Raw genomic sequence first — 122,052 nt, 5'->3', positions numbered from 1 at the left:
CAAGTTGCCCATAAGCATCCTGGTGGAATTTGCGACCGAACGGAACCTGTAAATAAATTCAGTCAGTTTTGTACATCATTTTGGGGCGGGGTTTGGGGGAAAATAAAGATAACTGCATTTTCGTCATTCCCGCCTCGTTAATTTAAGCCCAATCAAAACAGCCTCAACTATTTTAAGGCCAGAAGAGGTGGCTTTGAGCATGTGATCTGGCCGCGGCAGAGTCCAGTGAGGTATGGCTGAGCTTTGCCTTTTAGAAAGGCAGACAGTACATTTGGAAGTCTTTCCTTGTTAGTTTTTCTAACAGATAATTCCCTTTATGGTTCAAAATCTGCTTTATTTCTAGACTCAGTTTTTGAGTTTCATCTGTTCCCTGAGCCTGCTCATGCTCTCACCTTCCCAGTTAAGCTCGGCTGTCAGATCCTTGCTTCAGTATTTATGTGCACTGTGATCAAGCTGTCTCTTTAATTTCCTTTAATAAACTTAATAGACTGAGACTTGTTTCCATGTCTTTTCAATTCCTTCCCCAGCTGGAGGAGGGGAGGTAAGTGTCTGGTTCCTGGCCTTCCTCCAGCAAGCTGTTCCCACCCACTTTCTTTCCAGAGTCATGTTTTGGTGGAAGTGCTGGGAAGGTGACTGAGATCTGTTGCTTCTCTCTGAGGTCTTGGTACTATCAAAGGAGAAGCTGCTCCTGTTGCTTTCCTTGCTAAAGAGAAATGATGAGGTGCTTTTGCACGCCCAGGTCAGCTCTTGGCTCATGGTGGTACAGCAGTATGTATTGGCGCTGACAAAGTTGCCTCAGGACCCTGCATTACTGAAAAGTCCAGTGGAAAGACTCTGCAGCTGTAAATATTTTCTTGTAGCTTGCAAAGGTGTAGTAACTCTCTTTGATGCTCAGGTGAGGTGAGAAGTGAGAGCAGTTTTCAGAAGAGTGCAACTGGCTCCTGGGAACTCATGTCAGCCCCCGGGCTGTGCCTAGCCAAGGAACAGAGCAATGTCTGTTTCCACAGAGCTGTGTCACAGAGGGGTATAGGGAAGTGTGGTGGTGGCAGAATCAGGGTTAGAAATGAGGAATCATAGAATGGTCCAGGCTAGAAGGGACCTTTAAAGGTCATCTATTCTGACCTCCCCTCAGTCAGCAGGGACACCCCCAACTAGATCAGGTTGCCCAGGGCCTCATTGAGCCTTACCTTGAATATCTCGAGAGAAGGGGACTCAGCTACCTCCCTGGGTAACCTGTTCCAGTGTTCCACCACCCTCATAATAAAGAACCTGTTTCCTAACATCCAATCTAAATCTGCTCTTCTCCAGCTTGAAGCCATTGTGCCTTGTGTCACTGCAGGAAGTTCAAGCACCTGGCTGAAACATGGCTTTCATGTTCCTGGTGAGTGTTTCCCATCTCTGATTAGAAGATGGCAATTCAGTGTGGGCAGTGTTGTGTCCTGATTGCTTTTCATTCTGCTCTGTTCATAAATTGCTGAGGGAGAGCTGCAAACTCATTGAAGTATGTTGTCAGTGAGCTGATTTGGGATGTCTATCCAGGGACTTGCTGGGATGCTGGATGAGTGCAAATATCTACTTGCAGATAGCCTCCTAAAGGCTCAGGGCTCAGTAGACTACTGCAGGCAAATGGTGAGCCTAATCATAGCTGAAGTAAAAAAGCCTATACATGAAAAATAATTCTAGGTCCTGTCAGTTTTAAGAATCTCTGATTTTGCTTGTAATAATCAATACAATATTTCTAGATTCTCTTGGTGGAGTGTAGACTTTCACAGAATGCTTTGGGTTGGAAGGGGCCATGGGCAGAGACACCTTTCTTGGTGGAGATGTTTTACTAGAAGAGGGTTTGTTGTAGGTGGTGAGATACTGGGGCAGAGAGTGCATACACAGTGCTGGAAAAAATGTAGCAAATAAAAGCTGAATAAAATAAGAACCAGACCTAGCAACTTTCCATTAAAGAGCCTCCAGCCAGAAGCCTCTTAAAGGGACGCTGGCTGGCTGTTTTATTAAGTGTGACAAAGTGATGGGAGGTGTGGGGGACCTCCGATGTTAATATGTTGGAAAGACTCTACCGCTCCTCTCGCCAGAGTGTCTCAGGGAAAGTGGAATTAATCCATGGCATATGCTCTCAGCATCTGCTGCAGTGACCTGGAGAGGCAGCGCCAGGCAGCCTGAGCCAGAGCCTGTGTTCCCTGCTCCTCTCTTGCCTGCCTGTGGCTGAGTGTGGGATGGTGTGGCCGCTCATGGCTGCTCTGGCTGGGTGTACACACAGCTGCCTGCCAGCCTGCCAGGGTGTGGTGTTGCAGCCCACAGCCAGAGTCTTTCTGCCTCTGAAGAAGGAGACATGCTTTAGATTTGGGAAGGAGAAGGAGATGTTTGGGTAGAAAAGAGGTCAGTTTGAATGGAAACTAATCCAGTTTGTCCCAAACAGCCTCAATTTCTCCCACAGCGTTCCCTGAACGAATTCTCCTCCCTTCTCCAGACATCTGATTTGTTCTGTGGTTTGCTGTGAGGCTCCAGCTCCTCAGTCTCTCTCTTCTTTCTTTCCCACTGCATCTCTACAGATGGTTTGATCCCCTCCTTGACAGAACAGAGGTTGTATTTGCCCTTAGGTGGGATTTCCTTCTCTGTCTAATAGCTTCTGGGAAAAAACTTTCCATGCTTTATTTCCCCCTGACCAACCTGCGCCATACCCAGGAGGTGTATCTAGCTAGTACAGGTGGGTGCACTGTGTTGTTTCCAGGCTGCAGCAGTTTTCGCCTGTGCTCTGTTTGTGAGCTTACTCTTGGGGAAGGGCACTCAGAGACAACCCTCCACTGGCTACTCTTTCCTCAGCTACATCCTTCCACTTTGTTTGACAGCTGACTGGGATGTGGGACTTTCCTGGCCTGGATTGCTGACATAGCCAGGAGATTCCTGAGCAGTGGGTGATTCCCAGACAGGACAGAGATGCCCCATTCTTATCCTGTGTTCTCTCAGCAAATACTCTCAGACCTCAGCAACTTTTCCTGCTTGCCCTCTGTTTCAAAATGTGGCATCCCAGCCACAGGCTGTGCTGGGACTGTGCAGTTCTGAGTGAGGGCCAAGGCAGGATCCCAGCTGTGGCCCTACAAGGGCACAACAAGGGACCCACAACTGGCTGCCCTGATGTGGTCATGTTTTTTCTAGGGGGATGACCCATACTCCTTGCAGCTGCAGCCTGTGAAGCATCCTGATTAATTCAGTCATGAATTCTGGGTTACATGGCTATCCAGAGCTCCTGGGACCATTAATTTCTCTGCCATCATCCCTAGGGAGATAAAACCTTTCCTCCTGGTGTCCTCCTACCTGAGTCTGCTCCAGCAGGCTGCTCTGCACAGACCTTGTTGGAGCCAGAGCAGCTCCAGGCCACAGGCCTTCTTATCAGGCTCCATCTCCTGTCACTTTCAGGACCACTTCATTATCCTTTTATTAGCCCTCTTCTGCTTATCATTATTAATAATCACACTGGATCAGCTGGAGTGCTGACAGCTGCCCCTTGTCTATTCTTTCTGTCTGTTTTAATCCTAGCTGCTTATCTGGGATAAACCTGATCCTTTTTCTTTTAATTAAAGAAATTTGGTCAGCCAGCCCTTCCTCCACACCAAGATAGGACTGATCACACCAGTGATACACAGGGAGCAGGAAAAGGGACAGATTACTGGGTGACAGTGTTTTCCACAGGCTGAAGATATGGGATGTCAAAGTGGAGGCTGGTAGAGCTTAAGGTACATGTGTGTAGAGCAGCACAACGCTGGGATGCTGTAAGGTGTCTGTCTTGGGGGTCTCTGTGTTTGACCCAGAATATTGGCACAGGGCTGTGTGACTGTGTCTGTGCTGCAGGTGAGAGACATCACTGCACCAGTGCAAGACAGGCAGGAGAGGTCTCCTCACCCCTCTTTGCTTTGGATGGGTGGAAACAGCAACACCAAGCTCAGAGCCTGTTACGGGTGGCACTGCTGGGGCTGCTGGGATTGCTGTAGTTCCTCCAGGGGCTAGAGGACTTTGCTTCTCAGCACTTTGTAATGTTGCCAAGGCATGCAAGTGCTGGACTTCACAGTGACACTCCTGCTTTGTGCTCCCGCAGGCATTGCTTCCTGCGGCCACAGATCTTGTTCCAGCCTCTTAATGCCTCGCCGGGCAGTTCGCTGGGGCTGAAATATTTGTGTTGTCTGGGGGAGCGGATGCGCGGAGGAAGGGCCGTGCAAATGGGCTGCAGGGAAATTGTTGTGCTAATTCACGCCTTTACGAACCCATAAACTCAAATCTGCATTCATTGCAATCTGTGAAGTGACTGGAGTGTGGGGCTGAAATGCTTAGAAAGTGTTAATCAGGGGCCCGTAACAAAGCAGAATGCTCTGAAGTGCAGCAGCAGGAGCCTGGCCCTAAGCAGCAGGAGTATTCAACCTTAGCGCTGGAAATGCGCATCCCTGGGCTGCCCAGCGGCTCATTTCAGATGCACAAGGTGCCGTGCTGACTGAATGCGTATGTGCCCTCTGCTACAGAACATGGCAACTGGCTCAGATTTGTAGGGCTGTTTCACCCCTGAGAGGCTGTGGGCCCGGGGAGGCTACAGGGCACAACTTCCTGATGCTCAGCGAGAGCGTAGCTCTGAAATCCTGTCAAGCAGAGACACGCTGGCTTCAGGCCCTCTGCTTCTCTGGCTTCTGAGCATCTCAGCTGACTGGGATGGACGTTAACCTGCAGCCCAGGTGCTGGTGAGGGAGATGCCACAATACAAAGCCATCAGATCCTTTCAAATCGTGTGCTTCTCTAACAATCACAGGCAAGAGCTGTGCATGGCCATTGCTTCCATGTGAAATATCCTACTGCTCACAGAAAAGCTCTTCATCATTACTTAATGTTGAGCAATGTGTTTGAAAGATGCAAAAATCCAGGATTCATTTACCTAAGCTGATGCACTGATAACTGGTCTAACAGCTTTAATTATCTGACCCTGCTCCTTCAGCCAAAAACTTCCACCCCTTCAGCCCCAAGTAAGGAAAATTCTCAGGATGGGTTTTGGCCCTGAAGTGATCTTAGAATCACAGAATTGCTCAATAAATGGATGCTAATAGTTCAGGCTATTGTAGCTATACTTAAGCTCACTCAAAGCTAGTCCAGACAGCAAACTCCATCTAACTCGGAGGGATGAGAAGCAGCCTGGATTTGCTCAGCCAAGTGATGTGGCTCCTCTTTCTGAGCTAGCTCTTTTAAAGCCATCTCTGGTATTGCCCTTCTATACAGAGATACTTCTACTCCCATGGCTTTCCAGCCTATGGTGCCCAAGACTTAAGACCCCGCCTGTCCCTATATGAAGGGCATTGGATGCTCTTCATTTCAAATACAGTGGCCAGAGTAGTGGGCTGACAATGCAAGTTCTCTAGGGTCCCACAGTGAGACTGTGACACAGTTAGGAACTGAATCTAGCCCCTCCAAGCACCCATCCAGTGCCACAGCCACATGACTTCACTAACTGAAATGATGCATAAGGCCAGTATGTTTGTTTGGTTTGATTTTCAACAAAAAGATGGTTTCAGGCTATGGAACTCCTTCAAGATTTTCAAAAAGACAAAGTAAAATTTCATAGTCTCTGTATGAAACATCTTCCCCAGGAACAGCACAGCGCAGTGCCCCCCTGGAAGCACCCCTGCTGTGATAGGAAACTGTAACAATTGCCTGCAAAAATGTCTTCCTACCATAAGCCTGCTCCCCTCATCCCAGAAATACCCAGAGGAAAGGGTGATGAGCTGTCAATGTGCCCAACTCTTTTCCAGTGCAATCTCTGGAAGTCTGAAACTAGCAGGGCTCTTCAGCCTGCTGATGTCTCTCCCTACAGAGTCCCCCAAATCAAGCTCTTCCACTGAGCTCGGCAGAAGAGGAGCGCAGGGTTGGTCACAGTATCACAGTGCATTAGAGGTTGGAAGGGACCTCCACAGATCATCCAGTCCAACCCCCTGCCAAAGCAGGATCACCTAGGGTAGTGAGCACAGGAATGCATCCAGGTGGGTTTTGGAAGTCTCAAGAGTAGGAGACTCCACAGCCTCTGTGGGCAGCCTGTTCCAGTGCTCCGTCACCCTCACTGTAAAGAAGTTTCTCTTCACGTGGGGGTGAAATCTCCTATGTTCAAGCTTGTACCTGTTCCTGTCTGGGAAATCTCCATGCTGAGAGCTGTAGAGGCCATTCAGAAAGGCTTTGGTAAGTCAGAGTATCACACTTCCCTAAGGTTAACCAAGCAAATGTGTGTGAGGGTTTTGTGATTTTTTTCTTCTTCTTCTTTTTAAAGTCGTGTGATAGCCAAGGGCCTTTAATGAAATTGTGGGACAGTAAGGGCTCTAGGCTCTTGTCACAGTGTACCCCAGCCCTAACACACTCAGTTCTTAATCTAGCTGGACTTGCAGCAGCACAAAGTCTGTGATGGCTTCTTGTGACATAAGACTGATGGCATAAGGTGCCTATGAGCTGCGTGGCATGCAATGGACTATGCCCAGTTTGGAGGTTAATGCTCAGTCCAGGCAAGGTCACGTTGGGGAAACAGACCTGCAGTGTGGGTCCGAGACATGCATCCTTAACTTCTCAGGTAAATGTTTGGGTTTGGGGGGTTTGTTCTGTTTTTTGCTTACATGAAGTGGACGTGTATCTGGGTCATACTGGATGCACACCTTTCCTTGGCTGCAGGTGTCTCTGTGCCACAGAGAGCATCCCCATCTCCCTCCAGCTGAGCGGGTTCTGTTCTGTTGGGCCCAGGGATCTGTTTATCTGTACAACGTGCACACTCACCAGCCATGGCTGAGGTTGGAAGTATTTATGGCAATTAAAATGTTTTGCCTGGAAGCTGTTTTGGGGCTTTTTTTGAAGTGAGGATTTTCAGACTTCAAGGTGTTAACAGCCCCTCTAAACGATTTTGTTTTTTAATTGCGGCAAATGACTGTGGAGCCATTAAACATTCACCTCTCTGCAGTTGTTTCTAAGCCCTTTCAGTCCTTCTTCTATTTATTCTGTTTAATTCAGTCAGGTAGCTTCGGGGCAGTGAAGATCAATACTTTACTTTGATAGAAAAGAGTCAGGTTTGAAACATGGAGATAAAACTGACACATTTTGTATAAATTTAATTAAAAATGCACCTTTAGTGGCTTGTTGCAAGCACAAAGCCAGCCCTCCATCTAGCTATCTCTCTGTCTCACTCTCTGTCTCTCTCTTCCCTTTCTTGTTGCTAACAGGAAGATCTCTGAATCTGCCTCACCAACAAAGTACCTCGTTTTATGATTTTTGTCTTGAAAGTTTAGCACTGAGGGAGCAGGATGGAAGGGATGTGAAATTCTAAACAGACCTTTTGCTCTCTCCCTGCTCCTACTCCTTTTGGTGGTGGGGGCTGAGGGGGGGAGTGAGGAAGGAGCCGGCTCCCTGGTGAGGGAAGGAGCGGGATGAGGCAATTTTTTGTTTTTTAAACCCAGCAGATTGGACACCCTGGGGCACTTTCCATTTGGATCTGTAGCTTTCCTCCACTCCTGCCCCCCTCTTCTTGCTTTGTTAAACTGGGAATTATTTTTCTGACTACATGTGCATCCTCAATCCCACTAGGATAGTGCTGGCCACAAGGCAGTGTCTTTATTCTCTCTTTTTCCTCCCCTGTCCCTCCCCACCTCATTTCTTCTCTCTCCCTCTTTCCTAACCCTGCTGCCAGTGGGGACATTTGTCTTGTGTTTTATAATCTGCCCCCTTCACCCCCTTCCCCTGCATGCCTCTCTCTCTTTCTCAATCCTGTTTGGCTCGGTTCATTTTTCACTTGAGTGCCTTTCCTCCCAGACTCCCCTCTGCTCTGGCCTCCCTCTGCTCAACACCAATAAAACATGCACAACACAGGTACAACAAGGTGCCAGGGCTCAGTGTGACAAACTGCTCACACACCACTCAATAACCATGGCTGTAAATTGCCCCCTCCTCACCTTCCACCAGCTCCCAGGGACAGCCCCTCAGCCAGCTCTGTGTGAAATGTGCCCCATCCCAGAGTGGGATGAGGAAAACCAGCAGGAGTTCAGACATCAGGCCCTGCTAGGGCAGAAACTTTTCCAGCACTGTCATTTAGGGTTGTTTCTTTCTCTGGTGTGGCCATGCAGCCCGAGGGGCTCCAGGGACTTGTTGGAAAATGGAGGCTGTGTAGCAAGGGGGTGCAAAAGGACTTCCTGAGCTAAACCCCACCTATTTAAGTTGTGTTTGGTGGGCAAGGGTCTCAAGAGTTATCCCATCCATTCAAGTGGAAGGAGGACAGTATCTTGCTGAGGGTTCCTCTGTTCCCAGGGGTCAGAGCTGTGCTGGCAGTTCTGGCTGGGTGCCTTTTCACAGAATCACAGAAACATTCAGGTTGGAAAAGGCCCTCAGGACCACCAAGTCCAGCTGATAACCCTACTTTACAAGGTTCACCCCTAAACCATATCCCCAAGCACCACATCCAAACCACCTTTAAACACACCCAGGGTTGGTGACTCAGCCACCTCCCAGGCAGCACATTCCGATGCCTGACCACTCTTGCTGGGAATTTTTTTCCTAATGTCCAGTCTAAATCTACCCAATCACAGCTTGAGGCCATTCTCTCTTGTTCTATCACTAATTACCTGTGAGAAGAGACCAGCACCAGCCTCTCTGTAATGTCCTTTCAGGTAGTTGCAGAGAGCAATGAGGTCTCCCCTCAGCCTCCTCTTTTCTAAGCTAAACAGCCCCAGCTCCCTCAGTCGCTCCTCACAAGATTCATTCTCCAGGCCCTTCACCAGCTTGGTTGCCCTCCTTCGTTTCACCTCTGGGAGCTGTGGCTTCCATGAGCAGTGCTCCTTGTGTCTGTACTAATCCATCCTGAAGCACATCAGCCACCTACCCTTGCTGCTGAGCTGCAGCATAGCTTTCCCTGGGATAGAGCATCTCTGCCTGCTGTGTGGGCTTGGCCTTGCCAAGGCTGACCCAGTGGCATGCTTGCACTGCACGTGTCCCTGCTGTCCTCACCAGGGCTGGGTGCTGTGCACTTGGGTTTGAGCAAACACTCAAGAGGGAGAAATCAGCCACTGCCTGAGAAAAATAAACCACATCTTAATGGACAGGCAAGGGGGAAAAGAGCAATCTGGTTAGCAACATACATTGTGAACAACACCCCTCACCAGCCAGCAGCACCTGCAGTCAGCTTCCTCCCTGGCCTGGGGAAAGTCCATTGAGAGCAGTGGCATTAAAGAGCACAAGGAAACTGGTTGGTACTTGGAGACATGGTTTTAGTGTTGACCATTCAGTGCTGGGTGGAGGGTTGTGCTGGATCATCTTTGAGGTCTCTTCCAACCCACTGTATTCTGTGATTCCATGATGGATGGTGTGGGAAAAGGCAGTGAACAGGGACAGAGCAGGTGTCATTGGTGGAGGCTGGACAGAAAGGAAGGAAAGAGCCTGGAAGATGAGAGTAAGCTTGAGGCTCATGCACAAGCAAAACGGACAAGGCTGAAGGACAAAGAGGCACAGCCACATGTACTGAAGAAGCAGTGGCAAAAACTGTCCTGGATGACGAGGCAAAAGAGAGGCAGTGTCTGCCTTGCTGGCCGTGTGCCTGGGTGACCGTGGGAGGGTGTGTGGCTGTCGGTGGGCCAGCGTGAGGGCAGTGCCCCAGCCAAAGGCAGGGCAGGGGCTCTTGGGTACAGCTGCACGTTGCTGCACAGGAATGTACCCTCTCATTCCATTGTGTTTGACTTTAGCTGTCAAAGCTGCAGTCCTTGTGAATTTTGCTTGAGAACCAGAAGATGCTGTGTGGGGGGAGCTGCTGGTTTTGTGGCAAGATGCCAAGCTGGGTCCCTGCCCCACAGATTTCAGGTGTTGATCCCTCTTGCCTTAGGCAATTGCCAACTCCAACAGATGTGTGTCCCCTGTTACCGATTTCATTTGGCTCTGGGACTCCTCATCACTTCTCCCTGTGTTAATTTGTGTAGAATTTTCTACCCTCCTATGTAGTGGAGGCTGCATCTCAGCTGGAATTGCAGAGACTGTACTTGTGAGTTGTGCTTGAGCTTGCCAGTGCAAAAGCAGAGCACCATCTTTGCACCAACTACCACAGCATCACCCTGCAGCCCAGCCTGTACCTGTGTCTCGGGCTGCTTGGCTTTGCCAGCAGTAAAAGCAGAGAATTTCCTAAGACACGATGGGGTTAACTCTGTCGGTCCGTTTGCATAATACCGGCTGGAACATCAGTTAAAGTCCTTCTGAGTGATTCGTGGAGGTGAGTGCTGAGGGCTGGTTTCTCGGGGACTGTGCGGCGAAGGAGGGCTGTGCCGTGCAGTGCACTTCTGCAGACAGACAACTCCTGCGTCTGCTGCCTTTAATCACGGCAAATGAAAGTTTCCAAACATGCAGAAGATGCCAGGCTTTTGTGTTCTGCCACCGGAGCCGCCTCTGCGCCACGTCAGTGCCGGTAATTGCAGACAGGAGCCGCTTTGTGTTGAAATGGCATCGGTAATTGAAACGGAATTCAGAATCAGGACCCTCCAGGCACCGCTCGGTGAAAGAAGAAATAAAGATCGTTTGGGTCACATCTTTTGTAATTTGTGTTTAATAATCATACCAGGAGGTACATACAAAGGGAGAGGAGACATGAGACGCAGCTCCCTCCCCCTGCTCCTGCGCCCTGCCTCGCAGCCTTCCCGTGGAGACTGGGACCGTGGCGGGGACCCTGCACCCCGCTCGGCCGGGCTCGGGTGGTGGGAGGACTGCTGGCTCGGGCTGCTTGTGAGGCCCAGCCAGGGCTGCGTGGTAGCAGCCAGGACAGAACAACAGTATGTCCGTATTGAACTGGATGCTCTAGTGCATGGATTCATAGAGTGGTTTGGGCAGGAAGGGACCTTGAAGAACCCTGCCGTGGGTTGGATGTCCCTTTGGACTAACCCAGGCTGTAGCCTGCTGATCTTGTACTCCTGAAAGCATACTTCTGCTGTGCTTGCCAGGGAGGCTGGGTTGAAAGCCTCAGAGAGGCTACAGCAGGTTAGAGCTGAAGATCTCTTTCAACCTCCAACTGTCCAGGGACATTTAGCTGATCTTAGAGTATCCAAAGCATGCACTCACCAGTCTCTGCTCCGAAGACTGCGTCAGCCAATACAAGGCTGCTTTGTTCCTTTAACTCAAACCTCTGATCCCAAAGGAGCTAAGCCTGTCACATACCTCCCTTATGATCTCAAGGATGGGCAAGACCTATGACACAGCATCTAGTGTATGTGAAACAAGAAGGTCTGGTTCTTTGCTCATATAGTCTACTGCCCTGCGATTTCCCCATGTTTTGCACGTTGAGCTTTGCAATAGTACAAAAATAACCAAAATTTCTTTTTCAGTAAAAAAAAATCCAAACCAAACACTACCACTTTTATTTCTTATGCCAAACCCAACCACACTGAACACACACACCCCTAAAGAATGGCAGTATCCATTCACATATTCCACTTTGGTCTGTCTAAAACCTAGTGACATCCTGGGAGCTACTCTGATTTCAGAGGAGGTGGACATGGATGCCAGCAGGACCAGTCCATTCCATCCTTGAAAAGGGAGTATATTTACCCCAGACTTAAAGTATTTGGGGAACAAACTAAGCCTTGGTTACTATCCTTGATGTCCTGTTAATCTTAGTGGAGAGGAGTGTGTGTTACTGCCAAGGTGTCTTTCACACGGGGTACTTTTTCTGTACCATTAGGCTTGACTCGGGGACAAGTTTCCTTGTCACCTGTGGTCAGGATACAAAGGAAACATTCCCAATGGCCAGTGAAGCTCCCCTGTGCTCTGTGTTGATGCTGTAACCTCCTGTTTTCCCTTGCATACATGCTCTGCATTTCTTAAGCTGCTCCTGGCAGCTCACCATTTCACAGTTCTAGCCTATGGCCAGGAAAGAGCATCATCTGTCAGCTACATCTGGAGCTGCCATCCTGACTTCTCCCAGGGTGCCCAAGGGTCCTTAGCAGAGGGCCAGAGCTGCAGTTGTGACAGGAGAAATTGAGGTTGCAGTAAGGTACCTTAGCTCCTTCTAGTCTTAATTGCTATTACAAGGAAGATCCTTGTTACATTTTAAGAGCCAATATCCTGATTTTTCCTTAGCCTAGAGATGACAGTGATATGTGACTTGGCATGCTCCTGCTCCAATGTTATCAGTAAATACCCAGAAGTAAATACAGAGATGCCCAAAGTCAGGGAGAGCATCTGAAAGAGGTAAAGAAAAGGAGTTTCTCAGCTTTGTAGAGGGTGTCCAAGCCTTGTACAGTTACATATAGACACACAACCTTTCCTTTCTGCCTGAAAACCAAGTACGCTCTAGCCTTTGGGTGCAGCAGAAGAGCTGCTGAGGAAGTCCGTAATTGGCTGAAGAGGTCTGTAAGAGGCACTGTAGATGCTTTATCCTTTTCTCCCCAAGCCTTCCTCTCACTTCATGCATGGCAAAGACTGATCAGGCATCATCACATTAAATCTATTCCTTGCCAGCACTTCAGGAAATGGCTGTGTCATGGTCTGTGTCCTGCAAAGATGCCCAAGTGAGCTGGTCTGCTGCATCTGAGTGGCTTTCTGGTTGGCTATGTATGTCCCACAGTGGTTATTAGCCCTGGTGGGGTGTTATGGCTGTGCTCATCTCCTCTCTTTTTTTTGTTCAGTTCCAAATCCATCCTCAAATCCTCAGCTCCAGTCTCAGCATCTCCAGTCTCTTCCTCCATGGACACCTAGAGATCTTGGGTGGAAGGTCACATATTAGGTGATGAGGAAAAGAGAGAGCTCTTGAAGAAAAAACTGAAATGAGCTCTCATGGCCTTGTCATGCTTTAAGTAACTCTCTTGGGGAGTTTCTGTGGTCCTGCTCTTTCACAGCATCACAGAACATTAGAGGTGGGAAGGGACCTCCAGAGATCACCTAGTCCAACCCCCGTGCCACAGCAGGATCACCTAGTTTGGCCCTCTCACAGCTGTGTCTCCTTTATGTTGTGCTATTAGAGCCTCGTTTACATGCTGCAGAAGATGTCATTAGGAGGAGAAGGCCATAAAACTATCAGTAACATCCTCCCCTCATCTGTAGCTGTCTCTCACACACCCCTTCCACCACCACCCACCCTCACAGAGGGATTTTATTCACACTTCCCACACGCTCGTCTGGGACCCCACACCCACACCTCCGTCCGTTCACACAGATGCTGTGTGCTTTTATTTTCTCTGGGCCCTGGCCTTCCCTCCCTCCTCCCATCTGTTTGCTGAATAATTCCTGGCTAAGTAACTTTCTCTGTGCAGCCCCCGGGTCGGGGCATGGGGACTTGCCCCCTCCTCCCCCCTGGCTGTCCAGGGGGCTTATGAACATGTGTTTCTGGGAGGCAGACACCAGCTGGCTGGGAGACATTTGCATAGTCAGCTAAAAGCTCCTGAGCTGAGCTGGGGACGTCTGGAGGAGCCCATGGCAGGACAGAGGGAAGAGGGAAGCGCTGGTCAGCTCGAGGTCAGCTGGAACAGATTTCCAAAGGAATGGACAGATGGTGAAAGGGGGAGCATGCAAAAGCTTCTACATCAAATAAATAAATCACTGGATGCAGTAGGGGAATAAGTGACCAAGGAGCCTATGGGCATAGCAGTCACCGTGCTGCTTCCTGCAGAGCCCATGGGGTAGATGGATGGGCTGAACATGAGCGCTCCCTGCTCTCAGTGCCAGGGAGTGGAGCGGGGTAGACCATGGACCAGGGAAGAGTCAGGAAGAGGCGTGGGGTCCCATCGCTGTGGAGCAGCAGCAGGGAGCTAGAGGCTCCCCTCAGCCTCCTTCAGTGAGCCAGAGGGGTTCTGCTTCCAGACCTCCACCCAGGTTCCAGTGGGACCTTGCTGTGGCTGCCAGGACAGAGCCACAGTTTTCCTAGCCACACTGCTTCCAAGGCATCAGCCAGCTCAGTGGGTTTGGGAGTGGGGTTTAGGCAGCATTGAGCACAGGGCACCCTCATGGTATTAACACTATCTCCCCACTGTCCCTCCCAGCTTTTTCTCCTACTTCTTCCTCTGATCCAGCTAATTTCATTGAACTGAAAATAGTAAAGGAGCCTGCCCAGTTTTGCTCCTACAATAACATCTTTGCCATTCTAAAGTAACAGCAAAACATTATATTTATGAGCCCTGTGCTACCTTTGAGCTCTCTGCTGATCACTGTTCCCAGCTGCCTGCCTGGTTTCATGTTCTCTCCTGTCTGCACAGCTCACTGCTCTGGATAGAAAATATACTTTTATTGGTTGATCCTGCAGCACCTTTTGGAGTATGGGGGAGAAAAAGCTCTCCCTTAGCACAGGAATGGCCCAGGCAGGGCGATCTGATTTGCCTCCCCAGTGCTCAGGGTGGCCACAATTGGGGAAAAAAGGCCAAGAAATGCCATAATAGTTGACTTGGGCTAGGTCCCTAAGAAAGTAAGAGACTACTGTTTTCCTCCTTAATAGCTATTTAGTGGTCTCCACTTGCCCCTGGCTAGGATGGTTCACAAATTACATCGTCTTTAAAATCCTACCTGCTGTAACTGGGTGTCCAAGCCACCCCAAACTGCACCAGTGTCTGATCCTCTTCTGGACTTACATCCTCCACACACCATTGAAGACTGCCACAGGGTACTTATGCACCACAGTAAGGTATTCGCATTGCATGCCCCTTGTATTTAAATCCTTCATGAGAAGTGGGGATGCATTTATGTTTAAATGCAGTTTGAGGGAACTGGTGCTTTTACCTTTCCTTTTGTGATTGCCTTTTTTTTTTTCTCCCCCCCCTCCTCCAGTGCTGTTGCCTGGATGGTGCTAAATCCTTTCCTGAGGGATGCAAACACATGTTCCCTGTCATGAGTGCAGGCCGACAGATGTTACAGGAGTGTACACAGAAAGCTGTCACTAAGGGACTGCTAGCATAGAAGGGCAACTGCACATGAGCTCCCTATGTAGCTGATCCTATCCCAAGTGAAGGGGGTCAGACATTAAGCAAAACTGTCAGGGTCCCGATGGCACCAATAGGTCTTAATTGCCCTGAGTGGTGTCACCTGGGGCCGCCACCCACACCCTCTCACTAGGGTCTCCATTTAAGCTCAGCCTGGGCCACTTACTCTCTTCCTGAGTTCTGTTGTAGGTCTGTCTTTAGCCCTGCTTCTGACCTCATCTCCTTGATGGACCTCGGACCTATGCTGCACTAATGTTTTCAGCCTCTTCTCTTGCTGCTCTCAGTGGAACTCCCTGAATAAACTGCGGACCTGGTTCGTCACTTTGCCTTGTCTAGAGCTGTGGATGGACCTTGTGACCAGCACTCAGCCCTGCCTGCCATGCTCAGGTACTGTAGAATGGTGCTTTGGTCAGTGAGGGCACTGTGTGGGCTGGGATCACTAGAGGGTCCCAGGTCACCCTCCTTCGGGAGCAGCCTGTCTTCGCTGCTTCGTGACACAAATGGCCATCTGCAGTCGGCCTGATGAAGACAAGCAACTGAACGTGTGCTGCCTTGCATCCAACAGAATTGTGGTACTTACTCTCATCTGTCTCTCTGAAGCTCCCAGGTTTTTTCTTTCTTGCCTGGACTTGCTAACACAGCTAGGTTTTACTGACAAATATTGCCACTGCTCTGCTCACCCCTAAGCACTGAAGAAATGCATCAAACAGCATTTCTAAGAGGTCACATCCTGGTATTCCAAATGTGTTCCTCAGCTGTGCCAAGACTAGCAATCTAGAGCAACAAGACTGGTGAGGGGGCTGGACGGAAAGTTGTATGAGAACAGGCTGAGGGGGCTGGGGGTGTTCAGCCTGGAGTAGAGGAGTACTTAGAGGGGACCTTATCACTCTCTACAACTACCTTAAAGGAAGCTGTAGTTAGGCAGGGGTCAGGCTCTTCTCCCAGGCAACTTGTGACAGGACAGGAGGGCACGGTATGAAGCTGCACCAGGGGAGATTTAGGTTAGATATTAGGAAGCACTTCCTCACAGAAAGGCTGATTAGGCACTGGAATGGACTGCCCAGGGAGGTGGTGGAATCACCATCCCTGGAGGTCTGTAAGAAAAGATTGGCTGTGGCATGGTTTGGTGGCATGGTTTAGCTGATGTTGTGGTGTTATGTTGTAGGCCAGAGTTGATGATCTCAGAGGTCTTTTCCAGCCTCAATAATTCTGTGATTCTGTTTTCTAATCCTATGCCAGAGCTTCATCACCACCTCTACCTCTTTCATGGCTTAGCTTCAGCAGCAGCTTCTTCAAGATGATTTGTTTTTTTAATTTCTTTTTTTAAGCTCCATGTAGTTTTGTCTTCTTTTGCCACAACTTTGCTCAAAGGTTTCTGGTGGACTAAGGATGTTTGGGTTTCTTCTAGAAAAGCCTTTCTGATTTGTCCTCATTTTCGTTCCTTTTTTCTCTTCTGGTTTGTTACCTCTGGCCTCGATGCTGTGCTTGGGGAGTTGATGGGCAAAAGCCACTCATGGTCTACACTGATGGGGACATTGGTCAGTGGTCTCAGCTGCTGCACTCTGAGCAGTAAACTCAGAAATCCCCTTGACTGCTCAAATCCTGCCCTCATCTTCCCTGCAGTTAACTCTAGGCCTTTTAATTGTGAGAACCCCTGTCAGGAAGAAACAGATCTTATCTTTCAACCACAGTGGCTGAATGTCTGACCTCTTCACTGCTTTTTTTGGCTAACTCATAACTTATTAAACAATTGCCTCCTCCAAAGTACCAGGTAGGCTTAACTCATCCCAGCTCCCTTTGCATTTGATCTAAATCTGTCTGTCTTGGTGCACTAGAAGTGAGCAAGCAAAGTGTCCTCTGCAGTCAGGAAAGCATCGTGCATGCCTGTTAGAAGTATTCCTTGTTGTTAGAGCTCTGTATACATGAAGTAAAATGAAGTGCACCATGGCTTGGGTTTGGGGTGGGGTTTGGGCTTTTTGGTTGTTGTTTTGTTGTGTTGTTGGGGGTTTTTTATTATTATTCTTCAGAATGTCTAGATTTTGGTCCTCAGGGCCTTATTTATCACTTGGAAATACTCAAATGCCTGTTGGGATTTCATCAGAACACTTGCAAATCCCCAAAGTTTCCTGTATTTCCACAGAGGTAGCTCTTGTCTCGGGGGTGAGCTGTTGTTCTGTGCCTCTCAAGGTTTGTCCTCTAAGCGGGGAAGAGAAATGCTCGCTGCGAGTGTCCCACGCGCTGCACTGCTGCTGTGCCAGGAAGCATTCTGGGATGCAGCGGGCCAGAGGGGGAGCTCACCACACAGGCTGTTCTCACCTGCCACTTGACCCTGTTTGGGTCAGATATACTCCTGTGGTGGGTTGAAACTAACCCCCCACCTACCCCTCCCCAACATAAAATTGCCAGACCAGCTCACTTAGAAAGCAAATGAAGCTGTGTTTACAAGCACCACTACAATCTAGACATACGGAGTGCAATGAATATGTACAAAATACATGATACTTACAGGGATTTACAATTTATAAACAGCACAAGAACCCACCTGGCAAAGCCAGAGGTTACCAACAGCTTCCCCCTCCCTGCTCCTTTCCCTCCCCCTTGTACATGGGACAAGAGGGAGAAAAGAGAAAAGCAGAGCGAGCTGTTTGTTAATACTCAGCCACCACAAAGCAATGCAGCCTAGGTCAGCAAGCCAGCAGAAAGCCAGAATCTAGTGTCTGCTGGAGAAAAAAAACCCAAAAAGAGAGAAAGTTACTTTCCAGATCTAACTTTTATGTTGGTTATCTGTCCAGTGGGATTATTTAGACCTTATCATTAGTTTCCTTTTCACATCCAATGGTGATTTATTTATATTCTACTACTTTCTGTTCAAGACAGAAAATTTTCTAGGCACAGCCTAAAACTACCACAACTCCTCAGTCCAAACACCACTGTGAGCATCTGAAATACCCTCAGATACTCATGAAAGGAAAGAGGAAGTGTGCCTGTGGCAGCTATCTCTGCATACAAGTGTGCACACATGCATGCACACACACACTGTCACCAACCCTGCCAGCTCCCTGAATCTCAGAGCTGCTGGCAGAATACAGTTTGTCTACCTCCAGACCTAAATGTGTGTTTCCCACTCCATGGGCAGCTGCTGCCAAATGCTCAGCTCCTGTTTTGTTTTATGAATCCCTCGCTTCTGTGAGGCTTTTCTATTATTATTATTTAAGCTAAAATGGATCCATAACCTTGTGGGACAAGGACATCAGCCTGGCTGGCAGTGCACATGTTTTCCTGTGCTCACATTCTCCCTCCTCTCCACAATTACTCTTCACACAGCACAGAAAATAAAACATTCCAGCAAAATATGACTGCCCCCTCTCCCAGTAGGAGGTCACTGAGGCTTGGACTAGCACAAGAAAAAGAAAGCCCAGGGAAAGAGCTGCTCCTTTTTGATTTACATGCTGTCTGGGCAACAGGGGAGAGTGCTGAGTGGAAGGAAGGTACTATGAGAGCTGCTAATTGAGTAATCGTAGCTCAGAGCTGCAGAGGAGGTGTCAGGAGCAGGCAGGAGAGGCCTTCTCTACTGGCTGGCAGCAGCCCTTACCTTCCACTCCTTCCCCTAGGTTTGAGAGCAACAGGACAGATACAGTTGTCTGCTTTTTGACATTGCACAGCACAATCACTGTGCCTCTGCCATAGCCAAGTCTGCCCTCCAGCATTTGCCTCTTCTCATCATGTTTCCCCTCAAACCTGGAAAGTTTAACGTAGTAGTTGTGTGTCTGGGTAGAAACTCTTCTCTTGGGTCTCCGTCCAGCTCTCCTTGGTGCTGAGTTGGGAAGGTAAAGGTGAATGGAGTTGCTGTTTCTCCATTTGTGCTGGGGCTGGGATGCTTGGCATAAATGTGCCCTTAGGCACAGTCCAACACTCTTTCTGTTCACACATGAATAGTGAGGCTTTGAGACTGAAATCAGCAAGAGTCAAACATGCTCCTCCATCTCACGACGGAGTGCAAGATGCTGCAATCATCAGGGTTGTGCTAGGGGCATACGTTGTCTCCTGGCATGGCTGGGCTCAGCCAGGGACCTGCTGTTCCTTGCTTCTTCCTCTTGCCATGCTGAGCTGGCACTTGCTGAATTCCCTCTCTGCCTGAGTGCAAACTTCAGGCACGTTCCAAACTGCAGCAGAACTGCATGTCTTCCAGCACTGGCATTACCCACTCTCCACATTCTTGCTGAATCCTGCCTGATTGCATGGCCATGCTGGAGCTTGGGCAGCTGCAACTGGAGAAGCAGGGTGCGGGCAAGGCCTGAGCCCATTTCACCTACCTTCTTTAGTGTTTCTGAACCCACTGCAGTCAGGTATAATCATTCCCCTGCTCTGTGCACCAACCCTCCACCTCCTCCACGGATGAGCAGATACTCTTGTGATCAGCCCTTGTTTTAATGCTGCTCGGGAGGAAGGTGATTACTGCACCAGTCAGAGCAATCAAGACATTTGTTTCTGGCTGTGAGGGATGCTCGGAGGGGGAGGACAGGCAGAGTCCCTCCAGCATCACTAGAGGTCTCTCTTTATCTGTATGTGCTTGTCTGCAGGGCAATGGGAGAAAATACACTAGCTCAGAATTATTTCTTCGTCTGCTTCTTGACATGTCACAGCCTCACAGAACACGGAAGCCCAGCGAAGCTGTAGGGCTGAATTCTGGCTGAGTTTCTCAGGATGTCAGCTGCTTGACAGTGTCTTCATCTGGGATCTGTCTTCTGCTGCTTAGTGCTTCCATCTTCTTTCAGCACTGCAGGGCTCTGTAGCTGGGTGGAATCACTAGCCCTTTGCCCTTGGTCAGCCCATCCAGGCACCTGCTCAGAAAGCACTTTGCCAAAACCATGCTCTGAGCTTTCTAGCAGCTGACTAAGACTTGGTCCTCCCCCAACTCATCCTTTGGCCAGGCTCTGAACCATGTCCCTCTCTGCCCACCTGTGCAACACCTGTGTGCTTGATGGGTGCTGTAAAGTCCTCCAGCATCCCAGGAAAGAGAAATAGCAACAAAACCTTGCTGCTGCATTGGAGCAGACAGCAGTGGAAGGAGGGGAATGGTGCTACTGCCTAAGAATTTTTGGAGGATTGGTCATCTGCCCTCCCACATTTCACTTCACTGTACCAATGATGAGCCACATTCTCAAGCAAAATCTTCAGGCTACCTGGAACACAAGACTTGCTCAGGAGCTGAGATATCCCCATTTATGAGAACACTTTGCACAGGACACTGCAGCTTCTTTCCTTCTTGTGTTTTCCCTATGCTGTTTGGTGACAGGCAATGAGCCACAGCCTGGTGTCTGTAGACACCAGCACTTCCTTTTGATGTGAAGGCCTGGGCCCAGCACTGTGGAGATTGAAGCTTCAACTTCTTACGCAAGAGGGGAAGGAAAGTTTGTTTCTAATAGTGTGTGTTCTTTTCTGTAATGTGGTGGTGTGCAGCAGCCATTGCCACTGTGCAGGTAATGCATCAGCAGCCTCTGACCTCACAAGTGGTCCTGCAGGGTGTCTATATCTAGGGCAGGAGTTACCCAGCTCCTGTAGCTGGTCTGGCCTTTCAGATATTGAATATATCAGAAGCAGCTTTGGGAGTAGGCATGTGGACTTCATGCAGCTTCCACCTCAGCCCTGGTGCCATGCTGACCTTGCATGTCTCCTGTGCAAAGCACCAGTAGCAGGTGTGCAGGATGTACTTGTACACAGATGTACAGTGTCCCTGTACTCTGCACTGGTGAGGCCACACCTTGAATACTGTGTTCAGTTTTGGGCTTCTCACTGCATGAAGGACATTGACTTACTGGAGCATGTCCAGAGAAGGGCAACAAAGTTGATGAAGATTCTGGAGAACAAGTCTTATTAGGAGCAGCTGAGGGAACTGGGGTCATTGAGTTTAGAGAAGAGGAAGCTCTCTACAGGTACCTGAAAGGAGGCTGTAGTGAGGTGGGGTTTGGTTTCTTCACTCTAGTATCAAGTGACAGAAAAGAAGATAGGGCCTTAAGTTGCACAAAGGAAGGTTGATACTGTATATTAGGAAAAACTTCTTTATTGGAAGAGTGGTCAGGCATTGGAATAGGCTGCCCAAGGAAGTGTTGGAGTCACCATCCCTGAAGGCATTCAAAAAACCATGTAGACATGGCACTCAGGTCATGGCAATGTTATGTTGATGGTTGGACTCGATCTTAAAGATCTTTTCCAACCAAAGAGAGTCTGTGCTTCTGTATGCTGCAACTTTTCCTAGCTCTTTCAAGCTTCTATGCTCAGCTTCTTGTGCAAAGTTCTCCTTTACTCTCCTCTGATTGCTTTTGTTTTAGTTTGGGGTTTTTTATAGGTAAAATGAGTAAAGTTTGTGCTTAGTAAGGTGCTGATGTGATGAGGTAGACTGCAAAGCCAAGCTCTGTCTCTTCTGAGCTGTTTTCTGCTGGTTTACCCCCCTCCACCAAGACAGGCTTGCAGCTCTGAAAGCCCAAGGTGGCAGCTTCATTGGCAGCCACCAATGTGATCTGCAGCCCTTGGTGTCAGTGATTCAGCAAAGTGAGCCTTGTGTGTCTGGTGGTGAGGCATCTAGTCCTGGTGGTGTGAAGTGGTCTTTAGAGCACTCCTGCCAGGGCCTGGGGAGGTGGAAGTACTGTTGACAGAAGTGGTGTTTGCAGGTAGCTAGGGGATGCCCATTGTGGGATGCTGCTGGTGTTTTGGAAGCATTGTTAGATTAGGTCCTTGTCCTCTTTTGCATTCATTGACTGCTCCCCCCCAGTGTATCTTTGCTAACCTTCCACTGAGCAGAAAGTCTGGCAATCCAGGACATGGCATATGAGTGACTCTGGAGATGGAGTAATTCTCTGCAGCTTTCATAGAATGGCTTAGGCTGGAAGAGACCTCAGAGATCATCTAATCCAACCTCCCTGCCATGGGCAGGGATGCCTCTCAACAAGACCAGGCTACTCAAGGCCCCATCCAACCTGGCCTTGAATGCCTCCAGGGAGGGGGCATCCACAACCTCTCTGGACAAACCATTCCAGAGTCTTGCCACCCTCACAGGGAAGAATTTCTTCCTAAGATCCAATCTAAACCTATTCTCCTTCAATTTAAATCCATTTCCCCTTGTCCCCTGGGTGGACACTCTTGTAAGAAGTCCCTCTCCAGCCTTCCTGTAGGTTCCCTTCAGGTTTTAGATGGCAGTTATAAGGTCCCCTGGAGTCGAGTCTTCTCCAGGCTGAACAATCCCAGTTCCCTTAGCCTATTCTCATAGCAGAGGTGTTCCAGCCTTGGGATCATCTCTGTGGCCCTCCTCTGGACTTGTTCCAACACATCTATGTCCTTTTTATGGTGGGGGTACCAGAACTGGATGCAGTGTTCAAGGTGGGGGTCTCATAAGAGCAGAGCAAAGGGGGAGAATCACCTCTCTGAATCTGATTTCTTGTGATGTGTTTTGAGGTTTCATCCATGTGGTGGTGGTGTTTTTTTCCCCTCCCCTGTCTGCTCCATTGCTCTAGCTCCTCTCTCTGTACTGAATACCAGTGAAACCAGTGAGGTTATAATGTCCCATGCCAGTAACACTTTTGAAGAGCAGCTTACATGTGCCAGTCTCTTACAGAAAATAAAGATAGCTGTACCCCAGTTTGGTTCTTCATGGGGAGGTTCTGCCAGCTGCTTCTCCCCTCTGTGCATGAATCAGATTTTTTAAACTTCACTTCTTTTATTTTACCCCATGGCTAGCTTTGCTGCCTGCTATGGGCTCTTCCGTGAGCAGCACTGCAAGGTGAGATGGAGTTAGATGTTCCTGAATGCTGGAGTCCTTCCTGTAAGGGTGTAAGCTGTCCAGAGACTGATGACAGTGATGCAGAAACCTGCCTCAATGCACTGAAGGGGCAGAGTGATGATGCAGGAGCTGAAGACTGCTCCTCTATCCTTGCTCCTGGAAGGGTGAGATGCAGTGGACCAGCTTTGGTCTTACTAGGTCTCTGCAGCTCAGAGAAGTGCTCTGAGATGGCAGCAGAGTGAGCGTTGGGGCTTGCTATTGTCATTTGTCTTTCTGATAGATTTTTCCCTTGCATAATTTGTTTGATGGAGCTCCAAAGGAAGAAAGTGCTTCTCAGTGAAGCTTTTCTTCCACATACATGTAGCCTCAGGTCAATAAAATAAACTAGAATGGCAGAGGAGAAAGGTGCTTTGGTTTCCCAGGCCAGGAAGTGTGCATAGAGGCCACCGTGTAATAGCCAGTCCAAGCATACCATCAAAATGAACCACTGGCAAGCCTCATGTCAGGTGGTTGCCCTCCCTGTCCTGTGAATCCCAGACTTGGTGTTCAGCTACAGGATGCAGGGTGAAAGACTTGCTTGGGATACAGAGATCATCAGAATTTGGTGCTTGGAATCGGACAGCTTCTCCGTGGAGGAGAAACCAATACGTTAACCGAGACTCAAAACCCAGAAAGGGCAGACAAGAGGGATGCCACATCAGCTCTTTTCAATGTGTTACACTGGTATGTAAAACCTTAAACACATTTATCCTGTGACCTCTCATCGACCAGGGAACAGGGGAAAATGAGCAGATACATTGTGAGCTGGAGGAGGAGGGGGTTCTTACCCACAGACCAAGCATTTGCCTTCCTCTACCAGCGTCCAGTTCCATGCAGTTTATTCACACACGTGTTGAAATGCCTGTTAAGCACGAGAGAAGTGGAAAGAGTAACAGAGAGCTGCTGCTGCTTTCACTGGGATTTAGGACACCTAAGAGCCTGTTTGTGAATACATTTAACCCCCTAGTCTGCTGTGTCTGTGCACCTTGGAGATGATTGCAGGTGTTCACAGGCATGTAGACAATTACCTGCCTGCATTTCTGTGTGCTCCTGTGTTGGTAGGTGCCTTGGTCGTTCCACGTACCTGTCTCTGCCTGTGGGTACAACACAGTGCCATAACCAGGGATGTCCTGGAGCCAGAGCTGCTGTAGTAATTACAGCAGATAAACTGCTCTGCTTGAGGGTTGCTGTCCACACCAGGCTGCAAGGCAGGCAGCCTGGCTTCACCACCAAGTCTATTCATTTTAATAAGAGGGACACCCTGTGTTATTAAGAAGAGTGTTTATTACTGTCGCTGCACACTGACAGCAGCTTCCATCATCGTTAAAAGGCAGATGGGGGGGAGGAGGGTAGAGAGCTGTGTGCTTCTGTCTCAGAGGCTAGGACCCAGTTGGCAAGGAGACGGGGGGCTGCAGGGCTTCCCTTTCTATCCTTCCTGAAGGCCTCCTCTCCACTGGCAACTTTGCTCTGGGCTGAAGGGGAAGTGTGGGGTCCTGTTCAGTCTTGTCTACAGGCCTGAGGAGTTTTGCCTCCAGGTCTCAGCCTAGATGAAGTCTCTTCTGTGTGGGAGGCAGATTTCCCTGCTTTCACAGAATGTTAGGGGCTGGGAGGGAGCTTGAAAGATCCAACCCCGTGCCAGAGCACGATCACCTACACTAGATCATACAGGAATGCATCCAGGTGGATTTTGAATATCTCCAGAGAAGGAGATTCCACAACCCCCCTGGGCAGCCTGTTCCAGTGTTCCATCACCCTCACAGAAAATTTTTTCCCTCCTGTTTCCATGGAACTTCCTATGCCTCAACTTCCACCCATTGCCCCTTGCCCTGTCATTGGGCATCACCAAGCAGAGCCTGGCTCCATCCTCTTGGCACTCACCCTTCACATATTCATAAACATGAATGAGGTCATTCCCCACTCTGCTCTTCACCAAGCTGAGGAGACCCAGCTCCCTCGGTCTCTCCTCATAAGAGAGTCATTGCCTTGTATTGTCCAGAGCTGAGGAACTGCAGGCAGATGGGGAAAACAAGGAGGCCAGCAGCAGTAGGTACTCAGTAGGGGAGGAAGGAGCAAGACAGGCATAGATGCTGCTGTGGCTGTGCTGAGCGCTCTGCTCAGGTCCAAGAGCAGGTCTCAGCACCTCCCTTCCCCTCCCCACCGCCCCCTTCACTTTAGCTGCAACAGCAGCATGGAGCTGTATGGTTTGTAAAGCCCTGTCTGGGGCCCCTCACCTGGCACGTGAGCAGGAACATCCTGGCATACAAGAGCAGGCCCTGGCCCAGGGAATGGCACAAGCAGACTTTCACTCATCACTGCCTGGACACACCTCTCATTTTAGCAACTGGCATTTCTTAAACATGAGAGGCTGTCTGCCGCAGCACTGCAAGTGTTGTGAGTTGTAGGTCTGAGGAGAAAGTGAGAGGAGATGGTTAAAGGTCGTGCTTATGAACAGCCAATGTTGGTAGCTGGATGTGGTGGTGTTTTCACTACGCAGATGAGACCTGAAAACTGGAGGAGCTGCTGTGATTGCAGGGCAGGACACTGACAAGGCACCAACCAGTGTGATAGGTCTGCAAAGTACCTTCCTGCTCTGCCCCCTGTACTTTCACATTTCTGAGCACCTGAGACATGGTAGTTCCCAGATAAAGATTCTTGTGGCGCTAAATCCCTCCTGGTTACTGTGCTTCACCTTTCCTGTGTTCAGTCAGAAAGAGCTGCACCCAAAGCTGGAAATGGCTTCATTACTTTGCTTCTTGAAGAACAAGGGAAAATCATTGATGTTTTTAGCTTTCAGCTGAGGAGCTACAATTCCAGCTACCGCTTTCAAACAAATGAAAGAGAATGTACTTAAAATTTCCCTGTCTTCCTCCTAGGTGTTTCTCTCTCATTTTCTCTACCAGTATATTCAAAACTGCCCTCTTTTTTATCTCTGGGCTTTCTTCTTCCTACACTTCTGGGTTAAAGCTCCTAGACTTCTGCCCTCTGAAGGTGCAGCACTAGGGGAGTTACAGCACTACTGGGAATATCAGCTCTCCCCTGCCACCTTCCCTTGAGAAATATATGGATGAGGGCAACAAGTTGATATGTAGAAACCCTTGGAGATGGCTATTGAAGGATGGAGCTGATGGTCCAGATGGGTCTTTCTGGTGCCCTTTGTCCACTGCAGCACTCATCACAGCTGTTAGTGGAGCACATGCCCCCCTCCTGTTCTCTGTACAGAAGTAAAAGGTCTCTGCAGTCCCAAGAGGAACACTTCTGTCCCAGAGGAATGATGGGGGATTGTTTCTTGGTGGAACCCTCAGATGTCCTGTATCTTTAAAATGGCAGCAGCTGACTGATGTAGCAGTGATTTCATCCCACCATACACCAAGGGAGCAGGTAGAAAGGAGATACATGGCAAAGGAGCCCACAGGTAAGGAGAATACTGGTGGGGATCTTGAAGGAATGTGCTAGCTGGGGAGAAACCTGTCTCTTGAGCCAGCTGTGGGTGCTCTGATGTGCAAATCCTGCTGCAGCTGTGCTCAGTGGAGATGGAGTGGTACAACTCTGGGGTCTCTTTTTCTGTGTGACTTAGTGCCTTGCTCTGACAGCTAAAGCTTTTGCTGGTCAGGTGCCTCTGGCAGCTGGGGATTGCTCTGGCTGCTCCCCTGGCCCTAGCCCACCTCGTTGAGGCTCTCCAGCCATGCATGACATTAAGGCTCCTCTAGGTCTCTTCAGGTTTCGCAAGGTTGATTGGGACCAGCTCATGTCACTCTTGGCCACTTCCTCATCACCATAACTCTGGGCTGAATAACAAGAGGCCGAGAATCTGCTAACGCAGGCCCCGGCAGAGTGCCCCATCACTCTCTTTTATTCACCCTGGAGATTTATGCTGCCTATCTCCCTTCCCTTTGTCCACCATTGGGGCCCTATAAGTCATGTCCCTGGGCTGACAGGTCACGTGGCTGGTGGCGCTGCCCTGTCAGAGTGACTGATGCCAGGGGGTGATTAAAAGAGAGGAGGGGTGAGAGGTCAGCAGCAGGCGGCATGATGCGAGCGAGGGGATGTAATTATCACTCCCGTGACATACTGCTGGGGGCCTTCATGGATCGTCACCCGGGCTGGAAGTGGGGAGGGAGGTGCTGGAGAAGGGAGGAGAAATGGATGGACACAAGGAGAGAGCGGGCAGTAGGGTGATGGGTGGCAGGGCCTTTCCATTTTTGAGAGGAACTAGGAGGTGTAAAGCACAGTCTGTGAACTTCTAGCCTCCAGAAAGAGAAAAAGCCTTTGGCCTCAGGAAGCAGCCCTCACTTTGGAGAGGCTTTGAGCTGCTTTAAAATGTTTTAAGTTCCCTCTGGTGCTGCATCCCAGCACTGACAACACAACACAGGCAAGAAGAGTGCCTTCAGAAGTGAGATGCATGAGCATCCTGGTGGGAGCAATTTGACAGAGAGGTCGTCGGGCTCAGTTACCTGGTGCTCTGTGCTGACACTGCCCGTTTTCCTCTGCAACTCCCATCTGGAGTTTTTTGTGGACAAGATGAGGTTGCCTGGGTGAATAGTCTCCCAAGTACACCACGTAGGCTGTATTTTGAATGGTCCCTTTCTGGCCTAAAGTAGAGATGGGATCTTCAGTGGAGCAAAGAATGAGGAAAAGACAGATCTCTGTCCTGGAGAAGGGGATTTTGAGTGGAAAAGGGGGACAGCCATATGAATGAGAGAAATAATTTAGGTTCTGACAACGTGGAGATGAAGAATGCTGGTTGGAAGACAGGGGCTGAAGAGGCTAAGATGATGCTGAGAAATATCTTAGCAGAGGCTGTAGTCATGAGCACGGTCAGGCTGTAGCACTGCTGAAGTTTGGGACAAGAACAGAAGATCCATAGGAACATTTCAGACAGTTCACTGTTTCTCTCTCTGATCTGATTTGGATAATTCCAGGGCATTAGAGCATGGGTACTGTTTGTGCCTTCCTAAGGCTCCATTGCTTAAACTTCAGTCTCCAGTTTGCTCTTCTTGCAAGTGGGTACTACTTCATCAACATGCTCCCTAGGCTAGGACTGAGAGCTGCCAACAACTATTTTCTAAGAGTATACGTGAGAGCATTTCCAGTTCCCATGTTTTCAGTGACTCAAACTGTCTTGGTGAGCCACTCATAGCATAGATATCTCTCACTATGGACAAGCCTGAAATTTAGTATTAGGACCTTGGACTATGTGTGGGAAGGTGGTGAACATGCTGTACTGTGCTGCCATGCCCTCAGAATCAAGGGATACAGGAATATCCCTCCAGAAAAGGCAAGTGGTCTACCTAGTCCAATAACTAGCCTCTAACAGTGGTTCTCACCACTGTATGTGACAGGGAAGTTCATGAAGCAGGCAGATGTGCTTCACCACTAAGATCTTCCCCTGAACTTCTGTAGTTGGGGGATGGTGATGCAGACAGCTGTACCCAGTGCCACTCTGAGCTTTCGACTCTTGTTCTTTGACACTACAGGGAATGACAGCCCTTCAGACTCAAGGGATGATTGTGTAAATCAGAGTTGCTCTATTCCTCTCTCAGAGGAAGAGATGGAACTTGTTGGTGATCCACAGGTCAGGGATACGTTTTGTTCATGGTGCCTTCTGGTTACATACAGATGTCAGAGAGCAAAAGCTACCTGAAATAAACAAAACTGAACCAATCTAAATCAGAAAGAACAAGAAGGAAGCAACCAACCTCAGTAGCTTCTCATTTAATTGTTATTTCCACACTGATATGGCTCTAAGTGCAACCAGAGGAGTAATTTATGTTTAGAAGGAAAATATTTCTGAGTAGAGTAAATATTATTCATGCAGTCTGCATTAAAGGCTAAGTGTATTCTAAATACTGTCTTTCTCCCCAGCCCTGGACAGAACTATTGTCATACCTCATTGAAGCTCAAGGGCTCAGAACTTGATTTATCATTAAATTACCTAAACTTGGAAAGAATCACAGAACTCAGCAATACCTGCAGCAGGCAATCTTCAGTCTCCAAATTATGCATCTTGCCCTATCATGAAGAGGAAAGGACACACTCCTTCAGAGTCTTAGCAATGCCATCGTACACGTATAGCAGCTCTTCTCTTTGCTTCTTTCTCTCACGGCCATGCTGGGAGTTAGCTAATGCCTCATATTATCGTTCACGTGCTAGAGTGGCTCTGCTGCTAGGTGTTTATTTCTGTTATGGGTAGTACCCATCAAATTAGCAGAGTGTTATTGATGTATTTACAGCTTCAGAAAAAATATAGCTGAAAATTGATCTAATCCAGACCAAAGATACCTTTGTGATTCCTTCCAAATGCTTACCTAACTTCTTCTTTATGGTGCTACCACAGCCTCTCTAATCAAATTATTTCAAGACTTTACTAAACATAGAGGTAAGTAGTTCTCTGGGCTTCCTAAATCTCCCTTGATGCTGTTTAAATCTACTATTTCTCCTACTCTCCAAGACCCTGTCTCTTCAGAGCAACCTGCTATGTATTGGAAGGTTGCCCTCATGTCTTCTCCAGTCTTCTTCTCTAGACTCAAAAAACCCCCCCACCAGTTATAGCCTTTTCCCTGCATGCCAGGATTTCTAGATCTTCAATCATTCTTGCTTAACTTCCTTGGGTCCTTCTGGCTTATCCGCTTTCTTATCTTGAACTTCAGTGTCTAGAGAGGAACAAGGAAAGGCCAAGAAGTCCAGCTCAGGCCTTATTAACACTAAGAAGAGCACAAGGATTAGTTCTTACGCCTTACAGACTCTTATGTTTGTTCATCCCAGTACATAGTCTGCCTTTGCAGAACAGCTTGTCATGAGGATTTGTCTTCAGCTTGTGATCTGCTGTTTCTCCTTACCTCCATTTCTACAGTGCTGCTACCTCTCTGATTCTTCTCCATACCTATGATTGTGCAGTTGATTATTCAGGCTCAGAGGTACTGGAGAAGGGGGTGAGTGAGGAAACCATACTAGTCCATCTCCTTTATTGCTTTCAACATGCATACAGTATGTCCTGTGCTGAGACAGTGTGGCTCTGCAGGTCTCTCGCCTTCTGTCTGGTTGTATAGGCCCTTGTGTTATTCCTGCCTGGTGGCTGAGTGCGGTGATGTGGCTGACCTGCCTCTGCCTCTGCCAGAGGTTGTCTCCAATTTGTCAAGGTCATTTTGGGTTCCTACCCCATCCTACAATGTCCACTCGTTCCCTTCCATCTTAAGTAACCTGTAAATTTCTGAGCAAACTCTCTGGTACAATGAAGCTTGTGGTGATGTGTGACTACCTCCTGGAGAAAAGGAAATGATTACACCTCCCTGGGAATCAGCCACAAAAGCTATTGAAAATTAGGAAGGTGGCAAGTGGAAACTGAAAATTATGAACCTAACCAATGTGTTGCCCACTGAGGTATTTCTTAGTGACGCTGAAAGAGTTGCCTTTTATTAGTGTGACTTAAAGAAATCCTGTCACTTGAAGTACTAGAGACTGGAACTGAATGTGATTGGGAAATGAGAGACCAAGAGTAACACTGAGTAGGAAGGTACATATCCAAGATGTTTTGAAATTCATAACTCCAATAAAAAGTAGGATTCCTTTCCCTTGTGCCCCTGTTTCATAGGAGGTTATAGGGTTACAGGTCGTGGGAACTGTAAGTTTTAAATCGAGGAGTTCCCAGATGTGAAATCTGAGCTTTTGTGTCAGAAGCTTTGGCTGTTGGTCTGTTCTAGGATCTTACAGCATATGGACTACAAAAAGCTCTTCCACACTGAGCAATTCAGTTGTAATCTCTGACACCAAGCGAAACATCCCTCTTTTATTCTGTCCTTAAGCCCAGATTCATTCCTCAAAACTGTTTGGTAAATTCCAAACAGCAAATAGACTTGAGAGAATTCAGCTCAAACAAGCAACCCATCCATGGAGAAATTTGGCAAAGAGAGTATTTGCTAGATATTGCTTGTTTAGCTTTCCAGGGGACTGGAAGGAACAAACCCAAACAACTGTTCCTAGTCTTTGCACCAGTGAAGTTTCCTCAATGAGTACAAGGAGAGAGGCTGGGAGATCTAGGGCTCTTTTTAGTCTGGAAGAGAGAAGGCTGAGAAGAGATCTCATCAATGCATATAAACATCTGAAGGGGGTTTATGGGGATGGGTCTGGGCTCTTCTCAGTGGTGGCCAGTGATAGAACAAGGGACAACAGGTGCAAGCCAGAACACATTTGAAATTAAGGAGAAATTTCTTTACTTTGAGGGTGACAGAGCACTGGAATAGGCTGCCCAGAGAAGTTGTGGAATTCTCTTCTCTGGAGACTTTCAAAACCTGCCTGGATACACTCCTGTGTCACCTGATCTAGACATAACAGGGGGTTGGACTAGCTATCTCCAGAGGTCCCTTCAAACCCCTACCCTTCTGTGATGAGTTCTGTCAAAAAGGGTGGGAGGCAAAAGGATGTGGTGGTAAAGAGAGGAACTGGATGTGGATAAATAGGGAGAATGAAAGTAACAGATTGGAGTGGCAGATACCAGAGGGGTGGTGGGGATGGGGGAGGAGGTGAGGGAGTGGGCCAAGAGAAGACAGCGTGACTGTGTCTGATCTACACTGACGAGTACCAATGTTAACTGTCACCTCTCATCTCCAAACTAAATCACACCTAGAATTGGAGGCAGCAAGGAGCTGATAGAGTCAGCCTTAGAAAGCCGACAAGTCAATCAGAGCGGAGACGCGTGGAGAGACACCAGCTTTATAGGGCTCGATGCCTTCATTCATCGCGGGATTTACAACCGTCAGCCTCCCGGCGGGGGGAGCACACCGGGGCTCGCTTCAGCACCGCTCAAAACGGGACAACAGACACATTACCGCCATCACCCTCTGCTTTGCCTTTCCGCTGGAGGGGGCGGTGTAGGTTACAGAGAGCTCGTCTGCCGTTGCTAGTCGCGTTTGAAGTTGAATGCACCTCCTGCCATGAGAGAAAGGACTGTCTGCAATTCGGGACCTGCAGGGCTCTTCCCACACAAGCACAATGCCCCAGACCAAAGTCGGAGGGAGTGCTGTGCAGGGCGCGGGGAAATGGCAGGGCAACTGCTCGCTGACCAAAGGGCTTCAGGAGCTCCGTAGGCTGCACAAACCCATCTCATTATCCGAGTTTGTCATGATATTTATTAGAAGAGGTCAGCGAAGGCCAGGCCAAGAGATCAGCCTGCCTGCCTTCTACCAGCTCTTCTCAAATACCTGCAGTGCTCCATAAAGACCCTCCTCTCCTTTCAAAAGAGCCCCCAGATCAGAACTCTTCCCTGCTGGCTAAATCCTGGGTACCAAAGCTTGTGATACAGGCTTTGAGCTGCCTGATCTCTTAATCCAGCTGTGTGTATTCATTTGAAACTGAAAGCAGCTCCTTTTTGTCGTCTGCTTCTCAGCATTAACTTCTCTTTGATGTAATTCTTGCTTCCGATGCTCTCTCCCTTCATGGGGAAGATTAGTGTGAAATTGGCCTGTTCCTCCAGAGACTGCACTGTTAAGCCTCCAACACTTGGTCCTTATTGGAAATCCTTAACCCACATCGAAGGAGGGGGAGGAAAGGAAAGTGTGAGAGTCCCATACTTGACTCTGCCAGGGCTCTTTTTTGCTTCCATTCCTTTCACTGCTTCAGGAGTGGGCTGCATGGATGTTGAAGGAAGTGAGGCTGTGCTCTGAGTAATGCAGGTATTTTAAAGCAGGGACAAAGATGGCATCCTTGCCACTAGGCATATGTCCTCTCCAGTTAAGGAGAGAGGATGGCAGTGCAAGGGTAGTCACAGGGAACTGTGAGCATGCAAAAAGTGTGCCCAGGCTGGTCAGAGTGACGTCCATGTTTTGGGAGCTTAGTCATAAAAGTGGTCATTGCTAATCTGCTTTGAAGAAGCAGGCTTGGAGATGGACTCCCTATGCCCATGTGGTGGGAATGGAGCACAGGAAACACAAATTCCTTCCACTTCTGGGAGGGAGCAGATCATCTTGAGTGCCAGTATGCAGCACGGGCAGGGCAACCAGGTGATCAGGCCCAGGCAGCATGGGTTCATGAAGGGCAGGTCCCACCTGCTGAACCTGATCTCTTTCTGTGACAAGGTGACCTACTTAGTGCATGAGAGAAAGGCTGTGGATGTTATCTGCCTGGACTTCAGTAAAGCATCTGGCACTGTCTTCCCCAGCATTCTCCTAGAGAAGTTGGTGGTTCAGGCTTAGACAAGGGCACTCTGTGCTGGGCAAAAACTGGCTGAATTGCTGGGCCCACAGAGCAGTGGTAAATGAAGTTAAATCCAGGTGGTGGCTGGTCACAAGTGGCTTGGTTTTGGGGTCAGTCTTAATATCTTTATCAATGATCTAGATGAGGGAATTGAGTGCTCCTTCAGTAAGTTTGCAGATGACATTAAATGGGGTTGATCTTCTTGAAGGTAGAAAGGCTCAGCAGAGAGATGTGGACAGGATGGGTTGATGGGCTGAGGCCAATGGTATGAGGTTTAACAAGGCCAAGTGCTGGGTCCTTCACTTAGATCACAACAACCCCATGCAATACTGCAGGCTGGGAGGAGAGTGGTTGGGGCAGGGGAGGCTTAGATTGAATACTAGGAAAAATTTCTTTCCTGAAAGAGTGGTCAGGCATTGGAATGGGCTGCCCAGGAGGTGGTAGAGCCACCATCCCTTGGAGCTGTTCAAAAAATGTGTAGACATGGCACTTCAGGATATGGTTTAGTGGCCATGGTGGTGTTAGGTCAACAGTTGGACTCGATGATCTTGGTGGTCTTTTCCAACTCAATTCTATGTGGCTGCAGGGTTGCCTTGTTCTTCATGTGGGAGTTTTTTTCCTCATGACAGGAGTGATGGGCTCAGTGAGGGTGAACTTCAGTGAGCTCTGTAACTCTAGTTCCTGAGTGTCTATGTATTACAAAGGTTACTTGTGAAGGTCTCCCTTCCCTGCAGTGCCAGGACAGAAACCAGTGCTCTCCCTTTCACCCTGCTTCTTGTGAGCCCTCACGTGACTGCTTTCTGCTTATCTTCCATTATCCCACCATTACATGTTCTTCTTCTTTAGTCCCTTTCACCAGTCCTTGTACCCACTCCTGCTGCTTCCTTCTCCACCAGCCTTTCCTGCCCACACCATCCTTCCTGGTGGCTCTTCCCTGCTCCCCCCAGCCTCAGGTCCTGACATGTGTTGCACTCCAGCCCCACCATCCCCTCCTGCTTGGTCCTGCTCCGTTGCCCTCCCCACAAACACACAGTGCCATTATCTCAGGGAAGGGCCTTGAGCACCCCCCTTGGTTTAGCCTTGTGCTTTTGCTTGCTTGGTCGCCCCCCTCCCTTCCCCAGGTCTGCAAATCACTCCTTCCCATGTCAGCCAGCAAATTGGTTTATCCTCCCCCCATCCCAGCTTTCATTACCTTGCCGAAATGAAGCGATATCTCCTTGGTGGAGGCTTCCCGTCGCCGCAGCCAGTACCCAAATCATGAGAGCTGGCATAATAAATGAAGACAAAGTGTCGGCGGCCTGGGCCATCTCTCCCACTGCGCCACTAGCCGCTGCCAGCTTCATTATTCGCTTAAGTTGCCGGAGAAAATTACTTAACCCTGACCCGTGTATTAGGGCCCTGTATTAATGCTGCGACAGGCGTCTCTTACAGCAAAGAACAATTTATTAGAGCCGAAACAGGCTGCTTTTCTCTGTCATTTTTCCAATCTGAGCTTTGAACACACATCATTAAACTTGTCTGACTCTCTCCCCTTCTCCATCATTCCTTTTTTATTTTTTTTAAACAGAAAGCACTGTAGAGAATGGAGATTGTTCTGAACTCACAGAGTGCCTCTGACTTTGCCCCCTCCTTTCTCCCCTCAGCGCTCTTTCCTTCAAACACAGCCCGTGTCTCCATCTCTCTCTGTCTAATTCACCCTCGCTCCCTTTGCTTTGTAGTCACATTTGTGTCACGTTTCTACAAGAGTCACAAACTCTTCCTCTTGGAATTCTCTTGTATTCTCTGCTTGCAGCTCTGTTTGTTTGCCTGTCCCTCTTTGTGCAGGTGTCACGCTCTATTTCGCTCCATGAGTTTGGCTAATCTTACTTACTTGTCTGTGCTGACCTGGAGGAAGTAGGCTGGGAAGTGCATGCTCCATATGCCAGCATAGGGTTTGTCCCATCTTGTCCTGGGACGCCAGAGATCATAAGAGCATCTCAGAGTTGCCCTATGAACTGGTTTTAAGCATTTTTACCCCCATCCCGTTCTCTCCAAGGGCTCCATCTAACCATTGTTTGGTCCTCTACATCACCCAGCAGTACCCAAGCAGCCTGAGCACTGGGAAGGTTTTCAGCACTCCTGGCTGTGTGTGTGAGAAGGAGCTTTCTTCTTGCTGAGATAATTCCATATGCTCTGGTGGGGCTCAGTTACGCTTTTGTTTTTGTAGCTGAGTCTTTATAAGATCTAGATTAATGTGTGACAAAATGCAGCAACGTGGGGTCAAAATAGCGCTGCTGTCCCTGTGGGATGCCATACAGACAGAGCAGGCACACACAGGCAAAGAGAAACTGGATACACAGTGATGGCCAAGAAAGCAATAACAAATAGCAACGTTGGTTGTTTCAGCTCAGTAGCATTGAGACGCCATGCACTGTCTTGCTGGGTTCCCCACCTTCCCTCTGCTAATTCACTTGATTTCCCCCCTCCTCCCCTTTGTATACCATCTATCAACTTCCATGTTGTTTTCCTCACTGACCCATTTAATGAAATGACTGTGTGGCTCTTATATCACTGTAATATTTAAGTTCTTTTTCCCTTTTTCAGCGCTTTCTTCTGTTTGAGAAGCTGCAAGCCTCTCTTCTTTCCCATCCATCTTCTTGTGTTATCTCAGTCACTGTCCTTGGTTTACTGTCATTACTTGGCTCTTTTTCCCCCAAACACCTCCCCTTTCTGTTCCTTTTACATATTCCAGTTGTCCTCTTTCCCAGTCTCATTCCACTCTAGTCATTATAATTGACACTTCAGAGCCATCAATTGGGATGGATTTAGCAGGAGGCTGACCATGCAGGCTCTCTCCTCTTCTACTTCCTGATAGGTTGCGGAGAGAGGCAATGACAAGCAGTCACACAGCCTCTTCTTCAGACCTTATTGCTGCAGCCTTGCAAAGTTGGTGGCAGAATACTGTCTGAGGATGAAAACAGCCAATAGTGGAGGGTTTTGCAAATGCCTGATGAGTTTTGGTTTGAGATGCAAGGCCTGGACATCCCCCCTGGAAGGCAAACTAGAATATGTGAGTGCAGAACAAAAGCTCAGACTGGGTATCCAAAGCTGGAGGCCACTGTGGAGTCCTAGCTGTTTAAGGCTTGGTGAGATGGCATTAGCTGCCCACAGCTGAGTGCTTAGTCCCTAAGTCAGGCTGCCTGTTGTGCTATTGTATTTTTTCTCTAGAACCCCTCTGGCCAGAGGTCAGATTATCTGAGGGGCTGGCACAAACCCCGTGTTGGCCTTATTGCCAATTATATTAGACTGGAGCTACCTATCAACTTGGGGCCTTCTTCCTTATTTATGAGGTGACTGGTAACAGTAGAAATTCAAAGCTAAGCCCTCATCATCTTTGGAAGGAGTCAACATAAGTAACCCAGAATTTCAGGACACAAACCTCTTATGACAAGTAATCTTCTCTCTTTCCATTTTACAGGTGATTTGCACAAGGCAACAGCAAGCAATGGGCACTTCATTTAAGACAAAAGGCTAAATACACAGACTCTCACAATTCATTCTGGCTTCAAAGATTTCTAAGCCTGGCTCTGGGCCTACTCTTAACTGTCTGTTAACAATCTCCTCTTTGCCAGTAATTGTCCCATGGGGATAAGTGAATGAAGAGAAATTGCTAAGGATTGAGTGGATCTTGGTGATCACTCTGCCCTCTAGTTAGCTTTACAAGAAACCATATATTTCTGGCCATCCACTTGTTGGCAATGAAACTTGGTGTTAAATGGGAGGGCTTGCCTTGTGTGGAGGGTCTGTTTCTGTCTGGATCTCCCAGAGGAGCTGGGAATTACTAGATCTGGACACATGGTCGTGGTTAGATGGGATTAGGCTAAAAAGAGGTCTGAGATCTGGCTGTGGTGGGAGTTAGGAGAGGTTGGGTTTGCTGTTTGATGTAGAACCCCTCACACTAGGACAGTGAGCACTTCTGTCTGTCTTTGCATTCTTCATGATCCAGATGAGAAGTATTTCTATTTTCACATCAATTTATTGCAGCATTGAGTACCCTGTGGGCTACAGACTGAGATAATCTGTCCCTCATCCTGAACCTAGAGGAATGGCCTTTGTCAGAGGAAGTGGAGAGTTCAGTCCCTATATATTTTTTGTTATCTGCAGCTGTTCATCTGACACTGCCTTCTCTGTTTTAGCTTTTCTCTACAGTATTGGCCTTGCCAAAAGCCATTTTGTCATCTCAGAGCAGGATTTTTGACAGTCTTAAGAACAACATTGACAATAGACTAACAACAACAAAAAATCCTAATAACTAAGGCATTAACTAAAGTAAAAGTGATGGGTTTTGTCATTGCATTGTTCACATGCAAGGTGGGAGAAGTTCAAGTTTGCATCCTAGTCCCATCCCCTAGTGTTTGTAGGGTGGATGAATTTTCCAAGGCTCCTTACCTTCCCAAAGAGGGAGAAAGTTATTTCTAACAATGTCAGAAATCATGGGGATTCTGTAGCCATTTGTCAGGGGAGTGACTGTGAACTGAAGGACAGCAAATTCATGAAGATGTAAATATTGTGCATGGCTTGGGGGCTGGTAGGCTGTATCCCAGCAGTGGTACCTCTATAAAGGGGAAATATTTTAGCAGACATGCATAGAAAGAGTGGTACAAAAGCTGGATCACAGTACAGTCTGGGGTAGTTTACTTCCATTTGTACAGCATTTCTGAGTGAAACAATCAGGAGTCCTAAGTTTTAGCAACCTGTTTGAGGAATGAGCTAGTGAGAGACATTCTGAATAGCCATGCATGACCTCTGCATGCAGCTGGGAGGGAGGCGAACGTTCTTGTGCATCATCTTCTTTGACCATTAGGGAAAGGCATTTAAGATGAGCTGTCAGATGGGCCTTTAGAAGCTGAACTCCTCCAGTGGGCTTGTGAGTGTGTGGGCTCTGCCATCACGTAAAGCATGTCTCCAGATACTAAAACTGCTCCTCTTTGGAACTTCTTGATTGCTTTTTCCTCAGATGGTAGTGGGTTGCTGGGGCTGACAGACAGAGGAGGGGTGAAGGAGATGGCCATGAGGGTGAGAGGGGATGGTTGGTTGGTGTGGCTGCCCTTCTGCTGGGAGTCCCTCCCGAATTCCCTGCCATTCTCCTGCTTAGCCTGATAGCTCCTCCAAGTTCTCTAATCACCTTCTTGCTGTAATGAGCCTCTCATCTCACTGATGGAAATCAGGGTATTTGGTTATGAAAGGGACACTGTTAATAACACGATCTCTCTCTTCCCCACTCCATCCCCCACTCCCCCCCCGGCCCCCCTCCCAGCTCTCCACACAATTCTCTCAATTAACGATAGGCAGAAATTAATTTTTCCCCTGGACTGAAACAATTGCTTGGCGGAGGATTGCCAGCTCGGCTCCAGATAGGGACCTTTCCCAGCAGGGCCCAGAGAAAGGAGGAGAGACCGAGGCGATAAGCAGGGCCCTATCAGCAGCCACAGGACGCAGTAATACAAATGTTATCCTTAGAAATGTATTTAAAGAGGATATGTTTATAATTCGAAGGGGATTGTCAGGCTGCTCCCTTCCCCCTCCCCGCAGATCCTTGCTGCTGCTTTCTTCCTTACTGTGAAGTGCTCTCAGGCCTCTGGAAGGCTTGCAGTGCCAGCACCAAAGGCTCTCCTGGCCACAGCACAAGGTAGGAGCAGGGAGTGCCTGTGCTGGGAATGGCCGTGGAAGGCCACAGCACCTGGCACACAAAAGCCAGTGAGCAGGATCTGCTGAAGGGGCAGGGACTTGCAGCACATCTGCTAGGGATGGGAGCAACAAGAGGTGAGGACCAGGCAAATAAACTGCAGAAAAAAAAGCAGTGCTGGGAGGAGTGAGCGAGTGCCTGGAGGTAAGACAGGAGAGTCCTGTCTGGAGGGCAGGAAGATGATGAGTGCAGCCTAGGGCAGGGATCTGGCTGCTGTTGCATGCATCTGTGTTCCAGTGACACTTGTGACTCAGAAAATCTGTCATCCTGGTTGCCTTCTAAAGCGATTCATTTATAGGTGCATAATAGTTCTACGTTTTAAAATAAGCCCTTTGGCCCTGGCTAACCAGCCAGTCATCCTGCAGGGCTACTCCAATGAGTGTGCCTCTGGCTGAAACACCCAGCAAGCAAGTAGAGCATCTTCATCTTCCCCTGGAATAAATAATTGACAATACATCCAACAGGCCTTCTGGCAACTCCTGCTTGCCTACTTTATGCAGAACTGTGACATGCCTTGAAGCTCTACATAAGCCCTGTTCTTATTGTGTACCGATTGATCTTACTGCAACAAGTACACAATTGCAAGATGCAGGGACAGGAGGGAGGAGTAAGAGACACCTCATACTAGACCACATTGGATGGAGCTCAGGCCTCCATCCAACCTGACCTTGAAAACTTCCAGGCTTGGAGACTTTGCAACTTCTCTTCCAGGAAGCAAAGCCTGCAATCATTTTAACTACAAAAGGCATCATTCCAGTCTCCTCCAGGCTTCGTGAGTCCTTGTGGGTGATGCCCACACTTGGCTGTGCTGGTTTGAGGTCTATAGCTTTTGAAGTGTCTCATGTTCTTGCTGAGGGCCAGCTAGCACTCAGTTCCTGCCACCCAACATTAATATCCACTATGTTCCATCCCTTACTAGCATCACTGGCTCCACTGCTAGCTCTCTGCTGCCATGGCAAATGCATTTCTTTTCTGAATATCAAAGCATTCTCAGGAAATTTAGTTGGGTCCCTGAGGCCAACTGGGAGGCTCCTTAATGCCCCTCTGGATAACTCAGAAGCTACTATTGTCACACCAGCAATGGCAGGTGGACAGGGACTGTATTATTATTAGGACTATTCCAGTCCTACAGAAGTCCTTGATCTATTACCAAATCAAGCAAGATTATCAAATAAAATGTGCTGGATAAGAAATTAGTAGCTTCATGATCAGGCTGTCAGTTGCTAGACTAAGGAAGAAGATTCCTGTAATTTGTTTAGTGGTTCTTTCGCTCCTGCCTTGCTTGTGCTCAATTTATCTTCTGATTTGGTTCTTGCTTCTAAGTTAGTGTATTATTAACATACAGCTTGCCATATTTAAATGTCAGTTCCATGGAAGAATCCAAGTACAACTGATGTCTCTTAGTTTATTTTTTTTCCCAAGGAACTTTGCATCTGTGACACCTTGCCTCCCACCTGTCACAGTAATAATCACGTTGGTTTTATCTTGCCTCACATCTTTTATTTACCGAGTACTCTCCACAGCAATTGGGAATTTGACTGTCCACATCAGCAGGAGTGGCACCTTGTACTCTGCCCATAGATGGTCATTGCTCATCTGACTGCTAGCAGCCATAGAGTCTCTGTGAATTCTGGCTGAGGTAGGATCTGCATCTCTATTCAGTGCTCAGCACACCATACTGGAAGGAGGGCAGCCCTCCTACACATGAGGCTCCACAAACATCCCAGTTCCCCTCACTTCAGCTCATTCTGTCTCCAGCATGCACACTTTTCCATTCTCTGCCAGATGTGAAAAGGCAGCCTCTCTGTGACTAGTGAGGCAGAAAGGTTGGAGAAAGTGAGAGGAGCAGTATTAGACCAGAGAAATGTATGGTTTAAAATACAAAACTAATTTATTACTGTTAAGTGTGAAAACCTCTTCTGCTTGCTGTGTGCAAGTGAAGTCTATTGGACTCATGGAGAGATGCTGTGGGCAAACAAGCTTTGAAAGCCAGCCCACACTTAATGGAACTAGCTTGACCCACTGGGAGATTAAAATTCAATACTTACAGACAGGCCATCCCCACTTTCTACATTACTTCAAGTTTATAGCTAGCAAGTTCTTTTAGATATCTCTCCACAGTGTACTAGAGTCACTGGAAATTAAGCATGGGTCTATCACAGGACACTGAAATACTGTGTGAAGGAAGGCCACAGAGCTGTCTGCAGTTGACTGATGTGCTCAAGATCCTTGTGTTGAAGTCCTGGGTTCTCCTCATGCTGTTTGACTGTTGCCAACCTGACAATCCTCAGTGAGATTGTGGAGCCACCTAACTTAGTAGCATTTCCTCATATTTGATAGTAGTAAAATATTCTTAATTATTAGTAGTGGCATACTTGCTACCCAGAAAGGGCTGAGGCTAACAAGAGAAGGCAAGATCCATGGTCTTTATTAGCAGAAGTTCCCATGAAGGCAGTGGTACAAAATGCTAGGAAGATAAGCTAACCTCTGTAAGTGTGATGGGTATTATGGCACTGTCCTCTGATAGCTGTGTTCATGGGGCAGGTATTCACTGCCTGTAGCCCCAGGCACGTGGTAGCCTCCTATATTCTCTACCATCTTCTTTCAGCTTTTGTCACTGGGCTGCCCATGCTGAGCCAGCCTGGTGGCAATCATCTCATGCAGATGTCTGGACTGGCCTCTTCAGTGCACCGAGTGCTTTAAAGCAATCCAAAGAAGACTGTACCAGTTGCCAGGAGGAGGCATGAGGGAGGGTCTTGTCACATGCAGAGCATCCCAGATCCCATTTATTTCCACATTCAGATGCTGTTTTGGCCTGGACAGTGTTTGAAGTTGGGAAACAGCTTTGAATGTGTCTGAGGGGGCATTCTTAGAAGACAAATTGACAGAGCCTGTTAATCACATGAAGGTGCTGGGTTCTGTAGCAAAGACGTGCAGAGAAGGTCTTTCCCTCTGTTTCTGGTAAGGGCTGGATCTCTGAGCCAGGGTACAACTCACCAAACCCACACAGCTTGACTAAACTGACAGCCTGAAACTTTCCGATGGGGCTCTTGCAGCTTGACAGCCAAAGTCTTCAGGAAGTCCTTCCGGGTGGTGGGGCAGGAGGAAACCGTGGCAGCACAGCCTTGTCCACCATGCACTTCTTCGCTCCCTCCCTTTGAGCCCTGTCCTTTCTCAATACTCAGGAAAGATTAACTCCTCTCCGTGCGCCAGAGAAAGTTATTATCATTAATGAAGAATTAAAAGGGAGCAATTAATAAAGGGCCCTTATCTGGCAGTGAGGAGGAGGCTGGACAATGGGAGGAAGATGGAGAAAATGAAAAACAATAAATATGAAGCGTAAAAGGAGGCGAGCACTGCTCCCACTTGTTAGATCTCAGCTGCATCTCCTGAGGGGGGAAGGCTCCAAATTGCTAATTACTGCCTCTGAAAAGACCTCGCTCTGATATGTTTTCTGCTGAAAGGTTCCCATTAATGAAGCAGCGATGATGCCGTTTCCCTTTGACTTGCCTTCAATTCCCTCCCTGAGCTTCCTCCCAAGCCGGGAACAATGAGGCCCTGGGAGCTGGCGGCTCCCACAGGCCTCTCAGAGACTAGGCCGGGGGCAGCCGAGTGAGGGGAGCCGAGCTGGCTGTGAAATATGGAGGGGGGAGATAAGGCAAAGACAGAGGAAAGAGGCTCACTCCCAGGAGCCCAGGGAAAATTTGCAGTTATTATGAAGGAGATGAGACAGATTAAAAGCCCTTGTGTTCTGTGCTGCCCTTTTATTTAGTGGCTTCATCTCTGAGATGAAAGAAGTTGGAAATGACTTTCTCTGCGTTTTGCTGCAAGAAGCTTCACGGCACATTTTTTGACTTTATTCCTCTCTTTGTCTCTTGTCCCCTTTCTGTCTTTCTCTTTTTCCTTTTAACCCCTAGAAGGTTTTGCTGAGAAACACCATGGGACCAGGCAGATAATTTGCTGGGGTAGAGCAACAATCCCTCTACTCTCCCTGTCCTACTGGCCTGTACCTCCCTGCTGCCCGCCACAGAAGAGAGAGCTGGGCAAAGGTTTTGCAGCAAGAGCCAAGCTTCCTCTCCTGCTCACCTTGGAAATGTCTCACAGTGAACATCTCCTCTCCCACCTCCAGGCCCAGCAACAGTTCAGCACTGGTGACCACAGTCTCTGAGCAGGAAAAAGAAACCCCTATGTACAAAACCCAGTAGTGTATAACAACCTAACTGGGGTAAGAGTGCTGAATGCTTTGTATCCCTAGCGCATTTAATGGGCAAAAGCAGTGCTGAGAAGACAGGCCAGTTCCCATTTTCTATGCAGGTTTCCTGCAAGCTGCACAGAGAGTAAATAATTTCCAGGATGAAGTTCAATGCCGGCAAAGGTTCAAAATTAACAGTCACTAGCCCTATTAGAGTGAACCTTCTAAGACAGGAAATACCATAGACTGCTCAAAGTCACACTACCCAAACTGTTCTGTTACCTTTCTCTAACTCCTATTGCCAGTTTTCTTAATTTCCCTGTGCACATCAGTGCTCTTTTTAGGGAACTGCTGCTTAATTCTTGGGACTCTTGTGGTTCCAACAGCCTCACCTTGTCTTTTGCTTTTGTCCTGTCCCTTTCCCAAAGAATTAACCATGTGGACCGGTCTGTGGTCTTGACTCAGGCCAAATGCTGACGTCTGTTGAAATGTGGTTTGAAATGGAAAATGGCACATGAAATTGGACAGGGGAAGTACAGTTTATACCAGTTACAAAACAGTTTGTTGACCAACAGAAAAACAGAGAAGTAGTTGGGAAAATGAAGAGAGAAGGAAAGAAATTAGAGTGGGCTTTTGCTGCCATCTCTACAGGACATCCAAACATAGTATTTTGTGTACATAATTGCTTGACTGGTTTGTTATCCTGCCTGGAATGACAGTTAGTACTGAGTGCTTGAAATGAAGGGGTAAGAAGCTCTGAAGTGGATGTTTACAGAATAACCTTCCCATCAGGGGAGTTTCTCTCTAACCCAGACAATTTGTAGCTGGTTTATATCCTGAAGCATGAAAAAGGATTGCAGCGGTGAAACAGGATTAGATTTTAGGAAGGATTGGCTCTCAGATCTGAGAGTAAAAAGAAAACCCCTGTATTAGAAGTAGGAGGCTGGGAGAAAAACAAAATACTGCAGACAAGTAGGGTGACTTACTGCCACTGAAAGTGTTATCAAAAAAACAAAACCACCACCGAAAAACAAAGACAGAATTCTACAGACAGATTGGTACACAGAAAGTAACTTAAATGAAATCAGCTATTGGAAACAGGATAAAAATGATTTACCTAGTGACTGGTTTTCTTCTTTTAATATTCCTTTTCCAAGGAAATTTCTCAAAGAATTTAAAGGTAATGAAAGTGTTGAAATGACAGCTCAGACTGACATAGACGGCTAGTTAGAGAAAGGGCATGTAGAAAGCTCCATGAAGCAAAACGATGACTGTCCTTTTGAGGTGCAGGAATTAATAGCAAAGTCGAATACTTGCTTATTTTTAAGTATCTTGACAAACTAGGGAGGGTGCCAGAGGACTAAGGAAAAGCAAGTGCTGTACCAGTCTTTGAGCAGGGAGCAGGGAAAGGCAGTGATCTTGGCAATTATCACCCTTTCAGAGTAACTTCTGTTCCTGGTGACATGATGGAATAAAAAGAGGCAGGAAAAAAAGTAAAAATACAAAGGATAAGAGAACTATGAGCAACAAGCAGCAGCATGGGTTTATAGAGAACACATCACATCAGACAAACCTGATTACTTTCTCTAATTGAATTTACAAAATTAGCGAAGAGATTGCCACGAACATCGTATACCTGAACTTCAGCAAAGCCTGACACTCTGCCTTGAAAAACAACTGGTATTGGCTTGAACATCAGTGCAGCTGCCCGAGTTAAAAAACAACCCGACAGAATAAACAAAGGTGGAAGAGGGGAAATAAACAGGAATGCTAAGCAAAACTGGATGGTGGCTTTACTCTGATGGCTGTGTAAAGTGAGAGGAAAAAGGGTGCAAGGCTGAAGGAGAGTACCACTGTGAGGTGGTAATTTAGGAGATAACTGATTTCCATCCTGACACGCACAATTAGAGTGACAGCAGCGACACAGAGGAGTTTGAGTACTGGGAAAAAAAAAAGAAAAATGAAGGCAACTAAGTGGTAAGCACAGGGGGAGGGCTGCCCCCTGAGCAGGTAAATGATCTGTACTGGCTCCAGCAGCGGCACCAACGGCAGCGTAAACCGACGGAAAAGTCATCCACACGCTCGCAGCCTGGTCTGAGGAGCGGGGCGGGGCTCTGCAGGCCGGGAGGCCGCCGTGCCGATCGCAGCGGCCTCCCGGCCGGGCCAACCCGCCCCCGCCCCGCCGCCGCCGCCGCCAGACCCGCCCCCCAGGCGGGGCGGGCGAGGAGGAAGTGGCCCGGGGAGGCCGGAAGCGCTGGTGACGAGGGGGTGGCGGAGCGGGACGCTGGGCGGTGAGTGGGGTAGGGGTGAGGCCCGGCGGAGGGGCGGCGGGTGCGGGAAGGGGAGCGGTGAGGGTAGGGCTTTCCCGCGGGGTTGGCTGGCAGAAGCGCCGGCTTCTCCTCAGAGGAAGGAGGCGGTGGGGCCGGGTACCCTGAGGGCGCTCGGACTAAGGAGGACGGCCTGCGGCAGCAGGTGCTCCACCAGGCTGGAGGTGCCGGTGTTTGAGCCCGATGGGAGGTGGGGAGAGAAATCCCACTGCTGTGACAGACGGGTAGGGAGTGGGAGGTGGTGAGGTGGGGGATTTGGCCAGGACTTTGGGCATGGCACACTGACAGCCCTGAGTGGAAGGGGTCGGATTTTTTTGTCAGTAAGCGTTGGGGCTCAGTCTCATACACCCTGATCTAAGGAGTACAGGGTCCTGCATGCCTCATTTTCCCCTTGAACTGATGCCGGCTTGCAAACTACCTGTTTTACCGTCTGTTTTACCCTTAGCATTGCTGCTTGTCTACTTTTCGGAAGACTTTGTTTACTGAGCAGGCTAACCCTTCTCTGTGGCTTACTGGCACCAGTTAGTAAACTAGTTGCAGGCTGTCATAACCTTAAGATGTATAATACAGCATGTTGCTTCAATGTAAAAGCTGCAACCTTAGGGCCTTTTCAGACAGAAAGCACTTGACCCAGCTGCTGCAATATCAAGATCTCTGCTACTGTGGTTAGGGAAATTATTTAATCCTTGCGAAAGGTGGGAGTAAGCGTTAGCCCAGGAAGTGGCTTGTGTTGGGATCTCCCAAAGCCTGTGACTTGGTTAATGTGACCAAGCTGTAGCATGCTGTAGGCCGGTGGCATTTGTGTCTGGTGCTAATTGCTTGTTGTCATTTTTTGTAGGCATTGCCAATGGACGAACTGGTGCATGACTTGGCCTCAGCCTTAGAGCAAACCTCAGAACAAAACAAGCTGGATGAGCTATGGGAAGAGATGGCCTTAAGTCCACGGCAGCAGCGGCGTCAGCTTCGCAAGAGACGAGGTCGTAAACGACGCTCAGACTTCACACATCAGGCTGAGCACGCCTGCTGCTACAGCGAGGCTTCGGAGTCGAGCTTGGACGAAGCTGTCAAGGATTGCCGTGAGGTGCTGACAGCCAATTTTAGTGACTCTGATGACATGGCAGTGGTCAAACGACACCCAGCTCTCAGTGCCACTCTGAGGAGCAAGCAACACTCGTGGCATGAGTCAGACTCCTTTACAGAGAATGCACCCTGTCGACCTCTCAGGCGCCGACGGAAAGTGAAACGTGTGACATCTGAGGTGGCTGCCAGTCTCCAGCAAAAGCTCAGGGTGTCAGAGTGGAACTATGAGAGGGGCTGCAGGTTCAAGTCAGCCAAGAAACAGTGTCTTTCACGCTGGAAAGAAAATACCCCTTGGACGTCATCTGGTCATGGCCTTTGTGAATCAGGAGAGAACAGGCCCTTCCTGAGCAAAGGTGGAAGGAAGGAGCGGATGGAGTGTGAAGCTGATGAGCAGAAACAGGGCTCAGATGAAAACATGTCAGAATGGTGAGATCTTGGTTTCTTCCTTGTGCTAGTCAGGTGGTCACTTCTCGTGCAGCTGCTTGTGAATCCTGTACCTTGCTTTTAGAAGTTCTTTTCAGAGTTATTCAGTGCTGTTCTCTTTTTGAAGAGAAGTATCTCAGCTGCTTCTAAACTAGCTTGCTTTCCTTTTAATGCCATACTGATGACCAACGGCACTTCCTTGAAAAGTTGGCAAGCTCATATGTTTTGGCTTTTGTTATACAAGGAGCCTTCTGAAGTGTCTGTGGCCCTGCAGCTGCTACAAAGTGGCATGCTTGTGGCCTAAGGTTTGGAGAGCAAACTCTCGTGTTGGCACTTGTGTTGCGTGATTGATATGAACTGATCTCACTTCTTCTTTTCAGAATTTGCCATAAGTAGTAAGAGAGAACAGATCAGATCTCCCTTAGCGACTGCTAGCCCTCTGAGCAGTTACTGTGTGAACCTCAGTCAAAACATCTTGTTCACAGTTCTGCATCTCTGCTCTGGATCTGGAGTAAGGTTTTGAAAGGCTCACTATGGGGCTAATGTAGTGAGACGTTAAAAAAGTTGAGGGAGACTTGCGTTACTTACAAGATCAGCCTGTGCAGACAGCAGAGTCTGGCATGCCTTCGTGTCCAGTTTTGGAGACTTTTGGTGAATTTCTTGCAGAATCTCACGCAAGAGATAAAACTGAGATGTGTAAATGTTTTGGTTTGAATTCATGTGTCACTCTGGGAAAGTTTTTCCCTTGAGTGTAACTTTTTAAATTCTCCTTGTGGAAGGTTTGAGGTTATAAAACTGCTTCTGTATGAAGAGGTTGTTTTTTTTAGCCTAGAAAATAAACAACTACTGAGAATCAAATGGAGATTTCTTAATGAATGGTATACAGAAAGTGAATAGAGTAATTTTTTTGCTCATTATATTGTGTAAGAAGAAGGAGACAGAGGAAGCATTAAAAACAAGAAACAAAGTAGTCTTTTCCATGAAACATGAGTTTTGGGACTCTACTGTGCAACATTGCAGAGGTAAAAAAAAGGAAGTATGTCCAAAAGGAGGATGTGGACCATACGTTTATCAGGGGTTGTTAAGCATAGCATTCCAGATGGAAGATGTGGCTCAGAAGTCCTGGATCTGCTGAGTATTAGAAGCTTAAGAAATATACAGAGGTAACAGACAATCTGTATTTGTCATGTTCTTGTATTCTTTCCTCAAGCATCCACCATAGTAGACCCTATCAGACAGAGAACAGTGGATTTGGAATGTAATTGTTTGATCCAGTATAATTGTTCTTCTGTTAAGGTTCATTGAAGTGTTCTGGCTGCCTAGCTTCTGCAGTTTGTCATAGTGGACAGGTGGCACTTGTGTGTCGAGGAATTTGTGGGTAATAGCTGGAAGTACAGACTTCTCCATGGTATTGTCTGGGAGGCTGTGAAAAGCATAGTTTGTAGTTCATCCTCATTGTCTTGATCCAGGGGACCACTGTTGCATTTTTACTGAGTTGGTGTGCTATGCGTGTAAACATTACAGGGTGGAAATAGGAAAAAAGTGGCCATTTTTTTTCCTCCTTAAAAAAAGCAACAGTCATTTTTTCATTTTAAAAATTGGGTACAAAGTGGGCCTTTTCAAGAGACTCCTGGATGCCTTTTTTGCAACTCATTGTTAAAAGCACTTTTATCTTTTCAGACTTATTTGCGTGTAGCCCAGGAAAGGGAATGTGCTGAGAAGCCCCTGAAATGTTGCGTGTCAGTGGTGATGGGCTGAGAGATACCCTGACTTGATGTGGCAGTGATGGACTGTGCTCCTTGAGGTTTTCTTTCCACCAGTCAGTCTGTTCCATCATGTCAAACCTGAACTTAAACCAGATGGATTTCATCCAGCCTTTATTTGTGCCAGCCTTTGAAAGAGTAAACAAACAGCTTTGTCTGGACTGTTACTTGAGGACCATGCTGGGAGATCACTTTGTTCTGTCTCACTTGTCCCTTGCTCTCAAACTAATTATTGTGCAAGCATCTGCATCAAATGACATTTACCATCTGCTGCCAAATCCTTGTGATTCTCTTTGGAAAGCCAGAGGTTAGAATATTTGACCTCTCCAACACCCCATGTGTGATCTGTGCTATGACTCACTAGAGAGGGTCAAAGTTGGAAAGAGATACACATACAACCCTCTTCACTGTAGAGTATCCCTCACGGCAGTGAAGGATCATGTTTTGGTCTCTGCTGGTCTAAATATAGCACTTTGCTGTTAGCAGCAGAGTGAAACTAGCTGTGCTTACCTCATTCTCTCTGTGCTCTAGCTGAGCTGTTTTCTCTGGTACCATAAGATGCTGTACTTTGCACAGATGTATAACAAGGGCATACCCTGAGAAAAGGAAAAGAAAATCAGATGCCTAGGAGAGGGAGTAGTATGGCTGCCATCACAAGCTGATGGGAGGGAAAGTGACTGATAGGGCTTGTGGGACTTGGAAGAACTCTCTGGTGATCTGGTGATTTAGGAAGCACTTTGGGTAGTGAATTGGTTCTACTGTTACTCACTGCTCTAGCAGTGAGGAGTGTCACAAAATTAGGCAAACTATTTTGTTTGTTTGGTTTTAGGCAAACTAATTTGCTTAATTGTTTTTCCTCCCCTCCACTGGCACTTGCTGTTCTTTGTTCTGTAGGAATGCATCTCTGGAAATGTGATAATACCCAGGCTTTTCTCTGCTTTCTGGAAGCCTCCTTATCCTAAGCCTGATCAAAACTGTACTGTGTTCAGTAGATACACTTCCATCCACAGAGAAAGCTTTGGATATGGATCCTATAATGAGGAAGTAATTTTTATAGTTTACTTGTGGGACTGCACCCTGGACTCCTCCCAAATGAAGATGTGCTGCCTATTGTGGTTCAAAGCCAGCATAAAATCAGATCTTTGAAATTGTTTGCCAAACATGGCAATACACAACCCAAGCTGAGAGGGGAAGAATGCAGGAGCATGATGAGGAAAGGGTGATGGTTCTAAATTGGGTAATGATGTGACTCAAAGCCTCATCTTCTGTGGAAACAACAGAAGCAGCACGTGGTCTTAGTTTAAGTAACCATTTGCATATTTGTGCAAAGGTAGCAATTAACTGCTAAGACTGTGAGAAGTGATGTGCCCTTCTGTTCCTTAATGCTTTGGGATTCCCTCCCTCCATAATAAAGCAAAGGCAAGTTACTTATTTGATTACTGAAGCTCTTTCTCCTGGTGGTCTAAGCTGAGTACTCCCAGAATGGTCTGGGTTTGGCTTGAGGGCAGAACAAACCATAGTGCAAGAGCTGTCTGAAAAATCTCTTAGAAAGATGTGCTTACTATTAAGAGATGTGTAGTTTGTCTCATCTGCTCTCAAGTGTCATAGCTCTTAATGTGACTTTTTCAAACTGAGGATTATACTGACCCACCAATGCTGTGTGGACTTCACTGCCTTGAGGCTGATGTATTTGTTGTGATTTAATACTGCTTATGCAGCTAAGCCCCACTCCCTACTCACTCGCCTGCAGAACTGGAAAAATGAGAAAAATTGTGGGTTGAGATAAATTTGGTTTAATAGGTAAAGCAAAAACCATGTATATGCACAAGCAAAGCAAGACAGGGAATTCATTCACTACTTCCTGTTGGCAGGTGGACATTCAGCCATCTCCAGGAAGGCAAGGCTCCATCATATGTATCAGCTACCCGGGGAGGTCAAAACACCGTAACTGCCAACTGTTCCACTCTTCCTCCTCTTTTCCCCCAGCTTTTATTGCTGAGCATAAAGTCTTATGGTGTGGGATATCTCTCTAGTCAGTCGGGGTCAGCTGTCCTAGCTGTGTTCCCTCCCTGCTTCTTGTGAGCCCACAGTCTGCTTGCTGGCAGTGCAACCCAAGAAACAGAGGCGGCCTCTTCAGCACCGTTCAGCAATAAGTAAAACATCCATATGTTAGCAGCGCTGTTTTGGTTGCAAATCCAACACCATGCCATAGATCTACTATGAGGAAACTATAACTGTATTGCAGCCAAACCCAGTACAGTGTTCTGGCCTGGTTCTGTAACCAGTGGGCTGTACAGTTCCTTTACCCTTGGGAACAGAGCCATTCCGATGACAGCCTCCAGTGGCAGTCAAGAGCTTGGCTATGCTGATGAATTGGAGGCTGGTCTGTCCATAGAGAAAAAAATTCCTCTCTCTTGGAAGGCAAGTGACAAAGACAGAGTGTTCAGCTTCCCCTCCTTCTCCAGCCCGGCCTGACCTTCTGCAGCCCCTCGGTGCCTCTTGTTTTCTTATTTTTATAGAAAATCAATATCCCTCCTGACACAAACAGTAGCTCAGGCAAAAGAATAAATGGGGGAAACCTGAGATCTCTGTCCATCACCTCTCACTTTAACTCCCTCAAACTATTTAATTATAAGCATGCTTTGCTCCAGGTGTTTGCCACAGTGAAATTGCTAAATGAGGACCATTTTAACCAAAGATTGGGTGATCAATAACACTCTATAGCAGTAGCTTGTTGGATCAATAGCATTCATTATGTCATGGTTAAGGTAAGTAGCCTCCTTTGCAAGTGGAGGTCATTAATCAGTGCTTACTGGACCTGCAGAAAGGCTTATGTAGGAGTGTAGTTTGTGTTCATCCCTGAAGTGTGAAAAGAGTGGTGAAGAGCATAAGGTCTGTGAAATTTTGCTTGGTAAAGCACTGGCAGTGGTGTGTATCTATAAGGAACTAGAGAGCTCCCAGTACAACAGGATGCTTAAAGTACTACTGCTATGATCAGGAATCTTGATGATGCTTTTTTCTTTCTCAGGCACCTTTCCTCTGAGGATGCTAAAACCCTTACGAAGTAGTCACTCAATGCTTGCATCTGCTGCTTCCAAGGACTGTTAATCCAGGCTTTCAAAAGGGAGAGCAGACACGCTAAGATTTGCACAGGGTCGTACAGTGAGCTGGTAGGAGAGCTAGGAGTGAAATGAATGACTCATGGTTCTTAGTTCTTGGCCTTAGTTGATATGGTATGTATGTGGGAGGGTGAACAGGTAGTCAAACTCTAATGAATTGATTTGGAATTTGATATTAATTTATATATTGAAATGTAGGGATGATATACAGACTGTTGATCCTTTAAATGACCTTTATACAATGATGAAAATGCAGAGTTTGTAGGTAACCCAATATGAGGAGTTGATTTGGCTGTGCTTTAGAGTTTGTCTTCTAAGAGAAATAATATGCTCACAATATGGAGTTTTATTATGTGTCTGCAGTTCTTTGGGTTGACACATCTTGTGGTCCCTCATCCTTTAGAGGGGTCTCCATTTGATAGCAGTGTGTGATAGGATCCAATTTCCTTGGAAAAGAGAGACCTAGGGTTGCTTTCTTACAGTGTGCCCTGACTGGAGGTTGGTTCTAGTGCTGAGTTGCACCTGACGCTTTCATCTAAGGCCTTAGTGCTGAGTGGGTGAGCAGTAAGCAGTGTCTGCTTGTTCTGATATCTCTCAGCTAAATCAGAGGAAGTATTGCTTGAAGTGTCCAAGGAGTGAATTAATATCAGTGCTAAAGCCATCGGATGCTTAGGTCTGACCTGAGCATGTACTTACGCTACAAATATTCATCCAGCTTTACGGTCAATTAATGGCTTTCTACACGTTAATTTCCAGTTTAATTCTTTGGTTCAAGAATTAAGTCTTCTGTAACTGCTCCTGCAAATGCAAAGTGTGCTGTAATGAGGTTGCATTTAGCAGCAGCAAGTCATGCTGTGCTAAGGTATTTAGCTGAAGTGTTGTGCATGCACCAGCTGCTCTTCCCTCCAAATAAAATACATTTGCCATAGATTGCAGGGCATGGTTCTGTACCCATGTCACCTTTTGGAGAAAAAGTAATCTGAAAGTAGAAAAACTCAGAGGATTTTCAGTAGCTATAAGTTGATCCAAGGAAAGAATTGTTAACTGCACATAATTTCCTAGTGAGCGTTACGGACAATGTCATAGTTAGGTTATTAATTCTAGTACCCAAGGCAAATGCCATTGTATTAATTACTTTTTGGTAACTTAGAACTAGACTGATACAGGATTCTATTTCTAGTGGTGCAGCATTGCTAGGTTTTAACAGAAAGCAATTACGTCTCATGCCAGAGTCAGCAATGCAATTTTTTGTGAGATATGTAAAGCATTTTGGGCTCAGAGAAGCCAGTAAAATGTGATCAAGTGGGGTTTGGTTTGTGTCTGCTGCGGTTTTAACAGTGGGGCTTTGTTTGTTTCTGTTGCAGTGAAACCAGCAGTGTGTGCAGCAGCAGTGATACTGGCCTGTTCACCAATGATGAGGGCCGCCAAGGTAATGACTGTCTGTGATTTTTCCTTCTGTATTGCTGCTGATTTTTGGGGGTTTTTTGGGGGGTAAACTTTCTTCACAAATACAAAGGAAAATCTGTGACTGAAGAGGGACAGAGAAGGAAGTATGGGAGAGAGGCCAATGGCTTTGAGGGGCTAGAAATTAAGAAATGAGATGAGGACTACAAAAGTGTGATTTTGATAACAGTACACTCTTCCTGCTGAAATACTTTGTGTATGAGATCCATAATATTTGCAGTATAACAATCTGCTGTTATGGATAGGCACAGAAATACAAGAGGAGTTCCAGAAGTCTCCATAATGAAACAGCAGTGCTTATGATTTGTTTATATGAGTCTTTTAATTGTTGTCTACATACCATTAGTGCCTGAATCTGTTAGTTGTTTTCTCTGTGGGCAGGAAGAGAAAATGGGGGAAAAAAATAGTCTATTAGTTACTGCCAGGTCATGTAAGAACTATGCTAAGACAATAGCAATATGTGATAGGATTTATTTCTTTTTATACACATTCCTCCCTTATACTTTTATTCATTAGCTGACTCTAGTATTTTCACTATGTATTGAAGAAATGGTTTCTTAAGAAGTTTGAGTGTGGAGTGAACTCTGGTTTTACTTATCAGTGACAGCAGTGTCCAGTTTAGGAGCAGATATGGGGTAAGTGTGAAAGAGGTACTAGGCACAGAAGCACTCAGAACTGTTATATTTGGCGCAGGTGGAATGTGACCCTAGAGACTTGTAATCCCGCACCACCTCTGCTGATGTGCATTCTCATTTTGTCACATTTCACAAGCTAAGATTTCGATGAGATCTCTCCTGGGAATATGTGAGAGCTAAAGGAAGTAGTATCAGAAACTTAGGAGGAAATGCTGCTTCCACTAGCTTGTTACTAACCCAAGTATCTGTGTGAGGCAGCATGCTAGCAAACAGGCTTACAGGTTTTCCGATGATGTGCTAGGCTGTGGAGATGATACGTTGTGGTCTTAGGTAGCTCTAATACTTTTCTTTTGAGGATTTCACATACCAGCTTTGGCCATTGGTGAAAAATAACTGTTTCCAGCCTCCCATCCATCAAAAACAAGAGACAAGTCAAATCTTTTGACCTCTCTTTCTGCTGATGACTGTTGTGGGGGAGCTGAAATTAGTGAGTGCTTGCATATCAGGTAATGAAGCAGGGTGGTGACTGAAGTGGTGAGTTTTCACTTCATCACCTGAGGCAAGATTGGTATAGACTGGATAGTGTGTGTGTATGTATAAATATATAAAGGAAAAATGTAGATAAACACCTATATATACGTATACACACACACACACACTTGTCTATATGGTTGCCCTATATACTTGCCCTGGATTTATATGCTATTTTAGACATTAACTTTTGGCTTCTACTGTTAGTAGAATATTTAATGTACAAGAGCATATAGAATATACTACTAAAATAAATTAATCAAATCCAATGACAACCTTTCCTGTCCAGATAGTAGAAGAGGTTTGATATTCTAGTCATCATGCCTTTGTCTGTTCAAACAGTTTTATACTGTAATAGCTTTCTGGCCAAGATGGTTTAGTTTACAGTTAATGTTAAAAAGAGTAAAAAAATGTTGTTGCACTTTGAAGTTAAACAAGAAACGTCTCACTTTGCTTTTTTATCTCAGCAACAGCTCTCCACTTCAATGAGGTGGAGAGAACACAAAACTTTTGGTGTGTGTCACAGATCATCATCTTAGAAACAGTTTTCTAGTACAATTCCAAACTGAATAATGGGAAATTTAAAATAGCAGTGAACTTAAATTGAATGCAGTTTCCCCCCCCTCCCCCTCCTTTTGAGGTTATGTCATGTAACATTTGTGCAGTTGCTAATTAAATAGGTTATCTTTGCAGTTCCAGCTACTAGTCCACTTGTGTGAGCAGAGAATGGTCCTAGTTTATAATTAGATTGTAAGTTTTCTGTTCGTTTGCTTGTTGGGGGGTGGTTTTGTTGTTTTGTTTGGTTTAAATGCATTGGGATCTCTCACTGCAAAAGTTACTGTGGTATCAGCATGATGATCCTGGTTGTCTTGTGCAAGTAGTGATTTGAAATATGACGGTGCTATGCTCATGTGTCCGAAAACTGGAGGGATATTTTGTACGCAAATTCTGATCACTTAGAACTATCCAATATTACCTCGTTTTAATTTACTATGATGTGGGTAGGGATGTTTATATTGTAAGATCTATTTCTCATGAGCATGGTAGGTCATCTGAGAGATTGCAGAAGTGAAAAACAATGTCAGAGCTTTGGGGTGAAGTGCTCTGTCTGTCCTGCCTGTGGCACATTGGAGTTGGTTTTGGGTATTGCTTCTGTTACAGCATTCTTACTAAGATGAAGTTGTTTTTTCTTGTGTTCTTTTTGTTGTTGTTGTCTTCTGTTTGGCATTGGGTTTCTGCTTGTTTTTTTTCCTTCTGGCAAAGTTTGTGGGTAGGCACAATGGGCTTCAGTCGGGAATAATGTAACTTGGTGAGGAAAAGACGAAGGTTTTTTTCTTGTGTTCTTTTTTTTTGTTGTTGTTGTCATCTGTTTATTTGGTTCTGTTGTGTTGGTGGTGGTTTTATTTTTCTGGCTAGGTTTGTGGTTAGGCATGATGGGCTTCAGTCAGGGATAATGTAACTTGGTGAGGAAAAGACAGTAAGTGGAGAGAGACGCTTGAAGTGAGACTTAATTGCAGGCAGAGTTTTCCCTGAGTCAAGTGTGTTTGTTTTTTAAGGCCAGGCGAAATACCTTGCAATTGCTTGGGACTGTTAGTTAGCTGTACTGCTGAAAATCAAAGTGTGTCAGGGTCTTTGGCCTCTTCCTGCTTTTTTCTTACACTGTTCATGTGCTACTATTCTCAGGGAGTTTCTAGCAAGGCAGGTTTGCCATGAATGATGTCTGATGGCAGTTCAGTTTTAGACTGCAACTGTGACAGTTGCAGTCTAAAATTAATTACAGTGACCCTGCTTTGTGGAGGCTTTGGTCATGAGTTCTGTTGTTGCTGCTGGAGTTTTCCTGAGGATTTGTAGTTCTGACAGATTTTAAGGAATTTTGACTGAGAGACTCACAGCATGGTCAGTGCTTACAGAGTGACCATTTCTGATGGGTGCATTCTCCTCTTAGCTGCTCTCTTAAGGGACTAGGGATCTTTCTCATCAGTGAGCTTGCTCTTCTTGCTTACTCTGTAAGCCTGAGCTTCTGTTTTGAAGTCTCTCCAGTGACAGCCTATAACGTGTAACAAATGATTGGCCTCTACTTCTGTCACAGTAATTACTTCAGAGAAAGGGTTCTGCATGAGACATTACACAACACTGAACTAAGGTTGATGAGATTCAATTGCAACAGAGTGCTAAAGCTGCCCTAGGCAGGTCTATAAAGAAGGCTTTGTTCTATAGGGAAATTCTGGATACTGATGAATTGGATAGTTTAAAGCATTTACTGAGGCCCTGTAGTTACTGCAGATCATTGAAACAGAATACAAATATGAGGCTCTTCAGGAAGAAATTCCTAATGAGCCTTCAGCTGTTTCACATCCAGAAATGCCTACCTGTAATATTTTATGGGGCTGTCACAGGCCACATCGGTGTTAATTGTGGGTAATTCTGCCCTATTTCTTTAGGAGATGATGAGCAAAGTGATTGGTTTTATGAAGGAGAATGTGTTCCAGGATTCACTGTCCCCAACCTTCTTCCCAAGTGGGGAGCTGACCACCGATCTGAAGTGGAGCATATTGATTCAGGCCTTGACAAGCTCTCAGATTCCGCATTCCTTTTGCCCTCACGGCCAGCTCAGAGAGGTAAGGTCCATAAAGAATGTTAAGTGTTTGGAACTGTTGATGTGACCAATGGAGTAGATTCTGTTCAAAACACAGGGGTTTTTTCATGTTCCAATTAAAAATAGCTGCACTACTGGAGAGGATACTGAAGTACTTGTACCAGCTGCCCACGTTCTTGAGTCTTTTGGGGTTTCTTTTTGGAAACAGGGATTTTATTTGATTTCTGAGTAAACAAATACCTAACTCTTGCAGAGTGAGAAACGAGACAGAGGGTCTGATTTGACACCTGAACTGCTTTTCCTGGTGGTTCTTTCAGGAAGAATCTTTTGTGTTCATTGCTCAGTTTCTCTGGGTTTGGTTTTCAGGATTTCATGCTCGCCTGAATCGCCTTCCAGGAGCTGCTGCCCGGTGTCTCCGAAGAGGTCGGAGGAGGCTTGTTGGCAAGGTATTTCTTTTTGCAGGTTAATAGTTTTGTATTTCCAAGACTGATCAGTTCTGAAGTACTATTCTAAGATAAGCAAGGGGGTTTTAGCAGTTGAATTTTTAGTGGGAAGACAGAAGAACAAAAGAGGTACATGGAATAATGCAGACCTGAAGCCATTGACTAGGCTTATTATATATAGAGTGAACAACAGACAACATATTGGTCCTGTTTTAAAGGAGTAAGTGATACCATGCAGGTGCCTGTCTAAAAGAGGGAGGGATGCACCTGGCTGGGTCTAGATCTTGGAGAGTGGAGTGCTGGTGTCTATTGTAAAATATGTTTCTGAGAGGGAAGGTGTTGGCTGTGTTTGTTTTGGGGTTTTTTACTGGGACATGCTTTTGAAAATACTGGCATATGTTCTGAGCTGACTGGCTTTAGAGAGTCTGGTAGCTAGGTGTGTTAGAGGGACCTAGAGGAGTATGACTTCTTCCTTCTATTCAGTCACACCAGAAAGATCCCAGTTTGTCCCCTTTTCCTTCCACTTATCTTGCTTAGTTGTAACCAGCATTTAAAATATGACACAGCTGGCAAGATACCAACTTTGGGCAGGGTTCCTCGGGCCACCTGCAAGCGGCTGGGCCTGCCAGTAGCACCTCTAATGATCCAAATGAGAAGGATAATATTTACTTGTTTAATTCATCTTCATCACCTTAAAGGGATCTTTGTCATTTGCAGTGGAGGTCACTGCTCCCCCTTCCCCATCTCTCTAAATTGTAATCATAAATAATGAGTTTCATTCAGAGCTCCCCGCCAGCGAGCTGCTAATTACCAAAAGTACGGCTTGTAATTTACACAGTAATAAACCGTAAATTTAAACATTACAGCACTTTAAGTTAATAATTTTCCTGCTGTAACAAATAGCCCATCTTTTACCCCTGCTGCTACAGCTCCCTCCAAACTTTGAGTGCATTTTGTCTGTGTACCTGGCACAAACGAGTCTTACCTGTGAAAGCCTTTTGCCCTCATCTTCAGACCCTTACTGCAAAGCGTGTTTTTCTCTCCTGGAGGTAGTTGCTGTGCAGATACAAACAGCTGGTGTTCAGGCTGTGTGTATGTGTAGGCCAGCCTCAAGCACATACACATGGCAGGGAGAAATGTTCTCCCAGAGCATGTCCCTTTTCCTAGGCTCTCCCTTTTTCTTCAGCTGCTAGACATCCTGCTGATGAGGTGATGTTTTCAGAAAGGGCTAAACCTTCCTGCATACTCCTTGTTTTATTTAGCTGGTTTTGGTGAATACCCACTGTTAGTGAGTCTTGTCTGTTTCTGGCCCAGCTGACCCCTGCAATCGTGGAAGCAGGCAGTTTTCAGCCATTTCTCCTATTCTTAACTGCATCTTTGTGCTGCATACTTTGTGCTGGTTCGGTCCTTGGTTCACCTCTGTGTAAGCCTATGTCATCACATATGAAATAATAAACCCCAAGACCTACAAATAAAACCAAATTATTTTCGTGCCATTTTAATTAGTTAAATCATCTCAGTTGCTCTAAAAGTACAGTGTGAAGGTGATAAGCTGAGAGTGGGCTGGGAAGGAAAGGGTGTGGCTCAGGGAAGTAGGATCTATTCTTACTGGTAGTGAAAATCTACTATGTCTGCTCACTGTGTGAGAGTCTGCAACCTTTTACCTGTCTTTGTGTTTCAGGAGACCTCCATGAGCACCCTGGGCACCGAGAGGCTAGGTCGTATTGTTAGTGATCCACGCCAGAAAGAGTAAGGCCCTTAACAGCTGTTGTGTAGGATTTGGTGGGGGGGGAGGAAGAACTATAGGGTCCTCTTCTTTCCTGGAACTGAAGGGAATGAAGAGCTGGGTAGTAATTTAAGCATGCAGTGGTGTGTGGAATGGGAGACAGTCCTCTACTGATGGCTTCTCCGTTTTCTTACATGCAATTGCTGACTTCCCCTTTGCCTGTTACGCTGCCCGATGTGTGGACACTGCTCAGATGCCCTTTTGGCTGCAGTCAGCTTTTTGCCTTAACTGTAGTGCAGTGTTTCCAGCCTTCACCAGCTGTTGCTATCCAGTTTTCTTCCTTGGATCTCAAATACGTTGTTTTTAATATGAGTCCTGCTGAGGTTTAATCTTTCTCTTTCTCCCTCCATCTTTGTTCTTCCCTTCCCCATCTCTCCTTACCCCCAACCCTCTGATTCCTCCCTGCCCTGTGTTCATTCCTTCCATGGTTTTACTCCCACCTGTCCTTCCATCTTTGCCTCTTTCCAGTTTTTGGTTACCATCCATGGGGAAGAGAGATCGCAACCAGGTAAGCTGACTCTGGTTTTCCTTTTTTATTTTCTTGGTTTCCCTCTCTCTAGAAAGAGCAAAGTGCTGGCTTCTGATTTCCCAAACACAGTGGCCTGTGCCCATGAGGTAAGGCAGCCCTGTCCCTTCTCGTTTTGTTAACTGATGTCTTCTGGGCGTGGAGCACAACCCGTATCTCAAGCATTATACTGTCTGTTTAAACTGAACAGCTCAGGAACTCCTTTGGTTTATCTTCCTGCTTCAGGTTAGTGTAGGCCTTCCACTTCAGCAGTGGGTGGAAGGGAAGATGCCTTAGGGAGCTTTGACCTCTCAAAACTCCCTAAGAATGGAACATTCTATATTCTCCAGTAATTCTTTCATAACTTCAGTAATAGGAGGCTTTTAAATTTAAGAGCTTGGGTTCTTAGTATTAGAAAGCAAAAAGGATCTTCCATTTGGGTAGTCATGTTGCACCAGGGTTCCTAGTCATGCACACACTCTTCTGTTCCCTTGTGAGTTGGTTAGTGGTTGGTGAGCAGCAGGATTGAAATTGTTTTACCCTCCAGGTGACTGAAAGTACATACATGGCAAGAAATCGTTTTCATGCAATTGTGCATTTTCTGTTAATGCAAATTATGTCACATACAGCTTTTATATTGCTCAAGATAAGAATGATAGCTACATAAACTTCAAAATGACCAAAATAAACTACTTTTGTTTTTCTTAAATGAGCTTGGATCACCTACAGGGGGTTACTGGTGATTCTGCTCTACTGTGCAGCTGCAGTGCTGACAGTAAACTAACAGTCCAACTTCAGAAGGAGCTCCCTGACAGCAGCAGATTTTAGTGCATAGTGCCCCTTTTTTCCCAGCAAGGTTGAAGCCAAAGGTCTAGTAGTGAGTTCTAATGTTGCAGATCGGTTTTATGATGAGTCCTGCCACAGCTATGGATTATTCATTTGTCCTTACATAAGTAACCCTAGTAATACAAGTGGAGTGTTCTGGAGGTTTGTGTAGCACTTTTGCAAAGCAGATTGAAATTAATTTCTTGCTTGTGGTGTGAATGATAAATAAAGAGCTGCTGAATGGAAGTGTAGTGCAGGTACCCTAGAGAAACCACTGGTTTGCTCCATGCATTGATTGACTGAATTATTCCATTTCTGTACTGACCTTTGTAAAAATAATCTTAAGGGTTGCATCTTCTACACCAAACTGTCTTGCATTGTTTTCTCTGCTTTCCAGTCTGCTGTGTGTCTAACAAAGGATTTAAGATTAGCCTGACCGTGCATTGTTTCAAAACCTAGTTTTAAACAGTGTGAAAAGAAGGCTTGTGAGGTGGCTTGGGTGTGTGAGAGCAGCTCACTCACTGTGGAATGAACTGGGAGCTCATTGTGACCTGAACCTGGTGGATCTGAATCTTCTAGAAGTCTTTTTCAGTGATACATATGACCATACAGAATACTGGAGCTGCCCTGGGTGAAGTTCTGTGCTTGCACCATTCATAACAGTGACTTTTCTCTCTACAATGTGAAGGTAGACAAGAGGCTTCCTGAAAGGGAAGCAAACTTTTTGCTCAGGGCATGAAGCAATAGAACATTTTGAGTGTGCTGTTAGTCAACCAGCACACTGCTAGCCTTTTGTCTGAAGTGAGAGGCAGTTCTCACCTAGTCTTACCTCTTGATGTGTTGGAAAAGTCTCCTTGAATTGTATGAGCAACTATAGGGAATAGACATGAGCAGCTGTATCTGGGAACCATTTCTTTTAACAGTTTGCTTAAAATCTTTTGACTTTCCAGTTCAATCCATTATCTCCTCTGTACTCTCTGGATGTGCTTGCTGATGCTTCCCACCGAAGATGCTCACCAGCACACTGCACTGCCAGGTAACTCGCTTGCTCTGCTCTGTTGGGGTTCTCTCACTTCCCTCCCGTGGTTATGCTCAGTAGTACTATGAGGTCTGAACAATATTCATGGACCTGAAAGTTAGCACGCTTTTCCCTGGGAGGGCTGTATTCAGACTCGGTGTAAAATACACTAACGCAGATTATTTGTGAGTCTCAACACGCCAGATGCTTAGAGTATGTGCAACAGTGAGTGACAGACAGGCAGAACATGCTGTGCTCCTAGAAATAAATGGGGTCTCTTCTGGGTTGTGCAGTGAGTTGCTACAATTCTGTTGTACCTGTACAAATGGACAGAGTGTTGTTGCCCGCTATTAAAGTCAGAACAAGATGAGAGGGAAAGTGCTGACAGGCTTGTGTAGGTGACATGCTGAGGCATTTTGGTATCCTAGATGCCTAAAATAGACCCTCGGAGCAGATTCAGAACTCACCTGAGGTGACTTCTAATGGCTTGATATCTCTTTTGCTATAGCTCAAATGTAGATCTGATCTGGCCAGTTTTTGAGGTGTATTTGAGTCTGCATAGCTGGGGTTAATATACCTTCTGGCACCTTATGCTGACTAATCCTAAATTAAATTCAAGTGTTGGCCTTGGAGCTGACTCCTGCTCTTGTGCTGCAGGTGACTATCTAAAGGTAAGGTGCCCTTGAGCTCTTTCTCCACACAAGGAGACAGAGCCTTGTTTGGGACAAAATTCTGCTTATGTGCTAGTAGGAAGGACCAAATCTGAAAGAAATGTCTGGACATTTAGCTTCATGGCTTTCTTTCCCATGTTAATTACTAAATAGAGCATGAAAAATGTACTGAGGTGGTATGTGTCTGAACGAAAGCTTGGCACCCACCCAGCCAAGCCTCTCCTCCCTCTGGCTTCTGCAGGGAATTTTGTGATGTTGCACCATGATCTCATGCTGCTGTAGCCAGCATGTTAAAGTTGGAAAGGGGGAGAAAGGGAAAAAAATCAACTTTTAAAACATTCAGCTGGATGAGAATAAAAAGAATTCAGAATATTGTGCATCAGCAGATTGGTTCCTTACTGTGCTTTAGGCCCACTTTAGGGATGTTTTGTGTCCATGAAGCAAGATTTATTGGTGTCTTCATTTACAGCTAGGATAACCTCTCTTGTTCCTTGAGTATTTTACTCAAACAGTGCTCTGCAGAAGTTTGTCTTTCAGAAAGGAGAGCCAGGCAAGTCCTGCTCATGAACAGGTCAAAGTCTCTACTTTCTTGATGATCAGTGAAGGCCCTTTCCAAAACTACTGGTTATGGGAAGGGATTCCAAAACTGGAAAAACTCTTTACTTGCTTTTGCTGAATATGCAGTCTGGATAACCAATTAGTACATGTGCTTAAGTTCTTCCTCTAATGAACAGGTCATTGGTGTCCTGACAAATATAATACCTGATGAATTGTTACTGAATATTGGCAGAAAAGATGTCCCATCCCAGAGGTGGCTATGGTTTTAGGTGCCTGTAGTTTATGAAAGTAGTTCCTGTTTTAGTGTGAAATACGCTCAAGAGTCTTTATAGGAGAAAGCAATATGGAATGAATGAATGTTTTGTGGTCCCACATGTGGTAGATAATGAACTCTTTTTGGTACAAGGTGCTTGCTATATGTAAAGGTGCTACCAAGGGAACAGTAGGAAATTGTTTCTTCACATAAAGGTTTTCTTGACAGCAGTTGTTTTTTCAGGTTCTTTAAGAGCTAAGCCTAGTATTAGTCCATTTTCTTACAGGGGATTCAGGTGATCTCTAAGCACTGTTCAGCCAGTGGCCCAGTTAACATCTTCATTTGCCACAGGTGGAATCAATTCCAATAGTCTGTGCTTTAGTAAACTTCTAACAGTTTGCACCTCATCCTGGAGAAACTCTACTCAGAAATCTGGCAGAATGGTGTGTGCTGGGGGAAGTTAATCCCCTAAGAACAACAAGAAATGTAGTAGAGAAGAAATTGTCTTGGTGTTGTGGGCATTCAGTTTCCTTCAAACTGATGCCCACCATGCCAGGCAAAATGACCTCTCTCTGCTTAGTTTCTGTTATCACAAATGTCCAATGGATTATAGTTACCAGGTAGAGTTTTTTCTCTGTCATGGAAGTGGTTTCTTTGTCTTAATAATTGATTTTGGTGTAGTTCATCTGGAAGTGTGGTTCATTTTGGAAGACTAGTAGCACAGTGCTTCGTTTAGGTAGAGCTGAAGGCCAGAATACTGAGCACAGTTGAAGATGTTCAAGAAAGGCTTTTCAGTGTCAAGGAGGAGGCTCTCTGTGGAGAATTCCTTGGGAAGCCTTATTTGAAAGGCTGTATAAATTGTACACTATCAAGATTACCTTTCTTGCTTTATGTCTGTGATGAGAAGAGATTTCATTCAAAGTGTATACACAGCACTGGGAATTTCACACCCATCATTAGAAGCAGTTTTGTGTGTGTGGTGACTGTTATCATTAGTGGTATAATTTTATTTTGTGAAGCGAGGAGAGTTTCCTGCTTTCTTACAGCCCTCCCGAGGGACAGCTGGTGTATTAATTTGCTGTATTGCCTCCTGGCTGTTCCCAGGCTGTTTTTCCTCTTCATCATGGAATTTTTAATGGCCCTGCTGCCTCTCGGGAGGCATGCAAGGAAGAGTACCTCGGGGATCTCTTCCTTTTTTCACATGCCTATAATTACTCTCCTTTAAGAGCACAAAGCATTTGCTAATCATGTCTTGTCTGTAAAGGTTTCAGCTTCACCATGCAGGCTGTTGAAAGCAAGCAAGTAGAGACTTGCATGGACAGCCTTAGTGATCCTTCCCCTTTTTCCCCTCTGCCCGTTTGCCTCTCTGGGAGAAGGGAGTGGTCTGAGCAGAATTTTGTTCTTTAACTCCCTCTACTTAAGGGGATTTTGTACAGGCTGAAGCCTAATATCTTATTAGATTTTGGTTATTTAATGGCTCTATCAGTAGGAAGACATTATAGGTTGTTAGTTGGTGGAATGTTATTCCCTTGAGGCAGGGTAAGAGTTTCAGATGAGCCTAGAGCCAATGTTCCTTCAATTTGAGTTTGAATAGCAGGTAGAATAAGAGAGGAAGGTAGAAGATAAATTCTCTGTAATGCCATTTATTGTTTGCCTAGCGTTGAAAATAGGATTATGGGTGAAAAACTCAATTAAATGTTCCCTCTGGAGGTCATAGGAAAAGTGGACCTTGGATGACAAGTAGATGTTAAAGGTGGAGATTTGAAGAATTATGTTAGAGAGACCTTTGAACAGTACAGATAAATCTGAGAAAATCACTTTGCATGTTCTCTCAGTTAATATCAGCTGTAAACCTAGAGTTTAATTGGGTTTAGAAGCAAGTCTCTCATCTTGCCTGGAACATGGTATAAAGATCTAAAAGGGTGAGTGATCATCTCCTGTTCAACTGCTGGTTGCTCCAAATCCTGAACTTGGTGGTGCTGTGGGAGTGAAAAGGCTTGAATGTTCCAGCTCTGCAAACGTGCTTGGTGAAGTAAATCTCGGTCTTCCATGCAGCGATCTTAAAGTTTCTGCCTCTTACCCAAGTGTGTGTAAGTACAGGGATTGCCTGGAATGTCAAGCCTTTTCTGAGGCAGCTGGAGGAGTGAATGGATGTTCACAATTGCATGCTCTCCCACTTGACCAGGACAATCTCCAGTTCATTCCACAACCTGTCTGCACCTTTGTCTTCCAGGAGTTGTCTTTGTGTAACAGTGCCTGCTGTCATCTGCTTGAGGCATTTCACACATACACACACGCCCTTTCCTTTTGGTTTGGGTTTGTTCATGTAGCCTGGCTAATAGTCCAGTTGGGGCTATAACAGAATTCTTCTGGCAGACATGCAGTGAACAGCAGCTATCAACCTAGTGTCTGAGGCTTAGTGCTCCCATTTTGGTGAATTCAAATTCTCTGGAGTGAATGAGGAATCCCCCTTGGCTTCAGAATTTTGTTTAATTGCTGTTGCTTCCTTCATCTGTAAAGCACGTTGCCATTATCAAATCTGTGTACTCAGCAGGTCTAGCAAATAGTAGGACCTTCTGGCACAGATTTCATGTGATTCAGTATGAAAATAGAGTGCAAATTATGGCATCACACTACCTCTGTTTAGAACACTTAATGAAAATGCAGAAGAAAAGGTGTTCACTTGCATTTGCCACACACAGACTTTCAGAAATGGAAATGCTTACTTGGGGAACAGACTGCTACTGCGTGAAGACCTGTGAGATTTGGTTGATTAAAGAAGTGAGCTGACCTGTTAGTGAATTTTGAATCTGAAAATGTGCTCTAGAAGCTCTCCCATGAGACTCTGCAGGACAGACGAAATGGCTATGCATAGGAAATAAGTACAGTGTGATGTGATAGCAACAACCACTTGCATGCATGGGAGCTTTACATGCAGATTGGATGAGCAGCTTGTATTGATTTGCACATGTTATGTGCAGATCAGACTTTGGTGCCCAGCTGGCTCTGTAGTCAAAAATGAGGAAGAACTCTGCTTTTACTATTAATTTTGTGAAGTCACCATCAACAGCCTCAGGTAACACCTCAGGGCTAAGAGAAAGCCTTTTATTTGGACTGTGTTTGCTGGGAATGCAGCATCACAACAGCCACAGCTGGACTGTGTAGAGTTTTAGCAGCAGTATCCTTGTTAGAAAGCTGCCCCTGCTGAACATTTACATTAACATGAGGATAATAGCATCCCTTGTTTGTATGACAGTAGATTAATGGCTGCCCCTCACTTTCACTACATAAACCAAGTCCTATGCTTTCTCCTAAGGATAAGGTTAAAATGAAGATTGTCATCAGAGAAGTTGGATGATTGCAGCAAGATGCATACACCCCCAAGCATGTGGTGTGCTTTCTGCCTTCCTCCAAGAAGGCCATGGACTGGCACAGTTAGTGCTGTAGGCTCTTCTCAGAGACCTCAGTTGTGAGATTGTGGTGCTTTTTTACCCTGAATTTTGAGAGAGTCATTTTACAATCTAGTCTTTTGTTTGCAGATTGTAAAGACTTCAGGGGCCTAATGCTGTTCAGTAAGCTTTTCTGTGGGTGCTGTCTGCTTGTGCTGTCCATTATATTTCTTTACTGAAAAAGTGGTCAAGCATTGGAACACACTCCCCTGGAAAGTGTTTGAGTCATCATCCCTGAGGGACATTCGAAAAGCATGGAGATGTGACACTTCAGAGCATGGATAGTGGGAATGGTGGTGTTGGGTTGATGATTGGACTTGATGATCTTGGTGCTTCTCAGTTTAGGCCCAGGTCTTTCATCCCATAAAGCTCTGTGCCTCAGACTTCTTCACAGGGGGACTCATGCACATTCATGCATTATCTGACATCTTTTCCTCTCAGCTCTCTTCTGTTCTACTTCAGAGTAGTGTTTAAACTATTCAGAAGACTTGTTAAAATACAGCTTTGGCAGAAAGTTGGTTGTAGGCTGTCATTAAGATTGTCATAATTTATAGTTTAGCCTGTTGACTGCAATGGACAGTGTGCTGTGCATACCCATGACCTGACATTCCTGGTGGTGGTGGTGGTTTTTTCCTAGGAGGCTGCTCTTAAATTGGAATTCACCAATTTGACTTTTACTATAGCACCTCTGTGCAAGCTAGTGATGAGAAATTTAGATCTAAAAAGTGTGGTATCTGCCAAAAAAATATGTATGCCATAAGTTACACTTCAGACACCCTTTCTGTCCATGACTTAATGAAGACTATCATCCCTGTGTGCATTCCTCTGCTCCTCTCTCTCCCAAGTTACCTACCACCTGTATGCAGATTTATGGTGCCTGTAAAGCACGCCAGCTGCTTGAAAATGACACTTTTGCCACCAGGTCAGTCAAAGCCAGTGAGTAATCAATAGGTTCCTGATTTACTAACTGAAGTGTGGGTGATCAATAAGGAATAAACCTGAATGAAATACATGTTACAGGGACAATTTATGACCTCTGAGCCTTTGTGTGTTTGAGGCGGGACTGCTCGACACAGCGTCCTTGCTATTAGTGTCCAGCTGGACTGTGATTTACCTTCAGTTTTACTGCAAGAAGGGATTTTGAGATTCTCATTCTGCTGTGGTGGTTTGTTTGTGGGGGTTTTGTATATTTGTTGTGGTGGTGGTTTTGTTTGGTTGGTTTTGTGGGTTTTTTTTGGGGGGGGGAGGGTGGCTTTTTCATTGCCCCTGTATGATCATGAGGTAAGTGTAGGTGTGGTTTGAGCATGGAGATGAGAGCCAGGAGCTTTTATTCAAAATCTGGCTGTAGCATTTGTGAACTGGGAAAAATGGAATCAAGTCTCTTGGAAATGATAGTGCATACTTTCCTAGTTTGTAGTGATTCTTCACCAAGGATCAGCTGCTTTAAGTTACAAGTTCAGAAAATTAAAGAGGGAACCTTATTACAGCATAAAATTAGTTGGGTTATTATATATGGTTATGTGGTCATCTAGTTAGTAATCTAATACTGTGTCAGTGATGCAAAATAAGTACCTGAAATTCCACTTGACTGATACTATCTTTTTTTCCTTTGCTATGTGTGCCTTAGCTGTTTCAGAACACCTGGCAGAACAGTGCTAAAATACTATATAGCCACTATCATCATTGTGTGCAAAAGCAGTTCTTGTCACATGCAAAGTCACGCAGAGGTTAGTCACTTGAGTGTGCAAACACAACATTTGATTATGCAGTCTGCTGGTACTTTTGAGAGCCTTTAGCTGGCATTCACAGGAGAATTCTGTGTCTGGTTGTTTTAATGTACACTCCCAGATTTGAAACATTTGCTTTCAGTGAAGCTTAGCACAATTTAAAACTCTGTGAAACTGTTCCTTAATGTCAGGCTTAGTTGGCAGATTGCGTAGACCTCTTGGAGAACTTCTGCATTTTAGTTGAGAAGACAGAAAACAAGAAGGCTGGAAAGGGACTGTTTACAAAGGCCTATCGTAGTATCAATCAGGGTTGCAAGGGACCACAAGGATCATCTAGTTCCAACCCCGCTGCCATGGGCAGGGACAACCCCACACTAGATCAGGCTGGCCAGAGCCTCATCCAGCCTGGTCTTAAACACCTTCAGGGACAGGGCCTCAACCACCTCCCTGGACAGCCCATTCCAGGGCTTCACCACTCTCATGGTGAAGAACTTCCTCCTCACGTCCAGCCTGAATCTCCCCACCTCCAGCTTCATTCCATTCCCTCTAGTCCTATCACTACCTGATAACCTGAGAAGTCCCTCCCCAGCCTTCTTTGTAGGCCCTCTTCAGATACTGGAAGGCCACAATTAGGTCACCTCTGAGCCTTCTCTTCTCCAGGCTGAACAGCGCCAACTCTTTCAGTCTGTCCTCACAGGAGAGGTGCTCCAGCCCTCTGATCATCCTCCTGGCCCTTCTCTGGACACATTCCAGCACCTCCATATCATGATAAGACAAGGGGCAAAGGTTTTAAATTAGAAAAGAGTAGGTTTAGGTTGGACTTTAGGAGGAAGTTCTTTACCATGAGGGTAGTGGAACACTGGAACAGGTTGCCCAGGGAGGTATTTGAGGCCTCATCCTTGGAAATATCCAAGGTCAGGCTCAACAGGGCTCTGGGCAGCCTGATCTAATGGAGGATGTCCCTGCTCACCGCAGTGGGGTTGGACTTCTTGAGGTCCCTTCCAGCCCAAACCATTCTATGATTCTATATTTCTTCCTTATTTTGTGGTTGCACATTTGTTATGGGTAAGTAGGTGGACCCATGAACATTCAAACAATTTTAGAGTCTTGACAGGTACAGGACATTTTTGTGTGTGTGCTCCCTACACTGTTCTGTGTGACTACAACAGCACACTTTGTTTTTTGCATGAAGTCATCATTTGAAATGGTATGTATATACAAATGTGCTGCTTTTTTTCAGATGGATTTTGCCACAGAAGTATGAAGCCAGGAACATTTCTTTTTGTTACCTGTAAGAGATTTCAGTGCTTAGTAAATGTGTTTATTTAGACTTGGATCATTTTCATTTTTAAATTCAAAAGAACAAGCTTTAGACACACAGGAGGTTTTAATCATAAAAACTTACATGGTTCCAATTTTTACACCATGTAAGAACCTCACAATCCTTAATGGATTTTATTTGCACTGTAGTGTTCTGCATTTTGCACATCAGACCTGATGCAGAGCATGACTAAGGAATTTGCCAAAGGAACTCTGTTATCCCAAAGCCAGAATTTGAACCCAAAGTCATTCCTAAATAACACATTTGTATTGCTAATGGATTGTATTTGAGAAAGGGCTCTGCTCTGCTGCCAAGGCTGTCTTTTCTGAACTAAATTCCTCTTTTTTTCCTACATCCAGAACTAGGAGGAGTGCTCAGCCACTCTCAGTAATGTAGGTTTCTTCATTGGCAAATTATTAGAATAGAATAGACCAGACCAGGCTGGAAGAGACCTTCAAGGTCATGGCATCCAACCTATTATCCAACCAACCTAATCAACTAAACTATGCAACCAAGCACCCTATCAAGTCTCCTCCTAAACACCTCCAATGATGGTGACTCCACCACCTCCTTGGGCAGCCCATTCCAATGGGCAATCACTCTCTCTCTGTAGAATTTCTTCCTAACCACCAGCCTAAACCTCCCCTGGTGCAGCTTGAGACTGTGTCCTCTTGTTCTGGTGCTGGTTGCCTGGGAGAAGAGACCATCTCCCACCTGTCCACAACCTCCCTTCAGGTAGTTGTAGAGAGCAATAAGGTCTCCCCTGTGCCTCCCCGTGGTCATCTGTAGGCTTCAGACTTAGCAGTTGGTGTGACTGGGACAGGTGATGCCTTTCAGCCAGTTCTCAGGTGCAGGAAGGCTGGATTGCCATCAACCAGATTCAGCTGTTTCCACAGCACTTGGTTAAGGAAAAAATCATTTTTTAAAATTCATGAGACAGTTTTGCTTTCCTAACTTCAGGAACTTAGTACTGTAGTGGAAATATGCATGGGCATTTGGAATCTAGGTGCATTCTAAGATGACTCTACACTACTAAATAAATAGGTTGCAAAATAACTTGTGAATAAAGGAGTAAATATGATGTGATTTCTTTAAAGAGCAGTCTTGCAGACATTTTTGCACAGAAGCAATGGTAGGGCATGTGTTGTAGTGCTGCTTGATTGGCATCTTTACTTTTGCAAAGAGTTTTTAAAGTTAATGCAAAACCAGGTCCTCTAAGGCTGAGAGGTAATTATTTTTCTGAGCAGTTTATGTGTGTGAGCTCTTAAAAGCAATGGAGCAGAATGGTATTTTGACTGAGAATGTTAGCAAACCTTTCCTGAGAAGCTTGTGATTTATTTTCCTGCTAGTTAAGAAGCTGATGGGGGGATGAGAGTTAAAGGGTGATTAGCCAGAGTTTTACAGGAAGGAGGTAGTGGAACAGAGTTGAATTTCTTTTAATTTCTCTGTAGGCAAGCAAATGTACACCTGGGACCACCATGTTCAAGGGACATCAAGAGGAAACGAAAGCCAGCTGCAGCCTCCATAGCCAGCCCAGCATCAGGTAACTTGGATTTATCTGTGTGCCAGCATCTTTTAAGTCATGTCTCTCTTGAGCCAAGTGCCAGACTCACAACGGTCAAGCCAGCCTTACCTGCACTTGAAAGTGAGGAAATGTGTGTGAAAGGCTACGTGTGTGAGAGAGTATCCTGTGTATTTTGCACAGCATCAAAAGATGCCTACTAAACAAAGCTTTGATGATGCAACTATGGAAAGTTAATATAATTGACAGTGCTTCACTGGACAGTGCCTAATGATCTGTTTCTTCATAAAGTGTTATTCCCACTGTTCCTAAATTATGCAGTCCATGGTAACCAGGAGGTGATCAGTAGACAGAGTGTGTTTCTCCAGCGTTACACTGACATTAGCTGGTGACTCTTGTGCTCTTTTCCAGGACACCTTTTTCAGCATTTCTAGACACTTTCACAGGAGCAGAAACACAAATATGGCAATTTTTGTATCATCACTGAGACCAGACATTCCCCTGGAGTTTTCTTACTCTTGTCCTGTGGATGACAATACTCACTTTGTTCTTTTTCTTCTTCTGGGGATGTAGTGATTTAAATGCTGGTTTATTTCCAGGTGGCATACTTCTGGAAAGTGATTGATTGATTTACTCATTAAAATCTGAAAGTGTGCAGAACATAGAAGGGTTTAGGAAACTTATTTCTGGCCTTTCACCCTACCCTCTCTTGAAATACTTTGCTTACTATCAAGGGATCCCTGTCTTCCAAGTAGCTAAACTATTCTTGGAATCCAGTAACAAGGTGGTGGGTAAGCTGATGGGAAAAGTGGTGATGTGAAAATTGTGAAGGAAGGCCAAAGGAACTGATGATAAATAGGAGGAATAAAATTCAGATTTCTTGCTTGGGCTGGTGGGAAGAAAAGTTCTAACTCTCCAGACCACAGATCTGGATTATAGACTGTCAGAAAGGTTCTGTATTTAAAAAGAGAAAAGAACCCTGAATTAATAATCATTTGCTCAGGATAACCATCATGTTATGGAGTGTTTATTTAAGATATTGTGTCTTGGCTTTTGAGTATTCTGTGCTAGGGTGTTCAGGTTTCTGTAGTGAAAGGTTTAGTGAAATCACATGTGTAGCCACAGGATTTTAGTTCTCAGACAGTAGGTTTCCTTGTTATGAATGTTAGTGTCTCAGTGTGTTCCCTCTTACCTGTCCATTTGTTTATTCTGTACTCTGTTGCTGGTCACCTTCTATAGGAGGAGCTTCTGTTTCTATGCCTATGTGTTTCAGAATATTCTGTAAATCCTGCCTACCTGCCTGAAAAGGCAAATTGAATAGTAAATGCTTTTTGAAGAGTTGAATCTGTATCTGGAGGGGAACTCAGCACTGGAAAATCGCACAGAGGTTTGAAAGGCAGGGATTGAAGGATGGAAAATCGGAGTATATATTACAAAATAAGGAAGCAAAGTGTAGCTGTTGGAATCTGGACAGGGTGCTTGTGCTGGTCATGAGAAAAGTGCTGCAAGATCTAGAATGGTCAGAAGTGGTGAAGATCTCTTCCCTCGACCCTGTTCAGAAATACCCCCAGCAAAGTTATCAGCTGTGGGCAGTTTGCCACAATACTGACTTGTGGACTTTTATGAGTGAGTAACTGAAGCTGTGTCCTAGCTGACTTTTTACAACAGTCTCCCAACTGCAACTGGAGCACAGCCTGGGCATGTAACTTGGAAACTTCTGAACTGGAATTACCAATGCCTAAAGAAATGCATAGAATTACTCTGCAATGGTGTAGCATTAGTTAAAGACTCTTATGCTTGTTAGATGTTGATAAGATAGATATAGATTTTTCTCCCTTGTCATTTGTCTACTTGCCCCTGCATAGGTATTTTACAGTGGCATTCCCCTGTGCCTGAGGAATCACAGAAGTCTCATTTTCATACCGTAGAGGCTTTTTGTATTAGTAGTTACTTCTGCAAAGATGAAACACAGGTGAGTCCGAACGCAGGCCCGCAGCGTGCTGGATTCCTTCACCTTTAAACAGCTCCTTAGCCGAGTCCCGCTCGGTGCTCTCGTCTCACTTGTTGACCAGGTCCTGCTTGAGTGATCTCCTTTTTTGCAACCCGAGTGCCCCGTGGAGGTGAAGGACACGGCCCGAGCTGGCTCCATCAGTCAGCAGAACAAATGGGCTGGCTGTGCGGAACATCGGGCCATCTCCGATTCCACCTCTTTTATAGAGATGAGTGATGAAGAGGGGCTCGTTCCGCTTTGCCGCTGTATTAATACACATCAGGGGCCAGCTCCTGGCACTAAATCACGCTACGGCATACATCTGTTATCGGACTCCTCACCGGTGTGATGAACAAGACTGCAGATAGAGGCTTCCTCGTGTCATTCTTTATAGGATTTTCCTAAAAGAATAAATAGCTCAAATCTCTGCCAACGCTCTCCCCTGTCATTGTGATGAATTTAGCTTCTTTCTTAAACATGCAGCTACAAATCTTCTCCTGTCACCTCATCCCCCCCACTCCCCTCCTCGTCCCCCTGTCCACAGAAAGTTTTGAGTTGGATTTGGCTGAAATCAGAAGATGCTAATAAAAAGTATATGAGATGTGAATTGTAGCTGCAGGAATGAGAGAAGGCAGCTAGAGATATGTTCATTTGGAGCCAAGCAAACTGAGTTTGTCATGTTGTTTCGTGTACTTTCATGAACCGCAGGGTCTCATGAAGCATCTCATGTCAGAGACACATGAACATTAAAAGGAAAAGAAAAAGGCATTGCTGTAACAGAAGTGCCTGGGTCTCTATTGTCTTGTTACAGCATTACACTTCTGGTATTAGTCCTGCCCTTTGAGACTAACTGGCCTAAATATCGTAACTGAGATAGCTGTGAAAGGATAATGTTTTGGAACAAAGCCTGGCTGTTGAGAGCAGCAAAAAGTGGGTATAAAATGCAGAATTCATTTGTACTTCAGGAAGTGATTGTTCACAAAATGAAGTTGGTCAAGCTTATGCAAATGTTGAGAGAGATTAAAAATGAAAGTTAGTGCTTTCCACACTACACAGTTGAGCAGTATGTGAGCTCTAAAGCATGAGGTTTTCACCATCTAACGGTGAAAGTCTGGCTGGTGTTGACTGGCAGTAGAATGTGGAAATCTGGAAGAAGTAAGACTGGTTATATTGGTTTAGACCAGAAGTTCATCTGACTCAGTGACCAGCAGCCAGTGCCTAGGGAGGGAGAAAGTCTGTAGTGATAAAGGTTCTTTGAACTTTCAGTGATCTAAGACTTAGGGACTTCAAAAGGCATGGATGGTGTCCTTGTGTTTAGTTACTTTCTGTTGCAGTGCAATAAATTTGGAATAATGTCCTCAGCAGCACAGTAGGGCTTGACTGAAATATGCTGTATATAATGTTGTTCTCATGGTAGTTATTCTCTGGTTTGAAAGGGATCTGATGAAGACTGTCTTGTCTGACTTCTGATGGTCAGTCCACAAATACAGATGGCTGTGGAATAAATGGTGAAGAGTTCTCCATCTTACATTGACGTTTTTAATGTTTACATGGGCCAGTCCCCTATATATAATAATAATAAACAACCAGGTTGGAAGAGACCTTCAAGATCATTGCATCCAACCCCTCAACCAATCCAACCCACCTAAACAACTAACCCATGGCATATGTAGCATATGTAGCAGTGCACATGGTAACTGGCATCCTATTAAATGATTACAGTGAGTCTGGTGTAAAATCTGCGTAGATTTTTGCCTACCCTGGTGTGTATTAACACTTAGCTTGTGAAAAATAGTAATTTCTAGTAAGTGCCAGTTAGCCTTTGAAACTGTTTCTCAGAGAACAGCCTGATGAGTAGTTACAATTTGGTGGATTTTCTCACTCTGATGTCTTGCTGATGCATTCACTCTGTCATGCTGTGATAGCAGCCAGCAGCCCTATTTTTCTCCTTGGCTTTTTTTTTTGTGGGTAAAGGTGGTGATCCTAAGTGGTGAGGCTGTTGCTGGGCTCATAGTGTAATATTTGTGGTGGTCATTGGGTTAAGGATTTTGACTTATATTTGTTTTGTGAGAGTCATATAAAGTTCAGGTAGAGGAAGCTGATGAGCTGGAGATAAAATAATGTACTGTTGTCAACTATGTCATTGTGGTTGTATGGGAATGCTTCACTGATTCAGATGTACAGAACAGGATTGTTGGGGTTCCAGATCTAGTGAGCGTGGAACCTAAGGCACTGAACCAGCTTTTTATTCAAACTTCAAAATAATCAGGCCCCTAGTAAAGATTTGTTACGGTCTCTTTATCCTTCATCCAGTACAGAGTAGCAGATGCAACTCGCAATAAACCCACAGAAACTTCTTGTGAGAATACAAGGAAAAAGAGGTGTGTTCTGTGCTGAAGCAGTTACTTGTTCAAAAAGATTCTGGTTGCCCCAGAAACTCTTGGGGCAATATTTTTTTTATCCTGTCCTGTCCTGCTTGTGAGGATTTGAGTGATTCAGGATACTGAGAATGGGAGTAAACTGTCATTTGGGAGTAATTTGGCAATCCTCTGGAAATTTAGGTGACTGTTGGCTTGAGCTATGGATCTGCAAATCTCTCTTGCTAATTAAAGCCTGTCTCATTTTGAAGCAGTGGTTGAATTGAGAAAAAGATAATGGATTCCAGTGTAACTTAGCAAGTAGCTTCTGAATGCATGTGGAGGTTCATGGTACTGTCTTTACTGTGTGAGGAGACGTATTTTCCTCTTTAACTGAACTTTGCAACCTGAAATTTGCCAAGCCTTCAGAGACTTTTAAATTCTCAGATACAGGGTTAATTGAGTCTTTGTGGAGAGATCAAGTTATCTTCAGCTGAGTGATTACAAATGGATTCAGTTAAAGTATGGAGCAGTTAAAGCTCTTCATTTTCCAACAGGCTCTTTGACTAGTGGAACTACTCCACTGCACTTGGAGTTCCAAATGTGAGAATCCTTAGGGCAAGGGCGTTAGTGCTACCAAGAGCCTGGATTTCAAAGGGATTTGACGGGGGAAGATGTAGGAGCTCAGTAAATAACACCTTCATATGAGAAATGATACGGGACATTTGCCTGAAGTCACTTGTTTTAACGTTGTTTTCCTTATTGCCTTTTCCTGCTCTCTTCCTCTGTTCCGGCTATCCCAGCAGCTTTACCTGTCCACACGGATGCAGCAGAGTCAGAGCTACCAGCAACACCGTCCCTGAGATCCCAGAACTCTGAGTGGGCAAGGAAAGCACCAGCAGCCGAGAAAGCCACTATTGCTGCCTCCTGTAACTTTTTTAAAATGCCACCAGAGAAGAGCCCTGGATACAGCTAAAAGGAAGCGCTGCAGCTGTCCAAGCTTGCTGGATTTTGGAAGTGTTTGACTCTGGTGCGTGTCTTCACCAAACCTCTTCTTGGGCAGTGATCTCTTCAGTATTGGTGCATGATGCGTGCCATCATCCAGACTGAGCTGCGTGGCCCACATACCTGATCTAGTTGAGGATGCCCCTGCTTACTGCAGGGGGGGTTGGACTAGATGACCTTTGGAGGTCCCTTCCAACCCAGACCATTCTATGATTCCATGATCATGTGTGTGTTTAAAACAAAAGATAATCAACGTTGGGACTGCGGTGGCTTTGAAAAGTGTTCTTGCTATTGCTGTATTTATTAAGCATTCATCTCCTTCCTTGATGCCAGCTCATATGTGCTGGGTCATGTACAGATTCTTGCGGGTTTTTAGGTTTTTATTCACCCCTGGACATGTTGCTTGTTTGTGTATTTGCTGTTTGTTGGGTTAAAGTCCCACTGCTGCTCGGAGAGGCAAAAGTCTCCCCATGCTTTCTTCCCAGGCTCGGAGGGTTTCTTGGCTGGAAAAGGGGGAGAGAACGTAAAGAAGTTGAAACGTGGAACCTGAATTCTGTGTTAGCAGAATATTTTCAGGCCACGTGCTAATGGACTTTGAATCATGTTGTTTCTAGTGGAGCAAATACTGTGCTTGTCCATTCAGAAATTGCTGTTTGCTCACTGGTGGCATGGTCCATTAGACTTCCTCCTTCTCTCTTGTTCTGAATGTCTTTACTCTTGCTTGTGTGTTGCACGTTCTTTCCTAAACATCCTACTTTATAAGGACGTGGGAGAGCTACTTGGACATAAATGTGCCAGCTACTAACCTGGAAATGAACCTGAGCCCTTGGATATCCTTGGAGTGTTGTAGAGGATACACAAACCTTCGATTTCTTGGTGTATAAATTAAACAATTACCATTAGTGTTTCTGAAGGATGCTTGCCATTGAAGTGAACACGTCACTGAACCAAAAAAGCCATTTGAAGTCTCACCTGAGTTCAGAGCATTCTGGGTATTGATCAGCCATTTCTGTCTCATGTTTTTCCTCCCTTCAAAAAGTATTCTCTGCTACATCTACTGGAGGTATCTCCACCTACTGATGATTGTACTTTGCAGTACACACAAAAGATGTATGCTCTTCTCTTCATAGCACTTCCCTTTGGTCTCCTGTGTTGCAGAATATATGGATAGTGATTTCTTTCCTCTCTTTTCTTGAGTTCTTGATCTCACTTCACTCACCTTTCTTGGATTACTCTGTCTGGAGCTTATTTTGGGCTATGTTATCAGAATATATACCTGCACAGTATGTGTCAAGGAACAGCTGGCCTCATAACTCCTCAAGTCCTTGATATATTTGTATATAGAACTCTTCTTGCTTTACTTGCTGGCTGGAGCTTTCAGAGAGGACTTTTCAAGCTTGTAAAACTCATTTTGGATGTGGAGATGCAGTTAGCACTCTTAAGTAGATAACAAAATTTGCATGTTTTTAGTGGTTTTGCGGTGTTCTGCTCTCCCTTATAAATCAAGGGACAGATTTGATTGTGAGGATGTAAAGCAGTGATTTATATTTAACTCTATTAAAATGTTAAATGGTCATAACATACACAAAAATTGAATGAGTCACTAAATCATGATTTACAAATGCAGTTACATTACGGACACACTGTTTGTGTCTGATCCCCTAATACCTACTTATTCTTGGGGAGAGATCCAAATTGGATTTGCATTTCATAGCCCAGGCAAACTGTCAGATCTGTCCATGTAAATCCCTCTCAAAACTTTTTTTTTTTCCCTCCTCAGAGCTAATTAGAATATGGAAAGCCTTTTTACCTTGCTGAAGGAGTACAGAGGCCAGTCTGAATTATGGGACGAGCTGTAAGGGTTTTTGGAGAGAGGAAGTCTTCCTTTCCTTTAAAGGTTGAGTATACCTGTGGCAGTACTGAAGCATAACTAGCAGGCCTTGGTAAGCCATACTTTCTGTAATATCAACTTTCTGGAAGGGCCAGAAGACTCAGGTTCTTGCAGCTGCCCTGCCTTTCCTATTACTAGTTTAGAATCCCATTTGCAGGTCAGTCAGTCTCTCAACCAAATTGATTCTCCTGAGTGGTAGACAAATACATCTTACTCCAGGGTATTTATCAAAATTCATCTTCAGACTGCAGTAGCTTGATACAGATTTGAGTATTTGCAGCATTCTTAGATGAATGAACTGGGTGCATTTTGTGTGTGTGTGTCTCTTCTCAGTCAGATTTGTTAGAACTCACACTGTACTCTCACATTACAGGCAGCGAAGGACACAGAGCTTCAGATGTATTTTGCTTGAGTAGAAAGGAATAATAATGTGCCTTGATTTGGTAGCTGTGCGGCTGCTAGGGTGGTCCAGTGTGTGATTATTGCTTCAAAGATGCACAGCTTGTTCTTATTCCACTCACTCAGTAAGCTAGTTAGCAGTGTCCCCTGGTAATCTGCTTTTGAGGGTTTAGGGGTCCGTGAGTGCTGGTCCAGTTTTAAGAACTGCCTTTTAAAAGCACAAATGGAGGCAATCCCTTTGTGCCAGAAGTCAAGCAAGCGGTGCAGAAGACCAGCTTAGCTGACCAGGGAACTCCTTTTGCCACTCAGGAGGAAAAGGAAAGTGTATGATCTCTGACAGCAAGGTCAGGCTTTGCAGGAAGATTACAGAGCTGTGGTTCACATATGCAGGGACAAAACATCAAAGGCCTGAGCTTTATTAAACTGTACAGTGTTGTGTCAGACAGCAAGAAAGGTTTTCATGAAGTATATTAGTAGCAAGAGGAGGTCTAAGGAAAGCATTGGACCAATACTTGTTGAAGATGGCCACCTGACAAATCAGGATGAAGTAAAAGCAGAGGCAGCCAATGATTTCCCCCACCCCCCTTCTTTTTTCCTCAATCTGTTACACCACTGACAGATCTTGGGCTGCCCAGTGCTCTGAGTTGGAGGGCCATGACTGCAGAACAGTGACCTTCTATTTATGGATACTGAAACTGTAATGGTAACAGCTGCACCAGTTAAATGTTCATGAGGCCAGAGTACTGAAGGAGCCAGTGGATGTTACATCAGAACCTCTCTGTAGTGTACCAAAGTGTCTAGGGAGGTTCCTACTAATTGGAAACTGACCAGTGTTGTTCCAATATACAAGAAGGTTGTGTGGAAAGACCCAAGGAACTACAGATCTGTTAATCTAACCTCAATACCTGGGAAAATGATGGAGAAGATCCTACTGTGTGCTATGGAAAGGCATTGGAAGAACAGTGTGATGATTTGGCATAGTCATGGATTAACAAAAGGAAAGTCCTGTTTGATACCCTTCTGTCACAAGGTCACCCACCTTGTACATGAAGCGAAGGTGGAGTATATAGTTTCTCTGGATTTTAGTAAAGCATTTGATACTGTTCCTGACAGCATGCATTTGGACAAGTTGTCCAGCTGTGAAATAACCAGATACATGGTGTGCTGGGTGAAGAACTGGCTGAATGGCAGGGCTCAAAGGGTTGTGTACATGAGTGGTGTGGATGTGATGGCTGTTGACCAGTCAGCAGAAGTCAGGATTCAATTCCAGCAACAGTTCTCTTCTGTGTATTTACCAATTATTTGGGAACAGGAGTTGAATGCACCATTAGCAAGTTTGCTGATGATAGTAAGCTGGAAGGTGGTGTTGGCACTCTCAAGGGACAAGAGGCCAGCACATTCAGTAGTTCTTTTCACATTTCCAGTAGTTCCAGTCAGCTCTACTGAGGTTTAGTACCCAGTTTGGTAGATACTGGAGAAGTATAAATGAAAAGAATGTAGTTTTAGGGCTGATGGATTTATGATTTTAAGGTAAGGTACAGTAAAGAGTGAAGAAGGCACCAAAACAGTAGCTGGAGAGAAACTCCTAAGGGGCTGTGATGAGTGCTACAGGGTGATAGATGAGCTTCATGATTGTGACATGCAGAGGTGTGTCTTGCCAGCGTTCCTGAGTAATGACACTGAGACACTTAGTGCTGTCCTCTGAACTGTAGAATTTCATGTTGTTGCTTTGTGGATGTTGTGGAGACCTGCTCAGTGGACAGAAGATGAGAAGGGAAACTGGAGGCAGGGCAACAAGAAAGGTGATTGCCTCTTTTATTGTAACTCTGCACTGAAGAAGGAAGATGCCATAAAAAACAATGCATGTGCCAGGATACCAACAAGGAATTCTGTGGAGTGGATAAGAACTTTGTTGTCTTGAGGAACAGTTTTGTAACCAGAGAACATTTCAGTGAAGCAAAAGTGAAGGATGATACCTGTGATTTGTTCAGAGAATGTATTGTAGTAGTTTTTAGGAGACTATGAAAGGACAAACTTCTGTTGTCACTGTGATACTGCATTATTGTGTCTTTGTCCTCTGCATTCTGGGCCTCTCAGTTCAAGGACAGGGAACTGCTTGAAAGAGTCCAGCACAGAGCCACAAAAATGATTAAGGGAGTGAAACATCTTCCTTATGAGGAGAGACTGGGGGAGCTGGGGCTCTTCAGCTTGGAGAAGAGGAGACTGAGGGGTGACCTTATTAATGTTTATAAACATGTGAAGTGCCAAGAGGATGGAGCCAGGCTCTGCTCAGTAATGCCCAAGGACAGGACAAGGGGCAATGGGTGGAAGTTGAGGCATAGCAAGTTCCATGGAAATAACAGGAAAACATTTTTTCTCTGTGAGAGTGATGGAACACTGGAACAGGCTGCCTAGGGGGAGTGTGGATTCTCCCTCTCTGGAGATATTCAAGACCTGCCTGGATGCATTCCTGTGTGATCTGGTATAGGTAATCTGCTCTGGCAGGGGGGTTGGACTAGATGATGTTTTGAGGTCCCTTCCAACCCCTAACATTGTGTGGTTCAGTTCCATGTGTTTTGAGCTTGAGACATCTTGCTTTTGTACCATCAAATATGGGGAAAATACTTTACAGCAATGCTCAAGGTATAAAGCATAAAGGGGCACTTTCTGTACAGAAAGTAAGACAAGGCAATCTTAACAACTTTTACCCAAAACAGAAACTAAATTCAGCATAAAGAAAACAAAGCCTTAATTAGAACAAACCAGCTCTTTCTGAGGAAAGTAAACTGTTGTAGGCAAATACAGGGAGTCCAATCTGTCACCACTAGTGCCTGGAGACTGGTGCATGGCTGGCCCTCAGGTGACAGACTGACATTGTGGAAACAGGGGGAACCTTCAATATGCTTCTCAACTTCAATGTGGTAAAATGCCTTCTCACTGCAAACCTGGCTGTTGGTGTGACTCCAGTAAGCTGACAAAGATGTGTTAACTGGCATTCTAAGAAAAGAGAATTCTTGTGCTAACTCAAAAGAATTGGGAAATGGACTGACACAGCCTGCTACACCACAGGAAGATGCAAAATACAGAACCCTGCAGTCAGTAATCTGAGAAAGCATTACGGAGCCCTGCATGTATGACTTGGAGTATTCTTTGTCTTAAAGCAGAGTCACCAGTATCATGAAGATGATTAGGGTTTTGCAAAGCTGCCCTCTTTTCCTTGTGACCTCTGAAAGAAATGGGATGAACAACATAAAGATTGCACTGGGTCAGACCAAAGATCTGTCTGTCTTGGTAGTCTGACTCACAGTGGCTGGGTTTGGATGCCTAGGAGGGTACTGTGAAGACAGTTTAGTTACATAGTGATACTTCCCTTTAATGCTCTCTTAGCCTAGTGTCCTGTCTCAAAAAAAGATTTACAAACTACTTTTTGATGGCTGGAGAAAATTTTTGTGAAGCTTTTGGCTATAGTATTTATCCTGCAACTACAATTAATTATATTCTTAAAAGGAGATGTAATCTGGCTTTAAAAATACCAAGTAAGAAATAGCTCATCTTTCTTGCTCATCAGTTGGCTTATCAACTGCCCTCTTCACAAGAAAATTGCATCTTCACATGGAATAATTTTTTTTCTTGTATCATCATCCTGACCTTGTTTCATGCTATGCTTTTTGTTTCCTACAAGGTAGGAAAAAAAAAGTCCTGTTCTTCCTTTACAATTAATTAGGCTTCTCTGTCATGTTTAAGTACCTATACCGACTCAACAAGTCCTGTGTAATCCACTAATCCATATCAGTTGTTTTTCATATGCCTCACACTGTCAGACTCTTCATTTAACCTTGAATTATGCTCCTGCATGAAAATCCCCAGTATTCCACATTCAGCTCTAGTGTCTACACTTAGAGTGTTCAGGCTTCATGTACTTGTATATCCTAACATCATCTAACATCATGCTAGCCCTTGCTGCCTTAACACTGCCGTAACGCTACCATCAAAGTGATACTCGACTCTGAATCCGAAGTTCTTGTCACTGTTTTTCAATGCACACAAATTCGAGTTGGAAAGAGGATGTGAGCTTTTAACAGCAAGGACAGTGTAACCATTGGAACAAAGTGCTGTGGGGAGCAGTAGCTTCTGTGTATCTTCAGGCTTCAGCAGCTTTATGGAAGGAATGTTGTAACCAATTTTAAGCCATTGAAATAAATACAGAGGCGTCTAAAAGATACCAAATGGTCAGTTTTATAGCAAAGATCAGTCTGCACAAGTTGCTTCTGGGCTGGAGCCTCAGAGAAGGCAGAAGACTCTTCTACAGTATAGAGATTTGTTGAAAAATGGGAAGTGTGTTGACAAACATAGGGCAAAGTCATGGTGTTGGAATTTTTATGGTCTTACTGAAAGATTGTCAGAAAAATTGGCATGGGAAGGTGAGGTGAGAAGAAGTCTGTGCCAACTGAAAGGAAGCATCATTTCTGCATGCCAGTTTGCTTGTGTGTAGTATAACGACATCTCAGTGTGCAGTCTCCAGAACCTACAGGATCACTCAGATGAAGAGCCTCCTTGGTGAGGATTCCCACTGTCTTGCTGTATTGGCAGCTAAAGTTCTGCTGTCTTGGGGCAGCGCTTCCTGTACATGCTCAGCTTCAGCAGCTCGCTCCAAGTTCATCCACTCAGCTGTGTGAACTGCCTGCACATTGCACTGGAATGAGAAATTAGAAGGATCATCAGTGGGCTTATTACCTGGATAGGATACTTCCCCAAAAAGCATGTAGTCCCTTAATCACTGTAGCAGTTGTTTCTGGTTTTTTCTCTGATGACGTGTAGGAGAGATGCCTCCTTGCAGGGAATGCCCTTTTGGTAGCCTTTACTGTCACACTGAAGGAGCAGATGGTAGGTTTCTCCAGGTGGCAGAGCTCTTCTAATCTGAGAAGATGGTGTGACTGGAAGAAGCAGTTTTGTGGTAGTGTGTTCCCTGACATCAGGGAGCAATTGCTTGTTCAGCTCTCGGTTGAATTCCAGCTTCTTTCTACTGTCCCAGAGGGCTTACCTAGAGATAGTTCATGAGCAGGTCTATTCAAAATCTTCAAAGAGCTGCATTGTGCATGGTCCAGATGTTTTATGTGATCGTAAGATTTAACTGTTTGATAGAGATTGGACTCCAGGTTCGTAGGACTCTATTTGGGAGTGTTTGGGGGGGTAATATGTAAATAAGGAAGATTTTTGCTTGTATTCCTCTGTCTTAAACATGTTGTGTATTTTTGGAACAAGGTCCTTGCAGAATCTTTGGTCTGATTACAGAAACTGGAAATAAATCGATATATGGAAGATGCGTTTAATGTGACATGAAGTGAACTGAGTAAAGAGTGGGAGAAAAGAGGTTTCACTAGCATCTAGCTAGATTTACAATATTGGAGTGTCCATGAATCTGCATGTTTCCTTGACCATTTCCTTAGGCATAAACTGTAGCCTGAAGATCTATAGGGAGTTGCTGTTTCTTTCCTTCCTTTTGAACTGTGGATGTGAGTGAAGAATCTGCAGTAACTTGGCCATGTCCATTCTTTGGTTTTTGCAGTGATTCTGTTCCCCAGTTTATCGTGATGCTCTTTCTAGACAAGTGAGATGCTGCCTGTTTGGGATCTGAAACAATTCCAGAATTTCTTAACTAGACTTTGAGTTCCAAGTTGCTGCTTCAGATCTACTCAGTCCCAAAAGGGATTCCATTTAAATTAGCAGGTCAGTCTCAGTTGACAGTGTGCACTTTGCCAACACTAACATCCTTTTGGGACAGATTGGTATCATTCTTTATTTTTAGTGTGGTAGCAGTGATTTCAAAGATCAAATGAGCAGTGGACTTTGAATTTCCTTTTGCCTATATGTGTGTCTCAGTATTGATAGCTCTGCACACTGGTGGAAGGAACAAAACAGGACTCCCTCTACATTAACTCTTCCAAGGAATAAATTGCAAAATATTAGATTCCAAGTTGATTGAATACTTTTAAATCAAAAGATCAATATCCTTTGGAAATTGCTTCAAGTTTTCAACATTATATTGGTAGGAGGAGAGGTGTTCAATTTTTAGAAGTGATGATTTTCCTCTCATCTGCAAGTTTCAATTGTGAGAACTGGGAAGTCTTCCTGGTGAAATGTTCTGATTTTTGTTGGGAGCAAGAGGAAAAGAGCTTTTAGCGATAGATTCTCTTACAGGAAGTGGCAAAGATGATCAGCTATGGGTAGCAGTCAAAAATGTCAGGGGGATCTGGTTCAATCTTCCATCCACTTTTCTTCCTGAAGAACACAGCTTGCAATGTAATAGTTGGAGGCATTTCTATCGAAAACAAAACCCCAACAACCCCAAACAATCAAAAAAGACTGAGTGGTTCTTGATCACATATCCTTAGCTTTACACACAAAGGCTGAGAATTTTCTCAGTTCAGTTTGCACATACAGCAACAGGGTTGACTTTTTTTTTCCCAGACCATGCTTGCTTCGTACATTTCCAGCTCAGAGAATCAACTGAAACTTCAAATGAATACAGATAGACTTGCTACATACTGCTGGAGGATTTCTCACATCTGAATGAAGCGCATTTGAAATCTGGGGATGTAGGACTGGGTTTCTACTGAAGAAAAGCAATTATCCAGTAAAAGATCATAGTTTCTCAATGATATGTAGTATAGAGTTCAAAAAACCTAAATGATGTTAATTTTGCTCATTTCCAGTGTGAGAGCAACAAGGAGGTATCTAAAGATGAGAACAACAGCATGTCTTAGGAGTTGCTCCCCTTAGGCAGGTGAAACACGGATTTTGCAGAGCACACTTCCCTCCAGCTAGGTGCAATTTTAAATCTTACTTTGAGAAGAGTCTTGGCTTCTTCCTCAGAGATGTCTGCAGGGGTAGTGGTGGCAAACCAGTGGTTCTGCTAAACTAATGCCAGCACTGACACTGTTTCTCTAGTGATTTTGACACCAGTTTCCTGAGCAGTTCACCAGCATTGCCTGAGCATATTCCTTCACTGATTCATTTGCTGGAGCTTGGACTCACACAGCAGCCCACCATGTATTTTCTTTCTTGGCTTTCTAGTGTCACCATAAAAGGAGCCTATACAAAGAAGAACAGCCAGGGGAGCTTTCCTGAGCCTCTCACCTCTTGCTGATCCTTTTGGGTAGAGTGGAAACAGCAAGGAGCAGGAATGATGAGCACAGAGTCTGGTTCCCAGGAGAGAGAGCATGAAGTGTGGTCACTCACCTGTGCGCAGAGCAGGAGCTACTACAGGGCCACTCTGGGGCGGGTGGCATTTCTCATTCACCACATCAATACTCTGCAGAACCTAAGCTATAGGCTTCATGCTGGTCTGTACTTAGACACTTAAACAAGTACCTTCTTTAACCACACCCCCTAATAAAAATGAAAACATACTGGAAAAATTGTGCTCCCACAACAAAGAAGACTGCAGTTCAAGTGGCCAGTGTTGCAGTCATCAGTGTCCTGCATGCCCAGCTCAATGCAGTCAAGCAGTTGCGTGATTTGCTGTTGTTTTTGAGGGTTGTCTGTTGCCTGCCTCCATTCCCCTCCCCACCCCTTTCATACTAGGTTCCTGCCTTGGTCAATGTAGGAGAGCTGAGACTCTCTTGAATGTACAGCTGCTTGGCTTTGAGGGTTTTTTTTCCTCCTCATTTAAACTGGCTTCAAGCTTTATTTACTGCACAGCATCCAGTCTCCAATCTGAAGAGGGAAGAAGCAATTTCCTTCTTAGTGTCTTCAGGTTACCTCCTGCTATGGCATCTTAGAATCTTAATGAATTTATTTATGTGCTGAGAATTTGGATGTTACTGTCACCCATGCTTTTAAGATGAGGAGTTTAAGTGAGAATGACTGAAGCAAAAAACAGGAGTTATCTTTGAATGTGGGGGGCCCAAGATGTGATACATAGGCACTAGCAATTTGGAGTGACTTAGTCTTTTGTAGGTTCAAATCACATTTCCTATAAAGTTCCATAGCAGCTGTGGGTGCTCAGAGCTTCTGCAAATCCAGACACAATTACTGATAAGGTGAGGAACACTGTCCTCATTACTGAAATCTCCATCTTGCTTTTCATGTTAGAGTGATTGCAGCAGGCAGCAGGCATCTCTGCAGGGCTGGTGGGCTGTTGCTTTCATCACAAGAACCTTGTCTTGACAGTTTCTAGCTTTGTCTTGAGCAGCAAATGAGTCAGACCCAATCTCCTTTAGTTCTTGGCTCTCACTTCTCCAGAGCTGTGTGTTCTGTGCTCTGTCTGAAGCTAGAGTCTCATAGAAAATAAACTGTGTGATCATTTGATTTGGCATTATTGTAGTATGTATGCAGAGGGATGAATTAGGATGACAGTTCATTTCCTTTTGAGTATTTTTATCTGTAAACATACATGTCTGTAGGTAGATAGATGGATTTAATTTACTTCTGAGCTGGGAATTTTTGGTGTGTATTCACTTTGTGTTGGGGGTTTCCTTACAGGGTATTTTAGCTTAGCAAAATAATGCTTTGCCTTTTGGAAAAATCTGTGATTCCTGGACTTCAAAGGAACTGGAAATGGAAGAGCAACCCAAATGCACATTATCAGAGAGGATCTGCTGTAAAATAGCTTGTCTACAACTCTAGAAAGAGCCATAGGTAGGTCAAAACTTGCTCTTGAGGAATTGCACCTTGTATACCTGAAGATTCATGTCTTGCACTGGCATTTCAAGTGTTGACCTCTGACTCTCTTCCCTATACTCTGAAGTAATAACCTTCCAGTGCAGAAAACCTGGCTGTTATTTAGGGAGTGTTAGGCTGCCTGTCAATGCCCAATTCATCAGAGTTTCAAAGTATCAAAATTCTTAGTGTGTATTTTGGGAAGTATGCCCTCAGGTCAGAGACCCTCTTTGGAACCAGAACTAATCATCTTACTGAGCTGGATCAGAAAGAAGGGGAAAGGTATGAAGAAATGCAGTACTTTCATCTGTGTTATCCTATGACTCGTTCTGCCCTCTCCATTGCCTCCAAGACTAGAGCTTCTAGGGAAATCAGTGCATTTGCTTAACCCCCCACAATCAATCTCCCTCTCCAAGTTTTTGTAGGACTGGTGTCTGTCTTCATTTAAAGAGTAAACAGACTTTTTTACTCCCCCATAAGTGTAACATAAAGACATTCTTGTTGAACTGGGGAGACATACAGAATTCTATTCAAAAATACCCAGAGAAGTACAGAGCACATGAATCCTTAACTCCTACAGGAGTTAAGGAGTTAACTCCTATACAGGATACATGAAAATACCCCAAACCTTCCCCCAACCATACGAAACCACAAGCCCCAGTGCTCCTTTTCTCCCCCTGTTGCCTTCCTTCCATTAGGCCTAAACAGGCCAAAAATAGTGCAGGACAAAGGAGTCAGGCCTCTGCAGGTCATGAACAGGTCTACTGCCCCCTGTTACCAGGGAAGAGCTCCTGCCAGAGAGAGCGAGCAGCAGGGACAAAAGAGCAACTAACTCTGCAGCCAGTTTTATAGGGATGAGGGATTCTGGGAATGAAATAACATAATTTCCTGTGCCCACCCACTGGACTGGCCTCTCTGGACCTCCTGGAGGTCTGTAACTTTGTGGTTCTCAGGGTCACAGGATGTTAAGAGTTGTAAGGGGCCTATGAAGATCAAGTCCAACCAAGCTGCCAGAGCAGGACCATAGAATCTAGCACGGGTCACACAGGAACATATCCAGGTGGGTCTTCAAAGTCTCCAGAGAAGGAGACTCCACAACTTCTCTGGGGGAGCCTGTTCCAGTGCTCTATGACCCTCACAGTGAAGAAGTTCCTCCTCATGTTGCGGTGGAACCTCCTGTGCTGTAGGTTATATCCATTACCCCTTGTTTTTTAAAGGCACCCTTGTCAAACCAGGACAGTGTCAGACATGGGTTGCCAAGCTTTGTTCACAGCTGAAGACCCAATTTCTGATATAAATAGATGTTGTTCACCTGGAAGATGAAAATCAGAATGTTTTAATGCCTGTGAATACCATTTTGAGACTGGGCAGGTAGCTGCAGCTGCGATGTCCTGATCCTCGCAACAGAGTATTGGGGACCACATCATTCCTTGCTCACATGTTGCACCTTTCGACCTGTGCTAAATGTGCATTTTCTGAGCAAAGTGCCTTGTTTGCTCAACAGAAGCATAAAAGATGAGACATGGTATGCTGCTGTGCACCTTACCTTCTCTCCGCTAATTGCTGTGGGTAAAGTGATGATTGTGCACCACCACGTGAGTCTGGAACAGCTTTGCTGAAACCCGCAAATTTCTTTAGGTAAGCTACATCACACCTGTGTGTGTACTTAGCTGTAACTGTGTATGTATTCCTGGGAAGGACACAAATACTTGTCAAAACTAGCTGGCAAGTGAAAAGTACCTGCACTGCTGTGTTTCGAATGTGACAGCTCTATCATTCTGCAAGTACCTGGAGTTTTAGGATATGGATGAGTACAACTTCTACTGCTTGTTGCTCAACTGCTGCTGGTAATTGAAAATTGGAATACAGTGTTCCCCAGAGAGTTTGTCTGTCATGGAGCTCAAGAGGTTAATACGTAGTTATGTGATGATACTATAATTTTATATGCATCTGCAGATACTGCTAATAGACATTAAAGTGGGCATTTACATCCTTATTAGGGGTCAGCACTTGATGATAATAAAAAAGTCACATCAGAAAAGTACAGGATAAAAATCTGATTATGCACCTTTTGGAGTGTAAATGGCTTTAAAATTCAAATTGTCACCTGATGGGAGGATCAGGAAAGAGTCAGAACAAGGGCAAAGGGGCAAAGCTGTGAGACACAAGGGGCAAGATAAAGGAGGAAAAAAAAAGAGACAGCCTGGCCTAGGTATTTGCTTAGGTGGTTTATATCCATAGCAATTCTTAGGCACTCCATACCATCTCATTAAATATAAGCTGGAGTGAAAGGTGGTCTTTGTGATGGAGTGTGAAGGTCAACAGACTCCAGATCATCTGTCTTTTCACAAAGTTCAAAGCTGCCTGGTGCTGGGAGGGCAGCTAAAACTTCATGTGGATAAATGCAGGCTGTTAATTTGCCAAACAAACAACATCAAAGCTAACAAAGTTGCCATGGAAAGGCAGCACCTGAAACTCTGTCAGGAAGCTGTTCTATGTAACTGTACAAGGAACTATGCAAGTGGTCCAGGGGCCTGAGGAGAGGAGTGGATACTGGGGAGACTGAGACTGACTTGTGAAGGGCTGTGTAGGTTAAAATCAACCAAGTACATTGAAGAGTAGAGCAGTGTGTAGGATGGACTGTGTATGCAGCTGGATGGACTGGGACAGCGACTACAGCTGCAGCTGGATGGACTGGGACGGTGACTACAGCTGCAATGCACTCAAAGGTTTTCTAACTCCATCTTGTCTGTGGGAACTGAAACCCTGTAGCATGTGGAAATTTGGAAGAGTGTGGATCTTCAATTTCTCTATGTTTTTTTTTATCCAAATACTGAAACACTCTATAGTCTTTGCAGTTGATTGAAATTCTAAGGACATTATTTCCTTGCTGGAAAGATGGGATGCAGGGCCATGCAGTGAGGTGAACTGCTCACTTCTGCTGAAGGGGGAAGCCTTCTCCTTCCCTGGACCCCCTTGAGTCAAGACAGGTTCCTTAACTGCAAAGATTAATTGATTTCTGCTGTTTCATTCAGTTCATTTGACTCAATGTGTGTGAGGCTGTGCCAGAGGCAGTCCAAGGCATGAAGGCTGGGGAGATGGGATGGCTGGGAGAAATGCCTGGGGAGTAGTGGTTTGAATGAGGGAGACGCGCCCAACCGGCAGCACCGAGGTTTTCATTTTGGCTCCATTGCTTACAGACCTGTGCCCCCCACCCTGTGTTCTCTGGGGATTCAGCAGCTTGTAGGAGCTCCAGAGTCCACGGCTGCAAGAGGTGCTTTGAGAGGTCGTAAAGTCGTGTGGAGCTGCCTCACGAAGATCTGTGTGCACCTCTTCTCCCAGGTATCCCTTAAGGGGTTTGGCACCATCTTTAGCTGAGGGCAGAAGGGTCATTTCCTGTGATAAAACCACATATATTGCCTAAAAATGTGTTATGGCTGGAGGGGCCTTTCCTGCTGTAGAGAACCCAAAGTGTCTGTCACGTGGATCTCGTCTCTTTAGGGAGCTGAGTTGTTTTTCTATGTGCAGTTATGACTGATGGGGCAAAACGATGGAGAATACTCAGTGTCTCTGCACCGTGTGGCATGTGATGAGAATCAGCCTTTGTGGTGAAGGAGAATATTATTCAAACAGCCATCTGTCCTTTGCAACAGCTTTCAGTAGAAGTACTGAAACACTTGGGCCCACTAACAGCATGTTCCACAGTCTTCTGAGATGGGATGTAAGGCAATTTTCTCAGGAAAACGAGGCACATCAAGAAGTTAAAACTTTGCAAGGATTATAGGGCAAATCTGTGGCAGGCCCAAAAGGCTTTTGAAATAGCCTCCCTAAAGGCCTTGTGTTTCTGTGTCCCTGCACTAGAGAGGTACAAATAAAAGTGCAGGAGGCTATCTGTCCATTCAGTGGATCAGTCAGACACTAAGCAGGCTGGTGGCAGTCAGCTGCTGAGCAGGGGGCCATTCAGAGATTAACGGATCTTGGTTTGTGAATGGCCATGTCTCCTGGCTCAGATGGCTTTTGGCTGCTGAGAGAACGGGGATGGAGGATTCCATCCCCCTGTTTGCAATTAGTGTTTGTTATTAAATACTGACAGTGTGTTCTGTCCTCTCATGTATCTGGGCTTTGTTTATGCACTGGATGTTGGCACGGGCTTCTGTGCTGTAATGTCTTGCATTAGCTGCTGTTGAAAGGAGTCCAAGGAGCATTGTGCTTTGAGGAGGACAAGAGGGTGGCTTGGCAGCAAAAGAGCAGGAGCAATTCTGAGGGAAGGATGAAAATGGGTTTAGTTAAGTGAGAGGCTGGCAAGGAGCAAGCAGTGGTTAAGTCCATGCTCATCTCTGCTCTCATATGTGATGCCAAACACTTTGATGGGAATGAGTAGCTAGCTAAGATGTAACTGATGGCAGAAAGGTAAGACAGCCTTGGAAATGGTTTGCTAGAGGGTGATTTTAGCAGCTGGTATCTTCAGGGGGACTGGCAGTGCTTTGAAGTAGGAAGTGCAAGACCTAGAGGAGGAGGATACAATCATTGGAAATCACCATAAGAGCAGAGGTACATGAAGAAATAACAATAGAACTCAAGCTGTCTGTAGAAGAAGAGGTTAAAAGCAGAGAGCAGGATGTGAGAAAATGGAAAGTAATCTCTATGTGTGTCCCCCAGCTGATTTAAAGGGCATCAGCAGGCATGAGGAACAATAAAGTGACATCAGTTCTCCCATGGGGGAGAAGATACATTTCAATGTGCAGGGTTTACACAGCACCTAGACAGTGTAAGATGCAACATGTGGGCTAAATACTAAAGCTCAGATGCTGCATCTATCCATCCATCCAATGGAATGAGCTCCTGGCCCCTCTCTGCAGTGTTGCAGCAGTGTGTGGCATGCCAAAGCGGTCTGTGTTGGCCATTTTGGAGCTCAGGTCTTTCACCTGTTGTGTGGTGAGAACTTGAAGTTTGGTTCAGGAGAACAAGTGTTACAGGATCTACAAGGTATAGTTTGGTTATGAGAGGCCAGCACTCTAAGATCTGTCCCACACCTGCAGCCCATCTTCTCCAAATGTCTGCAAGGGGTTATTTTAATATCAGAACTAAACCTGAAGAGAGACAATTTTTCTAAGACCACCTCTACCACTCCTCTCCTGCTCCTGCCTTTTCTTCAAGAAGGAGACAAAACACAAAGTAGGAATAAACAATGCAGTTTCTTGGGGTGCTGCCTGAATACAAATCTTGTGTTTCATCACACAGTGGGAGTGGACAAGGAAGGGTGCCACGATGCTAGATTTGCCTCCGTTAGATCCGCTCACTCAAGCGTCAGCCTCTGCCCTGACTGGTCACAGATGCTCTTTGTCTGCCTGAGGCATGTTCCCAAACTACAAGTGGCTTTGGTTGCACAAACTGGAACCTTGATGCTCACTGGTCACCAGGATTGGAATGGGATGGGCAGCATTATCAGGTACTAGTTATTTGTCACTGGGGCCCCCTGTGTGCAACTGCCCCCCTGGTGCAACTGCCCCCCTGTGTGTTGCCGTGGAGCGAGTGCAGAGGGCAAGGAAGCTGGTGAAGGGGCTGGAGAATAAATCTTATGAGGAGCGACTGAGGGAGCTGGGACTATTTAGTGTGGAAAAGAAGAGGCTGAGGGGAGACCTCATTGCTCTCTACAACTACCTGAAAGGATGTCATAGAGTGGCTGGTGCTCACAGGTAATTAGTGATAGAACAAGAGGGAACAGCCTCAAGCTATGAATGGGTAGATTTAGACTGGACATTAGGAAAAAAAATTCCCAGCAAGAGTAGTCAGGCATTGGAATGTGCTGCCCAGGGAGGTGGTAGAGTCACCAGCCCTGGGTATGTTTAAAAGTGGTTTGGATGAGGTGCTTGGGGCTATGGTTTAGGGATGAACCTTGTAGAGTAGGCTTATTGGTTGGACTTGGTGATCCTGAGGGTCTTTTCCAACCTGAATGTTTCTGTGATGCTGTGATTTCATCCTGTGAATATTTTGCTGCAGCCAGTGCAAACTTCAGAGTATCATGGACAGCACAGCTGACTACTGCTAGTTATTCCAAATATTTTGAGTACACAGCTCTGTAAATCTGCAGTTCGTTGGGGAAAATGAAGGTCCTCATCACCAGAAAGACACCTTGCTCCAGTCACTGCTCATCTATCCCAGCTGGAGTGAGCGTCTTTATCTTTTCCCATGTCTTACTTAGTCTTTCCTGGTTTTCCCATCCCTCTGATGCTTCTGTGCCACTGCTCCTCCCCCACAGCCCACATTCAGGTGTGGCTGTTTAAAAGCAATCTCTGTCAACATTTGTCATTAATCTGTTTCGATTTTTATTTATAAAAGAAAGAGAGAGAGTGAGAAGGGAACAGCAGCAGTAGCAGGGCAATTGCAGATGAATAATGAAAGGATTCATCACAGCTACACCAGGATATATATATTTTTTGCAGCCAAGCGAGACGGATTCCCATCACAGCTCGGGGACTCGTTCCACACAACCACTCATCTTTCATGTTGGGGGGAAGGGAAAGGTGGAGACAGTATCATTATGGATGTAACAGGGCTCTGAAGTGACTAGTCAAGGTTGCTGCTTCAGTTGCAAGGAATCTGCTTACAGGAATTTTCTCTCCACCAGGTGTTATTGCCTGGTAAAGTGGCTGCCTTCTACAGCAAGCTGCTGCTTGCAAAAGGGAGGTTTATGGCTTGCTCGTGGAGATGCTTGCTAAGCAGTTGTATCACCGAAGAAGGATGAGATGGCCAAGTGAGGATTTCACAGGTGTGACAAACCTGTCTCAGAAGGAATGAGAAACACATTGGGCAACGCAGAGGTCACTCCACCTTTTTGTTTCTTGAGTCCACTCTTAAATTTGCTGTCACATCAACCAACAACTCTGTTTACTGTGCCACTGGTTGACTGGGGGCGTTTTTCAAATGAAGAAAGGTCTCTGTCTTCTCCTGCTGCCAGGTCCTGGACAGCCAGGCCACATGCATTCAGTGAGGGCAGTACTGTTTGAGCTCTGCATGCCTGGATGCACACAGATGCAGTGGTTGTGTTCCTTCACAGCTGAGGAGAGAGTCAAGCTCTCCAGCATTCCTGTGCTTGTGAGGAGATGATCCAGGCAATGATGTTACCTTCCGTGGCAGAGATGGGCTGTGCCGAGTAATTTTCAGGTGTAGAAGTGCAGTTATTCTGTCTGCTCCTGGGGTTTGCAGGGTCTGGTTTTGAGAAAAGAGCATGACATTTGGCTATATTTTACCATCTAGGAAAACACTGAAGGAGGGTGATTTAAAGAGCAGGGTGGTCTCATTTTCAGGTGCTGCAATGACCTGTATTGCTGGTTATCAGTTCCAGCTGCGAGAGTGCACCAGCCCATAAAAAGCACAAAAGACCTTGTCCCAAAGGACTGTATATTTGTTAGCCCTTTTGGCAAGCTGGAGTGCTTCGTGTCCCCCTAGCAAGGCATTAGCATTAGGGCATTTCTGTATTAAATCCTTTCTCCTCTCAGCTGAAGCACAAGTGCCCCTGGAGGCAATCCCAGTTGGATGGCAGGGTGCAGTACAATGCTACAGCTGAAATAATCCTTAAAAGAGTAAGACAAGCAGATATGTTGCTTTGTTAGGCCCTTAAGGGCTGTCACCTTGGCAAAGGGAAAAAGAGCAGTGGTATTTTCTATTCCAGATCCTTCTAGTTCTCTGTTTTTCCTGTGTAAATGCACAGCCTTGCCAGCAGTAGAAGGATCAGAGAAAAGAGTACTCTTTCTCAAGCTATGCCTTCATTTCCCTCTTGTACCCAGGGAATGCAATGCAGTGTTCAGAAGCTTAGACTCAGACTGTTTTGTATCATTCCCTCTCCAACATCCATCTTCCTTTGGGAAAGCATTTGGTCCTTTTCCCCATATCCTGGCACAGGATTATGACAGGTCATTATGAACTGGTTGTTATTCAGTTTGGCTGCATGATCCAGCTCCATTTACACATCCTACTAGGTCTCCATTATCATCCCTAGATAGGGACCCTTGTTTGCTCAGCATAGAGACAGGTTTTCTGTTGATTATGGAAACCATCAAGTGTTCAAGAAGTGCAGTAGGAGGAATTTTCTGTATAAGGTGCTTGCTTATTTCATAAAAGAAAAACTGCCTCAACCATGGTAGGCCTACTTGTTGAACAACTGCAGAAGCTGGCTGATATACAACCCGTGGTTAATGGCTTCTTACCTTTCTCCTGGAGGATCTCTCTTTTATATCCAATAAAATGAGGTCTCTGGAGGTGGTGGCCTCCTGGAGAAGCATACTTCTATTTGGGAGAGGTGAGAAATATTCTTTCTGCAAAGCAGTCCGTGGAACAAGGTGATGCCCTGAGCAACTGCTGTAGCCTATGGGATCATGGCAAACTCATTCTTTTCCCACTTTCTATGCTACTATAGAAGATTCTGGTCAATACTGAAGTCTGGGTGACCTTGAGGCTTCACAGACTTTGAATAGGAGCATTTATTGTCTAGGAAACGTACCGTCCAAACAGAGAAAGATGTGGGTGTAGGCCACAAAGAGTAAAGAGAGGAGGGGTAGGGTAATACACGGCCTGTGATGACATCAGTGTGAAATAAAATAGCAAAAAAGAGATTGCTAAACTGTTGATTGCTGAAGTGAATTTTCCTTAATTTTCAGGACCTGAGCCAGGGCATCTCAGAATATCACCTAAAGCACATTGAATGTCATCAGGGAAGATACACGTATGGAGGCATGTATAGGTAGGAAGATGAGGAGCCAAGATAAGAGGCAAATGTGTTTGGAATAGAGATCTAACTAAGAAGTAGAGCCCACACTTCAGAGATGGTATCAGAGAAATCTGTTTTGGATTGAAAGCTGAGAGAACTTTTTTCCCCCTTATATCTTACCCTAGTGTCCACTTCCTTTGGATTGTTCCATTTCAAAAGCCAGACTGCCCTGCTGACTGTGTGCATGCATTTAATGCTGCGTGTCCTACCAAAGCAGTAGGAGCTAGCTAGAGAATGGTGTCTGCCTGTCCCCAGATTTCCTCCCTTGTGCTCTTTTTTCTGGTGAAAGAGGCACAAAAGGAGACACAGACTCAGTATAGATGCATTTCTGATAAGAGGCCTGAGCTGGGGAGATGTTTTGCTGGTGACACTGGTGTGGTGGTAAGCATTGCCTTGCTTTCTGCAGTCTCTATGCTTTGTGCTCCAAAACCATGCTTTCAGTGGGAGAACCCATTTCTCTAAGAGCAATCTAAGAGGCCACACTATTACCTGTGGGAATTTCCTGGGCCAGTGCTATCAAGTGGCAGCAGCTGATCTGTGTCTTCCCTGGACAGGTCAGACCCATCCAGTTGTTGCTTCCCCAGGGTTTCTGTCTGGGTAACTCCTTCCTTTGTGTCTGATAGCATGAATGCAAAGTGGATTCTCCCATGCTGATTCTTGGAGCATTGAGAAGAATGGAGGAGCTGTAATGATTTCAGTCTGTTCCTGCTATACAGAAGTTAAGGACTCAAAGGCAGTGGTGGCATCGGGGGCACAGAGCGGTGGAATCTTACTTTCCATTTGTCAAAAATGTCATAAAACAATGAAAGGAATGGTTCAGCTCTTGTCTGTAATAGTCATTGTGGTCTGCACACTCAGCTCAGCCAGTGAGAGACTTTGGGTTCCATCTGAGGAAGCATTTGAACTCAAGAAACCTTTGAAAAACTGGTCTGGCATGTGGGCCAGGCCCTCCATAAAGTGATTATCATTTATTCTGTTCAAGACCTGATGTCCCAGCTGTAGAACCAGCTATTTCAGACCAGTTCCCAAAAAGCTACAGAAAACTTTTCTGGTGCTTTCAACCTGAATACAAAACACCAAAACAATGTTAGCACCTCAGTTTTGAAGGTGGGAGAAGAGACCAAAAGCTATTTCCTCCCCAGCTGCTATTAATGGAACGGAACCTCTTTCCTTTCATAAACCGCTGGAGTATAGAGGAAGATGCAGTGGCAGAGCTCTGGATGGTCAGACTGTGCTGCATCCCTCTATCTAGATTTTTTCAGGGGTGCTACATTTGCATTGATATTGCAGGGAACAAAGGTGTCTTCAACAGGCTCAGCTAAGACCTAGCAAATAGTCCAGGTCTCCTAAAGGAGACTGATCTCTTGCTGATCTGTGCCCAGAACCAAAGGCTGCAATAGCATGTGTAAACAAGGGGTCCCAGTGTGCTACCTGTCCGTCCCTGTCTTTCCACATTTGCCTCAGGAGGGTGGTGAGGAAAAGGGAGAGCGCTGGGCTGCTTAGGATGACCTTGCTTTTTAGGTTTCCCCCCCGTTGTTTGTTTTGGTTTGGTTTGTTTTATTCTCTTGCACGTGCCTCTAATTGATCTCGAAAAGAAGGGACAGTTAAAGAAGACGTTAAGGTGAAATGAAGCCATAACTGTGACTGGAGACTTTTATTAAGTGTGGCAAAGTTCCCTGGGCTGCGTAGAAATTGTTTATTGATTTTGGTATGGCTGGGTGCTTCGGAGTAATCGCCCTCAGAACGGCTACAGAGAGCACAGAGGAGAGTACTTTGCCAGGGCTCTGCTGCTTCCTGCCCCTGCTGCTCTTCCTCCCGCCAGTGCTGGTGGTCTCCTCTTTAGGCTGCAAATGAGCAGCCACAGCTGGTTAACTCTTGTGGCAGCCAGCTCCTGCAGCCCGCTGCTGGGATTTCCCCTCCTTCTCCAGAAAGAGCCGTAACTGGTGAAGGAATATGGTAAAGAAGGAGATGCTTTGGAGCAGCAAGCGAACATGGTATTGTTGAGACTTTGAACTGCACTTTGGCTTTTCCACTTGTTGGTTGTTACAGGCAGAAATCTGTAATGGTCAGCAAAGTCAGTCAGCTCTGAGCCTGTCAATTTTCCCCCTGCAGGACAATGCAGAGGTGAATGTGTTTACATTCCTCAGTTGTGTATATGAGGTTTTGCCTCAGTATCTCTCACCTGCTCTCACATGCCTTTCCCCTCTCTTGCCAAAATTGCAGGAGGAAGGGTTAAATGGCTGTGTGCAGTGAGCCAGCCTGCTTCTCATGTGCCCAGGAAAACTTCAGCCCCTCCTGTTTTTTCCACCTGTTTTTTCAGGTGACCTGCCTGGTGGATGTGGGGCAGGCTGTGCATGTAGTCTACCTGGACTTCAGCAAGGCCTTTGACACCATACCCCACAGCAAACTCCTGGCCAAGCTGTCAGCCTGTGGCTTGGACAGCAGCACTCTGTGCTGGGTTAGGAACTGGCTGGAGGGCCGAGCCCAGAGAGTGGTGGTGAATGGTGCCACATCCAGCTGGAGGCCAGTCACTAGTGGTGTCCCCCAGGGATCAGTGCTGTGCCCAATCCTATTCAATATATTTATTGATGATCTAGATGGGGGATTGAATCCACCATTAGTAAGTTTGCAGATGATCTGTTAGAGGATAGAATGGCTCTGCAGAGGGACCTTGACAGGCTGGACAGATGGGCAGAGTCCCACAAGATGGCCTTTATTAAGTCCAAGTGCCACTTAATAAGGCCAAGTGCTGCACTTTGGCCACAACAACCCCATGCAGCACTACAGGCTGGGGTCAGAGTGGCTGGAGAGCAGCCAGGCAGAAAGGGACCTGGGGGTAGTGGTTCAAAACCAGATGAACATGAGCCAGCAGTGTGCCCAGGTGGCCAAGAAGGCCAATGGCATCCTGGCCTGCATCAGAAATAGTGTGGCCAGCAGGAGCAGGGAAATCATTGTGCCCCTGTACTCTGCATTGGTTAGGCTACACCTTGAGTACTGTGTCCAGTTCTGGGCCCCTCAATTTAAGGAGGACATTGAGACACTTGAACGTGTCTCTTCTCCCAGGCAACCAGCACCAGAACAAGGGGACACAGTCTCAAGTTGTGTCAGGGGAGGTTTAGACTCGAGGTGAGGAAAAAGTTCTTCACTGAGCGAGTCATTCGTCATTGGAATGGGCTGCCCAGGGAGGTGGTGGAGTCGCCGTCCCTGGAGGTGTTCAAGGGGAGATTGGACGTGGCACTTGGTGCTATGATCTAGTTGTGAGGTCTGTTGGAACAGGTTGGACTTGATGATCCTTGGGGTCTCTTCCAACCTTAGTTACTGTGATACTGTGATACTGTGATACTGTGTCCACAGAATGGCAACAAGGCTGGGGAGAGGCCTCGAGCACAAGCCCTACGAGGAGAGGCCGAGGGAGCTGGGGTTGTTTAGCCTGGACAAAAGGAGGCTCAGGGGAGACCTTTTTGCTGTCTACAACTACCTGAAGGGAGGTTGTAGCCAGGAGGGGGTTGGTCTGCTCTCTCAGGCAACCAGCACCAGAACAAGAGGACACGGTCTCAAGCTGTGTCAGGGTAAGATTAGGCTCGAGGCGAAGAGAAAGTTCTTCACAGGAAGAGTTGTTGGCCAGTGGAATGTGCTGGCCAGGGAGGTGGTGGAGTCACCATTCCTGGAGGTGTTCAAGAGGGGATTGGATGTGGCACTTGAAGCCATAGTTTAGTTAGTCATGAGGTGTTGGGTGATAGGTTGGACTTGATGATCTCTGAGGTCTTTTTCAACCTTGTTGATTCCATGATTCTACTTTTGCACAAGGGAAGATCTTTTGTTGTTTCTCATCCAGATTGCTATGACCAAAGTATGCTCATAAAATAGACTGACCCCTCAGTTCCAGTGGAAGGAAAGTGCAGGAAATGATAAGGGGAGCAATTTTATTGGCATTTGAATTTCCTAAGATACGATGCATAGTTCATGATAGCCCTTCATCTGCAGGCGAGGTGCTGGTGCTCAGTGGAAGGTTTTGTTCTCTCTGTGTCATTCAGAGTGCTCATTTCTACCTCCTGATAGCATAGGTTGGTTTAATCTCCTTCCTTCTACAGAAGACTTCAGAGGCCTGCAGCAGTGGGATCATTAAGTGAGTGACATTCAGATGTAAATCTCTGTGAAGAAAAGAGGATTTGTCCACCTGTTAGGGTCACCTTAACATCTGCTGAGATTTAGTGTAAGTGTCAGAAACTCTGTTGTTAGAAGAAGATTAAATAACAAACATCTAATCTGTATATGAGAGTGGGAATGTGAAGACAGAGTAAAAGTAAGATTTTTTTTTCAATGGAATCACAGAATATATCCATTTGGAAGAGACCTCAAAGATCATCCAGTCCAACCCTTGACCCAGCACTGAAGGGTCAGCACTAAACCACATCCCTAAGCACCAGGTCCACACGCTGCTTAAACACCTCCAGGAATGGTGACTCCATCACTGCCCTGGGCAGACCATTCCAGTGTTTGATAGCCCTTTCAGTGAAGAAATATTTCCTAATATCCAGCCTGAACCTGCCTTGGCACAGGTTATAACCATTTCCTCTAGCCCTGTAGCTTGCCACCAAGGAGAACAGGCTGCCCCCCTCCTTGCTCCAACCTCCCTTCAGGTAGTTGCAGAGAGCAATGAGGTCTCCCCTCAGCCTCCTCTGCTCCACACTGAACAACCCCAGCTCCCTCAGACACTCCTCGTAGGTGATATGCTCCAGGCCCTCTTTGAGCCTCATTGCCCTTCTCTGGACATGCTCCACCACCTCAATGTCCTTCCTGTAGTGAGGGGCTCAGAACTGAACACAATACTTGAAGTGTGGCCTCACTAAGTACTGAGTACAGGGAGATGATCACCTCCCTGCTCCTGCTGGCCACCATGTTTCTAACACAAGCCACGATGGCATTGGCTTTCTTGGCCACCTGGGCACACTGCTGACTCATATTCAGTCAACAGTCAGCTAATACCCCAGGTTTTTTCATCATTAGAATTTTCAGGGCATCATGTAGATGTTATAAAGAAATATTTTCTACTTGTACATTGTGACTGTTTAATGAGAAAGCTGGGTGAATGTTTATTAGTTTAAAATTTAATTTTCTCAAGGACATAACATTAATGGAAGGCAAAATACCTCTGAAGTGTTGGCAGTTGCTCTCCTGTAGGAAAAGTTTGGAAATGGGATAAAATAATGTAGATAACATTTTGTGCCTGCCTATAGAGTTCTCTGCCAGATCTGACATGTGAGCATGAATGCTGGGAGCAGCAGTGACAACTTCAATCCTGATAGTTTCTTTCTCTTTTCTTATTTTTTAATGACCTTAATAAAGTTCAGAATTGTAACTTCCTGTGGAATAAGGACAATGGATTATGCTGACATTGGTCTGTGTACCTTGGCTGAAAGGTGTGAATGCTTCAGCAGAATCTGCATCAGGGTGCAGTGCTGCTTCAGGCATTTACTGAGTATGTACATCACGTAAACTTGTGTAATGCTTAGTTGCTTGAATGAACTAAGATGACTGATTTATTCTCTCTCTCAAAAAAAAAACACAACAAGAAGGAAGACTTTTAGTTAAAGCTGCAAAACCTTCTGCTGCAGCTCAAGTTCCCTCACTGCAAGTTCTTGCTCATAATTGCTGTAGCTTACTGCTCCTGTTGCTTGTGTTGGAGATTTTTGAACCCCCATCTTTGGGGAGAATAGGCTGGCTTTAAATTCCTCAGTCCTGCACCTCAGACTGAAGGAGTTATTTTTAACCTGCCTTGACCTCTGCCTGAGAAAGAATAAAATAGGGATTGGGCAGAATATGACACAAATCAATAGGTTATCCCAGCAGATGTGATCTTTGGCACCGTTTTGCTTTGGACACTTGCTGCAGTAACAAAGATAAATGGTGATTTGTTAACATTGTGATCTAGGGACTGGGTGGCTCAGTGGATCGTGCGGTGGCCTCTGACCTCTGGGTCTTTAGGCTCTGAACATCAAGATGAAATCTCATTCTGATAGCAGGAAAGGAAAAAAAGTCCACAAGGGTTGGGCAATTTTGGTTCAATAATCACAGGGCTCCACAAAACAATCCAACAAGGACTGAATAGACACTGCCTCCTGCCAAAAAAGGAGCATGAGAAATAAAGCAGGAACTGTGGCAGTGGAGAGTTAGTGATCAGTTACTGCAGGCTAAGACTTGCAATGCTTTTATGGAGTGACACTGGAGCACTCAGAGCTACCTTGTCTCTCAGCCTACCTATCAAAGATGACTTGTCCAGGGGGCAGCTGGGGGTGACTCTCAGAAAAAGAGAAACTGGTTTTATGAAAGAAGCTTCCCTTTGATTTTCTGGGACAGTTCCTGCATGTCTTTTGACCCTTGACTGATGACTGAAGGGTAGTGATGCAAGTGGTATTGGGAGCTACTGGAAAGAACAGATACAACTGGGATAGCTGTGAGCTAGTCATGTCTCTACTGACTGTGTGATCGATTCCATATCTCCACAAAGCCTTGCTGCAGGTCCTACGTAGATAGCTGGCTTTTAACGTGTTCTCGGATGTGCACAGTTTGTCTGGCTTCAGCAGCCCATGATGGTATATTCTCCTCAGGGTGAAAATAAATTCCTGCAACAGAATTTCTTCTGGGACATCTGCAAGGATTGGTAAACAGTGTTTGAAGACAATTCCATGCTGTAACTGATGGTGTGTAAACAGGCATGAGGCACCGTCTCCCTTGGTTGGTGTGCAATTTCCCTTTCCATAAGGAGGCAGTATAGCAGTATCTCATTCTGAAGCTGAACCCATCAACTTCAACTTTGTGGCTCTGGATCTCCTAACAGGTCTGCCTACAAGCCTGGCACCCTGCTCTGAGGTACTTTACCGTGGTAAGTACATCCTCTCAGTCTTGCATAATCAAGAGAATAAAAAGCTCTCACCTGCTGGGGGACAAGGAAGCTAGTAACTGCCTTATTGATGTGTGCAAGTCACTTACATATTGCTCATGATCTTTCCCTTGTTGTGGATTCAAGGGTTGCATGAGAATTCATGTTGTGCCTAGGACCCCCAAGTCTACCTCTGTGACAATCCCCTGCAGCATCAGTCCCACTTTGCACATTTTATGGACCTGTGCTTTGCTGGGTGATAGAGAATGATGTTGGGTAATGTCCTTGAGAGTAGCCTCTTTCTTCACTTTTCCACATCTCACCCAGCTGTATGTTGTACCTATACCAATGAGTTGTGATTAATTGCAATGGGCCAGTACTAGCTTCTGCTTAGTGCTGTCTTACTGCTGACAATTGCTCTTGAATTTCAGAGAGACAGTTTTTAATCCATAGATTAACCCATGTCCAATGGGTTCTTTGCAGCACATATTTGTTACCTGAGATGTCACAGAAGGAAGTTTGAGGCAAAGAAAGTTGTCCTTTGTGTTCCACTCCTCATGAGCAGGTGATGGTGGGAAAGGCTGGTTCCTGAAACCTTTGCACTGAGTCTTCCTTACCCCAGGCCAAGGCACATCTCTGTATCTGTTCAGACTTATGCTCCCTCAAGCTCCTCATGGCAGTTGTTTCTTCAGACACAAGGGGCTGCAGCCTGCCTGTAGCTGGGAACAGAGATTGTAGTCCCCAGCTCTATTCCTCTTCTTCTATGGGGACACAGATTTCCCTGACATTCTTGCCTGTCAAACCTTGGGCAGGAGTCCATGTCCCTCTCCTCTGCAGCCCAGCCCAGACCTTGCCATGACTCCAGGATGTGCAGAGCAGAGTGCACTGGGGAGTCTGAGTGAAGGCAGCATGCCCATGCCCCCGCAGCCAGCAGGCTACTGCCTCCTTCACACCCCATGGCCCTTTGCTATAGACAGAACAGATTTGGGGGATGAGCTTTTTACATGTCCTGAACAGAGGCAGCAGGGTGGCCAGTGCCCAGGAATATGTTAGGATCTGCACACTGGATGTGAAGTGACACCTAAACTCACTATGCCTGTAGCCTTGCTATGGATGTCCAGGTAAGCTGTGCTAGCACTGCTGTCTTTACCTACCAGGCCTCTCATCTTGTGGGTTGGATGGGGTGTTTTTGTTTTGTTTTTTTAAAGCAGCTGGAGAGAGAAGGTAGCAGCCTAACAAGACCTACTTTCCTCTGTATTTTTAGCCTCTGATTTTATTTTTCCCAGTATAACTCAGGATTAACTGTTTCATTGTTTTGTCCAGGCTGAGATCAAGTTTAACTGCTCTAGAATTCCCTGCCAACATCCCTTTTGTCCTTTTCAAATTACAGGAATCTCATTCTCCTTGCTTTAGTTGTTGCCTAAATCCCATGCTTTGTTTTTGTGGAGTTTGGTTGGTTGGTTGGTTTGGTTTTGTTCTTTAAAGGCACTAAGTGACATTGCTGGTGATTCCTTTGGAGGCCCTTTGAGTTGTTCCAATGGGAAGTTTTTAATTTCAACATCTATTTTCTGATTTTCCCCTTGATTATAAAGAGCAAGAGATCTCCTCCATCATAAGATATACAGGATGAGCCATAAGGTTTCCTTCCTGGTTTTGAGAGAATAACTAGCTACAGACATTTGCCTTCTCTCCAACTCTCTAAGACTAGACAACAACATTCTTCCTCCTCTGAACCTTAGTTTTATGAGGAGAGAGTTCTAGGTGTGCTTTACTGGGAAATAACATTTTGTTAAACATGTGGAGACTGAGGGGTAATAAACTGCCCCAGCTGCTTTGTGATGCAGCTCTGCTGAAAGCCCACTTTGGTTTGCTGCCATGGAAATGGTTTTGCATATTTATTGGTACAAATCATCTTTTAGGGGGGTTCTTTGGAAGGAATTATGGAGAGACATAGTGGAGAATTTGGTACTCCTACAGCGCACTGGGTTCAGAGTGCTCTGCTGTTGCTGACAGACTGATCAGTGGTACCTCTGAGAAGCTGTGAGCTCTGCTACTAGAAAAAATGGCTGTACTTTGATGGATCTGGAAGAGGCCAGGGTCAGGCCTTCACCTTGGAGTGCATGTGAATAGCTGCTCTTCTCTTACAGGGGTCCTAGCCTACCTATTCCATGGGTGCTATGAGGAGTGTTGTGCAGAGGCAGTAATTGCAGAGCTGGTTAAGAAGTGGTAGACAGGTCCTGTCACTTCTGTACCTACTCTTTCTACTGTAGAAATACCTCTGCAAGCAAAAAGCATCTTCTGCACTTTGTAGAGTCATTGAATTACAGAATTATTCAGGTTGGAAGAGATTTCAGGAGGTTCCTTGCTTAAAGCAGGATCTGCACTGGTTGGTCAGGCCTTTATTCAGTTACACCTTGAAAGCCTCCAAAAATGAGGGCTGCGCAGCTTGTTGAGCACAGGCCCTATGAGGAGAGGCTGAGGTTGTTTAGCCTGGAGAAGAGGAGGCTCAGGGGAGACCTTATTGCTCCTAACAACTACCTGAAAGGAGGTTGTAGACAGGTGGGGGTTGGTCTCTTCTCCCAGGCAACCAACACCAGAACAAGAGGACACAGTCTCAAGCTGTGCCAGGGAAGGTTTAGGCTCAAGGTGAGGAGAAAGTTCTTCACAGAGAGAGCTGTTAGCCATTGGAATATGCTGCCCAGGGAGGTGGTGGAGTCACTGTCCCTGGAGGTGTTCAAGAGGGGATTGGATGTGGCACTTGAAGCCATAGTTTAATTAGTCATGAGGTGTTGGATGATAGGTTGGACTTGATGATCTCTGAGGTCTTTTCCAACCTTATTTATTCTGTGATTCATTCCAATGCCTGACTGTCCCCATGCTGGAAAAGTTTTTACTTCTATCTGGTCTGAAGCTTTCTTCTTTCCACTTGTATCTGTTGTGTATTGCCAGCCCATGATCCTCTGTAAAGAGCCTATGTCTTGATAAGGTCCTTAGGAAAAGTCTACCTTTGGGTCCCTCTAAACCCTTCTATTATCCAGGCTAAACAAGCCCAGTTCCCTCACCCTGCCCTCACAGGACAGCTGGTGCAGTATGCTGACCACTTGCTCACCTTCCATTCAGCTTGTACCAGTTTATCAATCTGTTTATGTACTCGAGTGCCAAAGCTGGGCAACGTATTCTAGATTGAGTTTGGCATGTGCCAAGTGAGGTGGAATAGCTGCATCCCTTGACCTACTGGCTATGGTCCTGTGAATACAGCTCAGGGTGCTTTTGACCTTTTTATGCTGCCAGGGCATGCTGCTGGCTCATAGTCAGTTTACTACCTGTTAAGCCTCCAGGTCCTCTTCAGCAGAGCTGCTACCCAGGCAGTCAGTCCCTAGTAATTACTGTCACAGTGGATTCCTTCTTCCAAGGTGTAGGACTTTGCATTTGTCCTTGTTGAATTTCATAAGGTTCATTTTAGCCCAATTCCTGCAGTCTGTCTAGGCTGTTCTGGATAGCAGCCCTGTCTTGAGCATATCAACTGATCCTCAGAGTTCAAAGTCAAATGCAAATGAATTATTTTATTCTTTATTGCAGCCTTTGTGTGACTGATGCCAATGGAGCACAGGATGGGTCCCAAGATACTACCCCTGCACACATCTTGCTACTGACCTTCAGGTGCTCTGCACCTGAGCATCCAGTCTGGTTTGAACCCACCCAATAGGCTGCCCACTCATGATAGTTTGATGTCAAGCTTGAGACTTCCTGGAAAACAGTGCCAAATGCTTTGCTGGTCAAGGTAAATGGCTTCCAAGCCTCTCCCCTTGTCTACAAGTCCCATCATTCCATCAGCTTGGTCAGGCATGATTGATCCTGGGAATATCCACACTAATGGTTACAATTCAACTTCTTCTCCTTCATATGTCCACAATGTGCTCTGAGAGGACTCACTACTACATCATTCTCTCAAGACACAGGTGGGGCTGACTGGCCCTAATTTATTGAATCTTGGAACTCTTTTGAAAATGGATGAGAAGCAAGTTAGATGTCAGAGAGAAACCCATAGTCTGAAATCAGCTACTATAGGGTGGTTTCCTTTTGGTTCACATCCAACCCAGAGTAGCTGGTAGTGTGCATGGATGGGGTGAGAAAGCTTTCTGCCTGCCTCAGATGTTCTACCAAGGGACATGAGAAGCCAGGAACAAAGGGCTAAGATGCTGGTTGGAGTGGATGTAGGATCTCAGAAGTGGAGTTTTGAATGATATGGGGTGCTTGTGGAGAGGTGTAATGGAACAGGAGCAGTGTAACTCAGCTGCAGTGCTGAAGTGGAGAGATCCTCTTACAGACAGTCAAGTCCTAGGAGAGCGTGGTGGCCAGAGCATCTGGTGGGTTTTCTCATGAGCTGGCCTTTAAGCAATGATTGATGATGCTGAGGGTTTCCTACTTGTTTCCTAATCATAAGATCTGGGTGAGTACATTTATTTCACAGAAATTAAGGTCAATTCAGAGGCCTTTCCCATGCAGTGTCAATCTGCCTCTCATTGAGAGAGATCTGCTTTCATGCTTGGGCATGTGCTCTCATGCTGCCACTCTGTATCTCTCCCCTTCCTTCAGGATGAAAATGGACCTCTACTACAACCCTGGCAAATGTCATGCACATTGGAAGGTCAGATTTGCCTTTTGCCTTGAGAGAAGTTCAGATTAAAAAAAAAAGCATCTTGTTTTTTGCAAGTCTCAAAGTGAGGGAGCTGGAGAATTGGTCTTATTCCTCTCAAGGTGGTGTTGGCATTGTGATTAGTAATCCATAGGCAGCTTATATGCAGCAGTTGTAATCAAAGCAACAAGATTCCTCTGTATTTAGAGAGCTTTCAGTGTCCACTTTCTTCTTGCAAGAAATCTAGAAAAAGAATTCCCTTCTTGGCAGCCCAGGAAGATAAGGCTGAAAGAGGGGAAGAGGTGGCCATTTGGGGCACCTCTTGATCTGCTGCTGGCCTCAAGGCAAGAGAGTAAGTTTCAGCCTGGTATCAGATGTGGCATTGTTTTTGTCAGCTCACCTGCAGTGTATTCAGGTGAGAGAGACAGCTCAGCTGAGAAGATGTCCTGTTCCCAGGAAGTACAGATTTCCATGTGCTCTGTCTTCTAACGGGAATATTTGGAGTGAGAGGATTTGCGGAGCGGCATGCGACACCCACGTCTGCCGGCGTGCCGGTCTGCTAGGGCAGGGACTTGTATACAAATTCTTGAGGTTTTCAGCATGTATCTTTGTTTTCCCTTCCCCTAGCTTTTATGCAAGAGAACATACACAGGAGAAATGTGCTCAGTGAAGGCTAGAAGTAAGGGATAGGGATGGCTGATAGAGATAGCAAAAGCATTTGGGTTCTGGCATTGAGGGTATCTCACTTTCCAGTGAGGTGGAAAAGAGAAAAGAATGACATGGAATTCTAGTGAGCAGGTAAGGACATCTGTAAAGACAGTATGAATAACAAACCAAGTTGGGTGAGTGCTCTTGGCTTTCAGATGCTGCTGCTTATTCACTTATGTTTTCTTTGTCTGGTATCTTACATACATCTGAGTGCTGATGAAGCATTTGATACTTTGGGTGGGGGGCTGGGAACTTAAAACTGGGCAAAGTACGATGATAATGATGATTGTAAAATAATCATATACACTTAAGATGTAAATATCTGGTCTTCATCACTGAAAACCTGTTTTTTATAGCCTGAAATGGCCAGTGAGATGGGACAGGGATCAGCATTCAGGCTGGTATGATTAATCCATTTCATTAGGTATGTGGAAGAGGAGGTAAACAGACCATTAATTAAATCTGCAAAGGATGCTAAAGTGGGAGCACTGTAACCAATGACTGCAGTGTAGAGATGCAAAGGTATTTGAAATTAGAAGCAAGGGTAAGAAATAAAGGACCCTGCTTCCAGGCTGTGTGCAAGTAAAGAAAAAAAACAAAAAAAGAAAAACCTGCATTGCACATTTGTGGAGTGGAGAAACCTCAAAGACCATAGTGGCAGGACATGCAGCCACATGAGGGTATTCATATGGTGTCTGGAGACTGCTAAGATGCTATCTGTGGGAGGAACCCTTAAGACTGTGATCCTTGGAGAGAGAAATGAGGCTAACTCATTGTTTGTAGAAGTTAATGGGAAGTCTCCCAGAGGCTTCAGTGAGGTTTGGTTATAACCTGTAGACTGCATCAGACTCTTGATGGATGAGCCAGTGAGGAGCGGTCAGAAGCATGACGTGCACCCAGCGGAGTCAGTGGGCATGCTTTGGATTAGGGGACCCAATCCTCTCTAAGGAGTTCCACTTTTAGGGTTTCCACAGGGCATTAGAGCTAATCACAGTGTTGGAAGTGATCAGAATAGAGGACAGGGCTGGGAGCAAGAGGATTTTGCTACCGTGCAGGAGCAGGAGAATGACAAGGAAGAAAATGAGTGAAATCAATAACCAAATGGACTATAACCAACTTCCTCTGGCCTCCTGCAGTACTCACCTCCTAGCATCTCCAGAGAGCTGCTTAAGCATGGATTCCTGGTCAGCATCATCCCCAAGAAATCTTCTGGTACAGAAACAGAGAAGCAGGGAAGTAATGAGAGGGAGGTATTACTGTGTGTGATTCAGAGTCAGGTCTGGGAGTCCCAGGCTTTTGTTTTGACACTGAAGTCTTATTTTCTGTGTTCATTTAGCATTTGAGAGACCAAATGAAGCAGTAGGGCTCTTGAGGATTAACAGTCACCCTTTTTAGTGTTCTACCTCATTGGCATAGAATCATGGAATCGTAGAATGTACCTGGTTGGAAGGGGCCCTTGAAGGGCATCTTGTCCAAACCCCCTGCAGTGAGCAGGGACATTTTTAGCTAGATCAGGTTGCCAAACTTGATGGGACCCTGATCAACCTGATCTAGTTAAAGCTCTCCTTTTTAGGATACATCTAAGATTCTCAGTCCAGACCATGTTGGGCCATTGCTGCATATTGTTCTTTCTTATGCCCCTGACACTCCTGTTCAACTGGGACATATGGTAAACATGCCCCTCCATGCCCCACCAGCTGCAGGCAGCAGCTCTGGACAGTCAGGTGATGTGGGAGGATTCTGAAAATCTGTTCTTGAAGAGCAGTGCTCATGTCTCTCTCATGGCTGGGTGCCTTGAGTGCCATGCCACTGCGTGGGCTTTCTAGCAAGCAGGATCATGGATGCTCCCGGGAACACTCACAGCAGCTTTAAATCACCCTTGAAGTGTTTGGGTGAGACTAGCAGAGACTGAGGGGAAGTGAATGAACTTTCTTCAGGGTGAGTTGTGCCATGCATCTCACCAATCTGGAGAAGTTTTGTTCTGAATGAGCTTTGCTGCACAGTCTGTGTTTAGACCAACCATCCAATACTGGAGCTGGCTAGTCCTGGGCAGTTACATCATGTGGGAAATGCTGTGTGCGAGAGGAGGGATATCAGCAGTAGTGGGTTGTTGCTGTGTAAAGGTCATATAAAGGTGAGACAGATGTGGGAAATACAGCAAGGGAAGGAAGCTTATAATTTTTCCCTTTGATGGCTTTTTGTACCCTGCAGTGCTTTCCAGCCTTGACCTCTGCAAGCTGTGTTCACATGGCTGGGACAGTTGTTCTGCCCCTGGGTAACAGGACACACTTATCTTGCTGCAGCTTCTGGTGTCTACATCTATCTCCTCATCTAGAGTGGCAGAGAAGGGAGGTCTGGATAGAAGGAAGAGCAGGGGGGTTGCACTGAAAGAAGCATCCAGCACTTGAAATAGAGCTAGGTGAAGTGACATGTTGAAGTGTAAAAGTTAGCATAGCAGTTGCCTGCTCCCAAGTCCTGTTTCCCTGGGTGATTGATGTTCCAGAAGAGTTGACTCTGGGGGGTAAGGGACTTTTTTTTCTCTTTCTGGTGTTTGAGGTTGGCTTCAGCCTCTGATTTTTGGGTATTCTTTGCCTTTTCTCCAAGAAGGTGGGTCCAGCTGGTGGAGGATTAATGACCTCAGGGGACAGCTCTCTATAGTTCTACTCTCTTTCTGCAGGAAGTTTAGCTATAGAAGCAGCTATTGTGTCAGTATACAAAACCTGAAGACAAATCAGGCACTTGAGCAGCAAAGGAGTTGCCATGCCATTTATCCATAAAGCTGAGGGAGGCTCCAGCCAGCCAGTGATGTCTGATGGGGTGCACTATTGTTCTCTGTTGTTCAGAGTCTTACCTATTTATAAGTTTAAATTGAATCTCTGACTGTCAGGATGTTAATTTTATGGGAGGAGGTAGATTGCCCCAAATTTCTATGAGGTTCTTAAAGTAAGTTTTGGCTGGTGTCAGTGAGAGCCTATATAGATCACATCATATTTCATATACCTATCTGATCCTTTCTTTGCTTCTGCTTAATCTGTATCTTCAGTGATACCTGGTGGGGGTAAGTCCTATGAGTTAAAGTAGCTTCTTATATTCTGTATTTCCTGGACACATTTTTCTCCCAGCTTTGCACTCCTGTTTCTGTTCTCTTCCAGCAGATACTGAGTGCTGACTATGGTAGCTCTCTCTGAAGGCAGGGTTCCCTTGTGCTCTTTATGGAAGTAACTGAAGAAGGAAAAAGGAGGGCAGAGACATTTCTCCTAAGAGATTTCTCTGGCATACAGTGATAGTACTGCTGCAGAGCACAAAACATAAGGACAAAAATTCCTATCCATTATCACTTAGTATTTCCTTCCTGGTATATCTGAATGAGTGAGCTTTTATTTGCCTGCTTTTTTTCTCTTTCCTTGCTACTACTGTAGAGTGAAGAGTCATTTCCATTGAACTGTCAGTGTTTCCTGTATTAATTTGGAAATTCCAGGCTGTCATGGATTGAATTGAACCTGCTGCTGTTACTCATACCAGGCTGCAGTCATGCCAGCTTCAAAAATGAAAGTACTGGGTGGAGCAAAGTATTATGGGGCTTGAAGTTCAGCTTGTAATGTGGGAGGCTTCCTCTTCCAGTTGCTGGTTCAGGGGTTTGGGGTGATGTCTTTTCTGCTGGGATGGCAGCGGGGAAAGGAGGGATGCGGGAGTAGTTTTCTGGCTTGGGCTTTTGCCTCTCTTGCTTCTGCTTTGCACCATGGCCATTGGAGTGCGCTGCCCAGGGAGGTGGTAGAGTCACTGTCCCTGGAGGTCTCCAAGAGGGGATTGGACGTGGCCATGGTTTAGATAGTCATGAGGTGCTGGGTGGACTTGATGATCTCTGGGGTCTTTTCCAACCTTATTGATTTTATGATGATTCTATGCTTCTTCTGCAAATAGGCTGAGGTAATTAGCATTTTATACTATGTTTATCTGATTTTGATCAGTAAACTCTCACCTTTTTTTGTTTGTGGTTTTTGGGGTTTTTTTCCCCCCTTCAATCCTGAGTATCTGTGTGTTACTTTTCCCTCACTTCTGTGTTGGGAAAACAGACAGGTTAACCCACTGCTTTGGTTTGACTCATTTTGTTCTGATTTAAACCATTACACAACCCTATGGAAGTGATGTGTGAAGGCAGTCTGCCTTAACTGGCTTTTGCTGATGCTGGATTTCACCCACATTTCCCAGCCTCTCTATCCAGTGTTGTCACTCTAAGGTTCTTCTCAGTCCACTTTTACCTTGACTCATTTAAACAAGGCTGTCATCTGCAGTGTCTACCCCCTGCTCTCAGTTTTCAGGTCACTCATAATATGCCTTAGTAGTCCTAGCATAGACTCTGGTCAACAAAGATGGTGAGGGGTCTGGAGCACAAACCCTGTGAGGAGTGGCTGAGGAAGCTGGGGTTGTTGAGCCTGGAGAAGAGGAGGCTCAGGGGAGACCTTATTGCTGTCTACAACTGCCTGAAGGGTGGTTGTAGCCAGGTGGGGGGCTGGTCTCTTCTCCCAGGCAGCCAGCACCAGAACAAGAGGACACAGTCTCAAGCTGTGCAGGGGGAAGTTTAGACTTGATCTTAGAAAAAAGTTCTTCCCAGAAAGAGAGATTGCCCATTGGAATGTGCTGCCCAGGGAGGTGGTGAGGTCGACATCCCTGGAGGTGTTTAAGAAGAGACTGGATGAGGCACTTAGTGCCTTGGTCTAGTTGATTGGTTGGGGTTGGGTGATCAGTTGGACTTGATCTCGGAAGTCTCTTCCAACCTGGTTGATTCTGTGTGACTGAGCTTTCGACCTGGTATTGTGTTGAAACTGGATGTTCATTCTTTACAAACATGTTCAGTTTCATCCTGTTTCTCATTTGTGAGAGAACTTTTACTCCACAGATACTGATTTTCCAAGAATGTCTCTGAAAAAACACATTACCTTGAAGGTCCAGGTTGTCAGCTGGTTACCTTGCCAAGCTATTTCAGAGGTACCTTGAAAGAAACTTCCTAAGCCAAGGAACAACTCTTGTTCCACAGTGAGAGCTTTTTGGCTTAATTGGTAGCTGTGAATTAATTATTTATATTTAGTTGTATATAGTTTATATAGTTGTAATTAATTAAGCTCATAATTGTAACCCCAGCTTGCATATGTATAGGGATGAGGCCCCTGAGTGAAGGAGTCAGGAAGATTCCTTACAGTGTGGATTTCGCTCTTCCCTCATTGTGGATGAGTTCAGTCTTTTGTCGTAGGGGAGGATTCAAGCACTCACTGGAAAAGCTGTGGCATACTGGGAGGATGCATACTCTTCTGAAGCATCAAGCCATGGGAAAGACAAAAGCTACCACTGTCCCTGCTCATGGGAAGCAGGAGATGATATGGGGTGGTTATAGAAGGTAATTGCCTCTGCACTCTTTCCCCTTGAGGAGTCTGCTTCAGGCTAATTTCACAGAGAGGGCACAGCATTCGTAGGAGGTTGGTTTGGTGGGACACTTCACCCCTGGGAAGTCGTGGTGGAACTGAGGTTTCTCCAGAACTTGTAGATGGATGCACTTGGTGCATCCTATTGTCCAGTGCTTGACTCTCCCCTTGTTCTGGCGTTCCTGATTGCCCACAGCACCCAGCCTTACAATACTGCTGCTATTCTCTGCTCACTGGCATGTGCTTCCCAGGTGCTCATACCCTCCTGCTTCTGAGGCTGACCCTGTGATGACAGCTGCCTGGCTGCCTATCAAAGGCTCCATTTAGAGCTAGCCCAACAGCAGACAGAAAGCTGCAGTGTTAGACCCCGAAATCTGACACAGTGTGGTTTGCCTGCTTTTCAGTGGGTCCCTGACAGCCTTTCAGCTCATGTCTGTCAGCTCTCCTGCCAGCCACACAAGTTCACTTCCATCTTGGAAGAAGGGGAGAGAGAAGTGACATTTCACCGAGTGGTGGGCACACCAGGGGATGTAGGGAGATAAGGCAGGATCACAGAAGCAGCTGAAATCCCCAGCGGATATTGCGTTGCTGGCTGGATTGACAGGTTAAAAGTATTGCTGGGACAAGTCTCCCTGCTCCCTTTGTCCCAGAGGACTGTGCAGTGAGAACAGCACTCAGTCCTAATGAATCTTGGCCTTCACTGGGACCAGTTCTGCCATAGCCTGGCATCAGGACATCCACAGGGAATTTGTTTCCAACTTTAAACAGGAGCAACCCCCAGAATGGCTTTTTAAATAAATAAGTTCAGTTAACAAGCAGCAGCAGGAAATGAACAGAAACACTGACGTGGCCAAGGATGAAATAGTAGCATTTTTCAAATCCCTTTAGCGAAGACAGCCCCTGGGCACTGGTTCAGGTCCTTGTGTTAGCAGGCTGTTTGCAAAGCACTAAGCTAACTTACAGCCAAAACCTGTCAGCTTCTTCCTGGAGCTCAGGAGGGCAAAATTCGTCTTAGTTGACAAACTAAGTCTGGTCTAAAATCATAATACCTCTGCATCTCTTTCATCCCAAAGTACTTATGACACATCAGTCAGAGCACAAGCTTCAGACAGTGTTCTATCCACTCCAGACAGCAGTCAGGGAAAGAACAGTTTTCTCCAGGCTCCACAAAAATGCTACATAGGCAACGGCAAGCCAAAGAGACTTGATCAAAAAGCAACTACAGATGATCATGATGCACTGTAAGGGCTCCCTGTTGCATCACAACAGCAAGCAGCAGGCTCAAACAGTTCTGTATTGGAGAACCTTCTTCTGCTAAGAAGAAGGTAAGACCCTCCTATTCTATTCTATTCTATTCTATTCTATTCTATTCTATTCTATTCTATTCTATTCTATTCTATTCTATTCTATTCTATTCTATTCTATTCTAACCTCCCTGTGCAGTTACGAACTGCTTCCTGTCCATGTCTGAATTTACTGGGGAAATGGTTTGTCCAAATGCTTATCTAGCCTTGAGTGGTTCAACATCTCTTGTGGGTTGCAGCACAAGATGGCCTGGCTGAAAGCTACTGTCTAGCAGAAGTTTTCCACTCTTGGAAAGATGTGTCTATGTCCTTGGGAAGGGAAAAGTTGCATGGAGAGACTTTTCTCAGAGATTGCTTGATCCAACCTGATGTCCACCAGTAAACCTGTGCCAGCTTACAGTGAGTGATCGTTTCAGCCCAGCATCCACTAGAAAAAAATCTTATGTGCAGAAGCTAAGCCTAGGGCTTCTAACCTGGGGAAAGAGGTATCAGCTCTCAGGAAATGGCAGGTCCCAGACTAGGGCATTCTCCCAGGACAATGAGAGGTCCCAGCAGAGAGGGAGAGTGGTGGGGTGTCTGGGTGAATTGGTCCTGCTGTGCCAGCAGAAATGAACTAAGCCTAGTTAGTGACTGGCCAGGGGACTAAAGGACTTTGCGGTGGGTGCCTGAGGCCAGACAGGTTGCAAGGGCAAGGAGAGGGGAGTGCATAATGCCTAGGGGTGCAATGTTAGGGAGACAAGGGATATAGCAGTGAGACAGAGACATGCTGTCAATCTGCATCCAGTGGGGAAACTACACCAAAGACCGCTGCATGCAACTGCTGACCTCCCTACATTGCGCTCTGTTCCTTAGCTGCTCCAGCACATGGCAGATGGAGGCACTGCCTTTGTTTTATGCTGTGATCGGTGTCCTCCCTCCCAGGTACTGTGATTCTGCAGGTGCTCCTGCCCGTCGTTAATGCCAGCTCTTCAGTCCCAATATCTAACGCACACTGTCCACTTCCTTCCCCAGTGTGCAACCGCAGTTACGTTCTGTAACCCCACTGCTCCGTCCTGCATGCAGCCACTCGCGGTCCCTGCCGAGAGGCCGATAAAGACCTACCGCCTGAGTTGCCTTTCGCTTTCAGACACTGAGAAAATACAAACAGCATGTAAGCAGCATTCATTACCTCGCACGCCTTCAGCTGCTTATTGGGTACACATCCCCCTCCCTCTGGCACCTCTCTCTCTCTTTTCTTTAATATGTTTTTTTTAATTTGCTGTGATGAATGAGTGACAAGCCTGACACCCGATTCGCTGAGATTAATAGAAACGACACAATATTTACGTCGCGCCGACCAGCAATTATCCTGCCATCTATCTTTGAGATTATCTTTCTGATTGAAAACTACTCATCCGTGTAATCGGAATTATTTGGAATTAGAAGGGAATTTATGGCCCCTCTCACTCTCTCTCTCTCTCTCCTATTTGCCTCTGTTTCCATCCTTCTTCTCCCCCCTTTAAGAGTGAGCCTTTCTTCCTTCATTCCTTCCATCCTTCCCTCTTTTCTGTGGATGGAGACATGTGGCTTCGTGGTGCAAGGCTTTGCTGTACTGGAATGGTTGTAGAGATGGGGGAGACTGGGCAAGTCTGTGGCCTGGTAGGCAGTGGGGATGCAGGGAGGCTTGGGCAGCAGCTAGGAGTAAAAGGCTCTTCAGAAGAAGGCTGGCGTGGGAAATAGACATGTGGAGTACGCAGTGCAGTGGAGGCTGTGCAGGCAATGCTGCAGGAGCAAAGTTTATCACTTATCTTCCTTTATCCTGTTTTATGATTCCTTCCTTATTACTCTGTTTTGAAGATGTCTTTCATTTGCCCACTGCTTAGTAAACATGCTTCTTTTGTATTTATTTTATTTAAATGCATATCTGAAAGTATCTGTCCAGCTCACTGTGTAGAAGAAAGACCCATGCTCGTGGGCCAGGTCTTACTTGCTGTGAACCTTTCTATAGCTGCTGATGGTATTTCTGCTGCTTTAACAGTCCCTGGAGACAGCCTGCTGTTCTCCACTTTGTGGGAGGCTCCAGTAGTTTTGCTTTGACACTGGTGTCTGCTAACACAATGCTGTCTGCATAGGGCTTCTAGGAAATACTCATGCTCAGTTGTTGTAGCTGTAAGGAGCTGATAGGTGAGATAGGGCCTCTTCTATCCTGTCTCACTGGGCAGAGCTCTGCCTTTTGTGTGTTTGGTTGGCTGGTTTTGGTTGGTTGATTGGTTTTTGTTGTGTTTTATTTTGTTTGTTTGTTTTTGGAAGCACCAGTGTTTCCCACTTTTTGCACCAGTGTTGGGAAGCACCAGTGTTTCCCACTTTTTGCTTTTTATTCTTTTGCTGGCCTGTGATGCAGAAGAAGCAACCAGTCATGTTGTCTGAGGTTACCTCTAGAGGCAGGAGACACAACTCTCCCTTTTTGGTGATTCCAAGCTGGCATAGCAAAATTCACATATGCTACTCTCTTCTCTGGAAGTCCATCCCTGAATATAGTCTTAACAAGGCATTTTCTACCTTTTCCTTCCCCTGTATGAAGACAGGAGTGGGACTATTCTACCACATATAGAAAAACTTTGTACTGTAGATCTGTCAGTACTGCAAACTCCTTCTCTGCAGACACGTTTCAAAAACAGCACTTGATTTTTTTACAAGTGGTTGTGGTAGAAACAGAGACAATGAAGTAGGTGTCAGGGGATGTCAAGCAGCAGAAACATTTAAAATGGATCTAGTAATATCTGTGTCCTTTGAGAACCCCAGCATGGAAAGGTCCGTAGCTCATGTGAATCCTGCTGGAGAGTAGAGAAGGGAAGCAGTACAGGTTTATAAGCAAGTGCCACGTGCTGAAGGAATTCAGCCTTAATTCAATTGCAAAGATACCAGCTAACATAAAAGACAGGCTGACAGAGATGTATGATGCAGGGAGCAGTGTAAACAGTTAATGACACAAGGATTTGGAAAAGGAAATGTGCTCTGAGGTACAGTTGCTCTTTCAGCTCAAGAGATGTCAGCCCAGATGGGAATCCCAGATCCTTCCGCCCAGAAATACCCAATGTTGTTATTAATTAGTATGGAAATATTTTTCTTTCTTGAGAGAGGGATGTTGAATTGCCAGTGGGATACTGGGGGGATGGGTGTGCATGCGTGTGGGGTAGGCTATCAAGGAGCTGTTAATTAGGTTACTTCCCACTGCTGTTGACATGCTGGGGAAGGGGGTTGTTTGTGGGCCAAAATAAAAAGGAGAGGGAAGCGGCCAGACTAGGAACGAGAATGGAAAGCATGATTAAAATAAGGCAGCTGGTTAGGACAAAGCACACAGGCTGAAAGATGAGGTACATGTGAAAAAAAGCAAAGGGGAAACTCCTGTCAGATAGTAGCAACGTGGGTTGGACACAGGAACTAACTGATCCTCTCCTGCCATGTCCTGGTTTTGTTGTTCATACTTCCACAAACTTGAGACCAAAGCCTCCTCACATTAGAGCAGTGATATTTTATGCCAACTGTCACTATGAAATGGGAGAGACTTTGGATGAGCAACTTCTTCAGCTGTAGTTTAACTTCCTTTGCTGGCTGAGTTTCTTAGCCCTTTCCATTGGAATAGGATCTTGATCAGCTTTGATCAATAATCATAAAAATACTAATTGGAATTTTTGCTTGGCTCCCTACACAATACTTTCATTCTTACCACTTTTATCAAGGTCTCATTGTAGTGTCTAGCCCTGTACTTCTGGTCATAGTGTATACAGAACTGGGAAAGCTCAGACACAAAATCCAGCATAGTGTAGCCCTGTACCTAAGCAGTAGGTGCTGCCTTTACAGGGAATGGAATGGAATGGAATGGAATGGAATGGAATGGAATGGAATGGAATGGAATGGAATGGAATGGAATGGAATAGACCAGGTTGGAAAAGACCCTTGAGATCATCAAGTCCAACCCATCACCCAACATCATCTAATCAACTAAACCATGGCACCAAGCACCCCAACCGGTCTCTTCCTAAACACCTCCAGTGATAGTGACTCCACCACCTCCCTGGGCAGCCCATTCCAATGGCCAATCACTCTTCCTATGAAGAACTTCTTCCTAACAGCCAGCTTAAACTTCCCCTGGTGCAGCTTGAGACTGTGTCCTCTTGTTCTGGTGCTGGTTGCCTGGGAGAAGAATGGCTGGACTCAATAATCCTAAAAGTCTTTTCCAACCAAAATGGTTCTGTGATTTTTTTACAATTCTACACAAAGCCATTAAAGTTCTTAACAAATACATTATTATTTAAGGAACAATTTGAGGAGGGTCTCTAATGTGAATATAGAGATTTAGCAGTTGAGAGGATGACAACACAAGAAAGAGACAAGGAGTGTATGTGGCATTATGAGTTAGAATAAGTGAAGGATCTATTCACAGAGGGGAAGGAAAAGTGAGCAAGTGGGTTACCTAAAAATATCAGTGCAGGCTCCAGGCTCCCTTGCAGAGGGAAGAAATCAGTGGAGGTGTGATTATTCAGAGAAAGTGTTTTGGGTTTGTGAAGGAGGAGGAGTGGAGTGATAAGAGAAAGACATAGCATTGATACCTCATATGGGACCAACATAATCCAGACCTATTTATCCTGAGCTCTGACTCTAGAGAACATAGCTGTCTGATGCATTTTCTTCCAAGAAATATGTAGTAGAAAATCGGGTTTTGAGCATGCAGAGAGCCTACCCAGTCTCCTTGGAGTAATACAGCACAGAAGGGGAAAAGCTATGCAGGTTGCAGCCTACCATCATCATCACTCCAAATCCTCGAGTTCCTTAAGAGATCCAGAGTGAAGAGAGGCAGTTTGAAAGAGGGAAACTGGTTAAAAGAGGGACTAAACCTAGAAAGATAACTTTGCTTTCAATTTGTGGGGTTTATGCATGACACTGTCAATTTATCAGCTTGAGAGAGGTTGCTGTTAGCCCATGCATATTTGCTGGGCATCAAGAAAATTGTTGTCCCTAGATCTGCCACCAATTGTAGAGTCCAGGAGCACTCAGGCAGCCTTGCCTGCACTCTTCCTATGCTACATGTAAGGCAGAGCAGGATCAAGGTGAGATATGCTCATCAGCAAAGAGGGGGGTGACAGCACAAGAAGAGTGAAGCAAGATGAAGCTGAGCACCGCATAGGTGAGGGCTCCTGATTCCATATTCCATATCCATCTCTTTTTGGTTTAAAAGTGGGATTATTTTTGTTTGCTTGTTTGTTTGTTTGTCTTTTTCTTTTATTTTCTTTTTTTGTGTGTGTGTGTTTGGTTTTGTTTCATTTAGTATTGTTTTTAAAGAACATGCAATACAAATTCTGTTATGGCTTTGTGTGCCTTAGAAAAATGCCTTGTCAATTTAACTCAGATTTATGGTTAGGGCTGCTTCTCTAAGGGAATATTGTGTGTGTGATTGCACCGGCTGAGTTTGTGTAACTTTGGAAGGTGTTATCTAATTTCAACCACATTTTGCACCCAGTCAGAAGTCTGAAAGGTATTAAGTTCACGTAAGTTTCATGAAATAGGTGACAGGTAGAGGAGGAAGACCTTATTATTATCCCTTAGGGAAAGACTGCAGAATGAGCTCACTCTTATTAGAGTCCAGGAAATCCACATGGGACAGCGACTGTCCAAATGCCCCAATTACAGAAGAGTTCAGCTGAGGCTCACATCTTACTGTGTGTGCATCAGAGGAGCCACTGGTTGGTCAGTGTCTCTCTTAGACTCTCTAGTGACTAATAAGACACAAGCTTCTTTCTTTCTGGACATTCAAAATGCTGCTAATGCATATGGATTCCCTGGAATTTAGTAAGAGGTGAGTAACACTGCAGCCTCAGTATAATGCAGTTTAAAAGCCACACAAACACAGCAAAGAAAGCAATTGGGTACAAGACATCTCTGTTTCAGGTACCTGAGAAGGCAATGCACACCCAACATTTTCAGCAGAAGATTCTTTCAGGAGGTAAGTTGAGGTACAGATGTCTGTACTGACTGTATCTTCAGCCCTCTAGCTTATGCATGCCCCAGTTTTCATCTTATTAGACTGTTTTGAGTACTGGTTTCACTGTGATTTTGGATCCCAGTGTAGTTAAACTGGTACTCTTCTGGCATGAATATTACTTTGGTATGACATACTTAGTTCAGCATAGCTTCTCTGGAGATGTAACTAGACTAACATAAATGTGGTTATAGTTACATAATTTTACTCAGTGACATATTCCTATAAAATCATTCCTGTGAGGTGGGAGAGTTACATTTATACAAAAAAAAATACACATTATACAAAATATATGTAATATTATATATAACAAAGTATTTGCAGTATTTACATATGGGTGGTGCTTAGTGTCAAAAGGCCCAGGTTCTGGAAAATGCTTGTAATAATAATAACACAAAAGGGTTACAGGTCTGGCTGGAGAGTCACCACAGTGTGTCTGTAATTAGTTGTAATAAAAATTGTCATTTATAAGGCATCTGGAAACACAAACTATCTCTGAGATGAACAGTAACCATGTAGTCACCATTGTCATGGCATAGCCTTATTGACATTTTTGTTGGGGAGCTTCCTAACTTTTTGCTTCCTCTGCAGCAAGCCATAAAAGTAATGGCTGAATGGATTTTGTTTGCAGTCTTGCCATTATGTGGACCAGTGAGGCTATCTGTCTTCATGATTCACCGAACAGGGGAACAGGTAGCATTTCACAAGCATAATGTAGCAATGGAGGAGCAGTTTCTTTGCAGAGGCTCACATTATACATAGATTATGAAGAAGGAGGTGAAAACAAGAGTTTGCATTTATGGAGAACCTGGCTGGAGAAATCACTTTTGAAGGAGGGAATCAATGAGCAGTTCAGGGCAGGGGACTTCTTCCTGATATTGTGGCTGTCAGTGTTAGGTCTTGGTTGCTCTTTGATTCAAGTTTTCCAGGGTCAGTTAAAATTTATCCAAATTACCACCACCACTCAGAACAAAATAGTTGTCGTAAAAGACTTCCAAATAATTCCTCAGATTCATCTTTTTGGTAAACTTTATGAGAGAATGACCAAGCTTGAGGAAAGTCTTGTCTTAGGAAACTTGCTGATACAGCTGAGAAATGTGAAGGGTTCTATGGTTACCAGCAGTCCACATGCCTCCGAACTAGATCCT

The 122,052-nt window shown here is 45.6% G+C and overlaps 1 protein-coding gene across 8 annotated transcripts; it reads left to right on the top strand.

Annotated features, from left to right (window-relative positions):
- The first annotated feature begins 1,361 nt into the window (after window positions 1-1,361).
- On the top strand, window positions 1,362-76,198 carry GPATCH2L (G-patch domain containing 2 like). 8 transcript variants are annotated; one of them, XM_009909360.2, is made up of 10 exons: window positions 1,362-1,381; window positions 46,023-46,690; window positions 52,934-52,998; window positions 56,641-56,817; window positions 57,162-57,241; window positions 58,920-58,987; window positions 59,585-59,639; window positions 61,305-61,390; window positions 70,803-70,894; window positions 76,027-76,198. In XM_009909360.2, the coding sequence occupies exons 1-10, from the start codon at window positions 1,364-1,366 to the stop codon at window positions 76,194-76,196; spliced, it is 1,479 nt and encodes a 492-aa protein (XP_009907662.2). In that variant the 5' UTR covers window positions 1,362-1,363; the 3' UTR covers window positions 76,197-76,198. The 8 variants fall into 8 exon arrangements, with proteins under 8 accessions (XP_009907662.2, XP_054017981.1, XP_009907663.2 ...); XM_054162006.1 differs by having other exon boundaries at window positions 76,024-76,198; XM_009909361.2 differs by lacking the exon at window positions 59,585-59,639 and adding an exon at window positions 59,493-59,532.
- Window positions 76,199-122,052: the final 45,854 nt, after the last annotated feature.

Source organism: Dryobates pubescens, chromosome 5 (assembly GCF_014839835.1).
Source record: "Dryobates pubescens isolate bDryPub1 chromosome 5, bDryPub1.pri, whole genome shotgun sequence".
Taxonomy (NCBI): domain Eukaryota; kingdom Metazoa; phylum Chordata; class Aves; order Piciformes; family Picidae; genus Dryobates; species Dryobates pubescens.
This window is presented reverse-complemented; position numbering and strand designations above follow the sequence as displayed.

What these genes read in the sequence shown, in the direction of transcription:
- GPATCH2L (XM_054162006.1), top strand. An exon ending in CAATGATGAGGGCCGCCAAG is followed by an intron (nt 52,999 to 56,640) that starts GTAATGACTGTC and finishes CTATTTCTTTAG; the next exon opens with GAGATGATGAGCAAAGTGAT. An exon ending in AGTGATCCACGCCAGAAAGA is followed by an intron (nt 58,988 to 59,584) that starts GTAAGGCCCTTA and finishes CCCTCTCTCTAG; the next exon opens with AAAGAGCAAAGTGCTGGCTT.